The 124,329-nt window shown below is 39.6% G+C and overlaps 1 protein-coding gene across 1 annotated transcript; it reads right to left on the reverse strand.

Annotated features, from left to right (window-relative positions):
- Positions 1 to 6,691: 6,691 nt before the first annotated feature.
- DGKQ (diacylglycerol kinase theta) lies at positions 6,692 to 109,534 on the reverse strand. Its single transcript, XM_070935441.1, has 23 exons — positions 109,222 to 109,534; positions 82,453 to 82,532; positions 67,181 to 67,280; positions 65,856 to 65,941; positions 63,513 to 63,638; positions 60,126 to 60,279; positions 57,798 to 57,866; positions 46,224 to 46,324; positions 45,160 to 45,383; positions 40,134 to 40,224; positions 38,923 to 38,977; positions 38,658 to 38,719; positions 36,364 to 36,514; positions 35,298 to 35,336; positions 34,491 to 34,606; positions 23,669 to 23,820; positions 20,636 to 20,784; positions 19,607 to 19,788; positions 16,236 to 16,336; positions 13,052 to 13,198; positions 9,753 to 9,864; positions 8,867 to 9,019; positions 6,692 to 6,873 (listed from the first exon to the last, which is right to left on the reverse strand). Exons 1-23 carry the CDS (start codon positions 109,532 to 109,534, stop codon positions 6,775 to 6,777), a joined length of 2,862 nt encoding a protein of 953 aa, XP_070791542.1. The 3' UTR covers positions 6,692 to 6,774.
- Between the last annotated feature and the right edge of the window lie 14,795 nt (positions 109,535 to 124,329).

The following is a 124,329-nucleotide window of genomic DNA, read 5'->3' on the forward strand; positions in this document are numbered from 1 at the left end:
AGTCACGTGATTGCCATTCGTGACCTTTGCAGTTGGCTTCCCACAAGCAGAGTCAATGGGGACTGCCAGATTCGTTTAAGGAACACAGGATTCAGTTAAGTGCAACCGCTTCACTTAACAACTGTGGCAAAAGGCATTTTCAAAACCAGGTGCAAATCGTTTAACAACTGTCTTGCTTAAGGTAAAGGTAAAGGTTCCCCTGGCACATATGTGCTAGTCGTTCCCGACTCTAGGGCGCGGTGCTCATCTCCGTTTCAAAGCCAAAGAGCCAGCGCTGTCCGAAGACGTCTCCATGGTCATATGGCCGACATGACTAAACGCCAAAGGCGCACAGAACACTGTTACCTTCCCACCAAAGGTGGTCCTTATTTTTCTACTTGCATTTTTTATGTGCGTGCTTTCGAACTGCTAGGTTGGCAGAAGCTGGGACAAGTAACAGGAGCCCACCCCGTTACGCGGCACTAGGGATTCAAACAGCTGAACTGCCGACCTTTCGATTGACAAGCTCAGCGTCTTAGCCACTGAGCCACCATGTCCCTCTTTCTTGCTTTCTTCTTTCTTACTGTCTTGCTTAGCAGCCAGAAATTCTGATTCCAATTGTGGCCGTAAGTTGAGGACTACATGTGCTTCCATTGCTTTCCTGTATTTCCCTACGGTTGAACATTACATATACAGTATGCCGACAATTACTTTGTAAATCACAGGCTGCTGGAATCAGATAGCAAACTATAGTTAGTGCTCAGTGGAGGAAAAAAGACATGAGAATATGTAGTCAGATCTCTAATTCAACTTTTGCAAAGAGTCAGTGACATTTGTATTAGGCTATAACAGTCTGAGGCCAACTCACATGAACGTGGTTATGATGATAGCTTATATCTTTTTAAGAAAAACTATTCCTCACCACCAATCACATCACCCTACTTGGACATTTCATAGGTTTCAAGAGGAACTGGCAGGAAAGTCCCTCCATCTTTTAAAGAAAATGTCAAAGGCACTGCAGCACAGAGGGAAGCTTTTCATAGTGCAAAGAAACTTCTCTTTTTAATGCCCGAGTACATCAATGCAGCACTTCAAAAACCAAACGAACAAAACATTACATGCTGTTGAAGGACACAGCGATAACAAGATAAAACCAAGACAGCAGCTTTAGACGGTAAGGTCAGCAGGGTGGCATGGTATCTTCACTGGAGGAATAGAGCTAATACGCATGCATTTTTCTCCTTCAGCATATGGAAATGGGGAGTTATAACGAAGCAAAAGGCAGTAGGACCTTTGGAAGTTTAGGAAACCTATTTCATGCCACAATTCCATTAAACTTTCTGAAAAATTGTGCTTCTGAAACTTGACATGCAATCTACGGGAACTCCAGAGCTGTAAAAAAGGGCAATTTAGCATAAGTGTAAACAGGCACATAAGACATTATATTTGGTTTACTTTTTTAGCATCCCGGCTACGATCAGCAATGTAGTGAAAATGTTTAAAAATATTAAGCAATGTATGTCCAAATATTAGCTTTGTCTAATAATCTGAATGTTTGCTGAAAATGCTAAAACACTGCATATGTCTTATGCGTAGAAATTCAAAAGCTAAAAAAAAAAAATGTTGCTGCGTGAATAATATTTAAAGGGCAGCGTATTTCAGAAAACATGCCAAGGACAAAAGAAAATGTGCTCTTTATTATTTTTGTATATTTACTCAGAAAAAGTAGTGCAATCAAAACTCCGTGCATGTTTCATGCAGAGAACTAAAGCTAAGTCCTATTTTAGATCAGTTAAAGCAGGGGTGTCAAACTTGTGACCCGCAGGCCAGATGCATCACGCGCTGGCCACGCCCACCCGTTTTAGCGAAGGGGGGGAGTTGCGATACGTCACGTGACGTGTCGTCGCGAGTTTGACACTCCTGAGTTAAAGTGTGAAGAACACCTTTAAATTACCATGAAAACTAATGTAGCATGAAATGATTTATGTTTAGATGAAATATGTGGAAGGCAGCTATGAGATCCTGGGAAAAAATGCAGAAATATTAAGGAATTGCAGAAGGTGCTACAATCTCACCCCCCACACACACTCTTGAGAATCAAATGCTGCACAAGTTTGGGGACATATTTAGACTGATTCACAGATTGTATTAAGCTGAGATTTATTTAACCATAGTTTATTCCATAAATGTGCTAAATCTCAAACCATGATTTGCAAGCAACATTTTTGGCTTAGTGCAATGGACCCATCTAATTGTAATTGTCTTCAGTTAAGGTAGATTTTTCAAATAGTTGGCTATACAGGTTTTCTATGCACTAAACTAGTTACATTAATATTCTTTGAATTGAATCCAATTGTGTTATTCTACTGATTAGTGGAAAAGTTTGTTCCCTTCTAAGGGTACAGAACCATAGAAGCAGGTGGTTTATATGAGAGAGGCCTCAGAGACAGTCCAACACACAGTGGCAACATGTAAGAAGCACACTGGAAGAGCATATACTGAATGACATAACCAAGTAGCTGGCATTGTGTGTAGGAACATCTGCACAGTGCAAGGACTAGACCATCTCAAGACAAGATGGGAGATTTCACAAAAACTCATGGATAAATAGAGTAAAAGGGTTAAACTCCTGTAGGACTTCCACATCTAGACAAGCAGGAACTGGTCAATCAACTAGACAACATAGTAATAGACAGCGACCAAAAGATAACAGTGGTGATAGATGTAGTAATGCCAAGTGACAGCAACATCAGGAAGAAGGAGCACCTGAAGGAAGAACTAGAACAGATGTGGAAAGTAAAGGCCAAAGTGGTCCAACATATCCCAGGAACAGTATCAGATGTCTAGAAGAGTGCAGTGCTAGAAACAGCTAAGATATTGCACAGAACTTTCAAACTCCCAGGCCTTTGGAAGAGGACCAAGATTGGGGAAGACAAATACTACCCATAAGGGAGAGAAGGATTTTTGTTGTTGTTGTTGTTAAATGCTGCCAAGAAAATTGTGGGGTTTTGTCCAGGCAGCTGCCTGGAATCAAAGCTGACTTGAAGGCACACACCCACAGAGACACAAACACAAAAAGAGGTAAAGATGATGAATAAAGAGATCTAAGATGACTTTGCGCTTAAGTAGTTACCAGTAAATTTCATTTTCATTCTGAGTTTGTCAGGTCATGTTTGCTAAAAGTCCAATTCTGCATGTTGGTTTCCGCCATACAGACTTTTGCTGATTTAAGGTTTAAAGAGCCTAGCATCATCTTCCAGCACCTTTTATTTATCCGTATGAAAAATAACTGAAGGGTTGTTTTCAGTATGTGTTGTTGTTAGTAGCAGAGAAAATTTACTAGCAGATGACATCAGAACTCTTAAACATTCCTTAATAAGACAAAAGCAACCACAGATGAAGTGGAGATGGCCACAGCTAAGAATCATGTACAGCAAGGTATGTTCTAGACAAACCATGATAAGCATGTCATCAGAACATGGTCAGTGTCTCTCCCTGCTCTAATGCACACACATCCCCTAACAATTTTTGGCATTCTTTGGATTACGGACAAGTTCTACGATTTGATAAAAGAAAAGCACATATATGATTTTGATGTTATGAAAACTTCTGAACTCCCAAAATAAAGCACATTTAGTTGCAAAGGATTACTCTACAAATACTTTAAACAAATATTCTCATTTCTATGCAACATTTTATGATAAAACTTCTAAGAAACCAGAAAGTCCAGAATCAAGTCACATGTTAAGAAAAAACAGAGGAAATTGATAGTCTCGTAAGAACACCTTTTACAAAATATCTACCATTCTCCAATGTTACGCTGGATGGCATGGCATGGATATAAGAAATACTGTAAACTGCAACATGCTCTCACTGTTTGGAAGACTGGTGCATGAAAATGTCTAGTTAAAGAACATTAGTGAGCACCTCACAATTATTATTTTTTTGCAATTATTTGCAAATACAGATATACGAGAGATGCAAGACACACAGAGTGCTGAAACAGAGCCACGGCTGACAAAGTTGGGGATGGACCAGTATTATCTACAAGAACACACTATGTGAATCCAGGTAGATGTTTTCCAAACGCCCCTGTTCTCCTGGGAAAATACAGCAGCAATATTTGCAGCAGCAAAACGATAATGCTTTTGAAAATGCATCTTTTCTAAACGAAAGCCAATCCTGCAGACCTTCTGAGCTCCGATGTTTACTGGACATTTTCTAATTTCCTCCTGTTGCTATGCGTAAAATGAAAGTCATCCATCTTTAAAGAGGCTTGTCACCTCTTTGCAAGGCTGTATCCATTCTTACACATGTGGAAAGGATACTGTAACAGGCATAACTTGCACAATTGCATGATTTCTTGAATATGGATGTGAAGATCTCTATCAAGTTATTTTCAAATACAGAAAGACAACTTCTGCCTATGACCTAGTTGCATATCGTGATTCTGATTAGGTTCCTGGCTACTGCTACTGTTTTGGCATTCAGGTTTAATTACTACAGTGTGGTACAATTCCAACAGGTTAGACACCTAAAAATAGGATACCCCTCTCCCTTTTATTTTCCTTTTGCTACTCCATATGAAACAGTACCCAATTTATTCCAACTGCCCATTTTCTAGATGCTGCTAAACTATTCTACGCAATGCGCCCAGGATGAAGAACACTAGGAGTCTTCAGTTCAGCAATAGCTAGAGAGCCACATATTCTCTATCATTTAATCATCTGAGTCTTGGACTTAACTTAGAATATTTTTCACTTTGGTGTGGTCACAAAGAAGTCAGAGGTTTATGCCAATATTGTTTTTTGCTGTTTTTTTTTTTTAAATTAATGGAAACTTAGAAGTAACAGCAATTTGGAACTGAATTCAAGCCTTCATTGTGGTCAACCACAGCTTATCTCAATTTTGAAGAAATGGCAAGTCGCAGTTCGTTAAAAATGAACCTCATTTCTGATATATCCAGACCAAAAAGGGGCAAAGGAACCAAAGCTCCAAATATCTTCTGTTAGCCTATGAACCCAGTCTACTCATTTGGGGGGGAGAAGGGTATACAGATAGTTCTCGACTTACAACAGTTCATTTAGTGATTGTTTGAAGTTACAATGGAATTGAAAGAAGTGACTTATGGCCATTTTGACGTGAACATCCCCATGTTCACGTGATCAAAATTCAGACACTGAATTTTGGCAACTGACTCCTATTTATGACAGTTACAGTGTGTCCCAGGTCATGTGATCAACTTTTCCGACCTTCTATCAAGCAAGTCAATGGGAGAGTCAGATTCATTTAACAACTGTGTCACTAATTTAACAACTGCAATGATTCACTTAACAACTAATAACTAACAATGGAGAATTTCTGTAGCTCAGGATTGACATTTGTAGCTCAGGGTAGCACTGATGATGTTACCTAGCTGGGTAATGAAATGCCTGCAAGAAAACAAGCAAGCTCAGAGAGCATCAAGGACCCCTCACTTAACAAATGTGGCAAGGAAAGTCGTAAAATGGGGCAAAACTCACTTAACAACTGTCTCACTTTGCAACAGAAATTTTGGGCTCAATTGTAGTTGTAAGTCGAGGACTACCTGTAGTGAGCTGATAGCCAAAATTATGAATGATTGTTATAGAGGAAAAATAACACCACGAAATGATAATCATGAAAACAAGCAAAAAATGTCTACGTACTGGCAGATAATCAGATTCTTAATCATAAGGAAGTCTTTATATAGGATATTTGGCACCATCAGCACAATTACCACATTCAGAGAACAAAATCTATTATTTGTTTTTTAAAAAAGTTAAAAGTATTTTAACTGAAAATAAACCAATGTGTATTTCGTTTTCTGCATGATCATTTAATTATTTATCAAACAAAGGTTGAAATAGATTAATTTACTACATTGTGCTTCGTACCCATTCTGAGTTTGATATTTCAGCAACAGTTTGAATGCTGACAGAAAGAGAAGGCTAGAGAATGAAATCAGGAACACTGACTTACAGAGCAGAATTAGAGAAAAGAAACCCATGCGATACATTAGAAAACCAAAGCTTGAAGGTGTTATATATATATATATATAAAAATATCTGTAAACCATAAAAAAAAGAGTCAAAATTATAGGAGCTTTCTTTTATCTCAAAAAGTTTCCTGTGGTAGTGTAGTGAAAGTGTTTGTGGTGCATAGATGAAAACTCGAAACAGAGCACAGCTAGCCATTATGGGGAGAGTTTTCCCTCTCCTGCATCCTATTAAACTTCTTCTTTTTGCCAGTTCTTCAATGAGAGCTCTGTTGCGTGTTTAACAAATTATTGATTAAAAAAGTATGAGTAAGCTGTGGATTGCACAGGTGAAGAGGAGAGGGCAATGGGATCCCTTGTTGTGTAGACCAGGAAAAAAAAATTGTAACAAAGCTGGCCCAGTGGAACAAAGTCTGGACTGCATTCCTGGATTAAATCATCTTAAATCTACCCTACTTCAGGAACTAGTTCACAAATTATATTATTGGTTCTTTTTGATTCTCATCCAAGTTATTTATTTTTCTCTGGACTAGCTTAAATCCTTCAACAGAGTGGCTGAAAAGGAGAAAGAATGCACTTTTTTCAAAGGCTCCCTAATACAAACTCCTCCCATCAACTCCTGTGTACAATCATATTTTCATGTCAGTTACATGGTTACTGAACAATGAACATGGAACAAGAAGACAGGCTCATAAACGACCTGAACTATGCAACAGTATTTTGCCAGACAGGTGTCATCTACAGTAGATGTGCAGCATTTGAACTATGAGTATCTCTCATCAGTGCCCTGCTTCATCAGCCAATGTGCTCTCGGTTCTTGAATCCTTTATGTTTCCAGTTTTCTTCTGTTTCTGTTTTGATTTCTTTAACATATGGACCTGCAAAGATCACACACATAAAAGAAATCAGACAATTATACAATAAAATAAAAAAAAATTAAAAAGGGAAGAAGTAGCTTTTGTTTCTAAGGCGTGACTTAACATACACCAGCCTCCCCTAACTGGCATTCCCAATAAACCAAGAATTGTAGTAGATACACTAGACGTGGCCAAAGGAAGTAATCATCCTAACATGTTCTCAATATAATATAAAGATTAGATGCAATACAGAGAGAGGTAGGTAGCGGGAAAACATTTGACAAGCTATCCATACAGAAATAATATGGTGTAGATCAGGGGTGGGTTCTAAACATTTTTACTACCGGTTCTGTGGGTGTGGCTTGGGGGGGGTAATGTGACTGGATGAGGGTGGCCAATTTTTTTTTTTTTTACTTTTAAAAGCATTTTTTCTACAACCTTAAGAGGTTGCGGAAAAAAATGCTTTTAAAAGCCTCTGACAATCAGGCAACTCAGCTGGGATCACCAGAGGCTTTTAAAGGCATTTTTTTTTCTACAACCTCTTCAACTGAAGAGGTTGTAGAAAAAATGCCTTTAAAAGCCTCTGATGATCCCAGTTGAGCTGCGAGATCATCAGAGGCTTTTTTTTTTACTTTTAAAAGCATTTTTTCAGCTGAAGAGGTTGTAGAAAAAATGCTTTTAAAAGTTAAAAAAAAAAGCCTCTGATGAGGTGGGCAGGGTAAGCGAGCGGTGACCGGGCCAGGGACCAGTTTGGGGGCGTGGCCAGCCAATGTTATTACCAGTTCTCCGAACTACTACAAATTTTTACTACCGGTTCCGGGAACAACCCACCACTGGTGTAGATTCAGGTATTCATTTGATTCTGTATACTTTATCTTAGAAAAAAGCTAGCTCTGACTCTGATAACAAATATTTTTTGGAACTATTATAGTTAACTTCAAGTAGTTAGAAGGACCTTACAAAACGTTGAAAAATGTTCCACTCAAAGAAAACTCTATATTTGGGAAGGAAGAGAAAAGTTAGGCTGGATCCTCACATTTTAGTTTTCCATGTACACATATATTATATGAGGGAGATTTAGTTATGTGTACTCCAGCCTGCAAACTTAAATGGCGAGAACAGTGAGAACATGACCTTTGAGCAATAATTCAATTATCATATATAGCAGGTCTCCACTATGCCTGCTTCAACATGCCATGATTTTCTGGGTTGATTAATCCATTTTCCATTCTTTCCCCACAAAAACCCTGAGTACATGATAGGACATTCCATCTGACATGCAGTTTATTCTACTCTCAGTAATATACATTCCTGAGATGTAATTCTGGTTCACTAACCCAAAAAGCCTCCAATCATAGCAGATCAAGAAGGCTGAAGGGAAAAGATTGCAGATGTTGGCATTTTTAACAACTAAAATACATTATATTTCAACCAGATCCATCTGGCTATAGTCTGTTAAGTACAGGACCTGAATATACCGTATTTTTCGGCGTATAAGACGCACCGGAGTATAAGACACACCTTAGTTTTTGGGAGGAAAATAAGAAAAAAGCTGATTGGCAGGTGGATCGGCCTCCAGAATACCCCCAATCAGCTGTTCCCAGAGGTGAATTTTAGCAATAGGTTCCTTGGTTGTGAGCTCTGTGCCTTGCTTTTTTTTTTTTTTTTTTTTGCTTTTTTTTTCTGCCTCTGAAACTTCTGAAACTCTGTTTCAGAAAAAACTTTTTTTCCTGCCTCTGATATCCTCTGAAACAGAGCTTCAGAAAAAAAGCCTCTGAAGCTCTGTTTGGGGCATCTTTTCTGAAGCGTCATTTCTGATGCTTTTTTCAGCCTCTAAAACCTCCGTTTGAGAAGCTGGGCGGGGCTACATTCGGAGTATAAGACACACCCAGATTTTCACCCTCTTTTTGGGGGGGAAAAGGTACGTCTTATACTCCAAAAAATATGGTAGTTACAGTATTTCCTGCTTTTCTACAGTAATGATAAAATGTCTGACACCAAACATATAAATTACCTTTGGTCCTGCTGCAGAAATAATTATCTGACCTGGTGGCTGAATCCAGGGCTCACCATCTACTTGGACAGGAATTGGCTTCCGAAGTGTTACCCGGAAGTAGGAGCCTTGGGCTATCCGGATGCCAGAACGGAGACCTCCTTGAACTTGACCCTATTTGGGGAAAAAACTAATCAGAACTTTTTAAAAAAATCAAGTCTCCTTTGAGATCAATCACTGGGTAAAACTTAACTGATTCTTTTATAATTTTTATAAATGCATCACACATGGAATTTCTCCCAATAATAACCTAGAAGTAAGGAGAAATTTTCTGACAGTGAGAACAATTAAGCTTGCTTCCTGGAGGTGTTGGTGCTCCATTGCAGGAGGTTTTCAAACATAGATTGGACAATCATTTGACTGGAATGATATAAAGCCTCCTTCCTTGAGGAAAGGGTTGAGTTAAAAGACCTCCAAGGTCCCTTCCAGCCTTATGATGTTCTATAATCTCCAAATCAGCGGCAGCTGCGGGAGGCTCCGCCCACCCACCCGGACATAATCACATCCCGTTTTTGATGCTCTACGCCTGCGCTCACACTTGCGAACTGATTGCGAAGGTAAGTGAATACCACTCCTGCTCCAAATATGTTTCCATTTAAACTATCACACTGAATACCCTGGCTGTCAGCACCATACTATATTCCTATAGCCTTCTGTTTCTATGTACATACATCTCAATTAATTTACAAGTGCAATTGTTTCAGGTCAAGTCAGATTAACAGAGTTGGAAGGGGCTTTGTAGGTCATCAGTCCATGTCAAAAAGCATAAATCCATTATACCCCCTGAAATGGTTCAAATGAAGAAAAAAAAAAGCTATTAAGAGAAATCAAGTGTGCTTCCACTTACCATGTGAACAACTCCAGTGACACCAACTACTTCTAATAAGCCATCATCAATTTTTGGTTTCTCAAACCGATTGTCATTATCAGACCCCCAAAGATCAGCACCTGATCCCCAACTATGTAGAAAGAAAGCAATAAATAACCTTACTGTGTTTACTTATTTAGAAAATTCATACGACTGTCCATTTTACATACGTATCTCTGGGTGATTAACAATAATGCCCTAATAACAAGAAAACAACTGGAACATGGCATTGGCAATTGGCAAAATCACAATCAGTCAACTGCAAAAGGCAGCTTTACTTGAAACAACTTACATCCTGTGAAGGTACCATTAACATCGCCAAACAACATTTGCCTATCCCAGGTCCTTGGGAAGGACTTGATAAGTAAATAAAAATGCCAAATCCAGTCTGGGTTGACTCTGTGACAAATCATACCTTAAACCTCTAATACTTAAATTTTATTTCTGTAAAACGTTTATTCTGGAGCATTTATTTTGCAGGAAATTAAAACAGAAAAACAAGTGTACAAACAATACATACAGTACATACAGTCGCCCCCCCCCTCCTCTGTAATTAGTGGCATCATACAGGGCCATTGTAGCAACTTGAAAGAGAACAATAAGTATTTAATAATCAGAAGACCAGGTAACATTTAGATACGGTCTCTGCTCTTATCTTAATGACCTGCAGAGGGCGCTTAAGAGCAGCAGACATACTGCAAAACCTTTAGGTAAAATGAAGATCAGTCATAAATCCTATGTTAATCCACAGAATTTAATAAAGACTAGGCCACGAAAAGAAAAGCTCTGTGCTGATGTACCAAGCCAACCTATGAAGATGTGCTAGTGTTTATAAAGAAACAAACAAGAGTTTATTCAGAAGTGAGTATAATTAATAAGCTAAATCTGTTATTCGGATCATGTCAGATTAAAAGATTGGTGATACATTTTTCATATAGATTTTTTTTTAATTACTTTAAAAATGAAAAAAATGTAGAAACTGTCTAAAATGCATTTGCCTAGTTATTTTAAAAATTAGTTTCATCTCATTTGTTTTTCTGTCCTTTAATATACTCAGGGCTCATTTTAAAAGCCTTTGCAAATAATCCATATGTTGATTGGATTCACAATTTGTGCTACATCATAATAGGATATGTCTGATTTTGGCTTTGTATGATGCATGAATCCAGCTAAGCTGAACAAATGCTGGTTTAGTGAACCTTATATCCATATCTCCAATATTTCCTTGTATTATCTATAATATTAGCGTGTCTATAATATAAATAATAGACACACTAATGGTAACAGAAGGAATCATTCTTATAACACCTTCTCTATATTTTTCTGTTCTGCAACCCAAAAAGAGAGACACAGACTTCAGAGGATAATTAGAACTGCAGAAAAAACAATTGCTACCAACCTGCCTTCTATTGAGGACCTCTTTTTGACTGCACAAGTCAAAAAGAGGGCTGTGAAAATAATTACAGACCCCTCGCATCCTGGACATAAACTGTTTCAACTCCTACCCTCAAAACGACGCTATAGAGCACTGCACATCAGAACAACTAGACACAAGAACAGTTTTTTTCTGAACGTCATCACTCTGCTAAACAAATAATTCCCTCAACACTGTCAAACTATTTACTAAATCTGCACTACTACTAATCTGCTCATCGTTCCTATCACCCATCTCCTCCCACTAATGACTGTATGACTGTAACTTTGTTGCTTGTATCCTTACGATTTATATTGACTGTTTCCTAATATGATTTGATTGCTTATTTGTACCCTATGACTATCATTAAGTGTTGTATTTTAGGATTCTTGACATATCTTTTCTTTCATGTACACTGAGAGTGTATGCAGCAAGACAAATTCCTTGTGTGTCCAATCTCACTTGGCCAGTAAAATTCTATTCTGTTCTGTTCTGTTCTATTCTATTCTACTTATATACAGAAGATAGATTTGACAGGTAACTGATTTTTATTTTTATTTTTTATTTTATTATTTATTAGAATTCTCAGAAGAGTCTCATGTTTGTAACCTGAGAAGCTTGTTGCTGATATCGTCGGATGAAAAGATTTTGGGTAAAAGGCAAAGGCGGGGAGGGGGGGGGCGGAATGTCCATACAAGACAATGAAAAGCTCTGGGCAGCTGGCACAAACATTAGTGACCTCAAGAATGGCGTGATTCTGTACAAGGCAGCTTCATCTGTTCAGAAGTGAAGCTGAATGGACAAAAGCAGGAGGAACAATAAGTAGAACAGCTAGGACAGAGTCCATTTGTTCATGTCACTATGCTTCATACATTTTTAAACTGTTTTGTATCTCTGCGAAATAGTTGCCCCTCTCTCTTTAAATCTGTGTAGGCTATAGCGAATGATACACACAGGCATGGCATATATATGCATCTCACTTGAACAGTGCAATATATCATAGCTTTTTGCCATTACATGAATGCTACGTAGCCAATCGCTAAAGCCTGCAAGCCTTTTTGCCATTCCTTGGCAATGCCAAGTGTGGACCAAAATGTTTTCTCCTATTCTAAATTAGCCATTAAGCATCGTGTCTAAAATCAGATAAACCAGAAAGTTGACTTGTTAATTTTTTTATCCTGCCTTTATTATTTTTATATATAAGGAGGTAAACATATCTAATGCTCCTTCCTCCACCTATTTTCCCCAGCCTGGGAGGTGGGATGGGCTGAGAGAAAGTGACTGGCTGAAAGTCACCCAGCCAGCTTTCATGCCTAAGGGAAGACCAGAACTCAGAGTGTCCTGGTTTGTAGCCTGGTTACTTAACCAATAGACCAAATTCCATAGCCCCAGTGTAGTATATTTAAACCTGGAAACAAGATAGTATACAGTTGCAGTGTTAGCATCTGTATAATATGTTTGCAGTCCCAACAGAAGAAGAACAAAGGTGAATATTTGTAGCTCAGGATTGAAATGAGGGGTGCTTGGTGCTCTCTGAACTTGGTGCTTTTCTTGAAGACGTTTCATTAGCCAAAATTAGGTAACATCATCAGTGCTAGTCTAAACAAACTCAAAGAGGATCTTCTTCAAAAGAAGAAGCAGCAGCACATGAACTTGAAGCTCCTATGCATTAACAACTCACAGTTGTTTATTAAATCCACAGTAGAATAATGTAACTCAGAATGCAAAGCAAACTCTTAATACAAAAGCAACTAAATTTTTTTATTAATAAAAAAATTTTAACTATCAAAACAAAGCAGCTGTAAACACTAACAAGGATTGTTTGGTAAAAAATCAAATCCAAAGCCAGGTGTCTAGTACTTACCTGGGAATATTGATGAAAATAAGACCCTCTATACTTGGAAGCTCAACTTCATGCTGGTCCACCTGAAGTTTGATTTCTTTATGAAGACTCCTGGTGTGGCTCATTTTCTGCAGCCCAACTTTTACATAGACTCCTTTGTTGTGTAGCCTAGAAATAAAAGTTGTGTTTCTTTTATAAAAATGGTACATCACGGGCTGTGGTTTGCTTATTGACACAATAGTTTCTTACTCTGATTTTATGGGAGACTTGCTTTCCTCATTCAGATAAGTAAATGTTTAGCAAATCAAGCCTGAAATGGAACAGGGCTGTACATTATTTAAAAAGTGACCATATCTCAGCCTCAATTAGGTTGCATAACAGAATTGTCAAACATCTTTGCTCCTATATGAAGACCAGTTTCTACACTGGAACGTAGAATCAAATTGGGCCTTACTAGATGAATGCTTCAAAGTTCAGAGTGAGATCATACATTTCTAAACTGAAATATCAGAACAGTGATCCGAGAGCAATTCACTGGAAATGGGATTCAGTGTGAACAGAAGAACAGCTTACTCTTGACATGTTTACTTAGGAACTATGATGAATGTAGATATGCAGGGAATTGTTGAAAAAACAAGGCTCAAGTGGTTTTTTTGAGCTTAAACTAAGAGAATCAAGAATAACTCAGTCTTCTGCTTTGTATCTTTTGGAGTATTATCCCTCTTCAACCCAACCAGTATGATTATTGGAGATAATGGGAACTGTACTCTAATGCCTCTGGCAGGTACCAAGTGTGCTGTGTCAAGGTTCTCTCTTCCCCACAGGGAGGGCAGGCTTCATGTGAATAAACACAATGGACGAGTTTTTATATGATGGTTGAATTTATTTCCACAAAAAACACTGACAATATCTTGCATTATTTTTCTATCATTCCTATGAACAAGAAGCCAGTTAGCAATAGCAATAGCGCTTAGACTTATATACCGCTTCACAGTACTTTACAGCCCTCTCTAAGCTGTTTACAGAGTCAGCATATTGCCCCCAACAATCTGGGTCCTCATTTTCCCAATCTCAGAAGGATGGAAGGCTGAGTCAACCTTGAGCCGGTCAGAATCGAACTGCTGGCATTTGGCAGAACTAGATTACTGCAATACTGCATTCTAACCACGTCTCCTAGCTCCATGTATCTAAATTGGTATGAAATACTATTAAAAAGAAAATTGTCAAAGACAATGGGGGTGGGGAGAACTGGAGGAAGAGCCACTGATATTCTGAAGAGGCAAGCCTTGTCTCACTTTTCTGAGACTACAGATAGAGATGACCCGATAGTTAGTATATATTTGGATTTTCAAAAGACTTAGACAAAGCCTTCATGAAAGGCTTTATCTGAGCAAAATTAGCAGCCATGGGATAAAACACACATCCACTCATGAGTCTGAAACTGGGAAAAGTGGGAGAAATGGTAGTCTCTTTCAAGCTCAGATAAGCTCAGATAAGTATGAGGTCATACAACCTCATAGATTTCTTGGAAAATATGGAAGCAATCTGCCATTACAATTTTCTGAGATTTTTTTTTTTTAATATAAATGTTCCAGTCTAACTCCTGAATTTCCAGATGTTCTCCCATCCAAATAATAACTGGCCTTACTTAGCTGTCTAAGATCAGCCAAGACAGACTAGATGGACATGTAGCTGGGCAACTGAGGCACCAAATAGGAAGAAGCATGATCTTCTAATTGGACAAGTATGAGATATGGTGTTTACCCACTGATTAGTGTTAGAGTTGCCATGATATCCTGATATCAATTTTTAATAATGTTCTTAATATTATTATGTATCATGTACATTTCTATATTACCCTGAGCAAAGATTATCTTGTAACAGATATTCTGTTACACTGTACATGGAGTTGCCTTTAAAAATGATCTGGACACTTGATCTGAACAAATGATTCCAGTTCTTTGTCATCTATGCTGGTTCCCGGTCCAGGTCCAATTCAAAGTGTTGCTTTAGACCAGGAGTCAGCAACCTGTGGCTCCGGAGCCGCATACAGCTCTTTGGGCCCTCTGCTGTGGCTCCCTGTCAGGTGATCCCACCACTGGCTGGCTCCACCCCTCGCCCTCCCCTCCCAGTCACTCCTCACCTGGCCTGAGAAGGCAAGGGCGATGGCAGGGGATGGAGAAGCAGCTAGGGCAGAGACAGAGAGATACAGACAGAGGGGGAGACAGAGAGACATAGAGACACAGAGAGAGGGAGAAGGGGGGAGAGGGAGAGGGAGGGAGGGAGGGAGGGAGGGGAGAGAGAGAGAGATGTCAAAAGAATTTTGTGATTCCCAGTGTTTTTAACAACTGGTTCTCTGCCCTAATGACCAGCTGGGTAGGCGTGGCTAGGGGTGGTGTCATGTGACTGGTGGAAGTGAGTGACATCAAGTTGGCTATGCCCACCCAGGTTTTGTGGCTCCCAGTGTTTTCTTTTCTGTGGGAAACGGGTCCAAATGGCTTTTTGAGTATTTAAGGTTGCAGACCCCTGGTTTAGACCTTTAAAAACCACAATGGTTTAGGACCAGGTCACCTGAAGAAGTTGTCTTCTCCCATATGTACCTACTCAGTACTTGCAGCTAATAAGGTCCTCTTCGAGGTCTCATCACCAAAAGAAATTCTGTGAGCTTTTATAAGAAGGTCTTATCCTGTGGTGACACCCCATTGCCTCCTCCTCCACCCGAAAGAAGCTCAAGTGGTGCCCACCTTAGCTCCCCAGCTATTTATAACCCAGATTTGATGTCCCAATGGGCATGATGACATTTTGGGCACTTGGTAGCCAGGCTGCATTTACAGCCATTTGCAGTGTCCCACACTCACGATTGCAATTTATGATGTGTATTGCCAGAAACTGGTGTTTACTTCTGGTTTCTGGCAAAAATGCCCATTGTGGACAACTTTAAACCCCTTAATAACCACAGCATCTGCTTTATGAGTGTCACATTTGCTTAATGACCATTGCAAAAAAAATAATAATTATAAAATCAGGTGGCCATGTGGTGATCCATTTAACTACCACACAACTTACAACCCTATTTCCAAACCCAATTATAGTCGTAAGTCAAATACCACCTGTATTAATGAGCTGAAACATATGAACGTTTCTTCTCAATGATTATCAGTTAGTGGAACAGGTTGTTTCTTTTCTCAAAAAAAATTCCAAATACCTGCTATTGAATTTGTCTGGCTCTTCTTCCCTAGCATGATGGAAACCTAGACTCAGCTCTGCATCAATTCCAAGGCCACAATAATTATTCATCTGTACAATCTGGAGGAAAAAAAAGTAGAAATGAAGTTTTACATTTTGAACTAAACTATTTCTAATTTCTAACAAATACACAGGAACATCGCCAATATAAACTCTCCAATTCAAAAAGAACTACAGTATAAAGCAGATCCTAACTAGTTAGGTTCAACTTCTGGTTGAACAGACAAATGTTATCTTGATATTTGTCTTCAACAGGACAAATGTCTATCTGTCTTTCATGAGAACTCATAGCATTTCCAAAGGCAATCCAGTAGCATTCTCAATTCTCAGCATCCAGTTTATCTGTCGTCTTTTCCTTTTTCTACACTGTCAAATGTATGTTTTGTTTTTAGTCTGTCGTATCGCTGCACAGAATATGTGAATTTTGCAGCAAAATAAAAAGATAGTCAAAGCATAGGATTTGGCCAAGAAAGAATTGGACCCCTGCTTATGTAGTCATGATTCTTCTGAGTGATTTTGGACAAACCAGATTAACATAAACTTCCTGGAATCCAGGAAGAGAGCCTTTTCTAAGTGATTTCTGGGGAAACCAGATTAACACAATCTTCCTGGAGTCCAGGAAGAAAGCTTTCTCTGCCATAGCCACTGGCCTTTGGAACATTATCCCCCAGAGGTGAGGTGAGTCACCCAATCTCCTGGCCTCTCAGAAGTATCTGAAGACATAAAGACCCTACCGCCATCTTTTTAACTTTTGTTAATGTTATTCTTGTTTTAATTGCCTCCTACCGGAATACATTGTTTATATATTTTATATCTCTCCTTAACAGATTAACAGAGTTGGAAGGAACCTTGTAGGTCATCTAGTCCAACCCCCTGCAGGAGCAGGAGACTGTACACCATTTCTGACAGATGGCAGTCCAGTCTCTTCTTGAAAGCTTCCAATGATGAAGCTCCCACAACTTCTGAAGGCAACTTATGTTCCATTGGTTGATTGTTCTCCCTGTCAGAAAATTTCTCCTTATTTCCAGGTTGAATCTCTCCTTGATCAGTTTCCATCCATTATTCCTTGTCTGGCCTTCAGGTGCTTTGGAAAATAGCTTGACCCACTCCTCTCTGTGGCAGCCCCTCAAATATTGAAATGCTGATATCATATTTTTATGGTTTAATTGTACACTGCTCAGAGTCCGCCTTGTGAGTGAGATGGATGGTCTCCAGATTTGATACAGAAACAAATAATTTTCCTTAGAAAATTATCTGAAGAGATATGACATATCTCACATTAAATCCCACACATTCTTCACATAATGCATTTCAAGAGGCTACATAAGAAAGCTGGTGATTTCATTTTATGTGGCAGACAATGTAAAGTTTACTGTGCTTATCCTAGAATAGAACAGCACATTCAGCTGTTGCTTTATTGGTTTATAAAAAGGAACGAGAAGTAAACTGTGATCCATTTTACAAGGATTTTATAAAAATCCTAGCCATGTGGTAATTACTTTATCAAACATATATATTCTAATTACCATATTTCATAACTTTGCAATCTTCTAATTAGGGAAAATGTGTAACAAAGCAGCATAGCAATTTATAGACCTTTCAAAATAAAATCACATCCTTCACAAGTAATCAGAATATTGATTTCTTTTAACATAGACTTAGACCCCTGTGCATAATGTCTGTCAACATTGCATCATCATTAAGATAAGAATTTTCACTATGACTTGTATATTCATCAGAAAAGAGGAACAGAGAGTGAGAAAGAGACTAATTATGGTGAAAAAAAAATACCCATAAGTAGAAGCAAAAGTGAAGGGAAAATCAGGGAGCTGTTGGACAGCATTACTTGGTCTGTTGTGCAGATGTTTGGGTGGTTTAGAGGTGGGGAATTTGTGGTGGGTGGGGGTATGTTTGGGGATTGTTATGTATGTTGGATCTGGATGTCAAATGAATTTTGTTGTATGGGTATACTGTGTATACACATACAATGAAATTAAAGTTGTTGTTGTTGTTGTTGTTGTTGTTGTTGTTGTTGTTGTTATTATTATTATTATTATTATTATTATTATTATTATTATTATTATTTAATCTTTAGTGAGATTCACAGCCTTTGAGCCTGGTTAATAGCTCAGCAGCTCGAGTCCTAACCAAGGACCTAGGAACTGTTAAGGTATTGTTGGAGGATGTAAACTGTTCCGAGTAAGGTGGTTTTTTGTAGAGTCAAAATGTTCAAGTCCGGCAAATTTAGAATTTCTAAATAGCGGGGTAGCCCTTTGGGTATTGCTCCAAGGGCTCCAATTACAATCGGGACAACACACGATTTCTTTTTCCACAGTCGCTCAATTTCAATTTGCAAGTCCCGGTACTTTGTGATTTTTTCTTGCTGCTTATCTTCAATCCGTGCATCACCAGGTACTGCAATGTCAATGAACCATATTTTTTTCTTTTCAACTATTGTTATGTCAGGTGTGTTGTGGACCAAGTGCCTGTCAGTCTGAATCCTAAAGTCCCACAAGATCTTGAGTTTCTCATTCTCTAAAACTTTCTCAACCTGATGTTCCCAATGGTTTTTGCTGTACTCAAATCCAAACTTCTGGCACAATTTCCAGTGGATGATCTTAGCAACGCGGTCATGGCGTTGTAGGTAGTTAGTTTGTGAAATTTTGCTGCACCCGCTGATCGTCTCATCTTTCTCATTACAGAGGCGGCATTTGCTGTTGGTGGTAACATGTTGAATTTTTGCCTTCATGCAGTTTATGGCTAGGGCTTGTTCTTGAGCTGCCAAAATAAAGCTTTCTGTTTCTTTTTTCAGTACTCCTGATCTTAACCAGTTCCAAGTTAGTTTCTGGTCAGTTTTGCCTTCAATACTTTTCAAGTACTGGCCATGCAGAGTTTTGCTTTTCCAATTTTCAGCTCGCTGTTCAATTACTTCTTTCTTATATTCTGCTTTTGTTTTAGTTGTCTTTAAAAGGCCTCCTTTATTTACTTCCTTAATCATTGGTTCTTCATTTTTCTGGATGTAATCATTCAAGCTGCGTTTTTCTTCTTCCACAGTCTGCTTTACTTGTAGGAGTCCTCGACCACCCTCTGCTCTTGGTAAATATAATTGGTCATAATTATTATTTTTATTTTTATTTTTATTATTATTATTATTATTATTATTATTATTATTATTATTATTATTATTATTATTATTATTAAAATGAAGAGAAGACTATAAATTATGTCCAAAAATCATTTATGAGTTTTATATTTTCAGTGTCTTCCTTTTTTTTTTTTTTTTTTTTGTTGCTATTGTTATAGTTTCAGGAAGGAAAAATTGAGAAATACCTTAGGAGGTTCTGGCTCTAACACACCATTTTCTGAGCTTTCCAGTGCCTCTTGAGCATCTAAAAGGATGTTCCAACGATCCATAAGCACATCGTCAGCTTCATCTACGGATATCAGAATGGAGTACGGATCTTCGCCACTGTAGCCGGCACCCCAGCGCAGGACCCTCCCCAAATCGTTACCTGATCAAAAAGGGCATGTTTTCATTAAAAAAAAAATCTACTAAAGAAAAAGAAAAATATTTTACTCTCACTTAACCTGAATTTCAATAGGCCTACTACTTCTGACCAATGGTGTAGACCGGTGGTTCTCAATCTGTGGTCCACAAACCCCTGAGGGGTCACGATGTCACAGTGGGGTCCACAAAGTCTTGAAGAAATGTTGTGATTTAAATCTTGAGTTAAGTCTTGGTGGTCCGGGACCACATAAGGTATTTAAAAGTGGTCCGTGGTGAAGAAAAGGTTGAGAACCACTGGTGTAGACCAGTGGTCCCCAACCCCCGGTCCGCGGACCGGTGCCGGGCCGTGGAGTACCTGGCACTGGGCCGCGCAGCGGCCGGGGGACATGAACGCTGCAGCGCAAAGGCTCCTGGGCCGTGCGCAAAAGCTCCTGGGCCCTGCGCAAAAGCTCCTGGGCCGTGCGCAAAGGCTCCAGGGAAGAGAGCCCCGCGCAGGTACGCACGTGTGGCCCAAAGCCCCCACCCCTGCGCGCGCTCAGCGGGCCACGGTAAAATTATCAAAGGCTGATTGGTCCGCGGCGATAAAAAGGTTGGGGACCACTGGTGTAGACTACTGGGAGTTGTAGCTCTACCACATCTACAAGGCCATTGATTCAAATCCATTTTTAATTATCACTTACAAAGTTAAAATGAGACATTTGCTGAATTTGCCATTGGAAGTAACTTAATAACCAGTTTGCTGTAACGGTAGCCAGTGCTAATTTAATTTGAGGAATGATAGAATCTATGAGCTTATGGGAATTCTCATCCATTGCCCTTCTTCTTCCTAAAATCCGCAGTTCAAGCCTCACCTGTTCCTAAAGGCAAAATAGCCACAGATGGTTCAGGGCAGGCGAGTTTGTGCCTGATCTCTTCCAGGGCACCAAGGACCCATCCAACTGTGCCATCACCACCGCATACCAATATTCGGAAATATGGAACTTGAGAGAAGGTATGAAATCTTCAGTGTATAAAAAACAATAAGCACAATATTATTATAAGTAAAATTGCGAATTCAAGCATGTGTACAGTTTTCTTTCAATCTATCCAGCAACTAAAATCAGACATGGGCTCATGTATCTTCTTTTTTTAATAGACTGAAGTCAGTATCCCAAGAACCAGATGAATTCTACATAGGCAAGGAGAGATTGGACTTCATTTAATCCAGCAGCAACCCTTCCAGCTCCAAAAGCAATTTGAAGGTCAACAGAAAGAATTAAGAAATCTCATTGGGCTCAGATTCCTGGGAGATGCACAAAAGTAACTTTATGGATCTGGTCTGAATGCTTTTGAGATACTGACAATAGTATGAAGATCACTCACAGAATGATCTAGTATTACCTCTTCATTCTAGAAGATCTGGTTGCATTAAACATGGTATGTTTTTTCATATTCTAACATAATAGAACCAAAATCAGAAAAAATAAACAAAAAATGAGCCAACCTAACATTCTTTTTCAAATAAGACTTCACCTTCACCTCATATGCATCCTGCTCCCTTCCTACCATCTTTGTTAATTTTAAATAAATTTTAACATTAATATTTATTATTTTATTATTTAATGTTTTATTTTGCAAGCCGCTTAGTGTCATGTCTTGGAAAGATGGGCCGTATTTTATAGATGGGCCGGATGAGATATACCGTATTTTTCGGAGTATAAGATGGACCTTTTTCCCTTAAAAAAGAGGGTTAAATTCTGGGTGCGTCTTATACTCTGAATGTAGCCCTGCCCAGCTGCTCAAACGGTTATTTCAGAGGCTGAAAAAAGCCTCAGAAATGAAGCTTCGGAAAAAAGCCTCCAAACAGCTTCAGAAGAAAAGCCTCAGAAACAAAGCTTCAGAAAAAAAGCCTCCGAAACAGAGCTAGTTAGTTTAGAAGTTTCAGAAGCTTTTTTTCTGAAGCTCTGTTTCGGAGGCTTTCGGAGGTAGAAAAAAAGTTTTTTCTGAAACAGAGTTTCAGAGGCTGAAAAAAAAGCAAGGCACAGAGCTCACAACCAACGAACCTGTTGCTAAAATTCACCTCTGGGAACAGCTGATTGGGGGTATTCCGGGAAGCCAATCCACCCGCCAATCAGCTTTTTTCTTATTTCCCTCCCCAAAAACTAAAGTGCGTCTTATACTCCGGTGCATCTTATACTCCAAAAAATACGGTATATGGAATGATGGAATGGGCCTTGGTATCCTTATAGACTCAATACAGGGCATGAGCTATAAGGCCAAAAAGTCCTTCTCAATCTCAGATTTTCAGATTACATTTGCCCTCAAAAACAGCTGTCAGGAGAGCATTAAAACATGCTAAAGTGCTCTTCAGAGTTCGAGAATGGTTATTTGATTTAAATATCTTGTATAAATACATTCATGTGTAACATAGATAAGCCCACTTGGTCTTTGAAATTCAAGTGCATTGCTTGAACAATGAAAGCATTTGACCACGGTAAAGACAGAAAATTAATGTTATTACTTCTCTTGCTGAAGATATATGGAATATAACTGCTTTAATTTTCATGCAATGCTCTGTCATCTGAAATTCTATTAAGCTTTCTTCTACAAATCTGTTAAAGGCCGAACAAAACGGAACTGTGCCCACTAACTTTTTATAGTATCACTTTCCAGCTATGTAATACGCACTCAAAATGAAAAGACGACAGATTTGCATGTGGCAAGAAGAAAAAAAGCAAAATAGTTTGTTGGCTATTTGAAAAAGAAAAAAAAAAACACCTCATCACCAATAAATAAAATTGAGGGGAAAAAGTACTCAAACCAACCTAAAATTAATTTCTGTTTTCTATTTATTAAAAAAAATAACCTTGTAGAACATGTGAGTGTATTTCATGCAGCTTAAGTAGGAAAAAAAAACCCTGTAATGTTTCATTTTCAAGAGTTAATACTTTATCAAAATTTACATATGTAAGTAGGGGGGGAAAGTCATGTAATAAACGTTCAGTCTATTTTCCAATAAAGGGCAAATGTCTAGAGTTTTCAGCTTTCTCTCTTTCTCATTCTTTGCATCATTGTGTCTTTGACAAATTAGCTTCTTTTCTTTGGAATAACCGCTGCCAAATCCCAATGCAAAAAATAGAAATGGCCTTTATTCAACTCACTCCGACAGTTTTAATAAGTGACTTTAAAGCCTATTGAAAAGAGTGCAAAGATTTATTATTTGACAGTAGGGCTAAACATCTCTTTTTTCTTTTTTTTTTTTTACTGAACCTTTTGGCGTGAGTATTGTCCAAGCTCAGCCACATTGCTATTCACACTGTGATGCTTCCTAATTACTGCACTAAAAGCTTTTGAAAGAGGTGGCTGGCTTCCAAAGTCTTTGTGGAGCATTAGCCCAAGGCTTCGGATCTGCATTTTGCAAACAGCAGCTTTGCAATCCAATTCGAATAACCTTCCAAAATAAACAGATGATAAGGCGTCAGAATCTTCTGGTCAAAGAGAGAATTAGGAAATCCCTACCCAGCAGCTGCAAAATCTTAAAGACGTTCCTTGGCAACGCCATCTTCTCACCCATATTGAAGCGATACAAGATCGCCTAATTAACCAAGGTTACAGATTTTCAAACTCCCGAGTCATTTACGCGGTGCCAAATTTTAACACAAAGGGTTCAGGAACAAAAAAGAGTTAAGAGGAGGAAATGTTATCCTCTTCATTTCTTCTCCAAGGAGTACGGGCAGAGTAAAAATGTCAGTCGAGCTATTTCCATTTGGCCATTGCTTAGGGCTTCGGCAGCTTTGCAAGGCCAAGAGCAAGGAGAAAAAAGAGCAAGGAAAATAAAAAAAGATCACCCAAAACAAGTAACATGTGAAATAGTCAAGATGTATTGAATAGAAACAATAGGTTACCCAGGCAGCGGACCTCCATTTGTTAGTTCAAAGATCTGATGAGGATTCAACAGTTTTCGGAAACTGTACAGCAAATTCCGACCTTTAAGACCTCCGCTTTTGGGATTCACAAATACAAGCAAAGGACAGCAGTTCTGAGGAAGCTTATTTTGCTAAACAAAAAAAAATGAAAGGAGAAGTGGTTAAAAAATGTGGCATTTGGAGCCAACAAGATAAAAGTTCCAAATTACAGGATGATGCTTAAGACAATAAAGGGAAACCCAATAACCCTAACAATCCAAGACTACTTATGAAGAACTTTTTTGCATAGTTTTGGGGAAGTGTTGGTCATGAATTTAAATGGCACAAAGATGTCTGTTAGTGATTTCCAAAGAAAGTCTTATTTTTATTGTTTGCACCTAACTTCCAGTAAGAAAGTCTGTAGAGACTCAGAGTCATTCAGGTCATGGTTGTCGCAAAGATGCTTTTTCAGGAGGCAACTGGACTTTCTGGTTTGTTGGTTTTTTCCTTTGAAGACATTTCACTTCACATACAAGAAGCTTCCTCAGCTCTGACTGGATGGTGGGGAATGGAGGGATTTATATTCCTTGCAGATAGCTGGTCATTTGCATCCTTTTTGAGGGTCGTTGAGGCCACTTGAAGGTTTATCTGTGTCCTCAGGGTCACCTGAGTAGTGCTAATGGTTCCTGTAGTCTGTAATTTTTTTTTTGGGGGGGGGAAATCTGTTCCTACTCCCACACCATTCAAAGGGTGTGCTTCAATGACCCTCAAAAAGGATGCAAATGACCAGCTGTCTGCCAGGAATATAAATCCTTCCATATCCCACCATCCAGTCTGAAAAAGCTTCTTTGTCAAGCTTCCAAGTAACATGTCCCATGAAATACAGTCCAAGGCATCCATTTTCCATCAAAGTCTGTTTTATTAGGAACATATCAAATTGGCAAGGACTTGGTGTAATTCTGACTCTGGCCAGGATCTGGAATTATACCCAATAAAAAGCAAAAGTTTGAAACTTTCCCCCTGAGTCACAATCTCCAATCAATTCTCAGTCCAATCAGTCCAGTGACTCTAAACTCCACCTTCCTCCAGCTGCAGGCATCTTCTCTATTCCCACGGGAAGCAATGCCACCTAGACATAACATTCCCCCATTATCTAAGTAACCCCCCTTTCAACAGTTAGAGAGTGGCAAGCCTGAAATACCATTAAGTTCCTTTACTTGCAATCATTTACTTGCAATCACAATCATTTATGCTCTGGTCACCTCTGGTTTGCACTACTGCAATGTACTGTACGTGGGGCTATCTGTGAGAGCTACCCAAAAGCTGTCATTGGCCTAGAATGCAGCAACACAAGTAGTTGTTGGACACAAGTCAGTGCACTCATATAACACCACTACTTTGAGAGCTTTGGTTTTCCCACTAATAGTATATGGTTTTAAGAAAGACTGAAGACTGAAGAACTGATGCTTTCATATTGTGGTGTTGAAGAAGACTCCTGAGAGGATATCAAATCAGTCAATTCTTGTCAGAGTTAGGCAGCGTAACTAGTATTATGAGATAAACCCAGGAGCAAAACACAGCACACAGAGCCTTTAGATAATTAATAGTGGTTTTATCTACAGCTAAATATATACAAACTTATATGTGGTAAATACCTTATCATACAGCTACTGACACAAGGAGAGCAATGAGATACACAACGAGAGGGAACATGAGGAGAAGGGAGACACCCTCTAATGGTTTTCCTTATATAGGCAGCTTCTTACCCAGCTTCTTAAAGTGGCAGTAATCCTGCTGCCTCATTCCCATTGCATCAGCTTCTGGTTGCCTCCGCTTACAACCTCTCATCAGTTTACAGCAATTAAATCTACATACCCTGACAATCCTAAAGGAAATCAACCCTGGCTGTTCTTTGGAAGGACAGAAAGTGAATTTGAAGCTCAAATACTTTGGCCACCTAATGAGAGGAGAGGATTTATTGGAATAGATCCTAAATTGGGAAAGATTGAAGGCAAAAGGAAAAGGAGACAGTAGAGGATGAGATGGTTAAATAGTGTCATCAATGCAGTGAACATGAATTTGGGCAAACTCTGGGAGACAGTGGAGGCCTGGTTAGTGCTATAATTCACAGGATCACAAAGAGTCGACACCACTTAGTGATGGAACAACAAGAAATTTTGTGAGCTGTGTTGGCTCATGGATGCAGTTCAAGTTGCCGGTTATCATCTATACAATAAAAGCCCTACATGGCCTAAGGCTAGGTTATTTGTAGGACAGCTCGCCTCCAATTGTCTCTGCTTACTCTATGAGATTTGGCAGAAAGAATGACATCCGATGGGACCTGGTGATGCTTTCTCTGTCATGGCACCTGCTTTATAGAATATTATTTTCCAAGGTTCAAATGGTCTGACCCTACTAGCCCTCTATAAAGTCCTGAAAATATGGCCCTTCTGGACACTGGGCCAGAGTGTGAGATGAACCCATCCAGAATGAAAACTATGGCTGGTCTCAATTATTCTGTTAGCTTTTATTTTGTTATTCTCTTTTCAGATCCAGGCATTGGTTGTGCTTCGTTTTTAGTTTTTTGTGTGTGTGTTTTTGTCCAATTGTAAGCCGCGCAAGGTTGCTTTTTGCAAACTGGACATATAAATCAAACTAACCAACAACAAACAAATGTATCTTGATCCGTCTCTGCCACATTTACTCCAAAATGAGCAAAGCTTATTTTGCAACCTGAATCAAAGGTAAGGCATTGATTGTTCTAGGCAGCTGCTTAAATACAGGAACAGTTTGCCTTTATCCCTAAAGACTATCTTTCGTTGGCTTAGGCAAAAATGGAAAATAGCAGTGAAAAGCAGTTTATTTTAGAGAGAATGAATGGATTAATATTGTCAACCCAAATCATTCTTTTCCTCCTGGGCTCTAATTACATCTGGCTCTAGTAGAGGATTCTTTCTGACACCATGATTTATACTAATCACTGGTCTGAGCTTCCAAATGAAAAGATAAACTATGATTTAGAGTCGCTTCTACTTCTTAACTTCCTATCAATTCAATATTCCAACCTTTCAGTAGAGGTACTTTCAGAAACAGCATCAGTGCTCATTATGGTTTATTCTACTTTAACAGCCAATCACATGAACCAATTACTTACTGAAACTGAGCAGTCTTCTGTGAATTCACCAAAGGGCTTCCCACTTCTGCAAAGCCCATTCAGAATCTGCTAAGGTGTATAATGTCAGGGTTCCAAGTAACACCCCCAACGAAAGTTCCATTTTATTAGAGATGTCATATTGGCACATCTAGAAAACCCGATTCTGAAAGTTTCCAGGTTTTCCCCACCCAAAGGAAAGTCCAGATCCCTGCCCAACACCCACAAGTCCATCACATGGTCCAATCAAAGCACCATCCCAACTGGAGATGCCTCCCAGTCACACCCAGGCCTGAAGGCCCAATGCAAAAGATGGCTTTCAGGCCTGACATATGGCATGCTTTGCTTGGAGTCTTGTCCTCCATGCATACAATGAATGACTAGCTGCATTTCATGCTAAATCCTCTTAATTCCTGATACCAACATAGCTGATCCTGCATGAAATCCTAAAGTCATTAGCACCAAGCAGGGAAGAACGTATGAAGACAGATTACCGGAATCGACTCCTTCAAGATGTAAATCAGTCAGAATAAAGATCTAGGTTATGCACTTTTCCCGATGGATAGACAGAAGTTCAGGCCATTTGGGGAATAGGATGTAATCCCAGTACACAAGTCACAAAATGAAGCAAACCATGGCTGCTGAAGCCTCCATGGGATGAAAAGGATGTAGTTGGATTCTTGTGCATCTTTGCTATGATCTTAGTCAGCATTAAGAACTGCTGGAAGACATTTTATATGGACCTGTTCCATGAGAACCTGAGTATACCTGCTAGAGATAGAAGGCCTATTTTGTCCCTACTGAAAAAACACAGGCACATTGTCTCAAGATTCAGTGAACATTCTTGTATTTGCTCCAGTGGATTCAAAGAGGTGCAGTGAAGGAAGTTGACTCCATGACTGGAAACAGAACATTACAAATAGGTGAATGTTGTGGAACTCTGGATCATGACTGCTGGGAGATTTGGGGAAGAGCAAGAGAAGATGCGAGGATATCACTCTCATCTTTAAAAATAGAAAGGGAGATCTTTGAGTGATAGGTAGCACAGGTCTCAGGACCATGGAAGAAGAGTGTAGTGAAGGGATATGATATGAATATATGGAACTGAGCAGGGGTGAAATGCTACTGGTTCGCACTGGTTCAGGCGAACCAGTAGTAAAAAAAAGCTACTAGTTTGTCGGAACCGGTATTTCCGATGATCAGCTCTGCCGCGCGATTTATATTCACTAGAAAGCAGGAAATCCTATTTTCTAGTGAATCTAAATCACGCGGCACAGCTGTTCCCCCCCCTCGCTATTCTATTTACCTTCAAACGGTTCCTTTTTCCACATAAAGTGTGCATTTGGTGCACAATGTACATGTGCGTGCAACATGCATTTGGTGTATACTGTGCATGCATGCACAGTGTGCATTTGGTGCGCATTGTGCATGCATGCACACACATGCATTTTGCGCATGCGCAGGCAGCAAACCGCAGAGGATTTCACCACTGGAACTGAGGGATATTAGGGAAATATATTTCCCAAAGACAAAGCAATCAATAAATAACCAACTATGTTCTCAATGATCCCAAAATGGATGAGGAGGCTTTTTTACCAACCTTTCAGGAACAAGACAAAATTCCTATAAGGGAAAGTGTAGTCTCTGCAAATTCTGACAGCAAGGCAGCAGGAATTGGCAACGTAAAAGGCAAAAATCAGGGAAACAAATAATCACAGATAAGCATCTAACTGGACAAAGGTGAATTCCAGGTCAAGCAATCCAAAGCCAAGCTGAAGATTTATGTTGCTAAATCAGCAGCAGTTAAACAAGCAGGGGTTGTAAATAACTGGATTCACAAAGTCACCATACATTTAGCCAGATGCTTAAATTGCTTCTAGCAAATGAAAACTGCTTCTCTGAGTCTTAAATCCCTTCCTTGCCAAGAGTGCCAGCTGTTGCCTTCCTTCTGCTCTGCTGGTTAGTTCCGTGTCGTGCTCCCCCACCACTGGGGAGGCACTGGGTTGAGATTGTGGTTACACTATACCAAATCAATGGTCTTCACAAAATACTGAAGAGGTTTCTACAGAGGAAAATCAAGAACCATTTGCTGTATAACAGAGTTGGGGAGATTTGGAGGATGGGTCCAACCACTTTCTCCATCACACAGCAGAGCTCCTCACCTGCACACCCTTATACAGGACTGGATACCCGTGCTCTGCTACGAAAGTATGTGATCCAGCTTGATAAATCGACACTTACAGCTTGAAAATTAATGAGTAGTTATGATCAGCCTCTCCTCTCCTCTTCTCTCCCTCAGCATTGCCCCAAAGAAACATCTCCTATCCCCGTGATGGCAAACCTATGGCACGCGTAGCCATATCTATGGGCACGTGAGCATTGCCCTAGCTAAGCTCCAGTGTGCATGCACGTGCTGACCAGCTGATTTTTGAGTCTTCTAGGCCCACTGGAAGTCGGGAAAGGGCTGTTTCCGGCCTCCGGAGGCTGGAAACAGCCCGTTTCCCGATTTCCGGTGGGCCTGGAAGGCCCATTTTTCACCCTCCCAAGGCTCCAGAGGCTTTCTAGGAGTCTGGGGAGAGTGAAAAAGGGGCCTTCTGGGCCCACTGGAAGTCAGGAAATGGGTTGTTTCCAGCCTCTGGAGGGCCTCAGGGGGGGGAGCCTGTTTTCTCCTTTCCCAGGCTCCTAGAAAGCCTCTGGAGCCTGGGGAGGGAAAAAAAAACAGGCCTACCAGGCTCACCATGCCATCATATGCCAAAAGGGGGGAGCACGGGGGGGGGGGGTTGCATGCGCAGGACGCATTCAATTATGGGTGTGGGCACGTGCGTGCTCCCCCCCTTTTGGCACATGATGGCAAAAAGATTAGCCATCACTGTCCTATCCTATCCCCTTCTCTCTCTCAGCCTTGCCCCACAGAAGCCTCTCCTGTCCTATCCCGTTTTCTCCAGTTATTTTCAGGTTGGGAGGGGGAGTAGAATGTCTAACTAATTAGCATCAGAGCGTGTTAATAATAATATAAGAAATACTAATGATCTGATGGTCATTCTGAAAAATTCTTTCTTAGCGAGCACCTAGAAGCCAAGAGGAACATATGTGCTAAATTTCAAGTTTGTAGGCTTTACGGTTCTGGAGATTTTGTGATCACGGCATAAGTGGTTTTCACTTTTATATATATAGATTATGAACCTCCATGTCAGCCATGTTGGAATTTCATTTTCAAAATCCCTACAAGTTTTTGTAAGTGACCCGTGGCAGCAACCCCTGATTTTGTCCTTATTTTATTTTTGTAGTACATATGAATGCCTGAAGGACTGGAAGACCCAATGGGCTTACAACAAACTATATTAATCAGAAATATTCATGTTTCACTTTCACTTTTCATAAATGAAAATGGACTAAATTAACTCTCTTATTTTTATTGTGGGACACTTGATGAGGCTACCCTTTCATCTACTTTATTCCATGCTTTATACTAGAAAATTGTGGTTGATTTCAAACAATTACATGTAAATCTGTGTAAATCTGGCTTCACAAGGACAATAAGTTGCTTACTTCCCTTCTCTCCTCTTCTGGCAAACTTGGACAAAAATTGAAAGTTTCTGCTTCTAGTTTAGATTAACCACAAGTTTACACACAGTTTGTGATTAAATATAATTATGGCTACTTTATAGAAAACAGTTTCACAATCCACAGACCTGACTTGTTTTTACTACCATCAAACCAGGGATTTCCCTCCCCCATCCCTCATTTCCAAGGTCTTATTAATTTAAAGTGGAACCAAAAAATTCTGAACTTTTTGCAACTGATCTGACAACAAAGGGGATTGTTTATGTAACTTTTAAATTATTAATCAGGTTGGATCTGAACCAGTTCAAATGAACGTTTACCTTGCTTTTTCTCCACCTACACACACACCAAATGCAGTGAAAGGAATTCCCCTCTCTATTCAATTCTGCATCTCTCTCTTCCTTTGACTCAAATTCCTAAGGAAAATTAATCACTAAGAGGAGCAACATGTAGAAATAAGCAACACATAGACTTAAGGGACTCCTTTGCAATGTATGACTGCATTTTTTTCCCCAATTTTTTTCTGTCTGAAAAAAATCAGAGTGTTGTTTTAGGAAAAGCATTATGTACCAAGTGTTAACTTGAGCAGAAATAAACCTCTGCCTGCCTCTTTTAATTTGGAAGTAAAAGCAAACTCTTTGAAATCTGATTAATATGTACAGGAAACCTTGTAAAACAAGACTTAACTAATTGTTTGCCTGATCCTACTGAACAATTTCAAGTAATGTGGGGATTTTTCAAAGGGTTTACTATAAGTCATTGATCTTTGCAATTGCACCTATTGTTTAATATGCAATTCTTAAAGTTCTTATCTAGAATTAAAATATCTTGCAAATCATAAGAAACAAAAGATTTAGACTTAGTAAACAAGCAATAGCTGTAATTATAGCAGGTTAGGAGTTACAGTATTGTCCCCAGATGTAATCTCACAAATGCTCCCAGTGTCAGTATGTACCCACAGCACAAATCAAGAAATGGTTGAGGAGAAATTCAGCCAGATCATGGGATTGGTCTAACTCATAAAAGAAACATCAAAGAATTCCTAAATGTCATAGGATGCACATCCAGGACATAAGGTTTCATGCTGCTACTGTATAAGAAAATGTGACCATTCATTTTTACATTTTCAAGAGATTTCAGCCTGCCAGATCTGTTGCTAATTCAATACTGACTATATTCAACAATATACAGAGTTATTTACAAAGGTAACTTAACTCACTGTTATACTCTCAAGAAATAGCTAGTGTTCTTACTTAATAAGGGTTCTTATTTTGGAACTGTCCTTCAAGCTTGTAAATTGGCAAAGCTGTTTTTCTTTTAGATAGAACCAAAATAGCTTATTATTTTAAATGCCCAAATCAAACATAACTGTTCTTTGTTTATAACAACACATTTCCTAATTGACAGTAAATTCTTCCGTGCTACTGTTTGTTGCTTCTTCACATTCTCTGTGTGATCAGAGTAGAATATCAAAATAGTGCTGAATTTAATTTAACAAGTTAAATTGCTATAAAAATGAAATCACTTTCATTTCACTAAGAACACTTTGCTCTGATTATAGAATAGATTTGTATCACCTCTATGCCAAAGAGCACATATTTAATTAATACAATTTATACTGGGCAAATGTTTGAACATTCATTATTTAAACAATATCAATCCAGTTGGACTTTAAGGAACAACTCAATTATGTAAAATATTCAGTCAGCAACGTGCAATGGATTATTTCCTTTATACCAACAAATTAATATATTCTTATTCTAACTATTTAGCTAACTTCTTCTAAGTATTTAATTTAATTTAGCTAACATGTGAAGCGTTAGTGCCACTTTATAATGTCCTGGTAAGACCACACTTGGAATATTGCATTCAGTATTGATTGCCACAATATAAAAAAGATCTTGAGACTCTGGAAAGAGTGCAGAGAAGAGCAACAAAGATTAGGGGGCTGGAGGCTGAAACATATGAAGAACAGTTGCAGAAATTGGGTATGTCTAGTCCTGTAAAAAGAAGGATGGAATGACATGATAGCAGTGTTCCAATATTTAAGGGGCTGCCACAAAGAAGACGTGGTCAACCTATTCTCCAAAGCACCTGGAGGCAGGACAAGAAGCAATGGATGGAAACTAATCAAGGAGAGAATCAATCTGGAATTAAGCAGAAATCGCCTAACATTGAGAACAATTAACCAGTGGAATGCTTGCCTTCACAAGTTGTGGATGCTCCATCACTAGAGGTTCTTAAGGAGAGATTGGACAACCATTTGTCTGAGATAGCATAGGGTCTCCTGCTTGAGCAGGGGGTTGGACTAGAGGATCTCCAAGGTTCCTCCCTATTCTGTTATTCTATTATTCTCTTATTTATTTTGCAATTATTGCAGTCTCCAACCCTGTTAAAAATCTACAGAAAGCTAGTAGATGAGGTCATCCACCTGTTTGGGATAAAATATCATCAATATCTATCTCATTGTCATTCAAATGGGGGACATGGAAGAACTTTTAAGCCAGTACCTGGGGCTACTAGGATCTGGATAGGAAACAAAATAGACAAATGGAGTAATAGTTCATTAAGTAGTTTAATGATTCTAGATTTGTAACAACTTTCCCTCTAAACAGGTAATGTTTCCCTTATCTTGGGATTCCTCCTGGACTCATGGCTCTTGATGGAAGAACAAATGGAAGTAATGATCAGGAGGGTCTTTGCCAGTGGTGGGTTGCTACCGGTTCTCCCTGGTTCTTGCGAACCGGTAGTGGAAATTTTGAGTAGTTCGGAGAACCGGTAAATACCACCTCTGCCTGGCCCTGCTCCCAATCTATTTGCTGCCTCCCGAATCCCAGCTGATTGGCTAGAAGGGAAAAAATCAGGGCTCACTTGACAAAGAAGAGGGGGAAAAAAACAAGACACCTTAGTTTTAAATTGAGAAGCCAAGAAGCCTCCCAACTGATTGGCTAGAACCGATCCGCTCCTTGTAAACCGCTTGGTGGTGGTAGATTGACAATTGAGGCCAAGCTGCCTGAAAGTGATTTCCGATGCTCTCGGTGATGGCAGAGAGGCAAAAAACTGTTTAAACTCTTGCCGCGCCGCTTCAAAGGGCCGCCCTACAGCTGATCAGCTGATTTACCGCCCTACAGCGGTAAAAGGCAGTGTGGTGGTAGACCAATGCGCTCCAAAAACAAATGGGTAGACCGGAACGCTCCAAAAACAAATGAGTAGATCAATATGCTCCAAAAATAAATGGGTAGACCGGTACGGCTCTGCAAGCAGTTAAAAGCCTGGTAAACCAGCACCTCTACTAAATCCTAAAGAATTGTTGTCACATGACCACCAAACCATGCCCACAAAATAAGCCACGCCCACATAACTGGTAGTAAAAAAATTTAGAACCCACCCCTGGTCTTTGCCCAGCTGTACTCTTGTCTAGAGCTGAAGAGTATCTCTCATTCTGTAAGTATCTCACTTCTGGATTAATGCAATTCCTTTTATATGTGGCTATCATTGAAAATGACAGAGAAATTTCAATTAGTGCAAGCTGTGTCACCCCATGTTATGGACAATCTAATTGCTGCTACATAACTATAGGAGTTAACAGTTATGGCTCTCCATATGTTTCCAAGTGCATTCAAGGTGTAGATCATTAATTAAAAAGCCCTACGTGGCTCAGGACTTGGGTATATCTGAAATCTGAATCTGCCTAACCATTATGTTCAAACAGAGAATGCCTGTTGAAGGTCCTTGTGTACTATGCAGTGTAATTAGTAGGGTCATGGAAATGGATATAGTCTATGGCAGCTCCCCATTTTTGAAACAGTTTCACCCCTGAAATGCTGGTAGCCCACTTGGTAAGGCTTTCCAAAGGCTTGCAGAGACATGACTGAAGGCCTTCAGAGATTCACTCCTATTGGTGCCACAGTATATTATACAGAAATTCTATAACTTTCATATAAAATGTAATGAACTGAGAGCCACTAGATTGAAGTAATATATGTGTCTTACAAATAAAACAAAATAAAAATAAACATTGGAGAAAATATGCTAAATAAACATGAACTGTGTAATTAGAACACATATTAATGCCTTATCTTACTACAGACAGCCAATGGATCTTACCAGAATTTCAGGGAGAATAACTGCAGTTAATGCCTTGTCATTGATGAAAGTATCTTTAACTAACATATACAGTCTTTCAGCTTCGGAAAAACAAGTAATTTCTAGCACAACAGCACCTAAATAAATGAAGAATATATTTAACATGACATGCCCATATTTCATATGTATAATACTGTGAGTTTCCATATTTGTTCCAATGTAAGTATTAGTATGCCATTCACTTCACTCACTCAAATGTAAAACTTTATTGATTATTAAGGGGACTGGGTTTATTTCTGGAAAACAAAACATTTCTTTCTATTGGTATGGTCTTGATTTTTTTTTTAAAAAAGTAAAATGTTTTCTATTCCAGGAGATGAAATTTCAATACACATAATAGTATAATTAGGGAAGAGCTCATGCTTCTACATGCAAAGAGCATTAGGAGGAGAGGAAAGAGCTACCGTGTTTCCCCAAAAATAAGACAGTGTCTTATATTTTTTTTGAACCCTGAAATAAGCGCTTGGCCTTATTTTTGGGGAGATCTTATTATTTTGGGGCGTGTGGAGCAAGATGGGACTCCTCTTGCCATCTTACCTGACTTCCAGCTCTGCATTTAAATATTTTCAGGGAGGGCTTATTTTCGGGGGGAGGCTTATTTTAATGCATGCGCTCAAAAGCCCGATTGGGCTTATTATCAGGGGATGTCTTATTTTCGGGGGAAAGGGGTAGTGAAGTAATTCTTACATGTACCATACATGAACCAGAGCAAAACAGAACATCCAATAATTCAGCTGCCAAGTTTGAATTAAAACATGATATTCTTACCTTGAGATGAATATATGTGATTCATAGAAACTAAATTGGCTGAAACGATAATTAAAAAAAAAAAAATCAGTGTCCAAGCATCCCCTTTAAAAACTTTTTTTTCTAACTGAAAGAAAAGTGTACAGCTAATAAGTTAATGCTATCTCATTTTAGATGTATTTTGAAAGACCAGTTTTGTTTATTTGAAGAAGAGTGAAATTTAAATACGAATTGTCCATGGATTTTAAGCTAAGGCTTCAGGATAGTAAATAGGATCAACTGGTCTGTGATAAAACAAAGCTAATTCCAAATAGTACTGATGGGAATATGTTAGTTAAACAAACACAAATCACACATAAGCTAACTATTAATTTAAGTTGCTGTCAGCAAGGATTGGATGGGTAACATTCCATAAACCATGGGCACAATTTTCATCTATGCAACTGAGCGTTTGAGGACCCAACAGATAGATATATACACAACCCACATTCATTCTCACAAATTTGATGGAAAAAATGGGACAGAATGATTGCATAATGCCAGACTGATGTTTAACAAAGAATCCAATATGTTTTCACCCAGCAATATACGTAACTCACAAATTTCCACTTCTCCTTCATTATCCAAAACAGCCAATTCTAACTTAGTTAATTTTAAAAAGAAACCAGTCTTCATATCTACTCTTCTTAAGGGGATATTACTTTAACATCAGTATTCCTTATTATTTTCTACCTTTTTCCCCCCAAAACTAAAAATGACTTATAAATGCAGTGCATATACATCTAATAATTTTTTCATGTAAAATCATGTGCACAAAAATGGAAAGTGGCTGTTATTCAATCCAAGGAAAAAATGAAAGGGTAGGACAATTTATTAATAGTAAAAATAAGGGTCAGAGGCATATAGATGATTGCCTCTGATTAAATAAGAGACTTTTTTTTCATTTTCTACAAGTTACAGCATGTATAAAAAATATGAAAAGTAATTCCAAAAATAGATGGCATATGAGAACATTCCAAAATATAAAAGCACTTTTCAATTTACGTAGATTTAAAAAAGACACAGGGGAAGGGGGTATCTGACGTACTTTTGATGGCTAATTCATCTTTGAGGATTTTCGTATATTCTTCTGAAGTAAGATGGAGTGGCAGACCACCGACAAACAGATGGACACGCACAGTCGATATATTATTTTCTACAATGTAAAATCTTGTTTGGTTCATCTGCCGCAAAGATGTCTGCGTAAGAAAAAAAATAAAATATTATCATCTTAAAGCACATTTCATACGGAGAGATGGTCAAGACTTCTATAACCATTCTGCCATCAGTACCAAAACACAATTCCCAGACCATGAAGCCTGTCTTATAAAGATCATTCTTCAGTAGACAGGTTTCCTGTTATGTGGATTTGCTTGTTCATTTTAAGTCTCTCTCAGGGGTGAAATCCAGCAGGTTCTGATAGGTTCTGGCGAACTAGTAGCGGAAATTTTGAGTAGTTCAGAGAACTGGCAAATGCCACGTCTGGCTGGCCCCAGCCTGGGGAGGGAATGGGGATTTTGCAGTATCCTTCCCCTGGAGTGGAGTGAGAATGGATATTTTGCAGTATCCTTCCCTTGCCATGCCCACTAAGCCACACCCACCAAGCCACACCAAGCCCACCAAGCCACGCCCACAGAACTGGTAGTAAAAAAAATTGGATTTCACCCCTGAGTCTGTCCTACATGTTAGCAAAAGTTTGAAAACTGAAACTAGTTTAGAGTGACATTAGTATGAACAGGCATAATTTTAGGCTAATATCATTGAATTTAAAATTCTATGCCAAGAATACACAATGAAGAACATAGTAAACTATTTTGCACAATTACTTATGATCACAATAGCCGTTGCCACAATAAGCCAGAAATGCAGTTTATAAGCGACATGTAATCAGCACAATCAAAGACAAAGACCACCAGAAACAAGAACTTTGTATTACTTATGAACTTTGACTTTTCTCTCCTTCCTCAAATAAACCAGGATTTGGAGCTACTATATATTTTCTTCTTCCAACCAGTGCTTTTTTAAAGGAGGCATAAGCCCAGACTTCCAGCATTGGTGAAATACAGGTAATCCTTGACTTACAACAGTTCATTTAGTGACAGTTTGAAGTTACAACAGCACCGAAAAAAGTGACTTATGACCATTTTTCACACTTATGACTTTTGCAGCATCCCCATGGTCACATAGTCAAAATTCAGATGCTTGGCAACTGACTCATTATGATGGCCGCAGTGTCCCTGGGTCATGAACTGCTGTAAGTCAAGGACTCCCTGTATTTCACCAATGACAAACAAAGATCAATAGGGAAGCCAGGTTCAGTAACAACCAGGTTACAAACTTATCAAATGCAATGATTCACTTAGCAACTGCAGTGAGGAAAGTCATAAAATGGGGCAAACTCACTTAAATGTTTCACTTAGCAACTTAAATTTTGGACTCAGTTGAGGTCATAACTCAAGCATTACTGTTGTGGCCCGCCAGCAGCCAGCAGAGCTGGCAGCATATTCAGACAGTGAGGAGGTTGGGGAGGAACGTGGGCCAGTCCTGGAGTCTGGGGAAGGCTTAGATGATGGCTCTGAGTTGGAGGCAGAGAGGGGGCCAAGGGCAGCTGGTAGTTCTTTGCTGCCTCCAGAGTCTCCTGAGTCTGACATCAGTGAGGCAGAAGAACAGCGTGAGCCTGTTCCCAGTGTGTGCATGCGCAGAGCTGGCAGGAGACAGAAACAATTAAGGAAACAGGATTGACTTGGAAGTAAGGTTTGGAGATGATTGGCCCCTCCCATAAGACATAAAAGAGAAGCGAATGGGACATGAGCTTTTGCAGGAAGCAATTAGTTCATCTGGCCGATTCAAGATTTGAAAATTCTGTTTGTGACTCTGTGCCAAGTCTGGCCTTGTCCTGCGTCTGGAAATTAGCTCTTTGGCAGTGTTCCACGTGAGATAGGTGGGGAGATAGGCAGTCTTTCTCTGAAAGACTGTTTATCAAGCCTTGTGGACTGCAAATGAAAGTAATTTACAGCCTTATTAGTCCCAGGAAAGAGGTTTGCTGGGACTAAGTTTGTGCTGTTTACTTTCTAAGGAAGCCTAGGTCAGAACAACTACCTGTACTGAATTTTATTTCTTCTGGAGTTTCTGCTTGGTTAAGCAACATCACCTCATTAGGAAAGCCAAGTTCATAAATTATAAAAGTAGAAATATCAGCAACTGTGGAATCTTCTTACTTGTGAATCCAGCCATTTTGTCTAAATATCTTTGTACCATGATTTTTTTTTAGAAATAGAGTTTGAACATTTAGTAAAGCACCGAAGGATATAGAAAAGTACTTTGTACAATTTCCTTGTTTACCTTTCTGATGTCTTGTAACCTGCCGATAATTGATTCATGATCATCCAGCACCATTCGCTGAACTAAAGAGAATTTTTTTAAAAAAACTTCATTGATTCTTTTTTAATCGAAAGCTATCATGCAATTAATTAAAACAGTCAAAATGGCAAGTATGGAAATTTCTTAGGAGTAAGGGAACTTGCAATTAAAAAAAAGAGAGAGAATTACACATCCAGGTTTTTAAACTGAAGTTACATTTACATAATTCAGTGGAACAGTATCTCACCTTGTCTGGAGCCCATCAGGACCTCCACCAATTTGAAGTTTTGGAAGCAATCTGACTGCCAAAAGACAGATATGTTAAAAATGAATGTCCAGCAAAATATAGGATCTAAAACTGAACAATTTTCATGATTTAAAAAGAAAAGAAAATGTCTTATTAACAGAAGTAAGCTGTCGTCCCTTCAGTATCACAATCTTACTACCTGAAAAGATGGGAAATTTTGCATTGCATTTTGAAAAACAAGTTGTAGATCTTTATTAGACATTGAAAGACAAATTTCCTTGAACACCGCATAACTGCCAAAGTATTACATGTTAATTTACTCTAAAGAATGAGTGGCGCTCAGCTACCAGTGATCTAAAGTGAAGCATGTTTTGCACAAAATGTCCCCCTGGCTTTAACAAGACACATGTAGAACGTCAATAGCGTTATCACCAGTCGTAACTATTAATAGATTATTAATTTCGGCAAGAACTCCAAAAGCCACAAAAAAAGAGAAGAGGATAAGGATTATTCTCATCCAGGCTTAGTCTTAAATGTTAATTTAAACTATTTTGGGGGCTCAGAGCAGAACATGATTCTATTAAAGAAAAATATGGGATTTGCCTGTTTTTAGTAGGCAAAATCTCATAGATGCACCATACACTGAAGAAATGAATATGAATTACGGTATATTTAGTATTTATAATACCCAAACCTGATCTTCATGGATCTTATCCTGATTTCTCATGCCACATATCAAGAAGGGGAAAAAATCCAAACTCATGCAGAAGAAGACCCAATCTCTGTAACCTTCACTCCCTCTAACAAGATCATAAAAACTATAAATTTCAATCCTGTCAGATTGAATATATAGACCTAAGCCCTTCCATCTGCTTTTTGGGGAGTCCTAGAGGATATATAAAATTTAACAGGAGACTGATCATCCTGACCTTCTGCTTTCCCTTCCCATAATTCTTCTATCAAGTAAGGTTAACATTGCAGTTAGTCAAAAAAAAAAATGCTATTTAAATACCTAGTTCCTAGGACATTGCAGGATGTGGAGAAACAGAAAACATATATGAAAACTCTAATGGACCAGCAATGAAATTCCCTAGCTATTTTCATATGCCTCTTGTTTGGAATCGCAGTAGGACTACAAATAGAATAAGACCATTAAATTTAACTCATAAGACCCTAGAAGAACCAACTGGTAGCTTTATATTACTGCCTACCTGGTATCCAAGTAGTGGAAGAACTTCTTTAATCACCATTTCGGTGGTGCTCCCCTTATTTATCCGTATTGAGACACAGGCCACTCCAACCCTGAGGACACGGATAAAAGTTTATATGCAAGATGAGAGAATCAAAGAAACAGAAACAATCTTTTCTCATTCTCTAAAAGGTAAAGGTTCCCCCTCCCACATATGTGCTAGTCATTCCCGACTCTACGGGGGCAGTGCTCATCTCCGTTTCAAAACCAAAGAGCCAGTGCTGTCCAAAGACATCTCTGTGATCATGTGGCCGGCATGACTAAACGCCAAAGGTGAACAGAACGCTGTTACCTTCCCACCAAAGGTGGTCCCTATTTTTCTACTTGCATTTTTTGCGTGCTTTCGAACTGCTAGGTTGGCAGAAGCTGGGACAAGTAACAGGAGCTCCCCCCGTTATGCAGCATTAGGAATTCGAACCACTGAACTGCCGACCTTTCGATCAATAAGCTCAGTGTCTTAATCACTGAGCCACCACGTCCCTGAATGTATCATAGGAGAACATATATATATATATATGAACTTCTTGTTATTTGATTATTTATTTATGTTATTGTGGCATAATATTTTATTGAAGCTTCTGTTTTATTAAATGAACTAATCATGAAGGACCTTCAAGATTCCTCTTGTTTTGCTCTTAAACTATAGTGTTCTTCTCCCTTTCATTTTCTTTGCAGCTTTTTAAAATCTGGTTTTTAACTCACAGACTTGTTACCATCATCTATAATTAGTGTCTGAGATTATATGATTATATAATTGCCCATCAAGCAAACACGATTCAGGGAGGCAAACATAGAGGGAGATGGGTAGTCTAGAAATGCAAAATATAACCATTTCAGTTACCATTTCAGTGGTTAAAGCTAGCGAATAAACATGGCAAGTTATTACACCATGTATTTCATTTAGAACAAAGGAAGCTGTTATGTATCTCTACAGATGTTGCTGGAACAATAATGCACACAGAATACTAGCATTTATCTTGCTTACTCTGAAAAACTGGCTAAGGAATTAAGAAGTTTAAAGATTAGAAAATAATGTAAAGGTATAATATATTGTTTTGATTTTAATAATTGCTGTTGCTTTCACTGTCATCCATTTTAGGCATGAATACACATAGCTTTGCTTCCTTTTCTTGTTCACCAATTATCTACTGACAGTCTCTTTTGCAACATGCAAAATTAAGTGGTTTTTTTTTTTCCCCACACAAGCATAAACCAAGCATTGGCTAAATTTAAAAATGTTGGGAATGGCAATTGCTCCTTAAAAACAATGTGCTTTTATAGAAAGCCAAGGGCTTGCAGAAGAATTATATAAGTGGTAAAAGCGTGCAAAGGTTGTTGTTATTTTATCTGACAAATTTTCTAAGTAAATCATTAAAGAAGAAACATCAGGTTGTAAAGACCATGTCATATTTATTATCAGACTGAATAATCAAAGTTTAAGAGTCCTGAATTTATAACACTCCAACTACATATTGTCCAAAACAAATACTTGTTTTCGATACCTGCTTCCTAAATCAACCATACAACAGTTGGAAGCAATCTGGATCTCTGTTTGTTTTTCGCACTTATGACCACTGCAGTATCCCCATGGTCATGTGATCAAAATTTGGACACTTGGCAACTGGCATGTATTTATGACAGTTGCAGTGTCCCACGGTCTTGTGATCACTTTCTGCGAGCTTCTCACAAACAAAGTCAATGGGGGAAGCTGGATTTGCTTAACCACCACGTTACTAACTTAACAACTCCAGTGATTTGCTTAACACTTGTGACAAGAAAGGTTGTAAAATGGGGTAAAGCTCACTTAACAGTCGTCATGTTTAGCAAAGGAAATTTTGGGCTCAATTGTAGTCGCAAGTCGAGGACCACCTCTAATCAACTTTTAAAATTTTTATTCTAAAGTACACAGATCCAATCCTGTATCAACAGAAAGTAAGACAAATTGTCTTACAGAAAATAAGATCACATTTACGAATTATCATCCCATTCATCATATTACTTGGACATCCTATTTAGGTAACTCTGTACAAGATTCCTTCAAGTAATGTGATTATATAATTATGTAACATAATTAACTTCCAACTAGCTTAAAATGAGGACAGTATAATAATACATGCTTTATAGAGACTGGACAGCTCAGAGACAATCTAATCAGTAATAACCATCTTGCTGTTGGAGACACAACTGAGGAGCTGGAATACTCATTCATATGTCTTAGACTCTGCCCAAAATATGTACTTTGCCATATTTTGAGAATGAAATCAACAGGATATAATTGATATGATTCTGCATCAATGGCTAGGTGTTAAAGTGTCAGCCCTTCGAAGCAACCTAGGTCAGGGAACAGACTCGACAGTTATGACTAGAACTACTTTATTTGATAGACTATTGTAATTAATTCTTGTCAGCCTGATGGCATCTTGCCTCCAGTGGTGGGATTCAAAAATTTTTACTACTGGTTCTGTGGGTGTGGCTTGGTGGGCGTGGCAGGGGAAGGATACTGTAAAATCTCAATTTCCTCCCCACTCCAGGAGAAGGTTACTGCAAAATCCCCATTTCCTCCTGATCACCTGGGACTTGGGAGGCAGAGAATAGATGGTGGCGGGGCCAGTCAGAGGTGGTATTTACCGATTCTCCGAACTAGTCAAAAGAACCTGCTGAATACCACCTCTGCTTCCCTCCTTCTCATACCTCAGGGAGATATATCAGAGCCAATCTAAGCTGTTTTTTTTTTCATGATTTCCTCATTTCCCAGGACTTAAAACTTGTTTTTGTTTTTGCAACTCTCACTGCATATTTCCTCCAAGGTCTTCTCAGTGGTTGTCCACATAAAAATGCATTTGTTCTTTTTGGATACATCCCTAATATTTTGACATCAAGTGCTATGGACTTTGAGATTGGCTCAAAAGAATCAGCATAGAACAATGGAAGGAGAAATCTATACAGAGAGTATTTCCTTAACAACCTTCATTGGGACCAGTAACTCAGGGGTGAAATGAATCGACAGTTTAAAAAGCTACCAGTTCGGGCGAACTGGTAGTTAGTTAAAAACTGGTAGTTAGTTAAAAAAAGCTACTGGTTCCTCCGAACCGGTATTTCTGATCATGTTAATGATCAGAAATCATGTTAATGTGACTGTGCTATCTGGCTAGAAAGAGATAAGAGAACTTAGTTTAATGCTTTCAGTTTTTGTTTGCCTCCTAACCACTTCCTTGCACTTTGGAATGTTCAAGTGCCTGGTTACTGTGCTGTAACCAGGCACTTGAACAAAAGCAATGTGATCATAACAGAGCCAGGGCTAGGAGGTGCAAAGTGCGCTATGCAAACAAACAGCTTGCAGTACTCTCTTGAAATCCTTTCCTCTTCAATCTCTCCACTCAGCAAGGTGGGAGGGGAGAGAAATAAAGCATAAATATGTTCTTTTCCCCTTTGTTAAAAAAAAATCCTAAACGAATTAAAATGTTGACAAATCATACATAGCACCAATCCATTCTTTAGATAAAGTACAGGTAGCCTTTTTTTTTTTTTACCAACCACTCATTCAGTAACTGTTTGAAATTACAACAGTGCTTAAAAAAATAACTTTGTGCCTAATTTATGCCCATTTATGACCTTTGGAGCATACCTCTGTCACATGATGCCCACTATAGTCAGTATGTGTGGACCTGTGCCTGAATCATGGGTCCCTCCCTGCAGAGCAGAGAGATTGGAAAGGATGAGATTGCAAGAGAGTAAGCTGTCTGCGTTTCTACACATGGAAATTGTGCCAACACAATCAGGAGACTGTGAGTTCGAGTCCCACCTTAGCTATTAATACGAATAAATAAATAATTTATAAAAACCAAATAAATATTATTTTTCTGAAAATTCAGGGCCATTCAGTTTTTATTACCAAATTCTGATGATTCAACATGGAGAGATTGATTCCAAGGATTGGGCAAAGTCTTTTTATTTGACATTCCAAAAATTGAGTCAACAATATAATGGTTGTAGCTTCATTGAATGTGACTTGGGGGTGGGGGTGGGAAAGCCACTCTTTTTTCAATCCCACCAAAGTGGATCTACAAATTAATCTCAATTTTGCTATTATTTGTAGCATATAGTTAAACCATACAAAAGAAAAAGAAAAAAAGACTAGCGCTTTCCATATCCTAAATGGTGTTAAAATAATACAATGTAGTGACTACCTGGGTGTACTTAACCAACTCTTAAATTGTTTGTTTATGTATAAGGTTGACATTGTAGAATAAATAACCTCAGTACTTTGATATCATGCCATAGTAATAGCTAACAACTTCTGTCTGACTTTATTAATACTTGGACAGGAAGCCAACAAGAAATGTTATCAAACAAGACTCATGGATATGTTCAGACAGTCCCTAGGTACAGCACTCCAAGCAAGGAAGACTTCAACTTGAACCTTCTTGTATCATACAAGAGGGATCTATGAATTGAGAGAAGTTGCATTCCCTGGTAAATATAGAAGCAGCTGCTAAAAGAAGAGGTCTATACAGGAGCTAGATACACTACAGTAATTTGTTGCTGCAAGGCATGAATGCCTTTGAAGATTAGCCTGAAGATTAGCAGCTGCTTTGTAAGAGCTGTTTGCTTGAAGAATGTTATGTCTGGACAGGGTTTTCTCTCTCTCTCTCTCTCTCTCTCTCTCTCTCTCTCTCTCTCTCTCTCTCTCTCTCTCCCTCCCTCCCTCCCTCCCTCCCTCCCTCCCTCCCTCTCTCTCTCTCTTTCCTTGTCCAATTCTTTCTTCCCTGTGCCTCATTAATTGTATTCTTCTCTTTCTTCTTTTCCCAGCACAGATATTCCTTCAAAAACCGGTTTCAGATGGATTTAGTAACCTAAAGTTGACCTGGCCATGCTACCTAGTCTGTTGATTTTTTTTTTCTGTTATATTTTGGTTGGATCATCTCTTTAGAGTATATAAATATACAACAAGAGTAGAATTGGAATTTGCTGAGAAAAAGATGACTCACTTCAGCCAGCCGGGATAAATCTTTATGACTTCATTCTCTTTAGGTTTAGCTCTGATAACCCACGCCTCAGGAACGGCTTCTTGGAACACAGACCCCGGCTGCGCCTCTTCAGTTGTATCGTTCCTGTTAATGATGTCGTCACAAAACAAGGCCTGCTGAGTGAATGTCTGAAGTTCGTAATCTTGTTGATCATCACTGATGTAGTATGCCCTCAGTGCAGCCTCCTACAACAGTAAATCCTTGTTTTTTAAAAAAATCAAAAGAATATGCCTGAATGGAATGGTGATACAGCCCTCACTTATGTCAAATATACAATTCCAATCAGCAGTTACATTTCCCCTCAGAAGTTTCATGATAAGTATGACAAAAGTATGAAATTCTAATATTTACTCAATATTGGCAAGTTCTATCATAATACATCATCATGTATCCCAATTACCAATGTACCCCATCCTAGATTGTTCTTGTTAAGTGGGATAAGACCTGGTTAGCCCCGGGATGGGAGATTATTCAGTCATTCCAAGGTCTCAGAATAAATTGAGAAATTGCAATGACATTCCAGAAAAAACAATAGCGATCTATTTTCCTAAATTTACTAAGAAATCAACATGGACCTGTTCAGTCATCAAACTCAACTTCATTCAACTTCTATTTTCCTAAATTTACTAAGAAATCAACATGGACCTGTTTAGTCATTACACTCAACTTCGCAGAAACTTTACTTAATCTCCTTCGTTGGTATAGTGAACATTGGTAGCCAGATGTCCCCTCCCATTAAGTAGGCATAACTTAATAACCTCCAAAAGTTGATTCTCTATTTAAAGTCAATCAAAACTCAAAATACAAATAGCAGCATTATGCACATGGCCAAGCTGGAAATATACTGAAAATTAAAATAAAACTTAAAAACACATATCTATGTCAGTACTATACTAGTTACTTTCTCACTGGTTACTGTTTTGCGATAAAAGAATAACTCTTGAACCAAATTATTAGTCTCTCTTACAAACAGAATTAAATTCTTCAGCATTTTCAATAAACAGTTTGTCTGTTGGCATTCTTACCACAACTTCTTCATTTTTTGCAATCCTCGGAACTGTGATAAGACGATACTGATTACGTTTTACTGCATCATTCCCATCATATATTTTTAATATTTGTTTACCTAAAACAAAAACAAGTATTTTAATGTGTAACACAAGAAATACAGTTAAGTAGCATACACCTCCAAATTGCAGAGGCGTTCGAAAGGTTAATTCTTAATTGCTATATTAATGGATTGTGATTGCAGTTCTATTATTTACACTGATCAAAGAGGCTACATCGAGTAATGTTTGATTTGTGATAATTAGTATAAGTAAGTGTATTATTTATATGACAAAATTTGATGAAAATGTTTAAACCGGAGATGTCACGCTATGACTTTAATTTGTATTATAAATAAAAAACTTTTTTTAAAAAAAGAGTAACGTCTGATCTGTAAGAAATAAGCAAGAATTTCTCAGATGCATTTTAAAAACATTTTCTCTTCCACTCATGAGCTATCAGACTGTATTAGCTGTCATCCAGTAGCATAGATTACCACATGAAGAGTTCTCTTTTGCTGCAGCTCCTTATTCAAAAGCTAGATAAGTCATCAGTCAAAGGTTCTCTAGTGCAGTGTTTCTCAACCTTGGCAACGTTAAGACATGTCAATTAACTTCAATTTCCGGAATTTTGACAGTTGTAATCCATATGTCTTGAGGTTCCTATTGAGAAACGTTGCTCTAGTGCAGGGTTGTCAAAGTCAAGGCCTGTGGGCCAGATCCGGCATGTGGGGTGCTTAGATCTGGGCCACAAAGCTGTCCTGGAAACAGCAAAGGATCGGCCTCTGGCCTCTTCCAGTGAAAACGGAGCTCAGGAGGGCTGCATGATCCTCCCGAGCTCTGTTTTCGCTGGCAGAGGGTTGCAGGAAGCCATCGCAGCTGAAAGCGGAGCTTGGGATCCCGTTTTGACAGCAGAGCGCTCGGGCCACCATCAGCGCCCCCGCCATGAGTGATGTCAAGCTGGCCACACCCACTCTGGTCACGCCCACCCCATCCCACCCCAAGGTTAAACACAACCCTGATGAGGCCCTCAATGAAATCGAGTTTGACACTCCTGCTCTTGTGAATCACGCACTGATCAGGGAGTTAGACAAAATTATGTTTAAGACCTACCAATTTTTAATCAGAAGCCATCAATCAGAAGTGCTCTAATAAAGTGAGTGTTTCTGAACCTTGGCAACTTTAAGACATGTGGACTTAAAGACACGTGGATTTCATTACTCTAAAAGCTTAAAAATTGCATTGGCACCTTTTCATTTACAATCCTGGATGCTCTAGCAAAATCTGGATCCAAACTGATCTTGAGAACCAATGCTAATTACTCAAAACCATGATTTACGGCTGTACAAAACTGCCAGCCTTCATAGCAACAGCAACAGCACTTAAGACTTATATACTGCCCCATAGTACTTTACAGTACTCTCTGGACAGTTTACAGAATCAACATATTGCCCCCCAACAATCTGGATCCTTAGTTTACCAACCTCAGAAGGTTGACTCAGGAAGGCTGAGTCAACCTTGAGCCTCATCAGGATCAAACTCTTGGCAGTGGGCAGAGTTAGCCTGCAATACTGCATTCTAATCACTGCACCAGGCTTCATAAGTATAAACCATCAATGCCATAATGCTAAATGCCATTTCTACATAAGACTCCATTCAAATGGTCCACAAAATCACATCCACAGTCATACCACTTTCCATTTATAGACAATGTTTGCTCCATTTTCATCATCCTAAAGGCAGTAATAATTTTCTTATTATCCAGCAAAAAATGAGTCACAACACGATTTTAAAAAAGCGTATAAAACTGACAAAACCAATATGATCTTCAGCACTCCGTGCTATGAATTTCATTTTATAGCTCAGGGAACAAAGTTTATGAGGTCCCAAGAGCGAAACAAATATTGATACAAGTAAAATAAGCCTCCAAAACTGTAATTCGAAATTTTTTAATTGTTTGGAATTCTCTGATAACAGAAACACATAGAATTTAAAAACGAAAACCAATTAGCAAGTGCACAAAACATTCATATAAAAATAAAACAAAATTAATAAAACATAGTATGAATCAGCAATAAAAATGTTGAGTCTTTCTTAATAGAGGCTTCACAATGTTTTAGGGCTCAGTCCATGAGATTCTGTTACTTTGTGTCCTACTTCTGAAAATTTTAATAATGTTAAAAAATCTGTATACTAACTCCTGCTAAATATTCAGTATAACCTGAAGGTATTGGAAAGCTCTTAAAAACATGTTGGTTAAGTAGTTGCTTTTTAAATATAAGTTGTTGGAGAACACAGTCAGACTTTGTTCTCCGACAACTTACGATTTCATAAAATCAAACTTCTCCCATAGTTAAGATAGCTTTAGATTTATACTTCAGCCAAAAAATCTACAATTGATTTCAGAACAAAGAACTGTCCAAAATCCAGAGGATTACGAAATTAGAAAGAAAATCATTAGCTCCTACAATTATCTCGGATTTCATACACCCTTATTCAGGAACACCTATTGAATGGTAGAGAACACATGGTAGAAAATAGGATCATGCATCCTACATGGAATATTTTGGATTTAACTTCAAGCAATGCTTCAGAATTCATGGAAGCACATGGCATTTCCCGTGCCCTAGCAGAAAATATTTTATGCGGAGGAGGGATATTTGTTTAGAATGGAAAACACCAAATATTCTAATGTGGGAAGACAAGATGAATCTTCAGCATGAAAAGCTCAGAGGACTATCTCTGTATCTAGTGCATGAAAAGATTCTGAAATCAACAGGAAGGCTATTGGAGAAAGGAAAAAGTGACCCCCTGTTGCAATATTTTCAGGATCAGACTCAATAAGATTAGTAAGAGTTAAAGGTTTAAATATATTTCCTTTTATTTACAATAGGCATTCTATATTCACTGAATATTCACAGATAGAAGCGAGGAAAAGGGTGCAGGTAGCTCCTTATATATACAATGGGTGGAGCTATATGTGGGAGTGGTGAATTATGAATACATTAAGAAGTGAAGAATAAGTTAACCCCTGATACCCCGTTCATATACTATTTACACATTAGAGAATAAGGCATTTACATCTGACAAATCCCCCTCTAAATGCCGATTCGTTATGCAACACCAATTACACTCAGATTCAGGACAATATAAAACATACAACTTAGAAGTTAAATATTTGTGCTGCTTAGAAGGTAAAGGCTTTGTCAATATGTCAGCTAATTGTTCTGAAGTATCACAATGCACTGCCTTAATAAATCCATCCTGAGATAATTGTCTCACATGTTTAAATTTTATATCTATGTGTCTGGACCTTTGTCCAATGGCATCAGATCTAGATATTTCAATGGCTGCTTTATTGTCTTCATGCATAACAAAAGGCAAAGCAGGTTTTTTCCAAACATCTGAAATTAAATCATTAAACCATACAAGGTTATTTGCAGCTTTGGATAAACAAACATATTCCGCTTCTGTCGTTGAAGTGGCCACTAGTTCTTGTTTACCAGTGTACCAGTAAACTGGACAGTCATTTAAGAGAAATATATAACCAGATGTGCTTTTTCTACATGAGGTGTCTCCAGCCCAGTCCGCATCTGCGTAACATGTAAGCTTTGGTTCTTTATTATCATTAGGTTCTAACATTAAGCAAAAGTCTAGTGTACTTTTCAGATATCTTAAAATTCTTTTAACAGCTTCCCAGTGATACATTGTTGGTTTACTGACATGTCTGGATAATAAATTGAGTGGTAAGGCGATATCTGGTCTAGTCCAATTAGATATATAAAGAAGTGAACCTATGATTGATCTATAAAATGTGTTATCCTTGAATTCGGGGGAAGATTCATCAGTATTTCTTAGAAAATCAGTTTGCATAGGAGTATCACAAGGTTTGGCATTGTTTAAATTGCATTTATTTAAAAGTTCTATGATCTTATCTCTCTGATTAAGTTTGAATCCCCTTCTAGTCTTATTAATTTGGACACCAAGATATTTGTTTACTTTGCCTAGAGATTTCAACGAGAAATGTTCATTTAGCTTAGTTACAAAAGTTTCTCTTCTCTCTTTATGTTTTCCTATGTATAAAATGTCATCCACATAAATCAATACAAATTCAATGTAATCATCACCCTTTTTGACAAAGAAACAGTTATCAGCAGTGGTAGCGTTGAAGTCCATGGTTTTAAGTACTTTTACTAAACAATCATACCATTGTTTACCAGATTGTTTTAACCCGTATAAACTCTTGTTTAACAACCAAATCTCATTTTTGTTTGTGTATTGACTGTGAGGTGCTCTTACGTATATTTCCTTATCTAGTTTTGCGTGTAGATACGCAGTCTGTATGTCATATTGAAATACATCAAGATTGAGTGCTGATGCTACCACTAGAGCTGTTTTGACACTCTCTGTTCTTACTGTGGGGGAATACGTGTCAGTATAGTCCTCCGGATATTTCTGTGCATAACCTTGTGCAACTAGTCTAGCTTTGTATAGAGTATTGCCTCCCTCTAAGTTCTTAATTTTATATATCCACCTGGTACCAATAATTGTTTTATCTTTAGGTGCAATTGCAGGTGTAAATACATTTAATCCTTGTAAACTTTCCATCTCTTTCTTCATCGCTAATTCCCATTTTTCTTTTTCTTCACAAGGGAGTTTTAACACTTCCTCATATGTATTAGGTGTTGTTGGCTCACCATCCATATGCATTATATAATCCTTGTATTTATTTGGCATTTGATTTCTGGTGCTTCTAATGGTTTATCAGGTTTACTATCGTTATCATGCAAATATCTTGCTTCCTTTTTTGTTAGTGTGTCTTTCTTTATTTTGTGTTGGCTATTTGTCCAAGTTTTGGTTTTGTTTTTATATTTGTTGATATTTTGCTTTTCTATGGTCCCTTTCTCATGAGATTTTGTATCTTTGTATTTATTTGGAAATATTTCATTAAGATGTAATTTAGACCAGTTGGCTTGTTCATGGAACACAGCTGTTCTGGAGACTATAAATTTGTTATTATTATCAATGAATCTGTACCCTTTAGGGCCAGTCTCATATCCCATAAATCTGAGTCTTCTGGATACGTTTTCTCCCTTTCTTCTTAATTGCTTAGGTATGTGTACGTCTGCAGTGACTCCAAATATGTGCATGTGTGCTAATTTTGGTTTCCTATTATACATCACTTCATATGGTGTCTTATTTACAATGCTGGACCAGGTTCTATTTTGTGTGTAATTTGAATAATGTAAGGCTTCTGACCAGAATTGTTTGCTTAAGCCAGCATCTTCCAATGTGCATCTAATCATGGTTTGTAATGTTGAATTCTTCCTCTCTGCAATCCCGTTCTGGAACGCAGAAAATGGACTAGATGTGTAATGTAACATTCCTTTGTCTCTTAACCATTGGGAGAATTCTTTAGACATGAATTCACATCCCCTATCTGTCATGATTTGTTTTATTTTGATATTGTGTTGTGTTTCTATGCGTTTGTAAAATTCTTTAAATTTTTGAAAGGTTTCATCTTTGTGTTTTAATGTATAAACAAACCCATAGCGGCTATAATCGTCTACTATTGTCAGGAAGTAACGTTTTCTATAAGTGACTGATGGAGTTAATGGACCAACTAAGTCCATGTGTACTAAATCAAAAATTTTGTTAGTTGATCTAGTAGATTTTCTTGGCCTGGGACTAGTTTTTAGTTTTGTAGATTTACATACTGAGCATTCCAAATAGTTTTCACAATTTTTTATTTTAACACCTTCTGCGTGTTCAGTCATTTTTTGTACTACAGGAAAACTGGCATGTCCTAACTTCCTATGTAAGATATGAGCACACTCATCATGAATTGGCTTACCTATTTTTGGTTTTTTTTTATTGTGTGCATCTATGTGATCATGAGATATTTTACATTCATCATTGTCACTGTTGCTAATATTTTCATCATCTACTTCAATACAATCTTCCATATTTGAATCAATGTTATGCAACCATTTTTCCTTTGTTATCAGATAAGGTAGGCCTCCTTTAATCATCACAGTGCCTATATTTATTTTATTCTTTTCCAAAGTCGCTTTTCCTTTTGAAAAAACAATGTTAATGTCAGAATCTCTACTTAGTTTTATGGCACTTAGTATGTTATGAGGTATTTCAGGTATTAGCAATACCCCCTCTATTTTTCCTAGACCAGGCAAGGTTACATTCCCTCTACCTAATACTTGAACCTTTTCTTGGTTAGCTACCTTTATTACAAATTTATCTTCTGCAAATGAAGACAACATATTTTTGTTATTAGTGGTGTGATTAGTTGCTCCAGAATCAATAAGCCAATTATTGTTCTCATTTTGCTGTATGTTAGTGTTGTCTTGTTTATTTAATCCATTCAGTGAACCAGATTTTCTGTCCTTTGAATTATCTCTGCCCCCTCTATTCTCTTTGTAATTTGGTGGGCTTCTATATCTATGTCTATCTATGGAAGACTGTCTATAATTGTATGTTTCTATATTCTGACCTATGTCTTTCCTTTGAAATTTTGGGGCAATCTCTTCTATTGTGTTCCCTGGATCCACAATTGTGACATTTAAATGTTTCATTATATTTTTCTTGGAAAGCTACTTTCCTATATGGTTTGTGTTCTGTGTGATTATTAGAACGATTCCTTCTTGAATTGTCTTCTGCTATCAATTTATTGGATAGACTTTCTATGGATAAGTATCCTAGATTGATTGTGTCTAAATGTGACATAAAATTGTCCCATGATGGATCAAGTGAGTTGATAATAACACTTTTCATTGTTTGGTCTGAAATCACCTCCCCCCTCAAATGCAGCTCAGCTCTTATTTTGTTTAAAGATATTAAATGCTCACTTATGGAAACCCCTGGTTTTACCCTAGATGAAAAGAACTCTTTAGACATCCTTGTGGTGGTAGCTACACTGTCACTGTGAAACAAATTAAACATGCATTGAATAATTTCTGAAACAGTCAGATTTGGCTTAATGCTGTGATACATTGCAGGAGACACACTAGATATTATTAAGAAAAATGCTCTATGGTGTAAACAATCTATTTTTAGAGTCCAAGGTCTTTTTGGGGGACTAGTGATAAAAAACAGTAAGTTTTCCTTCATAAAGACAACCTGGAGCTGTTGATACCATTCTTGCAAATTAATGCCATCAACCCTTAGCTTTGGGAAGTCACTGGGTAAATTTCCGACATTATTGGGTCCATTACTTACAACCTGAGGTAGTCCGTGGTCTCGTAAATGTAGAAAATTGCAAAACGGCGTGGGGATGCTCGCGACGAGCCTGTATGGTCTTCTCGCCAGTTCATGTCTTCCCGGACCGTCTGCGTAGTTTTGCGCATGCGCGTTGTCCATTTCTTCTTTGGAGTCGTCGTGGAAGGTTCTCCCCATTGCGGCTCGCTCGTTCTGCTCCTCTTCAGACGAATCGGTCTCTGGTTCGATTTTGGGAGTCCTGACGACGGCGGCTGCTCTTCCTCTTCTTTTGAGGGCGTTGGTGCTTGCTTCGGTCTGTGGCGTAGGGCGGTATCGGCAGGGCTCTCTGGGTTCGGGCGTCGGCGCTCTCGTAGTCAGGATGGGAGCGGGCAGGTCTTGAGACATTGGCTTGCTCGCTCGCTTCTTCAGTATCTTTTTAGTAATTTTTAGTTTTGGCCCAAATGCAGCAAAAAGCGTTTTCATTGCTGATTTTATTTGGTATTTTTTTGAATCATCTTCACTTTCTGATTCTGATTCTTCTGAGGTGTTTGAATCTTCTTTTTCATTTTCGTTGTCTGATAATGTTTTTCGCGCCAGAAATTTTGAATTGAGCTTTTTGATTGGCTCTGCTTCGTTCACCTTGGAGGCCTGTTGAAACCAAGATGGCTGCCATTCAAAATTTCGCGCGGGATCACCGTTTTTCTTCTTCGCAATGACTTTCTCTGCAGTCATATCACTCACTATTTTTGGGTCTTTAGATTTTTCATTAGTGATGTTTTTCTCTCTCGCTGCTCCGCTGTTCTTCAGCATATCTTGGAGGTTCGCGATGAGTCTTTCATCATTCTTCTGGCTCTTTAATAGTTTTAAAATCTCTGACCTGAGTTCGTTATTCTCTGTTTCGATTTCCTCCTGGTCATCATCTTCATCTATTATTTCTTCGCTTTCAGTGGTGTATTCTTCGGATTCTCTCGAAATTGCGTTTGTGGATTCGTTGATTATTTCTTGTTCTGTTTCCATTTCTTTGCTGTAGGCCCTGGTGTTGGGCCTATCTTTCTTAGACATTTTTAAGTTTTTTATTGAGTCAATTAACCATCCTCTGCTACCAGCTTGTTGCAATATTTTCAGGATCAGACTCAATAAGATTAGTAAGAGTTAAAGGTTTAAATATATTTCCTTTTATTTACAATAGGCATTCTATATTCACTGAATATTCACAGATAGAAGCGAGGAAAAGGGTGCAGGTAGCTCCTTATATATACAATGGGTGGAGCTATATGTGGGAGTGGTGAATTATGAATACATTAAGAAGTGAAGAATAAGTTAACCCCTGATACCCCGTTCATATACTATTTACACATTAGAGAATAAGGCATTTACATCTGACACCCCCGTCCTTAAATCAAAACTTCTCTAATGCAAGCATTTTAAACCATTTCATGACTGAAAAGTACAACAAATAAAAGCACAGTTAAGAGAACGATTTAAGGTAGATAACAGGACATCTAGAACTGAGCAATAGAAGACAAAATTTGAATTATGTACAAATGATGATACGTGTAATTGCCGAAATGTATGCACTCTTGCTGAAATTTGAAATGGAATATGAACACGTGAAAGGGTATAGGATAAAATTGGCCGAGGATTTGGTACATACATTGTTAGAACAATGGGAAAATGTAGCTGAAAGGACTGAAATTCACATTATAATCTAAAGGAGAATTTTTATAAAATGATGCACCATTGGTATATGACTCCTGAAAAATTATCTATCATGAGAAAAAGTACTTCAAATGTACAATATGTTGGAAATGCGGACAACATGAAGGGTCATGTTATCCCGCTTGATGGACTTGTAAAAAAGCCAGAACGTTTTGAATTCAAATACATTTGGTAATATACAGAATTATGGAGACAAAGATTCAACTGAACCAAGAACTTCTTAGTAGGGATTAATGCACAGACAACTAGGAAAAAGGCCATTGCAGATTGTTTTTATATATGATCATTGCTGTGTGAAGATTCTGAAATACCCACAACAGAGGATTGGTACAGAAGTCTGACAGAGGTAGAAAAATTGTTTGCTTAGAGAAAGATCAGCTACTACATTTATTAAAAACTGGACAGCCCTTAGGGACTTTTAGCCGAAAAAAGAAAATGAACTGATGATTTTATCGATCAGTAGACTAGAAAGGTTACATTATGGAAAGAAGGAAACTTTGATGTAACCTTAAGAGAGAGAGGGGGTGGAAATATATAAAAGTTCTTATAACTGCTTTTAAGAAGAGCAGAAGTCACTTGTTTGTTATTCTTTTTTTCTTTCTTTTCTACTTTTTTTTATATTTCTTTTTCACTTTTCTATTACTTTTCTCTATTTCCCTTTAACTCAAAATTTACATTGTTTTTACTCTGTGGAAAAACATTGTTAATAACAATTATATTAAAAAGTACAATAAATAAGCTGACAAAATAGTAAGGAGCTCTTAAATTTGACAATGCAAAAGGCAATGAGATCTATATCTTGAGGATTATTTATGTAAAAAAAAATTAAATTCTGCTTTTTAAATCACATTGAAACTAGTGTATAGACCAGTGATGGCGAACTTTTTAAACATCGAGTGCCCAAACTGCGCACGCATGCCCAAACTGAAAGGTGCACACACGCACGCATGAACATGCACATGCGCAAACATATGCACATGCACAGACATATGTACACAAACATGTGCATGCACAAACATGTGTGTGCATGCACAGACATGCACGCATGCGCAGCAGAGACCCAAAGACCGGCGGGAGGCAGGGCATCCCAACACCAGCAGCGTAGCAAGAGGTAAGATCTTTTTCTTTCCTGAGCTTCTGTTTCGTCGTTTGCAGGGAAACAGAAGCTCACGAAAGAAACGACACAGAGATCTGACCTGAGGTGACGGTGCGCATGCCAGCAGAGAGGGCTCTGTGTGCCACCTCTGGCACACAGGTTTGCCATCACGGGTATAGACAATTAATCAACCACAATGAATACATATATTTAATTCAATAGAGAGAGCAGCGGATTTCTTTTCATATGTCATTTTATAGTTATGATATTAGGTTAATTTAACAGTTTTAACCTTATGTTACATATTTTTAAATATTCAATAATAAAAAGGTACCGTTATATTTCAAAGCAGCTGCATTGCAGGCACTTTAAAGGGCTGAATCATGCAAACAGCTTGAATTAATCATTTGTTTAATAACAATATTGTCAATTACAAGAGCTGGCTAGATGTCAGCTGCGCTAGTAGGCCATATGAGGAAATCATCTCCAAAAAAGGCTAAAATGTTCATTAAGACTGGCTATAATAACAAAGTCTAACAAGTCAGACTGTGTTGTTCCTTCTCCTTCTTATACTTCAGTGAATCAAGGAGGCATCTACCTGAACAACTTCCAAATGTTATATCTTTGTTTGGATTTTAAAGGTTATTTCATCCCTTTTTGCTCAGGTAAGGAGGGTTTCTGCATATTTCTGCAAGATCATCCTCCTGACCAGTGGTGGGTTGTTCCCGGTTCGCAAGAACCGGTAGTAAAAATTTGTAGTAGTTCGGAGAACTGATAATAACATTGGCTGGCCATGTCACCGAACCGGTCCCCAGCCCGGTCGCCGCTTGCTTACCCCGCCCACCTCAACAGAAGCTTTTTTTTTTTACTTTTAAAAGCATTTTTTCTACAACCTCTTTGGCCGAAAAAAATGCTTTTAAAAGTAAAATAAAAAGCCTCTGATGATCGCGCAGCTCAGCTGGGATCGTCAGAGGCTTTTAAAAGCATTTTTTCTACAACCTCTTCAACCAAAGAGGTTGTAGGAAAAAAACGCCTTTAAGAGCCTCTGGTGATCCCAGCTGAGTTGCCTGATCGTCAGAGGCTTTTAAAAGCATTTTTTTCTGCAACCTCTTAAGGTTGTAGAAAAAATGCTTTTAAAAGTTAAAAAAAAAAAAAGTTGGCCATGCCCACCCAGTCACATTACCTCCCACCAAGCCATGCCCACAAAATAAGCCACGCCCACAGAACCGGTAGTAAAAAAATTTAGAACCCACCCCTGCTCCTGACTCTCTACACCAGGGGTGTCAAACCCACGGTGTCACATTGTCATCCCGTGACGTATCACAACTTTTTTCTTTCGCTAAAGGGGGATGGGCGTGGCCAGCATGTGATGCATCTGGCCCGCGAGTTTGATACCCCTGCTCTACACCAACGTCTTGACAATCTTTTGGACTGAACATTTTGCACAATAAAAAAACTGCAGATTATCTGTGTATAAATCTTTGTGCTCTGGAGAGAATATGTACTTAATATCAGATGCCACTTACTCGAATCTGCTGAAACCTGGGATTCTTTTACTGATGATTGTGTTGAACTATCAACATCATCGTCATCATCTGTCGAAAGAAAAATTGGGAAAGGCATTTTATATGGAGGATAATGTATTATTTTAAGGATACTACAGTATTCAGAAAAAAGCAGGCTCCCAATATTATTCTTCTTACATTGACATAATCTATTACATAATGAAGAGTGCATAATCAGGATACTAATGACATTTATTCCCTTGGGGGTTTAAAAATCACTATAGCCACAATGAAACTGTTTCATAGCAGAGATGTGCAAACTTCATTAACCCTGGAACATTCTGCTCCTGAATCAAAGAACCTGGCACAAATTTATTATGTTTTATTTATTATTTTTATGAAGAACAAAATGATACTGCAACAACCTATATTCGGCTTGCTATTGGGGTTCCTGAATCCATGGAGAAACTTAAAATACGTGTTTTTGATTAGGCAGCTGATGTCAGGTGCAAAAGACCCGGATCAGAGGTGAAGTTCCAATTAAACTGATTTTTTTACTACTCATGCTTAACTACAAGAATCTAGTTTAGCCCTACTTTCGTCCTAAATAAGGGTCAACGGGATTCAAGAGAGGTCGGACTTGTTCCTCTTTTGATTCCATCCCCAGGTTCTGTCATTCCTTCTCTTAGCTGATGGACAAAGCTGAGACAATCAATTGGTTTAGCTCCTCATAGAATAGTGTTTCTCGTACAGGAGAAAGAGCTATAACACACTTAGAGGAGGCATGTTAAATTCTGGGGATTTTAGGAAGAATTGGGAGAAAACAGGAATTAAGATGCAATGGTTGGCAACGTAGATGGATTAAACTGTGATGTTTGTTGACAACTGGTTAGTGGCAAAAGAGAACAGGTGGTTGGTAAATCTGTAATATGTTGGGAATAAAGCTTACTTCGTAGCTTAAAGAATACAAATAAGTGGACAACAACTCAGGAAAAGAGTCACCAAAAATCTAAAAAGAAAGTATCTTGGCTTTTTATTTATGTTTGCTTTAATTAAACAATTAAATTTAATTGGCATGCCAGTTTGGTGTAGTGATTAAGGCACCAGGCTAGGAACTGGGAGATTTTGAGTTTTTGGCCTTGGTTACAAAGCCAGTGGGTGGCCTTGCCAGTAACTCTCTCACAACCCCAAGAAGGAGGCAATGGCAAACCACTTTTGATAAACCTTGTCAAGAAAACTGCAGGGACCTTTCCAGGAAGTCTCTGAGAATCAGACACCACTGAATTGGGGGGAGGGGGGGATGTTTTTAAATATGCCATCCAAAGAAAGGTTTCTGAGATTGGCAGCTAAATAAAATAAATAAATTTTCCTGAAAATGAAAATATTGGTCTAAGATGTACTGTAGAGGGCAGCAAAATATTGCTTTAGACTCTGAATGGTGTTGTTGTTTTTTTCAGGATAACCCAAGGAAAATAAAACACAGGATTAAAAAAAAAACTTTGCATATTTGTCTGATCACCAAATCTATCCCATGTTGTGCTATAGTGGCCTCTTTTTTTCCACTACAAATTTGTAATTGGTGTGTTGGCTTGGAATTGTGGAAACTATAGTTTCAATCTATGTGTAACACATCAGAAAAAGAAGGCTGTACTATACAATTTTTGATAAACTGAGAATTTAAATTTTAAAATTTAAAATTTAAAATTTTGGCTTACTACTTTGCCAAAATATTACAAAATATTAGTTTAGTTTGCTGTCACCATCATCCTTTTCCAGTAAAGGGTTAAAGTGTTTTCTTATATTTAGTGAGTTCAAAACAAACCCCCAAAACCACAGTTTCCTGATATTTTGAACTGGGCAAGCCATTTCATCTCATATTTTTTTGAAACCTACAAACTGTCAATGTTTCTAACCCTTGGAAGAAAAATAATCTCAAGACTCTTGCCAGAATAGCTATTTACATTGATGATAATGTATTATAGCTAGTTCTCGTTTTGCGACTACCATGGTCAGCAACTGTTTGCAGTTACAAAGGTAAGGAAAATTAACCAGCGCCCACATCTACTACTTTAGCAAGCCTATAAAACAAAGGAAATCTGAAGTAAGATCATTAAAAACAGGACCAGTTCCATTTAGTGATTGCTTTGCTTAATGATCAAGTTGCCAGTTCAGTTTATGGTCACTAAACAAAGACTACCTGTAGCAGACCAAATCAAGTCATAATGTTATTTAACAATAACTCATAATAATATGAATACAAGAGAAAGACAGAGAAAGAGAGAGAGAGAAAACAATAATGCAACAGTTTAACATGATTCTGAATCGCTTAACATAATTTCTGAACTTTACCTGGCTCTGCTTGTATGCTTTCTGATATTCGGAAACAGTGCATTTTACTGAAGTTCCGACAAAATAATCGCACACAACTGGGAGGGAGAATCATATTCCTTAATCTTCCAAAAGTACACTCAGGAGGCACAATCACACAGCAAGCGGCATGAGCCTACAGAAAACACAACATCAAGTTCTCAAGAAGCTGTGTCAGTATAGCCAAGAGGTTGCAACATTACATTTTGTCTTCTGTAGTTTGTGATATTCTACAGTGGCAGCGATAAAACATAGAAATGGTGGGAGTTTTGACAAACTTAATGTTTTTTTCCCCAAAAAGCTGCTATGCGGATCAGAGATGGAAACACTTATATTTTCAGTGCTATATGATTCAACATTCTTTTAGCCGTAACTACTATTAATTTCTCAAAAATCCAAATCCATATGTGAGCTTCAATAATAATTTGAGTGTCTATATACTCAGAAGTACAAACTGTTTCAATGGAGGAAGAAAGTTCATACTTAGGAAAATCAGATTTCCCTTACAAGGAATGAGGAAATCGTTTGAACACAAGAATGCTTCCGTTCTTTTATAAAATAAGTACTGATAGCATCAGAAATAACAGCTAACATTTATCTGGTTTTTTAAGTTTACTTTTACTCTATGGTTCTACTTCATGATATCAAACTTCTTTTATTAGCGTCTGTGTGTTTCCAAGTCAGTCTTGATTCCTGGCAACAACTGTACAAGTCCCTACAGGTCTTTTGGCAGCATTTTTAAAGTTCTTTCTTCCTATGGCTGAGAGGGAGTGACTGGCCCTAAGTCACCCAGCCAGCTTTGTGCCTAAGGCAGGTTTAGAACTCACAGTTTCCTAGTTTCTAGCCTGTTGCTTTATCCATTACACCAAACTAATTCTCTTAGTCTGTCTTACTTTTTCTTATTCTTAAAACTTTTTAAAAATTAATATTCCTCCTTTATTGTTTTTATAAGCAACCCAAGGTGGCGAACATATCTAATTTAGTTTAGTTTACTTTGTCATTGCACATGGTACAACAAAATTAAATGCCGTCTTCAGTGTACATTATAACTATAAAAATACAAACATACATCCTTTACATTCTATATAACTGAAATTGAAAACCCGATATTGCACTATACCGTAGAATTCAATATGGTTATTGCCCTGGGATAGGAGCTGTTTTTCAATCTATTTGTCCTTGTTTTTATTATCCTGTACCGTCTGCCAGATGGTAATAGTTCAAAAAATGGGTGCTCAGGATGAGATGGATTTTTAAGAATGTTTTGAACTTTCTTAAGGCAGCGGGAGCTATAAAGCTCTTCCAAAGAGGGCAGAGGGCAACCAATGATCCTCTGGGCAATGATGTTGACCCTCTGGAGTGCTGTCCTATCTGCCACTGTACAATTGGCAAACCATAGACAGATGCAGTAAGTTAAAATACTCTCTATGGTGCAGCAGTAGAAGGCCACCAGCAGTTTTTCATTCAGTTGTTGTTTCCTGAGAAGTCTCAGGTAGTATAATCTCTGCTTTTGATCCTCTTTTTTCCTCCTATTTTCCCCACAACAATCCTGTGAGGTGAGCTAGACTGAGAGAGAACGATTGGCCCAAGGTCACCCAGTTAGCTTTCGTGGCTAAGACCGGACTTGAATGCAGAGTCTTCTGGTTTCTAGCCTGGTGCCTTAACCACAGACCCGTGATGGCGAACCTATGGCATGCGTGCCAGAGGTGACACGCAGCGCCCTCTCTTTGGGCACGTGAGCCATTGCCCCAGCTCAGCTCTGCTGCGCATGCATGCGCGCTGGCCAGCTGGTCTTCGGGTCTCTGTCGTGCATGCGTGGGGGGTGGGGCGCATGCGGGGTGTGCATTCATGTGCGGGGGCAGGGCGCATGCAGTGGTTTGTTCAGCATGCGTGGGGGCGGGCCACATGCGGGGGCTTTGCATGCATGGGGGGGGCAGGGCACATGCGGGGAGCCTTGCACGCATGCAGTAGGCAGGGCACACACGCATACACGGGTGCCAAACACACATTGCATTGGGGGGGCCCGAAAAGGTTAACCATCACTACATTAGATCAAACTGGCTCCCTCCTTAACTAGCAGAAATGTTACCATCTGTAGAGATTTATTAACTACACAGACAGACACACGCACAGAGACACACGTCATGCTAATAATTCTGAAGCTTATTTGATTTAATAAGTAGCCAACAGAACATCCAGGAATTTTGGATTGCTGATTGTTAGAATGTTTTCTATCTTGTTTTCTAATTAAGGTAAAAGATTAACCACATGTCTTCTCTTCCTTGATCTCCACAGCGCAAAAGATATTTTGTGTGCCTGGATGGTTTCAAGTTCTGACAGCAGAATAGAAAAAAAATACTTTCAAGTTTAATTCAGGTGAAACTTTAATAGCCTGCTTTTAATAGTAAAAGCGAAAAGGGATAAGGCACACACATACCGTATGTCCTCGCTTAATGATGATAACGGGCTGGAATTTCTGTTGCTAAGCAATGCAAAATCATAGGTCTGGAATGCTAAGCAACAGCAATTCTGGCAAGCCCTGGTTACTATTGATCGGTGAATTACTGCAGGTCATTAAGTGAGAACTTCTAACTCCCTGCTGATTTTGTTTGTGGAAAGCCACCCAGGAAGGCTGCAAATCATGATTATCTGATTGTGGAAATCTGGGCTGGTTGTTGAGTGACCGGATCACAGACCCATGACCATGGGGCACTGAAAGAGCCAGAACTTTAAGGACTGGTCATAAGAAGTACTCCTTCAGTGCTTTTCTAAGTTTGAACAGTTGTTGAATGAATGGTTATTAAACGAGGACCACCTGTATGCTGAAACTTTGCCAAAACTTCCTCATATACTTTTCTCTCAGCTACAGAGATATCCACCGAATGTGGTCCAAAGGGCCAAGATGGCGGCCATGAAAAACAGACAAACTGAATCAGGCTCAGTCACATCTTTGTGGTCAGCATCTTGATTTCTTTTGACCATCCCCACACCTCTGCTCGCTAGGTTTTAATGGTGGAAATAATCATGGGTTATTTTCCTCCCTCAAACCAAACTCCAGTTTTCTATTTAATGCTGCTATTCAGAAGGAACAAATGTTCTGCTTTGAAGGCTAAACATTTAATCTCTAACTTTGCGTTGTACCAATACATTCTATTAATTTAAATAACCATTTTTATTATTAATCTAGGCATCACTACGGAGAACATGATGGTTTCCCAGAGTAGATGCTGTGAGGTTTCATGTACATATCGATACTGTGTTTTGTTTCGCACGGTTATGGAAAAGATCTTTTGGAGAACAACTTTCTTTCCTTTGAATATATTTATTCTTTGTTTCCTTGGAGACTTGCCTAAGCCTTAATCTACTTACCAGGATGCCACACCATTCACATCTCATACCCGAGAGCACGTCAGAAGAGCCACAGGTTTTCTTACAAACTTTGCAACGTGAGCCTGATGAAAGGTTTCCCTCCCTCCAGTGATGATGGTACATATCCTATAAAGAGAAGCAGAATCACAAGAATTACATTAAGAGGGCATCATAATGTTTTGCCCTAACAGGGTCGAACTTGAGTATTTGGATGGGAAAGTATCCAAAAGCTACCCAACAGACTATACTGGGAAATATTATAAAAAGTAACCCAGAAGAAAGCAAAGGCTTTGCCCCATTTTGCGACCTTTCTTGCCACAGTTGTTAAGTGAATCACTGCAGTTGTTAAGTTAGTAACACGGTCGCTAAGCAAATCCAGCTTTCCCCATTGACTTCGCTTGTCAGAAGGTTTCAAGTGATCACATGATGCAGAGATACTACAACCGTCATAAATATATGTCAACTGCCAACCGTTTGAATTTTGCTCACGTGACCTTGGGGATGCTGCAATGGTCGCAGGTGTGAAAAACAGTCATAAGTCACTTTTTTTAGTGCCGTTGTAACTTCAAATGGTCACTAAATGAATGGTTGTAAGTTGAGGAGTACCTTATAGTTATATATTTCTGGTTTTTCTTTGAAGACGTTTTACTTCTCGTCCAAGAAGCTTCTTCAGCTCTGGCTGGATGGTGGGGTGAGAGCTGAAGAAGCTTCTTGGATGAGAAGTAAAACGTCTTCAAAGAAAAACCAGAAAGTCCAGTTGCCTCTTGAAAAAAAAGCATCTTTGGGACAACCATGACCTGGATGACTGAGAATCTCCATAGACATAACAAACTATTGTTATAATTTATTAAATAAATTATTGTTGCTATTATCATCAGAAATTAACTCTGATAAAGTTAGTTACCGTACATTATCACACTGGAAGAATCTAAGATCAAACAGAAAGCCAAGAAAAATACATTTTCAGAAATTTTAATGACCATATTGAGCAGCCAGTTATTCATTTATATATTAAAGACTTTTTATTATGTATCTCTGAGCAAATTTACTTCCCATGTTATTCAAAGCAAACCCAAATGATTATGGAAAAGGATTGCTCATAGCCCCAATTTCTTTCAAATGAATTGAGTTCAGCAAGCTGACAGGATCCCATCAACTACGGCCATAAATAACATCTGAAAATCAATGCATCTCTCCTTCATTTAAAATCTGGTGCATTTTTTCAATATTATATAGAACTCTTATATTAAGTATATTTATTTTTAAAAAACTTAGTAAATCCTGAGAAGTGAAGTTGGGAATTAAACTTGATGAATTTCCCTGGAGCTCTCTGTGGTATTGAATTGAGTGTGAACGCAATCCCCAAGAGGCACTAAACTCTAAACTTTCACTACATTATGCAGTGAAAGTTTATTTAATGCATCATACATGGGCTGGCATGTTTGCTTTTCCTAAATACCTATTAAATGCAAATTATGTAATTTGTATTGATTTATACTATTTCCATAATAGCATAAATGGAGGAGAATGGTGTAATTTACCTTATCTGATTAATTATATTATTATGCAAAGGACTTTCAGTAATGCAAAGAAGGAAAAATTAATATGTCCTTTTTGCATTTTGTTTTAATTATTATATCCAGATTGTTTCAGCAGGACATTCCTGCTATATCAAAAGGATGTTTGAATGGAAATTCTGTCTGTTGCATCTGAAATCTACCCAAAGTGGATCTGATAAACCAAACTATCATTGAATAAATTTTAATTTAGATTTTATGAACAAATATCCAAGCAAATTGGTTACCAATTAGTAGCAATGCTCTACTAGTTATTTTCTTTGGTCACAACTTTGCAAAAAAATTTGGCAGCATTGGTCAATTGCTTATTTATTTATTTATCCATCAAATTTCTATACAGCCCATCACATTTGCGTGACTCTGGATACAAATTAATTTTTGTTGTTATCTACCAAACTATTACTGAAAAACACTGAAAAGCTAGGATACATTTTTTTCATTGGATGAGCAATATTTAAAGGTGTGGGAAATTTATTTAACTGAAAAGATAATCCAACAACAAGAAGTTGGGAAATTTATTGAAATTCATCACCATTAATTAACTATATTAATTATATTTTACAACAGTGTTTAATATTTATGTATATGTATGTAAAAACCACTCATATACACACAGACACGTAGAGGCATACACAGTCAAAAGCAATTTTTCTTTTCTTTTTTTGTTTTTTGTTTTGTTCTTGTTTTAGTTTTCCTTCTAGCACTGCATACTGTGGATAACATTTAAAGTTTTGATAAAAGTGTAACTAGCTAAAAGTATACTCACATGATTTTGATGACCATCTTGATGGCACTCACGGCAATCACTGCAAGCAAAGGGGGCACAGTCTGTGTGTACATGTATCTCACACACTGAAATAAACAGGGGAAAGCAAAATTAACTTTCCTCTGCATCTGTTTACCCACGTGCATCTCTATATTTACTTCTTTCCAGGATAAACTTTTAAAAACTATTACAATTGGTTTATCGTTGTAGAATTTGTAAGTAAAATATTCTGAATACAAATTTAAAAGTTATTTAAATTAAGTGATCTGCTAAACACCTAAATTTCACAGTGCTGTCTAACGTCTATGTACAGAAGAGGTCCCCAACCCCCGGTCCATGGACCGGCACCAGTCCGTGGCATGCCACAAACCAGGTCGCGCAAACAAGCAAAACCGCCATCAGGGGAATGCAAGCAGCATGTGAAATCACACCCCTTCCAGTCCGCGGAAGAACCTCTCTCCACAAAACCAGTCCCTAGTGCCCAAAAGGTTGGGAGCCACTGATGTACAGTATATTTACCAATGTAGTATGGCTGTATTATTATCATTTATCCTTCTTATTATCTTCTTTACTCCTCCCCATCTGTTGCTTTGCATGTACAATAAAAACGTCTGTATCAGAGACAAATTTCCCATTCAGATATTCCCCATATCTTCAAGACCGCCTTCTACCGCATAACTCCCAACGACCGGTAAGATCCCACAGAGTTGGTCTCCTCCAGGTCCCTTCAGCTAAACAATGCTGGCTGGCGGGCCCACGGGGGAGGGCCTTCTCTGTGGCTGCCCCAGCTCTCTGGAACCAGTTACCTGCTGAGGTTCAGACCATCCCCACCCTATTGGCCTTCCGAAAAGCGGTGAAGACCTGGCTTTTCCGGCAGGCCTGGGGCCGTTGATCTCACTCTTGCGATCCGGCGAGATCCAGCCATGAATGGTGTGAATGAGTTTTAATGTTTTTAATGTTTTTAATTTTTAAATGTTTTTTATAATGATTTTAAATGTATTGTGAGCCGCCCTGAGTTTTCGGAGAGGGGCGGCAGACAAATTGAATTAATAAATAATAATAAATAAATAAATTCAGTGGTGAATGCCATGAAACACAAAGAAATATGTTTCATTGACAGACATAATTCCAATGCAAGGAGAATACAGGTTTCCTTTTGAATTTTTTTTTCCAGCAAGTCTTCGGACTTTCTTTAAAGATCAAAAAAAACACTCATACATTTTTTTTTAAATAGAAAAACATAGATCGGAATCAGGAGAAAAGGAGTCAACAGTGAAATTAAGCTATGCTGACTAGTAGTATAAGCCAATCTCTTTGGAGTTTACCTTCACAGCGAAATGCTGGACTTTCCAACTGCTTTCTGCACACAGAACAGAATTTTCTCTTGTAATGTCCTATGGGTCCTAAACAATGTGCAACTGGAACCTGCAGGGCGGAAAGGTATGGATTAACTACATATTGTACAGTGGTTTATGTTGCATGTACATTTTAATTGTTATACATTTGGTTAATGCCCAATCAGAAGCCAAAGCTCCATTTTTCCATGAGTATGTAAAGACAACATTCAGAAGGAGCCATACATCTATTTGGCTGCTAACAGTCAATATCAACTTGATGGCATATAACCAACCAATTACTATATTAATTTCTTCTCATTAAGAAACATTATTAATTATATTTATTGTTGGAAACATTAAAAATATGAACTATGCATCATTAACAAATCCTATTTATCACACAAGCTTATTTACCAGAAACCAGGGAAGAAGCTTGGAACTATAAATCAACAGTGATAAATTCCTTGACAAAAATCAAGGAAATTCATTAGAAAAAGTCCAGAATTAAGGCTACCTCAAATTCAGTCAAATTCCACAGCCAGGGATTTTAGAAACTGAGGTTGCTGCCTTGGGAAATAAATAACCCACAGTCAGTAATGTCACTGTAGAGTCAAAGCTATGTTTATCTATAATTAGTTTTCCACCTACCCTTACTTTCCCTTGTTCAGTCAGCCCAAATCTGGGGGAAGCAAAAATTATTCACCGGGTGCAGTGAAAAATTATACAACCTTCTCCACAAAGTCTTTATGCAAGTGGGATTCTTTCTGGACTGATTTGACTTCTCATGTGTTTTCTGACTTCCCCGTGTCCACAATGGCAATTATGCTGAAAATTGGGAGATATCCCTGCCATTTTGTATATGTACTCATCACTTACTCTCAAAATGTAAATTTATCCTTGGCTAAAAAATGTTACCAAATTGACTTAAGTCAACATTTTGTATAACATCATTAACGTCATGAGATATATCTATAATTGAGGCATCCGTTTTAATTTCCAATCTTTTGACTTGGGTGAACATAATCCTGTGTTCACCTTAATTCTGCTTTTAAACCAGCTAAATTGGCAGCCACTTGAGGTGAGATGGGTAATGTAATTTAATACATAAATATTTAGAAATTTAATACATAAATATTTTTATTGCTGGATTTTAAAGTAGAACATTCTGGAATAAGATTGTATATTGAAGACAGCATTTGCTATACAGCCTTTATAAATATTTAATAATGACATTACTAGCATTGGCACTTGATATATTTTGAGATAACGGGTTATGTACTGATTTCTTTACTTATTAGAATTGCATTCTGCTTTCTCCCAAGCTGTGCAAAATAGCCCACACAGTTTTTGTACCCACTGTTATTTGCATAATGATTTGTGAGGTTGGTGAGGCCTAAGGTCAATCAGTGAGTCATAGAAATTGTCTAATGTATGAAGCAACTAAATATACCATAAGGAGAGAGGAAGAAATGCAAGCTGCTGTTATGAAATGCCAACCTTATCTTTAAGGGAAGCTTCCTACCTACTAAACATTTATTTTTTATGTAGTTTATCAAACTATCAAAAATTAGCTAAAACATCACAAAACAAAGTTATAGCAGACCAATGACAAGCAAAGGGTACTATTCTTTCTGATGGTCAATGTACTGTACATTAATGCAGGAACTACATGGCCTAGAGAAAATACTGGGGATATGCAATTCAAATTATTCACTGAATGCCAGAGAGCAAAAAGACCAATGACAACAGCTTGCTTTGATTCAGTAAATGAGAAGTATTTTCTGTCTACCATATTTCAGCTCCTGGAGCCCAAGAGCTGAAATACGGGACAAGGGTGAAGGCAACTGAAAGAAAGTAGGTAGTAAAACAATTTACTGAGCCTCCTTCCGTGCATTAAGAATTGGAAAAAAAACTATGTTACTGGTTCATTTATTTCTTTATCACTTCAATTTATACACCTCTCCATTTCCCAGGGCTCTAAACTGCTTACAAGGCATTACATACAATAGAGGTAAAACTGGAAGAAGAGTAACAAATCGCCATCAATCCTCCCCACTAAGGGAAAATATATTTTTCAATTATTTTATTATTATTATTTATTATTATTATTAGTCCAATTTATATGCCGCCCTTCTCTGTAGACTCAGGGTGGCTTACAATGCATTATAGCAATAGCCTGCATATTTTTTTGTATATACCTGCTTATTAGGGCTTTCGACACCCCCCCCCCAAGCGGTGTTGTTCTATACAAAGTTGGCTTATTGCCCCCACAATCCGGGTCCTCAATTTACCTACCTCGAAAGGATAGAAGGCTGAGTCAACCTTGAGCCTGGTGAGATTTGAACTTGCACTAATTGCAGGCAGCTGGCAGCTAAGTGCTAGCACTTAACAGCACTTTAGTCCGCTGCACCACCGAGGCTCTTAATAATTTCTAAATGCCTTCTGGAAGTACTGTGTCGAGAATTAATAATTTTGAAAATGTAACATGGACTGGGTAGCTCAGATATCCAGAGATAAGCTGTTCCAAAGGAGGGGGGCCATCACCAATAAAGTTTGATCATGAGGTCTATTTCTTTGTTGATGGCATCTCTAGCCCAGCCTTCTCTTCCAGATATTAAACAAATAGAACTCCAGAAAAAGGTTTCAGATTTAGGCAGCCCATCCCCAAACTCTGGACCCAGTCCAGAAGGATATCATGATTAGTACAGGTAGTCCTCGACTTACAATAGTTTGTTTAATGACCATTCGAAGATATGATGACACTGGAAAAAAGACTTATGACCATTTTTCCACACTTGACCATTGCAGCATCCCCATGGTCACGTGATTTACCTTCAGATGCTTGGTAACTGGTTCATATTTATGACGGTTGCAGTGCCTGGCATCATGTGGCCATGATTTCTGACAAGCAAAGTCAATGGAGAATCCGGATTCGCTTAAAAACCGTGTTACTAATTTAACAACTGCGGTGATTCACTTAACAAATGTAACAAGAAAAGTTGTAAAATGGGGCAAAATTCACTTTACAAATGAACATAACACTTACTAACATAAATTCTGGGATCAATTATGGTCGTAAATTGAGGATTACCTGTAGTATCAAAAGCAGCTGGGAGGTCCAAAATAAGAACACACACATCACCCCATTCCCGCTCCCCCCAGAGATTATCCTAGAGTGTAAGTAATGTGTTCTCAGTCCCATACCTCAGCCTGAATCTTGACTGGAAGACATCCAGGTAATCTGCTTCTGCAGAGTTCTCTGAAGCTGCTGTACAATTAACTTCTCTATCTCCTTCCCCCAAAAGGGACAGTTGGAAATTGGCTGACAATTGTCCAAGATCATCAGATGTTCCTGGACAATTGTCGTTTGAGGGCGAATATGGTTGTTTGAGGAAGAGGCGGCCCATAGCTTCCTTTAGAGATGGCAGGACCATCCCTTTATTTTTTTTTATTTTTTTTTTAATTTGATTTATATGCCGCCCTTCTCCGAAGACTCAGGGTGGCTTACAATGTGCTCAGCAATAGCCTTCATCCTTTTGTATATTTATACAAAGTCAGCTTATTGCCCCCACAACTGGGTCCTCAATTTACCTACCTTAGAAAGGATGGAAGGCTGAGTCAACCTTGAGCCTTGGCGAGATTCGAACCCTGCAGTAATTGCAGGCAGCTGGTTTTAATAACCAGCTTAATAACAGGGTGCCTTAAACCCCTGTACTACCAAGGCTCTATTGGTACCAAGGCTCTCTTTATCACTGCCAAGACCCAATGTTACCTCCTGGAAGCCTTAGCCAACCTCGAGGAATATGGATTTTAAACAAAGATGGCAAAGCTAACAATTGCAGAAATCTTGACTACTTTTATCAGGTTCAACAGGAACAAAACTCCTCCCTAATAACCAAGTTAGATCCTTTTACAGTCACCTCTGCAGGACTGCTTGAAGACTATAGTTCAACTTGGTACAAATCTAATTGGCTTTCAGATATCTTGTCAATTCCTCAGAGTGACCTTGTAGGTAGATGTAACAGCTACCTCCTACCAGGAAGAGTCAGGTCCCTTGAAAGAAGACCACCAGGACACAATAAGGGCAAAGAAATACTGACATTTTGCTGCTCTTACCACCACAAAGAAGGTATCTAATAGTAATTCTAATCTATACTGGATCTAATTCACTTCTCATTGGTCTTCAGTAGCACTCCAGGTATCTTTCAAACACTTATCTCTCTCAACTCCTCTGTAAATAAAGCAGAGTTCCAAGATCCCCGGGTAAGGAGGGGGCTGCTTGGATGTATCCAATCCAGAGGCCCCAATTTTTTATTTTTTTAATTTGATTTATATGCCGCCCTTCTCTGGAGACTCAGGGAGGCTTACAATGCGTTAAGCAATAGCCTTCATACTTTTATATATTTATACAAAGTCATCTTATTGCCCCTACAAACTGGGTCCTCATTTTACCTACCTTAGAAAGGATGGAAGGCTGAGTCAACCTTGAGCCTGGTGAGATTTGAACTTACAGTAATTGCAGTAATTGCAGACAGCTGGTGTTAAGCACAATGCTTTTAGTCTGCTGAGCCACCAATGCCCTCTCATTCCAGGTAGCCACTAGGACTTCAGTTTGGACCATTCAACAGATCTTCAAGAACAACCAAGGTTCCTTCTGGAACCCAATTAGGTTCATCAGACGCTTGGGATAGACCAATTTAATATTTCCCACTTCCCTGCATTAGAAAGAACTGCAGGGCCATCAGAAAGTGTTCTGACTTGATCTATTTTTTTTCCTTTTAATGACCCTGTAATCTCTTGCATGGGGTGGAGTCGTAGCAACTGAATGGAGGTGAGTGTTGTATTACTGATATAAAGAGAGTGGTGTCAACAAATGTGCAGTAGCGTCATAGTTTTACTGCTGAAATCTGGAACTTCTTTTTCTTTGATAAATGAACAAAAAATATCCAAATAATTAACTGGTAACCTTTACCAAGGGGGAGGAATCGTATCAGATCTATCCACCTGCAATTATTCTATAAGAGCTATCCCATTTCCAGGAATTGAAAGCCTAAGATCCATCATCCTCATTCACTAGACTGTGGCCAAGGCTTATGAATTTTGCAGCCGCACATTATTTGATGGGCCATGTCTAATTCCCTTCAGGTGAAACCAGAAAAGAAGGCTGAGCTTGCTAGTAATACAAAAAGTTTTTAAAAAGTCGTACTTGTATTGAGGTGCAACAGCGATGTTCTATTAACGCATTTTAAAAAAAAAAAATCACAAAAAAATTAGAAGCCTCCTTACACCACCCAGTCAAGAAAGAAATCTCCCTTTAAGGAGATACATAAATGAAGTTGCAGTTGAAGGATGTAGTTGTGTACTGCAGAAAGGCAAAAGGGCAGCAAAGAAAAATACAGCTGAGAAAGAAAGGCAGCGTCCCATTCCCAAGCAGCATATTTCCATCACTGAAGATAAGGATGGGATAGTGCCAGCTGTGCCTGACCTAATAACCCACGTATAAAAAGTCTCTGTGTTGCACAAGCATTGCAAAAGGAATATTCTCCCTATTTTACGCAATCAGATGATGCAATTACTACTGAGGAGGTTCTCTTCTCTCCAAGATGACGATCATCAGAGCCTTCCGTTGACTCTCTTTCTTGTGAATGGATGAAAATAGCTCTGCATCAAGATATGCATATCACCACACATTCTCAGAAAATGAGTAGAAAGATCCAGTTTTAACAGCTTGATTTAATCCCTTCTTCACTCTCTCTGCCAAATTCGTCCCTCGGATTAATCTTACTTCCTTCACTCCATAAAGCCTCAATTATTCTTGTGCTTAATCATCGCTATAGACAAGTAGCTGTTTTAATTCTACAAGCGATATCAATTTTGGTTGTCATTTATTATTGAAACCCCTTTCTAGAACAGAGTCTTTATAATCCATTAAGATCATTTTGCAAAGATAATGTAATCTCATCCTTGCCTTTGCTTTAAAGCCATGTAATTGTCTTTAATACACTGAATCACATCCTCACACATGTATTTAATATCGGCATTTTACAGCATTATCCCACAGTTCTTAAATAATCAGAGACATAAGCTAGACGGACTTCAAAGCTTTCACCTCCATTTTTAATTAAGTAGTTTATTTGATCACGCAAACCATCAAAATGCCATTCATCTTTCATTTGGTTAGTGAAAGCAAGCAAATTTCAATCCATATTTTACAAAGATGGCTTGTTTCCAAAAATTACCATTAAAATTACCCACTGTCAAATGATAGAAAGGTTTGCAGTTCATCAACATTTGAAGCAAAAAATTCCAACATTCATGTAACTAAAGCTGTGAAAGGAAAATGAGCTTAGCATCATGCTATATACCAGGTGAACATAATATGCAAGCCAAATCTAATTTAAGTAGGATTTTAACACAAGAAAATGTCATATGTGGATGCGACAAGGATATTCAGCTTCCATGGCCATGCTGTTGCCTAAAGTACGAAATATTCTCAACTTAGATCATGTTCATCAAATACATTTATGATACTAATACTAATCAAGATCATTTGAAGCGTTAATACCACTTTATAATGCCTTGGTAAGACCACATTTGGAATATTGCATCCAGTTTTGGATGCCACAACATAAAAAAGATGTTGAGACTCTACAAAGACTGCAGAGAAGAGCAATAAAAATGATTAAGGGACTGGAGGTTAAAGCATATAAAGAACTGTTGCAGGCTTTGGATATGTCTAGTCTAGTGAAAAGAAGGCTAAGGATGACATAACAGTGTTCCAATATTTAAGGGGTTGCCACAAAGAAGAGCCTATTCCAAAGCACCAGAAGGCAGGACAAGAAGCAATGAATGGAAATTAATCAAGGAGAGAAGCAACCTGGAATTAAGGAGAAACTTCCTAACTATGAGAACAATTAACCAGTGAAACCGCTTGCCTTCAGAAGTTGTAAGTGCTCCATCACTGGAGGTTTTTAAGAAGAGATTGGACAGCCATTTGTCCAGAATAGTATAGGGCAGTGGTTCTCAACCTGTGGGTCGCAACCCCTTTGGGGGTCGAACGACCCTTTCACAGGGGTCGCCTAAGACCATCGGAAAACACATATTTTCAATGGTTTTAGGAATAATTTTATGGTTGGGGGTCACCACAACATGAGGAACTGTATTAAAGGGTCGATGTCAGCGTCTCAGCGCTGACATAGAAAAGGGAGATAAAGCCTGAACTTTTGCCTGCTAAATCCCTTTGAAGCTCGGTCTCCTTGGAAATGAAGAGGGGGGAAACATTCCTGTGAACTGACGAGAAAAGGAGTCAGGAGAGTGACTTGGAAGATAGCCAATGAGAAGCAGAGAATTGGGGATCGGAAAGGGAGGGATTGGGGGGCAAAGGTCAGTCCTGACCGCACGAGCCATGATCCAGTTGCTGTACTCAAATAAAGAGAAAATTTCCTTAAAGATTGGCAGTTTGGAAATTCATTTATTTTGAGATAGCATCGAAGTCTGACAGTCGCGGCATTAGGAAGGTTGAGAACCACTGGTATAGGGTGTCCTGCTTGAGCAGGGGATTGGACTAGAAAATCTCCATAGTCCCTTCCAAATCTGTTATGTTGTTAAAATATAAAACTGAAATGCTGTTTTGTACACTCCCATTTACCATCCTGCAAACAGTGGTTGACAAATACAGGGCCACTATACTTATATATGCTCTACAACTTTCACATCATAGATCTCTCCATTATGCCCTTAAACCAAAAGGTATAGTATGCGAAACAGAATTTTGACCTTATGTTAAATCAGAAATAAAATAGAGAAAAATAAAAATATGTATGCCTGACACACACTGTTCAAAAGAGTTATTAGCTTTCATAGAAAAGGCGTTTTTAAAAAGTCCACAAAGCAAAAACAATAATGTGGTTTAAGTCTAGAAAATGGAAGCATTAACAGCTGTTTGGGGGACAAAGATGCCTGTTCTATTTTCAGCTATCTTCAGCAGTTAAACTTCCTGTTGCTATTTTTGTAGGGGGTTCCCTTGCTTTTCAAATTCTCATTATGCTGACAAGCTTAAACAATGATACGCATGACTGAAATGCACACGCAAACACAAAGGCACATATATATGTATGTATGGGCTCCTAGCTAAAGTCAGCAGGAAGCCAGTTCATATTAAACTGTTACACGGAACAAGGAATGGCTTAATTTGACCTAAGACTTATCTGCACAAAAACGATATATTAAACCAGTGCGCAAAGAACTATCCAAGATCTACAGCATAATTTCAACAACCCTCATACAATTTAGTAACTGCTATACTAACAAGAAAGAATGCACACTAGCATTATCTTAAAAGACTCTCAAAACAGGGAACATATCTAATATCAATAAAAACACATAAATCTATTTGAGGTCAGAATCCTTAGAAACGTAATTCTGGCTTCAGAAAGGATTGTTTCATGCTCTGTATTTACACTGTAAACAATCAACACTGAAGACAAGTAAAAGCAGCTACAAACTAGTGAAATAAAATATTAATCCATAAATGGAGTTAACATAAATATTGTTTTTGGATGAAGAAAAAGACCTAATGTAAACATGTACCTCTTAACCAATTATTTCTTAGAAAGACCATTATAGCACGTTGTATCTCTCTGGCAATTAAAAACCAGGTACCTTTCATTTGATTAGAAGACATTATATATAGGGATAATATAGATTTGAAATAATTAAGCAAATCCATGTGCTATCCTATTCAAAATAGAAATATAAACATGACTGAAAGCTTCCTATAATGTTTGAAAAGAAAAGGGTATACTTTGTTTTTTTGGAACCAAAAACCCACAACGTTTCAACAGGAGGATGTAGCCAAGCAACAGATAAAAGCAGAGATAGGAGAATTCTTGACATTGTGTCATTCATATTAGTGGTGGGTTTCAAAATTTTTTACTACTGGTTCTGTGGGTGTGGCATGGCTTGGTGGGCGTGGCAGGGGAAGGATACTGTAAAATCTCCATTCCCTCCCGATCAGCTGGGACTCAGGAGGCAGAGAATAGATGGGGGTGGGGCCAGACAGAGGTGGTATTTACCAGTTCTCCAAACTACTCATAATTTCCACTATCAGTTCTCCAGAACTGGTCAGAACCTGCTGAAACCCACCTCTGATTCATATCTGTCTGTCTGTCTGTCTGTCTGTCTGTCTGTCTACAGTACTTAATGTTACAACTTGGAATTCTCTTTCCGAAAAAAGTACCCTCCCTCCCCCAGATGCATGGAGAATGTAACTCCTAGTCAGGATGTACTTTTATTTGTTTGTTTGTTTGTTTGTTTGTTTGTTTGTTTGTTTATTCAATTTCTATACCGCCCTTCTCCCGAAGGACTCCGGGCGGTGAACAGTTAAAATAACATATATATAAAATGTGAATATAAGATGATTAAGCCAATTTGGTTCATTGGTTAAGAATTTTCAGCATAAAGATTTAGAACAATTAGAAGAGATTTATGTCAGCCCAGCTTGGTGAAATAGAAAGGTCTTAAAGGAAGACTTTAAACAAGACATCTTTAGAGGAAGATGCTAGATATGGGTTTCTTAGATGGCTTGTTGAGTTTGCCTGCAGACTCAGAAAAATCTGCTGGACAAAAAAAAAGACAGGAAACCTTGTGCAAGTTTAGATGGAGGTTACATTCCACTAACATTTTCTTTGGAATATTAATTTGTAACTACAAGCATGAATTCTATGATTATTAATAGTTCTTTTCTTTACACTGGATATATGAGATCTCTTAAGAAACCAAGTGACCTTCAGCATCATAAACCAATGTAGGAATCTTGGCTCTTAAGAGAGAAAAAAAACCATTTTAGTCATCCTTCTGCAGAAATCATACACAAACACATACTGTGTGAGAATAATACCAATGTTTAGCACACTTGCCACTGACAGGATTTCCTAATACATTATAACCTTGGTGATACAAGGAGATCAGTCATCCCACTGAAATGGTTTAGCCTAGTGCACCTAAATTCATTTCTTGGATAGAGTAAATCAATGCATCTCGTAAGAAATCTGAAGAATTAAATTGGCCACTCTGAGGACTAAGTGTACATAAAAATCTGATCTCCAGCAAAGGAAGAAATAAATTTAAAAAATAACAAAACAAACTCGCTACAGAAAGCATACGGCCAAGGAAAAACAAGAATTGGAAAGGGGCCTCACAACTGGAGGGAGCAGTTTCTTATGGGCAGATAAAAACTACAACCAGACCTACGACAGCAGTAGAGAGACGTACCCAAAGCCCCTCAGCTGATGGCTGTCTCATTTGTTTTTCAAGAGTAAGTGAAGGGTGACTAAACCAAACATTGTGTGAATACCGGGAATAGTATCAGTAATTTAGTATTTTACTAAACATGCTAATTCAATGGCAAAACTCAGAACTTTGAATAACCACTCAATAACCCTTTTTTGTTTTGTTTTGTCTTGCCAGGTAGAGCAAGTAGGGAAGGTTCCTGTCAAAATCTCTTTTCCAGAAATGTTGGAAAATAAAAATAGAAACCTAACACAAAAGCTCAAGTACAGCTATGTACAGGTAGTCCTTGACTTACAGCCACAACTGAGCCCAAAATTTATGTTGTTAAATGAAACATTTGTTAAGTGAGTTTGCCCCATTTTCTAACTTTTCTTGCCACAGTTGTTAAGTGAAATGGTGCAGTTGTCGAGTTAGTAGCAAGGTTGTTAAGTGAATCTGGCTTCCCCATTGACTTTGCTTGTCAGAAGGTCGCAAAAGGTGATCACATGACCCCAGGTCACTGCAACCATCATAAATATGAATCAGTTGCCAAGCGTCTGAATTTTGATCATGTGACCATGGGGATGCTTCAAAGGTCGTAAGTGTGAAAAGTCACTTTTTCTGTGCCGTTGTAATTTAGAATGGTCACTAAATGAACTGTTGTAAGTTGAGGACTACTTGTTCTGAATATTTATTTATTTATTGATTGATTGATTGGTTCGATTTATATGCCGCCCTTCTCCGGAGACTCAGGGCGGCTTACAATGCGTTAAGCAATACCAACAAAGGTGATGCAAAGAAGGGAATTGTCCACTCAAACATTAAAACATCTCTTCTTACTCTAAATAAGACTAACAAATGATTATACTTCCCTCTCATATTTGGAAAAAAAAACCTCCCAAACAAACTATGAACATTATTGTCATCCAAGGCCTTAGGCTTTAGCAAAAACGCTTTGATATAATTTTTTCAAACAGACCATCTGTTCAACAAATATACTTCAGTTATATGAGCATTTTATGAATAATAGATCATGGAAACAGTATACAAATCAGCATAAACATACATTGTGGACCTTTAGATCACATAGTACAGAAAACTAGAGCAGATTCCTCAAGGGTGTTTTCCTACCTTAGCAAGTTTAAGATGTATAGAATTCAATTCCCAGAATTCCCCAGGGAGCAATGCTAGATACAGGTCAAAGTTGTAGATACAGGCTGAGAAACACGGCCCCCAAGTAGTAGCATAGAATAGATATTGTATTTGCATAAATAACTGAACACAAAAATATTCCAGTAATGTAACACATTAAACAGTTGAATAGTTGTTGGGATATGTAATGCAAAGACATACACTGCACACACATATATACATATATACATGGTTTTAAAATTTTAAACCAGACCTTATATTATAAAAGGAGTTATATACGTAACTCTGTGGATGGCATACACATTAACAATCAAGTCCTCATTCCCTGTCCATCTAAGAGGGCAAAGAGGAGAAAATGAATGCAGGATTTGAAACCAAATTAGCTCTCCCACAGGATCCAATTAATGGACTGTCTTGAACAGTCTATCAAAAACAAAGATAATCTAGTTTCTGAAAAACAGACGAAACAGCCATAGTCAAAGTTTTTCAACATTAGGGTAACTAAAAAAGAGTTGAATATGTGCCAACTTTCTCAAAGCCTGTTTCCTTAGTCTTGAACAAAGTGCAGAAGAATAGCTGTGTCATTTCTGATCTTATTTGGAAGGAGTTTTGTTTAGAAAGAACTAAGAATGATCTTGAAAACACAAAGATACAATGGCAGAATTCAACCACAGGCGTTAAAATAGTGAATGGGACAAGTCCTGTCTTAAGCTCTGTTTTTTGACATTATTCTGAATACTCAAAATCAGGGCTTGCAAGACATTGGCTACAATGTGAGAAATCAGGAATTAGCCAGTTACATTCGAGCTCAGGGCTAAGGCTGATCTTAGAAATATGAAACAAATATATGTCTGCATAAGAAGTGATAGGAGCCATCTGATCATTTAATATGTGCTGCTTCACGTTCTAATAGCAATAGTAACTTCTAAATGAAGTTGTAGAGATTTCTTTCCCAAATTCATTCTAGTCTGAAAAACTAATTGGGAATTGAAAAGGGAAACCTTAACCCCTTCCCTTGAAACAATAAAAATGGACTGAAAATGTAGGTCTCACCCACTCCAGGGATCAAAGCTACAAGGAGCAATTGGGGATATACCGGTATGAACAGTCAATAGTCTGCCTAAACAACTGATCCACACAAAAATGAGCTTTCTCACTTCAAGATATTCTGCTTATCAAAATACCCAGACTGATGTCTGGTGATGTTCCAATCAGAGCTTATTCAATTGCTATGTTCACTTCAATCAACATATACCTTTTCAGGTGCAAAGGTTCTGTTTTAAATGCTGTAGTTTATTAGAGTGTTTTGCAGCACTCTGAAAGCAATCCATTTACATCCATTTAAGAATAATTATAAACAAATAAAAATAGTATTGTTCCATTAATTTACCTCCTTCACAATAAATATTAAACACGTGGAGAAGCAGCACTCATCCAATTATGTTAGAGCAATTAAATAATTATCAAGGAGGAGGGAAAGTGTTCAGCAGCACTGAAAATACTGAAGGAGGGCAGTATACCTACAATAAAAGTTGTTTTAAAGCAGCTGTGGTATAACAGTTTCAGACAAACCAATATCACAAAGTCATGAACTGACTTTTGAAGTCAACATTATTTGAGAAGGAATCCCCAAGAAGAATCATATGCATACTTATACACAAAAATAGCCATTGAAACTTACCAATAAAATCTGTTCACAAAAAAGCTTCTTAAACATCATGAGTTAGAGCCAGCTTGTAACTAAGTCCAAGCAACAAAGATTAGTCATAGTATGCTAACTCCATAATTCTCTGAAAGTTGTTGACACAAAACTTATCTTATTCATGCCAACCATCTGAGTTCACAAGACTTCATTTGACCTTGAATTCCATATCCTGCTTCAGAGCGCCATGTTCAGTAAGATAGAGAGATGGTTCAGTTTCAATTAACATGGAGCTAAAAATTTAGTTGAAATTGATCCATTGCCAGATTTTCATCAACCTTGAAATTATAATTTAAACATGCAATTTATGATTTGCAATATTAAAATGGTCTAAGAATCCATCAGGAAAAATGTCTTTAACACCCTTCATATGCCACAGCTTCCAAAAATAGCCACTTTATATCATCTGGAATGGGATTAGAGTATATAAATAAACATTTTTCACCCACAAAATAAATTGCCATTAAGCTTTCTGTTATTTTTTAAGTATTAAGAACCAAGTTGAATATTTGCTTCATGCAGCTAATCCACAGCTGTTCTCTACCAAAGAAGATACTTCGTTATGAAAATGTAATTAATAGGGACCACATCTTGGCTTGGAAAACAAACAGCATTTAGTCTGAATGGGTACTAAAATAGAGCAGTTGAGAAACATCTCCGAAGAAGGTAATAACAAGCCACTTCCTCACTGTAGCCAAGATATCCATGAAGTCATTAGGAATTAAAGTTGGATTGGAGGAGATTCATTTTAATAAACAGAAGTAGCTGAGACATTTCATGATATCTTCTAGTGCTGAAGACTCTAAAACCTTCAAAAATGTCAGAGATGAAACCTGCAGCCTTCTATATCCACATCACATCTACTACCATCTCAATGTTTACCAGTCTATTTTTCTCTTATATAAGTTACTGGGAGATGGTGGGTGGGGGTAGGATACCGCATCCTCAAATAAAAATATAGCTTATAAGTAGCACAATAATCAAAGTAAAAGGACCACCTGTATTCATTCTAGTGATACCATTTTATCATCTAAAGATTTTCTTCAACCTTTACCACCAGACAGGAAAGTAAGTTGCGATCCCCAACCCATTCTTGATTTGGTTATAACAACAATGGAATGGCTACCACCAATAACTATTCAACAAAAATCCCCATAAATAGTAGTCTAATAAATAGCAAGTATATTAAACTGAATGATTGGCTTGTATTCTTGTATATATGGGTATGTCAATTTGATATTAACTTACCTCATATCAGCGATGAATTCCCCACAACAATAAATCAGTATTTTTTAAAGGCACTATTTTTAACAGTTTGCCCTGGTAATCTAGTTCCCACACAGCACTAATATATAAAACATGATTTCATATATTATGTAACACAAAAAAAAAATGCCAATTTTGTCTTATGTTTAAGTACTAGACTAGTACTTGGCTAAACTCTATACATGTACACCAAAACGTTTCTCTCCATTTTCATTTTGATCACCATGGCTTACAATGACTCACAAGTACTGTACTTCTAAAATTCCAGAATTACCAAAATTATGAATATAATTCTGGATAAATGTGGCTACTTTTATTACATTTATATATCAGAAAGTAAACTTCCTATTATCTTTACATTAAAAATAGAAGGAATATTTTCAGGCATAGAAAATATTGAAAATAATAACTTTAAATGGATATACTTTTGCAGGATACTGTTTATTTGTTTATTTATATAACTGTTTATTCACCCTTATATAACACTGATTGTATACATTAACATAGCATGTTGTCCATTTTTGTGTGTAATGCTAAACCACGATAGTCAACCATGATTTGTTGGGTCTCACAGAACATAAACCATCCAACTGATCCAATTGGGGAGGGGCAAATATAATGTAGTGATTGTTTTCTCCGATATGTTTATTAGCTGTGCAGGGCAGATTTGTGTGAGCCCAGGAAACATAGCACCTCCACCTGCTATTTCCACAACAGCAACTCTATGAAATAGTTGCGATGGAGAAAATGACTGACTCAAAGTCACCCAATCAGCTTCTGTGGCTGATCATAGACTAGAACTTGAATCTCCCATGCACCAGCTGTCCAGTTACACCCCACTTTAGCTTTTCCCAAAGCATGAGCAACTTACCCTTACAAGACTTGGAGCAATAGATGAGCAAGGTATCTTCACATATTTCAGGCACTTCTCATGAGACATAAAATTGCAAACTGTGGAAAACAAATATACATGTCAATTAGTATTAAGAATCAGACAAAGGTCCCACTTAGCCCATTCATTACAATTCAATAATGTGCTGTATGAATTAATACATTCTTTTACCTGTCTTGATTCTCCTGACAATTAGCTTTATTGGATGATGCTTAGTATAGGTAATATGAAATATGAAGAAAAGCTTATTATTATCTTTACTCAATGAATAAAAATCTGTGAAATATCCTTGAAGAGTTAAAAACTGCTTCATCTCCCTGATTTTTTAAGTTAATTTTTTGTATAATTTTTTTTTCTGATATCCATGAACCAGAGGTATATATAATTTTCCAGTACACCATTGTTTTAAGATTAGCATTATAATCTTGAATGTTTTATTTTCAGTTTCTTTTTCTAAACCGACCTTGAATCTATCTCTTTCACAGCATTCTACGCTCTTCAAACTACAAGTAAAAGATATAATATATGTGGCAATATAAACTCAGATGAAAATCCAATTTCTCTCATACTGTGATCTCTTCAGCATAACATACTGTATAAGATCTTGAAATTATCAGCTACTAGATAGAGAAGCATTTATTTTTTTCTGATTTGTAGATGTTAAGATGAAGTACTGGAACAGTTAATTTTTCCTTTCCAGTTTGTTTTACGTCATGCTGATTAAATTCTCTGCCAGCTAAAGTAACAAGCAAAAAGAGGATAACAAAATTTTGTAAAAGTGTTTGGTTCGAGTAATCACTTGAGAACCCTGAAATGTAATTCAAGAAAGCCAAAAGCAGAATAGAGGAAAAGGTATTAAAGTCTTAAAATGCATAGATTTTATTCTTTGCTTTAACACTTTAAACCAAGGGGTTTTAAATTCTTACAGGATGTAGAACCTGTTGATTAAAAAAAAAAAAATCTGGAATGCCTGGTTCAAGAGGGGTGAGGCTTCTGACTTTCTCCATTAGAAGTTAAGGTTTGAAAAATCGTCCTTTACTCCAAAGTTGATTTCATATAAGAAGGGTTGCTATGGAACAAGAATAATTTGGCACTCAAAAAGGGCAATTTTCAAAACTTGCTATATCCAAAAGAATAGTTTTATAAATGTCAAAACAAAGACTAACATTTTTGTCTGGCTTAGGAAATCATGCTGATATAAACACAACTTCTGTTGAAATGTTTGGGAAAGCAAGTTTACAATACGATATAAATGTGCCATCTTAAGTATATATTTACTCATTATTAGCATGATTTTGACTGAAATTCAGAATCAGGATTCTTTTCTGAGACCTTCCTCTCACAGCTATTAATGAGCAAACAGGCTGTTTTTCTATAATGTAGTGGATGACCTCAGAAAAACGACACATTACTATCATTTTTAAAAACAATTAAGTGAAACAGAAGAGAATATTGCCATAACTACCCACATATTTTTTTTAAAAATGTGTTAAACAAAAGCTACAAAATACACATATTTTACATATATATCCAGATATAGGTTTCACCAGTGGTGAAATCCTCCGCGGATTGCCACCAGTCCGCTGCCTGTGCATGTGTAGCACATGTCAAAAGCATGCTGTGAGCACATGCGCAGTGTGCACCAAACAAGCGCTTTGTGTGAAAATAGGAGGCTTAGCAAGGTCAGTAGAACTGTGGGGGAGGACAGCTGTGCCGCGCAATTTAGATTCGCTAGAAAGCAGGATTTCCTGTTTCCTGTGTGGCACAGCTGCTCCTAGCTTTTTTTTACTACCGGTTTGCCCGACCCAGTGCGAACCGGTAGCATTTCACCCCTGGGTTTCACCCATAATGGCTGGATGAAAGGGCAGAGAAAGAAAAATGTCTCCCCACGGATGCATGGGTGGTTCGGGAATCCTGGGAGTTGAAATCTACACATTTTAAAGTTGCCAAGGTTGAGAAACACTATGTTAAAACATCTGTGCATGCATTCCTCAACTCCTTCTCTTAGAGTTGAACTACTTATTGCAATGCTCTTCTGAGAATTGCTGATATAAAAATAAAACACCCACAAACAATCAGCTATAAGGTTACACTATGTCACAAGATCTTGCTCTGGATTCCAAATCATCCAATATGAATTAAAGAAATCTCTATTTTCTCTGTAGTATTTTTCAAACCAATGAACCACCCTATGATTTTCGTCCCTTTTTCTCTTTATTTACGTGTACATGCCTCACTCCAGCAATCAAATGTAATCCCGAGCGAAGTGGCAGGGCTTTGTTCTTAAAACCCCATATTCATCTGTTTCCTAATTAAATGATAGGATATTTTACTGATGAGTTCACCAAGATATTCATTTGTTATATAAACCAGGGCAATGTCACAGTCAGCTACATTTTCTGTGCTGTTAATCTAGGATAAAGTAGTAGGCAATTATATCCAGTTATGCAGAACTTAATTTCGGCACGAGACATGCAAAAAATAGTTGTGTAAGTATTAACTTGGGCTAGAATTCAATTTTAAAAATTACTCCCATAATTTTAATTACTTTAGAATTACTTTAAAACTGCCCAGTCGGTTGTTTAAAAAAATTTAAAATTACTCCCATAATTTTAATTACTTTAAAGTTTAATTACTTTAAAATTACTTTAAATCTGCTTGGAGGTGCTAGGTGTTGGGGGGGGGGGTCAGATATATTCAATAAATTATTGTTATTTTAAACTATAGATGCTGACAAACGTTCCAAAGAAAAACAACAACACTGATTCTTGCTAAATTCCGCAAAACCTCTTGTTTGTTTAATAAATTTTGCACTATTTCCTGTTTCACAAATGGTTGTCTTAAAGCAGTGAATGCCATGAAGCTTTTTCCATTGAAGTACATAAAAGGCAGGACAAGAAACAATGGATGGAAACTAATCAAGGAGAGAAGCAATTTGGAATTAAGGAGAAACCTCCTAAGTGAGAACATTTAACTTGTAGAGCTTGCCGTCAGAAGCTGTGGGTGCTTCATCACTGGAGGTTTTTAAGAAAAAACTGGATAGTCACTTGTCTGAAATGGTATAGGGTCTCCTGCTTGAGCAGGCAGTTAGACTAGAAGACCTCCAAGGTCCCTTCCAGCTCTATTCTGACTGAAATTGGCAAGGTCTTCCAACTGCTTCCCTTCCCTTGCAACTTAGCACATAGCTTAAGAGTTTTCCCAACTCTTAAGGAACAGTTTTTCTATGAAAAACAGAGGGAGCTCAAAAAATTCCCAACTGAAAGTTGGAAAGAAATTACATAAAGGGGCTCAATAAAACTGTCTTTCTGTCCATCTGTGTGTCTATCAGCAGAATAACTGACCAAATCCTGAAAAGCTGATACAGATACTCCTCAATTTACGACTGTAGAAGCCAGAATTAGAGTTGTAAGTCATGCCAGTTGTTAAGCAGGTCACCACACCCTATTTTACAACCTTTTTGGCAGTGTGAATCATTGCACTTGTTAAGCGAATGCTATAGTGTCTGCAACAGATGTTTTTTTTTACCAGAAATCAGAAGTAAACACTGGTTTCCAGCAAAAAACTTAGTAAATCACCGTCATTTGAATAAATATGACCTGGCTCCCAAGTGCCCAAATGCGATCATGTGACCAATGGAGGGGGCAACCATCAGAACTTCCAATTTGTGTCATAAGTAGCCTTGGAGAGGTCTGTTGTAATTTTTGGTTGTAAGTCGAGGACTACATGCAATGGCGGAAGAAGCTGGCAAAAGAAAAAGCAAGGGAAGATCTGGTTTGATGCTATGCAGAAAAATATTCCAGAAAAATCCCCCCAATTCATCCCATAAGAGAAACCTCTGGGGGAAAATTTGGAATGCTACTGACCAACCCTCCATTCTAAGCCCTCGCCCTTCCTCCTTCCTGTCATGTGACTCAGAGCATGTGCAACCCAGCCTGTGCTTCCCAGTGCTCACACATAAATATACGAAGATACATGACAAAGGAAAGACACACAAAAAGAGTCAACACGTAAATCCATTACACCAGTGTTTCTCAATCTGAGCAACTTTTAAGATGTGTGGACTTCAATTCCCAGAAATTCCCCAGCCCTCTAGGAAATACATTAAGAGTTGAAGTTCACACATCTTAAAAGTTGCCCAGGTTAAGAGCAGAATTTAAAAGATGAATTTTCCCTACAAATTTGCATAAAATTTGACACTGGTTTTTTTACCCTAACGCTTCAACTACTTTTACAACCCATCAAGAAGATGCAGAGAAGAGGTTCTGTCCTCTCTGTGACATCCCTTATTTAAGATAAATTGCAGAATTTTTCACTTCACATTATTTTCTCTTGGTCGATGCTGTACCTGCTTAATTTCCAGCAACTAGATATATTTACTGTTACTTCTTTTACTGGCATATATTTCTGAAAGAAAATTGGAGAGGATGACTCATATTCATTCAGCCCTCTCCAGAAACTTGAACACCTTGGGTATGCATAAAGGAATAGGAACAAAAGAATAATAGGGCCTATTTTATCGTAAGTGTTTAAATACCTAACTCCCATTTTACATGGTAGGAACACCGAATTGTACAGCTCTTGGAGGGTGAAATCTTTGTTTCCAGATTATCTTCAATTTGGCTTTTTGCAATTAAATTCAAATATCACAGTAACTGTAATATGTAATATTATACAAGCCATTGAAAAGTCAAGTGAAATATTACAAAAACTATAACCTATAGTTAACTGTTTAAAGATTGCAGTTAAATATTCCCTATTAAAATAAAGGACAATATGTAAAATAAACTCAATTGCACTGTTTACACGATCTCTATTAAAACACCTCAACACCTTTTGGACTTCTGCATGATTGTAAAAAAAATAAAATAAATTCAGCTGCTTTAAGAGCCACATGCCAGGTAATGAGTAGATTTCTTAAAGCATGGCTTCATTCTTCAACCGTGTTTGCACATGTGTAAATAGAAAATAATAAGGCAAAGGAAATATGCCGTAAGACACAAAAAAGGAAATGCAGTTAAATCTGGTTCACCATTCATTATTCCTCTCCATATCTTTCATCCTTGCTTCTGCCCTGCCTGTGCACCACTTCATACACTGCCTTTATTCTTTAAACTTCTCACCACCCTTTTTCTGAGAATCTCATTATCTCCATCCAACCATGACTTCCTTGGTTTTCCCCTTTTCTCGCTCATTCTTTTTTCCTGCAGGTATTTGATTTGTGATTCAGGCTTCATTCATTCATTCTTTCTGCATGACTAAGTCACCTAAACACTCTGATATTAAGTCCACCACCTATGCACTCCTGATCCTATCCACTCCCACTTCTTAGGTGCCCTCTTTCTGCCGCATTCGATTGTATCACTTTTTTTTAAAAAAAGAAATTCATCTCCATTAAAATCACAGTGCATTTTCTCTCCTTCTTTTAACCTTAACTCATTGCTCTCTTTAACTACCGTACATCCTTTACAACGATTAGTTTTTCTATACAAATCACACAAGATCTCCACTCATTCGTTGCAACAATAATTCTCTTACATGTCTTTTTTTTTCATTCTCAGCCTGTTTCACTTCATCATTCCATCAAGCATCCTTTTTCACCTTTCATTAGGCACACTTCTGAGGCATTCTCTAACATAATTCTTTTTTACTGTCTCTGAAGCAGCTGCCCGTTTTTCCCCCGTACATTCACTTTCCATTTATTCTTCTGGGAAATTATTCTATATTCCTCTGTTCCATATAGGACTCTTCTGCTTTCTTCCTGCAGTCATTCTACTCTAGTTTCTTTTCACTTCTTTTTCCTCCAGTGTCATTTTTCCCTAGATCCAATCTTGATATTATGAGATAATGCCCTGTCCAGGATTCAGAACCTCTTATATCCTTTATTAATTATCTCAGTTTTTCACTGTAAACAATGAAATTAGCATGATTTTTGTTCATTCCTTTCCCACTTGTAAACACCATATACTTGAAACATATTTTCTTCTAAGCAGATATTCAAAAAACAGTTACTATTGCATTTATTCTTGGGATTCTGGATATCTCGTTATTTTCTGTACATTTCATCTCATTCCTGCCACTCACTTCATCATCTAACAGGTTTTTTTCTTCTTCTCTGAATCTCATTCATTCCAAATGTTACACAATTTGTTCCCAACGAATCTCCATATCACTCACCAATCAATGTCTTCCTATTTCCGTATGCATTCATAGCTACGGGAGTTGTTTGAACTGGGTTCTGTGTAACCCAGAGTTGTTTGAGGACTTAAATGAGTTTCACTAGCTAAGTTTCACTAAGGGGAAAGATATTTCTGAAAGGGACTATGGAGAGAAAAAAAGAAGGAGCCACCGCCTGCCTCAGTGCTGCAGGCATCCATAGCCACTTCTCTAAATATACAACAGAAGGGATGGAACATGTTAGCTGACACTTAGTACCCCACTTCTCTTAATCAGGGGTTCCAAGAAAATAATAATAAACAGGCTTTGCAGCCTGAAATAGTTTGAAAACCCTTGACCTAGTTGACACCAATTCATACTCTCTATCATGAATTGTAGACTTCTTTTTCATAATCAATGCCACACCTTCACTTTCCTGCATCTACCAATTCTACTCCACAAAATCAGGCCACCTTTATTCAAACCTATTACCCTGTTTTCCCAAAAATAAGACCCTGTCTTATATTTTTCTGAACCCTGCTTGGCGTTATTGCCATGCTCTCAAAAGGCCAATTGGGCTTATTATCAGGGGATGCCTTATTTTGGGGGAAACAGGGTACATCCTTCCCTTCACAGTCATAGAAAATATGCAGGTATAACAGGGTTGGTATTCACTTACCTTCGCTACCGGTTCGCAAATGGCAGCGTGTACGCACCACCTCCGCACATGCACAGGACCTTCTGCGCATTCTCAAAAAAATGGGACGTGATGACATCCAGGAGGGTAGGTTTCCTGCAGCTGCCACTACCAGTTCACCCGAACCGGATAGAACCGGCTGAGTAGCACCACTGAGGTATAAATATTTCAATATACAGGTAGTCCTCAACTTACGACCACAACTGAACCTAAAATATATGTTGCTAAGTGAGAAATTGGTTAAGTGAGTTTTGCTCCATTTTATAGCTTTTCTTGCCACATTTATTAAGTGAATCACTGCAGTTATTAACACGGTTGTTAAAAGAATCTGGCTTCCCCGTTCACTTTGCTTGTCAGAAGGTTGCAAAAGGAGATCACCTGATCCCGGGACACCGCAGCCTTCATAAATATGAACCAGTTGTCCAGCATCCAAATGTAAATCACAGGACCATGGGGATGCTTCAACAGTCACAAGTGTGAAAAACTATCATGTTACTTTTTTCAATGCCTTTGTAACTTCAAATGGTCGCTAAATCAACTGTCCTAAGTCAATGACTACCGGTATTTATCTTTTCCATCTGATGTAAAATAATGAATGCATTCTCCTCCCTGTTAACTATCTTTTCTGTCTTTTGAAACAAGGTTGTAATTTTTCTAACACCCAAATATCCAGAATTAAATATTTTGTTCTAGTTTTCTCACTGAGTGGGTGTGAGAAAAGTGTGCCTGGTGTAATTCAAACTTTCTCTCAGGCAGTTCAAAACAGCTATTATTCCATTTTTATTTTCATCCACTACTTGCACTGAGTTCCATCACATTTACAAGTTCAACAGGAAAAACAATATCCTAATCTTTTATTAATGCTGAATCAATTTTTCTTGTATATGCTTTCAACCTTCTTGATACAAAATACATAATCCTGGCTGGGGAGAAATTTCAGAAATTTGAGAAATTTTTCCTCAAAAGGACAAAAAGGGGTTAAAGAAATGTACAGTATTCTTGTAATTTTCCAGCGATCTAGTCTCCTATTTTAAGAAGCAACCACCTCCAGGCAACCATGCAAGCAGTGGCTTGCACTTTCCCAGGTGGAACACACAGGAGCTTCTGGCCCCCAAAGGATGGACAGCTGCTAATGAATGGAGAAAACTCTGCTCATCATTCATGTCAACACATGGAAAGAAAGAGGAAGAACAACAAGATTATTGGAAGAGAGAATGAAAAGAAAGAGCATGGGTCCCCAACCCCTGGGCTGTGGCCCATTATGGGGGCTGTGGCCTATTCAGAACCAGGCTGCACGAGAGGCAGGCTCGTGTGCATGCACACACGCAGCTCAACTTGCAGTTGAGCTCTGTATGCATGTGCAGGTGTGCCGGCCTGCCACTTACGTGAGTTGAGCTGCGAGTGCCAGTCCGCTACTCACACAATCTGGTTCCCTCTCTCCCCGCAGCCAGGCCATCAAGCCGCAAATATTGAGCCCCACTTCTATAAAGCATTCAGCAAATCCCCAATAAATATTTCCAAAACTAGACCACAAGTTGTTATTTAACTCCACGCTGACGGGATTTAATTGGAAAAGGAAACCTAATAGTTTTATACCCTACATGTAATTTGCCAGAATCTCTGAAAAAGTTCCTATCAGTCATTTTTCAAGGGACAGGAGAGAGAAAAAATGTTCTCTATAGGAGAATCGTATTAACTATATTTCATTTAGAAAGCTTATTTTAAACTATAGCAAAATAAAATTAAAATCAAAACTTAAGTTTTTGACATAGCTCTGTATACTTTGTTCTGGCCCAATCCTGGTTATGGAGCACAATTCCCGGAACGCCACACAAAAACCAAATGCAGTCTGAAAAAGTTTGGGTGTGTTTGTTGTAAACGGTAAAGATTAGAGAACCAAATAGACTCAAAAAAACAACCACATTTCCGTGAAAAATGCCTAGCAACTCCAATGTAAAAACATGACAAACAGTTTTACAAGGACTTCCACGCTGCAATTTAACTATATAGCAAAATCCTTTTATAGCTTTATTTCTTAGAAAACTGGAAGTACTATAAACACAGCTATTTCTATAGAACTATTTGTTCAGTCACAATTGGTTGCATGCTCAGCAAGAGCAGAAGGCTTAGTTGAGAGCTGTCCAGAAAATTACAATTATTAGAAAATTTATTTGCAGTGAGAACGGGCTGCTATCCAGGTTTCATCTCTTAAGTACCAGTATTAGACAATATTCCCACTCAGGTGGATTTTGCCTCAGAGCAAAGAATGTCCTCCTTCTGTCGGTTCACTGTGATACATTGCTGTTCTCTAGGACATTGTGAAACAATTATGAAACGGCAACCGGATCTGCTTTAGAATCCTAGTATAAACGGGGCCCTTATACTGTGTTAGAGAAAGCCCGGTTAGTTCTAAAGAGTTCTAAAGAGACCTTGTAAAACTGAAGGCACAATGAATTAGACCAGTGACGGTGACCCTTTTTGGTAGCAAGTGCTGAAAAAGTCGCATGGAAACATCGTGCGCGTGCACTCACACTCATCAGGGCTGCGCTCCAGAAAAGCTGAACTTCCGGGTTCTAGCACACATGTGCATCCGACGATCAGCTGGTCGGCGTGCATGCGCAGGATGGTTTTCGGCACTGCTGTGCACACAAATGGATCACACTCCAGAAAAGCCGAACTTCCAGGTTCTGGCGTGCATGCGCACCCAACCATCAGTTGGCCAGCGAGCATGTGCATTTTTGGCACTGCCGCGCACGCAGACAGCTGACCATTGCACACACATGCATGCCAGAAACCCAGAAGACGAACAGGCAAGGCAGTGCGTGCCGGACGACATGGCTTCGTGTGCCACTTTGGGCACGTGTGCCATAGGTTCGCCATCATGGAATTAGATGCAAGTAAGATTCTGTAGCAGATAAGTTCCTTCCACATTGCAACTAACACTAAAGCCCCAGGCTTATAGACTGACTTACAAAATACTAAACATTTACAAGGACTTTCAATAGATTCAAGCCACTCTGCTGGGTCATACCAGGAAAATCAGAAAAACACTTCTGCCAAATATGTTTTTGTGATGTGTTATCCCATTCATTTTCTGCCTGCACAGGTAGAAAATGGGTCCATATTTGGTTAGTTACTTTGACTAATGGAATTTACAAAGACTACCAAATTTCCCTTTGTACAAACAGATGATAACAATACGTGTGCGGTAAGGAAGGACACTTCTCAATGTAAAATAGATCCAAAAGAATTAACTTCACCTAAAGTTCAGCTCTGCAACTTCAGCTAAACATTAAGAAGAAAGGAAAGATGGGAATACTTGTTGTCAGATCTGTGCCCAAAGGAAATATCCATACTGAAGCATTACAGCAAGCACATCAACTAGCATTAATGCTACAGAAACGATGTCTATATTAGTTCCATATGCTGGCTTGCTCATCCCACAATGATTCTAAATTTAGCTCTCTCATTTTTATAGATGCTGTATGTTCACCTTAAGAAATACTTTTGTCATGCCACTTATAGACAAATGCAAGCTTTTGACGTATAGACAAATATACACAAATTTTGACTTTCATCGTAATTTTTATTATATCAATGGTACAAAACAAAGTACTTGTTTACTAAAAGAGGCCAACTACATTTTGACAAGAATTCAAGAAAATGTCTTGATGAGGCTAAGGACCAGAATGAGATCTCTTTTTGGAAGATATAGCAGAAGAAAAATAATGCATTACTAATAAAGGAGAATATTTGTAGCTCAGGCTTGACATGAGGGATGCTTGGTGCTCTCTGAGCTTGCTTGTTTTCTTGCAGGCGTTACACTGATGATAAAACAAGCAAGCTCAAAAATAATGCAGATTATTTATAAGAGATTATATATAATATTAAGTAATAGAATATACTTAACTAGGGATGTTATTCAATTAAGCACGAACTGCTTCTAACAATAATTCCAAGCTGCACAGATTTCTCACAAAAAGAACCGCAAGAGATGCCATGAGAATTATTTGCAGGGGTAGGACTGAAAGGTAAAGACATGTCTTCTTTCAACCTCAAGGGCAGAAATGTCTCACAGCCCATACCTACTCTTCTTGGCCCCTGCCTGAATGGCCTTTTTTCCATGCCCACAGTTGTGGTACAATTTTGATGACTTGTCCATCTACCAGTAAGTGGCATAATGGAAGATTAAAAAAAGAATACTTTCCAAAGAGCATAGAACCGGGACAAGCAAGCAGTGGCCAAAATGCCCTTTTCATTCCCAAATGCTGGCCAGAGCCCAAGTAGGAAAGGAAGCAACTTGATGTAACGGTCTGTGAGAATGTCCTTGAGAGATAGGAAGAGGAGAAGATGGATCAACAATCTAGGCAAAGCTAAGATAAGGGGCAACTTAACCTACAGAAGCAGTAGAACGTGACAAATATCTCAGAAGTGACCATCCCTAGTTTCTTGAGCTGTAAAAGCAAGGAGGAAGAAATGTATTTTCAGACTTGCAAAATTCTTTAGTGTAGCCTTGCAACAAAGGTACTGTTAGTACTCATGGTTAGTGATTCTTGTCTGGAGTACCTGTCAGGGATAATACTTTTTCCTGTGCGCTGCTCCCACTATCCATCAATGGGTTAACTTCTTCAGCCTTTGGCAATAACTGAGTGAGAGCTCAACTTCCCTTTCCTGTGGCCCTGCCACGCCCCCAATCCCATGATCCCCAGTCTTCACTCAGTTATTGGCAAAGACTGAAGTGTCCATCAGAGCTCCAGGCTTCAGAAGCCTATTTTTTCTTCCCTTTCTTAGGTTTTTACTTTATTTTTGACTAGTAATTTTTTTCTTTGCTACGGTTCCCTGCCTTTAAAGCCGAAACAAGAAGATCGGCTCAACAGCTGAGAGGCGGTGACGCTTTCGGCCGCCCACGCGCGCGCTCACAGCCTCCGTTACCAACAGCGGGGGGGGGGGGGGGAGAGAGAAAGCGAGCAGAGACAGCTACCCCCGCTAGCGGGGATCAAAGCAAGCTACCGCCGGAGCAGCGAAGGAACAGCGGAGAGCGGTAAGACAAGCAGCCGCCCCCTTTTCAGCCCCAGGAATCTCTGAAGCTGTCCCTCTCCGTGCGCGGCAGGCGGTAGGACCCTCGGGCCGCCGCCGTGAGTCCGCAGCCCGCATAGCCCAGCGCAACGCACGCGCTTAACAGGAGAGCAGCGAGGGAGGCATCCAGCCCCCACCCCTCATTCTCCTCGTTGTCGGAGCCCTTGGGGCTGGTTCTTTTGGGCTGAGCGCGGCAGGCGGTAGGACCTTCGGGCCGCCGCTGTGAGACCGCAGCTTCCCCAGCCTCGGATTCAAAGCCACGTGCTCGCGCCATCTTGGAGGACCCCCCCCCCGGGGCCGCCATCTTGGTTCCATCCTTACGAGGCTAGCCCCTCCCAGAGCGGCAGTTGGAGGCCCACACCCACCTGCGGGGCCATCTTAAGGGGAATACCTCGCTGCTGAGAGTTTGGACTCCATTCCCCAGGCGGCACAGGGGATTCAATTAAGGCACAGCCCAAACTATCTCGCTGAGGGGATTGGATGGCAACCATGGCCATGTCAGATGCCCCCTTCTCATCAGACCCAGAGCTAGAGGCAAGCCCACCTCGCAAGGAGGCTAGTACCTCAAGAAAGCACTCAAAGAAGCGATCCTCCAATCACAAAGACTGCGGAGGAAAGGAGCCCCAGTTCCTCGACAAGGACGCTGCAAGGCGCCACAAAACCCTAGAGCGCCTCTGTGCTAAGGCACAGTTGGTTGGAGCGGCAACACCGGCCCTGGGGCCTGAATCGCCCAGGTCCACCCCCCAAGCACGTGCAGAGGCGAGCACCGGCATAACAAGCCTGACAGAGCTGACCCTAACACCAGCAACCCCGAGCGCAGCTGGGCCTTACCAGGAGTTACCACGGGCCAGAGGGGTTTCTCGCTCCTTGCCGGATATGCCCTTATCAGACTCTCCTCACGGGCGCCACCGGGGGGCGGAAGCAACCTTCACGCCAACGGCAGCCAGCCTCCGTACTCCAGAGGGACCCCTACCAGCCACCCAGCTAGACTTCCAGACCATGTTCTCAGCCGCAATGTCATCCTTCTTGGCTGCAGGCTGGCAACAGGCTGCAGGAGGGCCCCCTCGCCATCTACCAACTCAAGTGGCACCGCAACAGCAACGGGCCCAGCACCACCAGGCGCATGCCCGGTCATCCTCGTCAGAGGATTCAGACCAAGCCGAGGATGGTCCAGAGCCCCTCGAATTTTCAGAGGACGAGGGTCTGATGCCAGATTCTCCGGCTTTCACGGGCCTGTTTCGTCCAGCCCTATTCAAGTCGCTCCTGCACAAGGCGCGCCTCACAACCAACTTGGGCGTGCCTGGGGAGATCTCCGCACCCAAACCCGCGGCCGCGGGTCCCCATGATGCGCTCTTCAAGTCCTCCAAGCAGGAGAAGGACTGCATCCCCTGCCCCCAGCTGTTTTCTGACGTGATCCAGAACCCCTGGGCCAGCCTCGCTAACAACCCCGAGCAGCCTGGAAAAGAAGCTCTACTGCTCGGCCCAGGACTTGGAGGACCTCTTAGCCCTACCATCGGTGGACCAGCCAGTAGCCTCCCTGTCTTCCTCATCGATGGTGTCCACAGATGCGGTAGATGGGCTCAAAGCTGAGGATAAGAGGACAGAGTGGGCCCTCCGTAAGTCTCATCAGGCAGCGGCCTGGGCAATCAGGACGGCAACAGCGACCTCCTTCTTCAACAGAGCCACCCTCATCTGGCTACGCCAGTTACAGGAAAGGCTGCCCCCGGAGGACACCAGGCTACATCAGGACTTGAGTAAGATCGTAGCCGCCACCGAATACGCCGCGGATGCTTCACTAAATTCCGCCAAATTCGCCTCTAGATCTCTGGCCTCGAACATCACAGCAAGGAGGCTGTTCTGGCTTCGCCCCTGGAAGGCAGACCTCAAAGCCAAATGGAAGCTGGCCGCGGCCCCGTACAAGGCTCCAGACTTGTTTGGGGCAGCCCTGGATCCAGTCTTGATCGAAGATAAAGACAAGAGGAAGGTGCTCCCATCAGCGTACCGGCGGCAGGATCGCAGATACACACCCTACTCGTACCAGCAGCCCTTTCGGACCAGCCCGGGGCCGAGAGGACCCCCACCACAACGCTCCCAATTCCAGAGTGCAAGCAGACACCAGGACAGATCTCAGTTCCGAGACCGCGGCCGGCCTCAGCAAGCCAAACGGTCCTTCCGTGGGGCCGGTTTCAAAACCGCCAAAAGGGGAAAGTGACGGCCGGACCGCGGGCCCCATCGGCGGGAGACTCCAACTCTTCCACCAGCAATGGGCCCAGTCAACAGAGGACTCGTGGATTCAACGCACGATCTCCTCGGGGCTCTCCATCGAATTTTCCGGGCCTACTCCCAGTCGCTTCGTACGCTGCCCGGTCCCACAGTCCAAAGACCTCAGAAACCTTCTGGCACAGGAGATCTCACACCTGCTGGAGATACGAGCTATAGAGCCGGTGCCTCACGACCAGCAGGGCTCAGGTTTCTATTCAACCCTCTTCCTGGTGCCCAAAAGCTCGGGAGGCTGGAGAGCCATTCTGAATCTCAAACGACTAAACCGGTCGGTAAAGTATCGCAGATTCAAAATGCACTCCCTCAAGACAATATTAGCGGGCGTAAGAAGAGGGGATCTCCTACAGTCAGTCGACCTGCGGGAGGCCTATCTACATGTGCCAATCCATCCCAGTCACCGACGCTTCCTGAGATTCGAGTTCGCAGGCCGGCACTTCCAGTACCGCGCAATGCCCTTCGGACTCTCGTCGGCGCCCCGCACCTTCACCAAGCTTGTAGCGGTGGTGGCGGCCACACTCCACACCATTCCGGTGCGCCTCCTCTGTTACCTCGACGACATTCTGATCCTCTCGTCGTCACAAGGCCAGGCGACCAGGGATATGGAAAGAGTCCTTCGAGCATTCCAAGACCATGGATTTTCCATCAATTTCGAGAAAAGCCAACTTCAGCCGTCATCCCGCCTTCAGCACCTGGGGGCGGAGATCGACTCGGTCAAGGGCCAGGTGTTCCTCTCTCAGGAGAGGATCCTGAGCATTCGGAATCTAGTCCAACAGGTCTCGGAAGGGGGGAGAGTGCCCCTGGTTCAACTAGCATCACTCCTCGGGAAGATGGTATCCTGCTTCGGTATCGTTCCGTGGGCACGCAGACACTCGCGGGCCCTCCAATGGTTCCTGCTGCCCTTCCAGAGAACAGGCAAGACCAACCTGAAACGCAGGGTAACCATACCATCTCAGGTCCGTCTCTCCCTCGGGTGGTGGAGGTCCCCCGCGCTCCTCAAGGGCTGCGAGTTCCTGGACCCGGACAGACTCATACTAACCACAGATGCAAGTCTGCGGGGTTGGGGTGCCCACCTGCACCATCTGGTAGCCCAGGGCCAGTGGTCCAGGAGCGAACGAGGCAGCAGCATCAATCTCCTAGAACTCCGAGCAATCAGGCTGGCGTTGCGTCAATTCCAGGCCGCAGTTCAAGGCCAGCACATCTTGATCCGCACGGACAACATTTCAGCAACAGCACACGTCAACAAGGAGGGGGGCACGAGGTCCCGCGCGCTGATGTTCGAGTCCGAGGCCCTATTCGCCTGGGCGGAGTCTCACCTGCTGTCCATCAAGGCGGAGCATATCTCGGGAGCAACCAACGTCAGGGCGGACTGGCTCAGCCGCGAACTGATAGACCCAGCGGAGTGGCAGCTACACCCACGTCTATTCCGAGAGCTCAGCGCCCGCTTCGGGAGGCCGGAGGTGGACCTCTTTGCGACCCCGAGCAACGCCCAGCTGACCCGCTTCATATCCCGCTACCCATCAGCACAGGCAGAGGACCACGATGCCCTACGATGCAGGTGGCCCAAGGGCCTACTCTACGCCTTTCCACCAATTCCCCTCCTTCCTCGCCTCATCCGGAAACTGCTGGCCGAGGAAGCCGACCTACTGCTAGTGGCGCCCAACTGGCCTCGACGACCATGGTACGCCGATCTCGTGGCATTATCTGTGGGCCAACCCTGGCAGATCCCCCCCCATCAGGTGGAACTCTGCCAAGGGGCGGTCACGCATCCAGAGCCTCAGTGGCTACAATTGACCGTCTGGCATTTGAGAGGGTCATCCTAAAAAGAGATAATCTATCGGATGGGGTAGTAAATACTATCCAAGCTGCCAGACGGTCCTCAACGACCCGCATTTATGAAGCTTCGTGGCGGGCGTTCTGCCGCTGGTGCTCCCAGCACCATGAGGACCCAACTTCGGCAACGGTCCAGAACATCCTGGAATTCCTGCAGTCAGGACTGGAGAAAGGGCTGGCGCCTGCGACCCTAAGACGCCAGACAGCGGCTCTGTCCACAGTCATCGCATGCCCGCCCTACCAGGCGCTGTCCCATCACCCGCGCATTAGGGGATTCCTCCACGGCGCCAAGAACTTGCGCCCCCCCACAGTGCACCGGTACCCGTCTTGGGACCTTCCACTAGTTCTCCGAGCCTTGATGGGCCCCCCCTTTGAGCCTCTAGATTCAGCTGCCCTCAAACACTTATCGCTTAAGGTGACCTTCCTGCTGGCCATCACCTCAGCCAGAAGAGTCTCGGAGCTAGCAGCACTCTCGATCCGGAAGGATCTCTGCATCTTCAGGGACACCTCGGTGGTCTTGCGGCTGGATCCGGCCTTCATCCCCAAGGTAAACTCCTGGTTCCACCGCGCCCAGGAACTCATCCTTCCGGACTTCTGCCCCTGCCCGCGCAACACCAAGGAGGAACAATGGCACTCCCTCGATGTCCGGCGTGCCCTTCGCATCTACATTGACAGGACGGCGGCCTTCCGTCATACGGAGGCGCTGCTAGTGTCATTCAACCCGGCCTCCATGGGTCTGAAGGTCTCAGCATCTACGGTGAGCAGATGGATCAAGGCCTGCATCGTTTTAGCATATGAGCTGAACACTAAACCTCCTCCAGGTCGGATCCTCCCACACTCCACCCGCAGCGCGGCCACATCGGCGGCCTGGGCAACGCAGGCGTCGGTGGCAGATATTTGCAGAGCGGCAACCTGGTCATCGGTGACGCCCTTCATCCGTCACTACAGAATAGACGCCTACAGCTCTGCAGAAGCCTCCTTCGGCCGCAGGGTGCTGCAGTCGGTGGCGACAGAGGAGGACTCTGGAGGCACTCAGCTTCCCGCCCATGGGGTTTAAACTTGGGTATATCCCATTGATGGATAGTGGGAGCAGCGCACAGGAAAATGGACGTTGTCTTACCTGAACGTCCCTTTTCTGGGCGCTGCGTACACTATCCATACCCTCCCTTCGTTAGTTGGCTTCGGCCCAGTTATCGTTATCTATGTTTGTTCCTTTACAATTGATTTATTAAAGCTATGTTACTGACCTGACATGGTGTGGTCTCCTATAACTTCGTTCAGACTGGGGATCATGGGATTGGGGGCGTGGCAGGGCCACAGGAAAGGGAAGTTGAGCTCTCACTCAGTTATTGCCAAAGGCTGAAGAAGTTAACCCATTGATGGATAGTGTACGCAGCGCCCAGAAAAGGGACGTTCAGGTAAGACAACGTCCATTCTCACTGTACATTTAGGAGATTTCAGCATCGAGTGTAAGTCAAGTGTTGTGGTTAATTGAGATCCAGAAATGTTTTCTTTTCCGGGAGTCAGTCATTCTGAGGCCTGTCTTTCCCAGTGTACTTCCTTTGCCATGGGTGTTAAATTTTATTCGGCCTTTTATACCATGGATCTACATGACCTAACCTGAACCAGCTAGATAACTTTCCTCCATTTGATACAGGTAGTCCTTGACTTATGACTATAATTGAGCCAGGAGTAAGTCACTGTGGTTGTTAAGTGAGGCATGACCAGACCAACATTTTTGGCATTTTTTTGCTGTGGTCGTTAAGCAAAAGAGATTAAGCAAATCAATTTTCCCCAAGGAGATATATGCAGCACGCAGCCATTAATGTTTAAACTGATGGCAACAAAAGTGAGTACAACTCTAAGTGATAATGTCCAAATGGGGCCCAAGTAGCCATTTTCCCTCCCTGGTGTCATGTGACTCGTTAGTGGTACAAGGTCTCAGGTGTGAAGGGGGAGCAGGTGTGTTAAATTTGGTGTTATCGCTCTCTCTCTCTCATACTGGTCAAGTTCAACATAGCACCTCATGGCAATGAACTCTCCGAGGATCTCAAAAAATGAATTGTTGCTCTACCTAAAGATGGCTAGGCCAGTGATGGCTAACCTTTTTGCCATCACGTGCCAGGAGCGGGGGGCAGGGGAGGTTCGCGCGCATGCGTGCCCACACCCATAATTCTATGCGCCCCGCCCTGTGCATCCAACCCACCTCCCCCCTGCTCCTGGCACGTGATGGCCCGGTAGGCCTGTTTTTCTTTCTCACCTGGCTCCAGATCCTCTCTATGTATCTGGGAAGGGCAAAAACAGCCTTCCCCACCCCCTTGGAGGCCCTCAGGAGACCTGAAACGGCCCATTTCCCAACTCCCAGTTGGACAGGAAGTGATGTTTTTTGCTGTCCCCAGCCTCCAGAGCCTCTGGAGCAAAAAATGTCACAGGGCAGTATTCCAACATGATAACGACCCCAAACACACCTCCAAAACTACCACTGCCTTGCTAAAGAAGCTGAGGGTAAAGGTGATGGACTGGCCAAGCATGTCTCCAGATCTAAACCCTATTGAGCATCTGTGGGGCATCCTGAAACAGAAGGTGGAGGTGCACAGGGTCTCTAATATCCACCAGCTCCATGATTTCGTCATGGAGAAGTGGAAGAGGACTCCAGTGGCAACCTGTGAAGCTCTGGTGAACTCTATGCCCAAGAGGATTAAGGCAGTGCTGGAAAATAATGGTGGCCACACAAATGGTGGTGACACTTTGGACCCCATTTGGACATTATCACTTAGGGGTGTACCCACTTTTGTTGCCAGCAGTTTAGACATTAATAGCTGTGTGTTGCGTTATTTTGAGGAGATAGCACATTTATACAAGTTATACAAGCTGTATACTCACTGCTTTACATTGTAGCCAAAAGTCATTTTTTCAGTGTTGTCACATGAAAAGATATACTTAAATATTTACAAAATGTGAGGAGGTGTACTCACTTCTGTGATATACTCTGTGTTTGTGTATGTATGTATGTATGTATGTATGTGTATGTGCGCACACACACACACACACACACATATATATATATATATATATATATATATATATATATATATATATATATATATATATATATATACAGGTGAAACTCGAAAAATTAGAATATTGTACAAAAGTTCATTTATTTCAGTAATGCAACTTAAAAGGTGAAACTAATATATGAGATAGACTCATTACATGCAAAGCGAGATAGTTCAAGCCTTGATTTGTCATAATTTTGATGATTATGGCTTACAGCTCATGAAAACCCCAAATTCACAATCTCAGAAAATTAGAATATTGTGAAAAGGTTCAATATTCTAGGCTCAAAGTGTCCCACTCTAATCAGCTAATTAAGCCATAACACCTGCAAAGGGTTCCTGAGCCTTTAAATGGTCTCTCAGTCTGGTTCAGTAGGAATCACAATCATGGGAAAGCTTGCTGACCTGACAGTTGTGCAGAAAACCATCACTGACACCCTCCATAAGGAGGGAAAGCCTCAAAAGGTAATTGCAAAAGAAGTTGGATGTTCCCAAAGTGCTGTATCAAAGCACATTAATAGAAAGTTATGTGGAAGGGAAAAGTGTGGAAGAAAAAGGTGCATAAGCCGCAGGGATGACCGCAGCCTGGAGAGGATTGTCAGGAAAAGGCCATTCAAAAGTGTTGGGGACTTGCACAAGGAGTGGACTGAGGCTGGTGTCAGTGCATCAAGAGCCACCACACAGAGACGGATCCAGGACATGGGCTTCAAATGTCGTATTCCTCTTGTCAAGCCGCTCCTGAACAACAAACCGCATCAGAAGCGTCTTACCTGGGCTAAAGACAAAAAGAACTGGTCTGTTGCTCAGTGGTCCAAAGTCCTCTTTTCTGATGAGAGCAACTTTTGCATCTCATTTGGAAACCAAGGACCCAGAGTCTGGAGGAAGAATGGAGAGGCACACACTGCAAGATGCTTGAAGTCCAGTGTGAAGTTTCCACAGTCTGTGTTGATTTGGGGGAGCCGTGTCATCTGCTGGTGTTGGTCCACTGTGCTTCATTAAGTCCAAGGTCAACGCAGGAGATTTTGGAGCACCTCAGGCTTCCTTCCGCAGATGAGCTTTATGGGGATTTCATTTTCCAGCAGGACTTGGCACCTGCCCACACTGCCAAAAGTCCCAAAACCTGGTTCAATGACCATGGGATTACTGTGCTTGATTGGCCAGCAAACTCGCCTGACCTGAACCCCATAGAGAATCTATGGGGCATTGCCAAGAGAAAGATGAGAGACATGAGACCGAACAATGAAGAAGAGCTGAAGGCCGCTATTGAAGCATCCTGGTCTTCCATAATACCTCAGCAGTGCCACAGGCTAATAGCATCCATGCCACACCGCATTGAGGCAGTAATTGATGCAAAAGGGCCCCAAACCAAGTACTGAGTACATATGCATACTTATACTTTTCAGAGGTCCGATATTGTTCTATGTACAATCCTTGTTTTATTGATTTCATGTAATATTCTAATTTTCTGAGATTGTGAATTTGGGGTTTTCATGAGCTGTAAGCCATAATCACCAAAGTTATGACAAATCAAGGCTTGAACTATCTCACTTTGCATGTAATGAGTCTATCTCATATATTAGTTTCATCTTTTAAGTTGCATTACTGAAATAAATGAACTTTTGCACGATATTCTAATTTTTCGAGTTTCACCTGTATATATATATGTCTTTCTCTTTACCCAGGTTCTACCTATGCAAACCAAGATATTATGCAGCCCTAGTTCAGTGAAATCACAATTCACTAGTTTCTGGGCTTTTTTTTTCTCTTTCTGGCAGCCAGCAGACCCTTTGCTGCCCATTGGGAGGGTCTGCTGGCTGCCAGAAAGAGAAAAAAAAAGCCCAGAAACTAGTGAATTGTGATTTCACTGAACTAGGGCTGCATAATATCTTGGTTTGCGTAGGTAGAACCTGGGTAAAGAGAAAGACACATAAAACCTACGAAAAAGAAAGAAAAACATATAGATAGATAGATAGATAGATAGATAGATAGATAGATAGATAGATAGATAGATATCTGAAAACCAGAATTACTTTCATTTATTGGATTTGTATTTAACATTGTACAGGATGATTAAATGAAGTTTTTAGTTGAATCTTGATGGTTAAAAAAAAGCCTGACTCCTAGTTACCAGATGGCATTTGGTAAATTCATGGCATTTCCCTCAGCAACAATTCAGAAATGGCTTGCCATTGCACGATACCAAAAAGTGAGGCAATGTTAAATGAGTATCAGAGAAGTTCTGCCTTAATAGAATTGCCAGTAACAAAAATAAATCAAGCCCAATGTAACACAATGCTATGTAAGGGTTCAAGTCCTATAGGACAACATATCAAGTATGGCAAAAGGGATGCAAAAGGGAGAAAAGGAATCTGCAAATAAAGATACAAAACTTTCCAAGAATAGAAATCTGATACTAATCAAGAAAATGTCAGAAATGAAGACTCCCCCTCCAAGTCTTTTTCTACTTGACACTCTCCAGATATGCAGAAATTACAACTCTTAGAATTCATAGCCAACACTGCTAAGAAAAACTGCTCCAAACCACTATATGGTGAATCAGAAACAGGCAGTAGCACACTTTAGACTTACACAGTCCCTCTTTCATTGTACATAAGCACAAGAGTTTCTGGTGTAAATTAATGACAAGTGAATTGTGCCACTGGGTCCTAATACAGCATGTTCTCCCCACCCACCCCCGGATCTCAAATTACATTTTTTAAAAAAATCAAAGCTTCTTCTTTCTTCAGTACAACTTTCTTCTTTTAAAATAGTTAGTTTTATATAGTTTTTAATGTGGCACTGTATGTTGTTTTCAGGAGCCACCCAGAGTTACCTATATAAGATGGGTAGCTTACAAAAATTTTAAATAAATAAATAAAATAATCATAGTTCCATTTTTGATCAGAGTTCTGTAATGAGTATTGTATGTATATTGTAACAATGAAAGAAGACGGTAACTATCAACTCAAACATTATTAAATCCTAATTAAAACAGACATTAAGGAAAGGATGAATTTACACATAAAAAGAGATGTCAACATAAGACATGGTTAAGAGATGGAAACATTAGAGATCACATCTAATACAGATGACACAGAGATGGCAATGAATAAAAAGACTATCACCAAGGCGGCTTAATTATTGTCTCCCTATTTGTTTCAGAATATTCATTTAATTATATTTTTAAATGACAGTGGTGATGATGATGGTTCTAACATAGCGAGAAAGTTTTCAGGTAATTAATAATCTGAAAACTTTAAAATTATGTAAATAGGAAAAAAGGTTATGGTAACTTAAATAGAGCATCACTAGTTGTGGGAAAATTATTCAGAATATTCTATTAGAATGTTCTCAAAGAAACAACATGCTCCCATTTTTTTAATGTACTCCAAGTATCAAGCTAAATAAAAAGAATTTAAAAATGTATCCTAGAACCCTCAATATATATAGCACAAAGCACTACATTGCTACAGAACATATTAATACTGATATTTCTTGGCTAATTCATGGCATTTTAGTAGTTACTAGCTAAGGAGCAGAATATAAGAAAGCAAAGTCCTAAATCAATTATTTTCATTATATGACATTAGAGTCCTCTTGGCCTATTGCTGGCATTTAGCTGAACTTCCTCCTCTGCCAATAATATATTGTTCAATTATTTATTAAAAATATATGTTATGCCAACTTCTGCTTCTTATGTATTTGAATAAGTCCTTACTTCTTTCTTGTTATACAACAAAAGTAAAGAAACAATAGTCACTTGGATACTAGCTTTAAGCTTCTTCAAAAGCTGATGCAATAGAATTATTCTTCCATTCATGCATACTCCATGTTATTGCTCAACTATCCAGCAATACAGCAAATTACTCACATTCTCTACTTCCTTACCTGGCTTACACACCCCATTGGGTGTTTACGCAACAGGGCTATGAGGAATGCTTAATCATGGTGCCAGGATTTAAGATACAGTGAATTATCCTTCTTGATGTGACCTTCCTGTTCTAGTCCATCTTAAAATGTATATGTCATAGGTAATTACAAAAGATCAATACAATACATCAAGAAAGTTCAATCGTAATATCTACGCACAAAGAACAAACAGCTGCTTCCTTCCAGAGCCATAAAAATAGGGGAAGGAAGGAAGCAGCACAGCAGAGAAATATACAGCCTCAAAACTTCAGATAGGTTCCATGTGCCTGCAAGATAACTTCCCTTCAGAATTACATGAAAACAAGGGACGCAAAGTCAAAATCAACATGTTATCCCATGGTGTCCTCATGCTTCCCTTACTTTAGGGAGAATGAATCAAATGAATTTAAAGGAACCCCTTCCACTAACCTCAACTACCATACTGAAGCATCATCTGAGAAGACACCCCCCCCTTAAACTATTCTCTTAACTACTGAAGAGTGCATCAATAGTTAAGAGAAACAAGCAAAGTAACCTGAAATAAAGATACCAAAACTGCAGAGAACACTTCAAACAGGACTAAAAATACAGGCAGTTCTCGACTTCGTTTAGTGACCATTCAAAGTTACAACAGCACTGAAAAATGTGACATGATTTTTTTTCACTTTTGCAGCCTCCCCATGATCATGTGATCAAAATTAAGATGCTTCGCAACTGACTCATATTTATGACTATTGCTGTGTCCCAAGATCATCTGATCACCTTTTGTGACCTTCTGACAAGCAAAGTCAATGGTAAAGCCAGTTTCACTTAACAACCAGGTTACTAACTTAACAACTGTAGTGATTCACTTAACAACTCTGGCCAGAAAAGTCGTAAAATGGGGCAGAACTCACTTAACACTTAACAAATATCTCACTTAACAACAGAAATTTTGAGGTCATTTGTGATCGTAATTCGAGGAGTACCTGTATGCTTCTGTAAAAAAAAAAACCATCACAATAAAAAAAATTAAATATGTCTTCAGAATACAAAACTTAAATACATTTTCAGAATACATCTTTACAATTTGTCCTCAAAATAAATATAGGGAGATTAAGGTAAATAAATAATATATTACAACCATTCAAGTTCATTATTGTGAACCTAACAACACACTCTTATCAATAGTGGAAAACAAAAGCACATATTCCCACATTGTTTATCCTACAATTCCTGAAATTTTTAGGCAACACATGATTGGATTCAGTTAATATTTGGGAGGGACATGGACATAGTCTTACTCTAAATTTGCTAACCCATTTACAGTCACCCCATAACCGGTGTAATTTTCTCTATCATTTGACTAAGCCTTCCAAGTGTTTATGTATAGGAAATATTCTTCAACTCTGGCATTGGTTGAATTAAGTTGAAGTTGTAAAGGGAGCCCAGAGTCCCCCCCCACCAAGAGGAATCCCAAAAATGTATCTTAGATGGACATTAAGACCTCAATCCACATGGACTGAAAACTAATGTTGACAGTATATGTACCAATAAAGCAAGGAATATGGTTGAGCATGTCATAAATGGTTTTGACATGAGGATTTTTTCCCCCTTCCCCTTAAACAAATAATCTTCTCTGAATTAATGACCTACCAGATTCCAAGAATTAAAAGTACCAAGCAGAGGAAGTGTAACTGCAACCCCAAGTAAAACTGAGGTTACTAAATAGGATTACCAGGTTTTCTCCGGAAAAAGGCAATGATAATTAGAGATGCCAAAGATTAAATCTTACTTACGTACAGAGCTATTGATCTATGTGCAAGAGATCAAGAAGAAAATTGACAACTGGAATTCTTTTATTCTTTATTGGCCAAGTATGATTGGACACACAAGGAATTTGTCTCCAGTGCATAAACTCTCAGTTCTTAAATAATACATTTATATACTGTGCACAAGTTTTTCAAATGCATTCATGCACTCTCACAATCCCTATAAGAGTATATATTCACTTTAACTGCTTCTCTAATATCCAATTTTTTTTTTTTAAAAAAAGGAACCTGCTTTCATTAATAACATTCCAGAGGTAATTAGAAAGAGATTCATCCAAATGTTCGCCATAACAATTGCCCACTTATAAGCCTGATCATATCAACTATAGATGACAGCAGATTTTAAGATATCAAGTTTCTATAAATAGCTGCTACTTCCTCTGAAATGATCAAATACAAATCTGGCTTTAAAACTGCCCTTTGTTCCATATTTGATCGATCCTCAAATTTATGTAAAGGAAAGGAGATAAACTTTTGTTTGTATCTCAAGTTGTGTTCTGCAGTGGGTGCAACATCCCAATAGGCTTTTCAAATTCAGAGGCACCTCTTCATCGTAAAACCTTGGTTTCCTTTCAAGAAACCCTTGGTGTTGGACAATGGATAAAAATCAACAACAGTAAAGCTGTTTATGCCTACCCACAGAGAAAAAAAAACGAAGAAAAATTCAGCTCTTGTGTTGCTATGTACATGACGGTTCTAATGTCTAATGCCCAACCATTAGCAATACTGTGAGAGAAAGTCCATTTTATCTGTGATGTAAAGAAGGGCAAGGGGAGCATTTTCCCAAGATAAAAATGAAGGGATAAGAAAATTTCAGCCTTTCAGACAAGCCACTGTTAAGTCCCAGAAACTTTATCAGTAGAACACTGACAGTATTCCCCTGTATCTGCATCATTTACAATTCATGAAGCTTTTTTTTTCCTAAGATATTTTTATCTGCTAATAACCTGTCCACTCCACAGAGCCATTTAAGAAAGGGGGAAAAAACCTAGTTTGGCAAATAAACAAGAGGAAGTCTTTTGCATTTGCTGTTCCAGCGGGGAAAGCTTTTGCATACAAAGATGAAGTGATAGAAAAACTTTTTCCAACGAATGTGCGCCAGGCATCCATTAAAGTCAAGGGATCCTTCCCCCCACAACTTGAAAAAAAAATTATCTCCAAACACCCAAAAAATGGGCAAATTTAAAAGAGAAACACTTTGCACTCCTTAAGACAGACAGCTTTACTTGGTAGAAAGAAGATCAAGAAAACATCAGCTGCTGGATATTTCTCAGCACAAGACAACCTCAAAAATGGGGTGCAGAGGGAGGAGGGGGGAAAGCTACAACATCCACAAGCAGAAAAGCAAGTGGACAACGCCATGGGCAAGACAAACCCAAACCCCACAAAATACACCGCTACGATTTTCAAGTCCTGCAGAACTCTCCACCGTGTAAAATGGCTTGCGTTCCATGTTGCCCCATGAGAATGGGGCCGATTGATTAATTGATCGATCGATTGATTTTTGCAGCCATTTGCATCCAGTGTATTTTTCAAGAGTCCCAATTTGGAGAACGAATTCATCCTGGGTTTTTACTAACTAACCCCAATTGATAAGGTCCTTTAAAGATATTGCGCAGCTTAGAGGGGGGAAAGCTTCCCGAGGCAACTCTTTTTAAGAGGCAGGCGGGCTGGGCAAATAAAGAGATGGAGTGGCGGGCATCCCTGACGGGGAGAGCAAGCTTCCTTTGGCCCGAAGTCAGTAGTGGGGGGGGGGTGTTGGAAGGGGGGGAGAGACAAAATGACACGCATTCTCCCCCTTGGGCGCTTCTCCCCCACAACCCGCGGAAGTGGCGAGACCGGCCGTCCTACACTCTCTCCCCCCACACACATACACACATCCCGCGTCACGAACCCGCCACGCACCCTTTCTTCTGCAGGGCAGCGCTTTTACCTTCGCAGAGGTAGCCCGCCAACCCCCAGATGAAGTCGGTGCAATAGTGACAGAAGGTGGGCTTGGTGAGGGTGACCCTCTTGAAGCCGTGGCCGGGCGGGCTGCCTCGAGCCGTCGGCGGGGGCGGCTGCTGCTTGGGGGAGGCAGGCGGCGTCTGGTGCTGGCGCTGGTGGTGTTGCTGCAGCGAAGTCGAAGAGGACGACGGCGACGGCGTGGGCAGCGAGCGGCTCTTGCCGCCTCTGGCCATCAGCGGGCTGGACGAAGGGCTGGAGCCGCGGCTGCCTCCCAGCAGGGAACGGGCTCCTTCTGCCATGCTCAGGCGGCAATTGTTGCCGGCGTTCCCGGATAGCGCAGCCTCCCGCTCTTCCTTTCCAAGCGGACGCCGGGCGCTTCGCTCTTTTTCTTTTTGCTCCCTGCTCCGGGGACGCCTCCGGGGACGCGCCGCCAGCGGCAACAGCAGCAGCAGCAGCGGCGGCGGCGGCTCTTAAGCGAGACTTCCGCCGCGCTTGCCAGGCAAACCAGAGAGCACGGCGGGCCGTGGGCGAAGAGGAGGAGGAGGAAACAGACGGAGAGAGAGGGAGGGAGGGAGGGACGCAGAGGGCGGTGCTTGGCGGCGCCGACGGCCGCTATCCGGCCTTCGCCTCAAGGCCGCCTCCTGTCGGGCTGGCCGCGAGCGAGCAGGAGTCTGAGGAGAGGTGAGGAGGGCGCCGACGCCTCGAGCCCTCAATGGCAGCGTGGCGCTCGGTGCCAGCCTTTTTTGCTCGTCTCTCGGGGGGATATCAGACCTTCCGCTCTGGATGCGGCACCGACGCCTCGAAGAGTATCGGTCGGAAGCGTTGGTCAGACAAGTGGCGGCACCCACCTGCCTCTCTCGCCCACTTTAGAACTTAGAATAAGTTAATTATTGCCACTTTTAATGTAGGCTAATCGGCATGCATTACAATGAAATTTGGTTGCCTAAAGCTCTCAAAGGGTCACCAACCTCTAATATGCACTACATAAAACATGACACAATCAATATGTGCATATACCCATATATATTACACGACAGAGAAACAACACAGTTGATTTTGGATGTATACAGGTAAGTGGTGAGAAAAAACTAATCTTTCGAGTTCACCCTACTGATTGGGGCATATAAGGAAGGTGGCGAGGGCACTTCGGCTGAAAAAGTCGTCATGGAAGAGTCATGCCGAATTCTTGGCCGACATCTACTCTACTACTGTAGTCATCGGGATTTTTTCCAGGTCAGGTATAATAGCCCTAATACCGGTAGTCCTCATTTTACGACCACAGTTGAGCCCCAAATTTATGTTGCTGAGTGAGTTTTGCCCCATTTTACAAGCTTTCTTGCCACTGTTGTTGAGTGAATCGTTGCAATTGTTATGTTAGTAACATGGTTGTGAAGTGAATCTGGCTTCTCCATTGACTTTGCTTGTCAGAAGATCAAAAAACCTGATCATGTGACCCCAGGACACTGCAAGCGTCATAAATATGAACCAGTTGCCAAGCATCTGAATTTTGATCCTGTGAGGGATGCTGCAATGGTCTTAAGTGTGAAAAACGTTCATAAGTCACTTTTTTCACTTCTGTTGTAACTTTGAACTGTCACTAAATGAACTGTTGTAAGTCGAGGACTGCCTGTAAAGAACGATTTCACTTTTTTCTTTTCTTTTTTGTCCTTCCAGGCTATGTTGATTCCTGGCGACTGCCTGGGCAAGTCCCTGGAGTTTTCTTGGCAAGGTTTTTCGGAAGTGATTTGTCCTTGCTTTCTTCCCAGGGTTGAGAAAGAGGAACTGCCCCAAGATAACCCAGGTGGCTAATACTCATGGTGGCTAGTAATCATGGTCTCCCAGTTTTTAGCCTGGTACCTTAACACCTTCATCAGAAGTGTCTAACCTTGGCAACTTTAAGACTTGTAGACTTCAACTCCCAGATTTCCCCAACCAACACCTCAACTTAATTTATAAAGGTAAAGATTTACCATGTTCAGTTGTTTCTGACTCTAGGTAGTGCTCATCTTTGTTTCTTAACCGAGTGAGCCAGTGTTGTCCAAAGACATTCCTGTGGTCATGTAGCCAGCACAGGGGTGAAATCCAGCAAGTTCTAATAGGTTCTGGAGAACCAGTAGCGGAAATTTTGAGTAGTTCAGAGAACCGGCAAATATCACCTCTGGCTGGCCCCAGAGTGGGGTGGAAATGTAGATTTTGCAATATCCTTCCCCCAGGAGGGGAGGGAATGGAGATTTTGCAGTGTCCTTTTCCTGGACTGGGGTGGCAATGGAGATTTTGCAATATTCTTCCCCCGCCACACCCACCAAGCCACGCCCACAGAACCAGTAGGGAAAAATTTTGGATTTTACCCCTGAGCCAGCATGACTATACACTGAGGAGCACAGAATCAAAGTGGTACCTATTTATCTACTTGCATTTGCATGCATGCTTTCGAGCTGCTAGGTTAGCAGAAGTCCACAAGTCTTAAAGTTGCCAAGGTTGGCATCCCTGCACTACATCAACCTGGTCTTAACTAATAGTTTCTTGTTTTTCCCTTTGAAACCATGGGGCGATGGTCACCTCTGATGAGGCATTCAAAGATATAAGGCCTCCTCCAGGGTGTTTTTAGAAACAAGCAGTCTAAACATGCTCAGAGAATCTTCTGTTGGATACGTGTTTGAAAGTGTCATACTTTTTTTTTTAAAGACCTAACTGTTTTGGAACAATATGTGAATGGGAAACAATGGGGAGGTTAATTCTCTGTTTGAATTCTGTTTGAAGCAATAAAATGTTTAAACTGCACATGCTAAACCGAGTGTGGTTATTGATTTATTTTAAGTTATTCTGGATAAAAATAAGCCTATCCTTCACAGATACAGGAACATTGGCCTAGCAATGTTTTAAAATTAGCATTTTTGTTTAACTAGTCATGTCCTAGTTCAGTTAATATTAAAAGGAGTAAGGGTAGGTTCATACCTCTCTTAGGATCATTCTGCAGAATTGCAAGTATACAACATTTCAGCAGTCACATTTTAGAGCTCCTGAATCAATGAAACTATCCTAAACTCACCTCTATCCCAACAAGGAGGCAGTTGCAATAATACTTTCTGCATCGCTTCAAAAGTGATATTTCCATCCACATAATTTCTCTGCCACAATCTAGAGCAGTGTTTCTCAACCTCAGCAACTTTCAGATATCTGGGCTTCAACTCCCAGAATTCCCCAGCTAGGACTGGCTGGGGAATTCTGGGAGTTGAAGTACATTGATCAGAAAGTCACTGAGGTTGAGAAACAGTGATCTACACAATGTCTATGCTCCTGTTGACAGAGCAAGCAGCTCTGTCATTACACAGAGCTGCTTGCATGCACTCTCCTGGTCACTCTCCTGCTGCTGTCATTCACAACCATTTTCAGGATGTCTGAATCTTGACAAGAAAAATACACTAGAATAAAACATGATCCCCATTTCTTTAAAATCTCCGGTTCCTTCTCCAGTAGGTGGTACTTCTAAACCTCATTCTATCTGCAGATGCAGCCAGTGTACCAGTTCTTAAGACAAGCAATAACTGAAAAGGATCACTACCCCAGATCTAGTTCTTTTTCTGTTTAAGAAACTGGTTCATGAATGGATCACTAACAAGTGGCTCGTCCTTGTTTTTGTTTTAAACTAGATGAAACTGACAAGTATTCTGCCAGTTTCACATTTTGGCACAAGTGATAAGAAGAAAAAGAACTGAGGATGGTGCTGTGCTACACTAGTCCTTGACATATGACCACAATGGTTGCTAAGCAAGGCAGTTACGTGCGTCGTGTCTGATTTCATGATCTTTTTTGCTGCTGTTAAGTGAATTGCTACAGTTCTTAAATGAATCAGGTGGTTGTTAAGCAAGTCCAGCTTCCTCCATTGACTTTGCTTGTTGGAAGCGGGATGGAAAGATTGCAAATGGCAATCAGATGATCCCACAATGCTGCAATTTTTGTAAATAGATTCCAGTTGTCAATTTTGATCTTGAGACTTTGGAGATCCTATGACAGTTGTAACGAGAAAGTCTGATCTTATAAGTGAGGAACAGTGGCAAGTCACTTTTCTCAATCGATTGTAATTTCGAACAGTTGCTTGAACAAACTGTATAGTGTTGTTTTTATACCATTCTGCTGGTAAATGCCTAGGATGGGAAGGTGTAAAGCAGGTGTGTCAAACTCAGTTACCCCTGGTGTAAGGGGTAATGAGTGGAGGTGGGTTCGTTAAAAAAAGTTCTATCAATGAAATCCCTGTTTCCTGAAGATCACCTATGGAAAGGAAAGCAACTGGTTTTTATTAAAGAAATAGAGAAGCAGGGAAATCAACCAATCGGGCTGTGGCAACTGCTATTTAGAGAGAATGCGTGGCCAAAATTATTGCCAAAGCTTAAAATCCAGGCAGAAATTTCCTAAACTCCATTTCCAGTTACTTTCAACAAATGAGACAAGCAGTTTAAGGCTACAATGCAAAAGAATTTTTAAGCCACAAACCAAATTATGTTACGACTTACAGCTTATGTGTGAACCATGTCACTATTTATTTCTGATTACACAGGAATCTTCATTTGCATATTCAAAATCCTTTAAAAAATGTAGCGTATACAGCTTGAGAATGTTAAAATGAAATATGGTTGATTTCATGCAACTTCATGGGATCAAAAGCTGAATTAAAGTGATACCAGATCTTCAAAATTATTCACTGCAAACATTATTATCTATAATGCTACATATAAAATAGATTTGGCAATGAAAAATTGGAACATCAGTGCATTACATAAATATTCCACATCCCTACAGTGGAATAAAACTGTTCTTAATTTGAAAAGTGGAATTATTCCTACAAATAGCTGGAGGTATGCTTTAATTCTGTGGGAGTGCAGAACTTGGCACCAACACAAAATACTTCGACTGCTTGCGCTTTCATCTGGAGAGGGGTAGATAGCTAGACAGAACAGGTTTCTGGTTTTGAGGATTGAGAAAAATGTGCTTGAAAGCAGGATGGCAATGCCTACTAATATTTTCCATGAAAAACTACAGTGCTGCAAATCTTTGCTGTTAAAACATCCAACTTTTTTTTTTTTTTAATTTGATTTATATGCCGCCCTTCTCCGAAGACTCAGGGCGGCTTACAATGTGCTCAGCAATAGCCTTCATCCTTTTGTATATTTATACAAAGTCAGCTTATTGCCCCCACAACTGGGTCCTCAATTTACCTACCTTAGAAAGGATGGAAGGCTGAGTCAACCTTGAGCCTTGGCGAGATTCGAACCCTGCAGTAATTGCAGGCAGCTGGTCTTAATAACCAGCTTAATAACAGGGTGCCTTAAACCCTGTACTACCAAGGCTACACCAAGGCTACACTGCTCAGGAGAAACATGTACATCTATCTTTCATTTTCTTGGCTGTTCATTACTTATCATCTGGTTACTCATACAGTTTCATGTGTGAACTGGCTCCTTTTAAAGTCTCACCTTCAGCATATGTCCCAGAATAGCCATGCAACCTAGAGGCTCACAGGTAATACCAATCCTAGTAAGTGTAACTTAGGGATATTGGGTAACCTCTTGTTTGTTATTTGCTATGTTGTCTAAACCCTATGACATGGTTAGATCATAGATTAAGAAATATAGTGTAGTGCAAAGTATAAATCAGGTTTCTGATTTATGTATCTCCACAAAACAAAACAAAACAAAAATGATCAGAGAAAATAGATTTTATTTTGGCTTTTTACCTCTGTTAACGATTTATTATTTTTTAAAAAAGGAATGATTAATCATAGAAATAGTTTTAAAGCCTATATGAACTTCAAAGTAAATTTTCTGAATTTTGGGGACAGAATTAAATTAATTATCTACCACATTGGATGGGTAACATTTAGATGTAGAATCTATAAATCAGCTTAATTTCAGCAAGTTCTACCTTTCCTTGACACAAGAGACCATTAGATTACTGAAATAAGTTTAATGCTCAGATATCCTTCCTGCTTTTATAATGATATAGTAAATCATACATTGCCATCATTAAACCATGGTTTGAAAGACAGTGCTGAAGTGTGACTTTATAGATTCCTTTTTTGTTTCTATAAATCAAGTTGTTGACAATCATCTATATACCCTGACAATATACTGTAGGTAGTTAAATATAGGTACTTAAAACTGTTGAGTGACCATTCAAAGTTAAACAGCACTGAAAAAAGTGACTTATAACCGTTTTTCATACTTATGACCATGTATGTACTCATCCAAGAAGTTTCTTCAGTTCTGACAAAAAATCTCAGGGTAGTCAGAGTTGAAGAAGCTTCTTGGATGAGAAGCGAAATGTTTTCAAAGAAAAACCAGAAAGTCCAGCTGCCTCTTGAAAAAAGCACCTTTGGGACGTGAATGACAAAAATTAAAACATTGTTTAAAATTATTTTAAATAATTGAATTGTTGAATTCTCAACAATAGCAAGTTGTCCGGTGGGGAGTTGGCCATGGTGAGTTGTCTTGTGGCTGGTTCGGCCATGGCGCAAATGGCTGCAGCAAATTGTCCCATTCTGCTTTAGAGGTGCAGGGTAGGGCAGTTTCCCATTGGGAAGTTCCATCTTGTCTCTCTTCCTGCCTCTGGATATTCTAATGTCTCTCTGGAAACCAAGTCACCTTGAATTCAACACACACACACACCACCCATATTTCTAGTACGATTGAAGAAATAGATTTACTCTCCCCCCAACAGTAGCTGGCTGGCTTTTATTTTATTTTTTAAAAAAGAAAACTTCCTTTCCTCTTTGCTTTTGAAGTGAGACAGAGGAGCTCTGCCACTTACCTCCTATTTTTGATGGACCCAGATTGGCTGGAGGAGCCCCTGGATGTCTCAAAAAAGCAGCCTTTATGGATATTTGTCTGACAGTCCAAAACAGTTGACATCCATTTGGATAGTGAATCCAGAGGCTCTGAATCAAAGCATGGAGGTGCCCTAAAAAATAAGCATCATCTACTACAATATAGAAGAGGAAGGTTAAATGGACAAGCCAGTTGTTAAATTGAATTTATCATAACAGCCACATAGCTTGAATATCATCACTGAAGATTAATACTGTCAAAAGAGAAAGGGAAGAAAGACAGAGGTAAGAACATAGGACAATATGCTGAGCACATTGTAAGCCGCCCTGAGTCTTCGGAGAAGGGCGGCATATAAATCAAATTAAAATAAAAATAAATAAAATAAAATATGCACAATACGGTACTATTACACATATGCTTCAGCATATATTCTGCTTTAGGGCAAAGCTTTGATAGTCATATACCCTGTTTCCCCAAAAATAAGACATCCCCTGATAATAAGCCCAATCGGGCTTTTGAGCGCTTGCGCTAAAATAAGCCTCCCCCCGAAAATAAGTCCTCCCGAAAATATTTAAACACACAGCTGGAAATCAGGTAAGACGGCAAGAGGAGCCCCATCTTGCTCCACATGCCCCAAAATAATAAGACCTCCCCGAAAATAAGACCAAGTGCTTATTTTGGGGTTCAAAAAAAATATAAGACAGGGTCTTATTTTCGGGGAAACACAGTATTAAGTAGGTGCTCTGACCATAAGCACTTCAGAGTATTATTTTGCAAACTATCAGCCCAGGAACATCAATGCAGATCAGAACTCTAGAAAAAAATATTATATGGAAATTTTTCATTTCAAGTAGGCTGAGAGGGAGATAGAGAGGAGGACCAAAATTCTAAAAGGTAGAAAAGGTAGGCTTTTCCAAGAGGACTGGTAACTTTTGACCAACTGAGTTATTCTGCAAAGGACACACACATAGAACATAGAATAGTAGGACTGGAAGGGACCGTGGAGGTCTTCTAGTCCAACCCTCTGTTCAAGTAGGAGACCCTATACCATTCTGGAAAAATGGCTGTCCAAACCCTTCTTGAAAACCTCCAATGATAGAGCACCCACAACTTCTGAAGGTAAGCTATTCCACTGATTAATTGTTCTCACTGTCAGGAAATTTCTCCTTAATTCTAGGTTGGATGTCATTAATGATCTTCCACCTGTTACTCCTTGTCCTGCCCTCAGATGCTTTGGAGAATAGGTTGATGCTTTCTTCTCTGTGACAGCCCGACAAGTATTGGAAACCTGCTTTCATATTACCTCTTGTCCTTCTCTTCATTAGAGTAGATATACCTAGTTCCCACAAACATTCTATTGTTACAGGTTGGTAGGGTTAAAAGAAAATGTATCTCTATTTGGTGCATTCTCTACTGCAGATATCACAAATATTTTTACAACTGCACAGATGCCTTTGTTAAAACATTTCCTGAGATTTACCCTGAGATTTTACATAAGCTAATGTGAGGTTTCCCCCAAACTTTGGCTATCTCCCCCAAGATTCTAGCGCTCTAAAATAAATTCTTACAAGATGACTGAAGTCTTGCAAATTTGTGGTATGTATAAGATTAACAGATTTAACAGAGTTGGAAGGGACCTTATAGGTCATCTAGTCCAACCCCCCACCCAAGAAGGAGACCCTACACCATTTCTGACAGATGGCAGTCCAGTCTCTTCTTGAAAGCTTCCAGTGATGAAGCTCCCACAACTTCTGAAGGCAAGCTGTTCCATTGATTGGTTGCTCTCACTGTCAGAAAATTTCAGAAAATTTATTTCCAGGTTGAATCTCTCCTTGTTCAGTTTCCATCCATTATTTCTTGTCTTGCCTTCAGGTGCTTTGGAAAATCTATCTTGACTTTTTTTTTGACATCTACATAGTGTGGGGATGTCCTTGGATCAAAGTTAACGTAATCTACTTTGCATTCCTGTAAGAGTCATAATTTTAATATAGTATCAGTATCCAAATCATTTGTTAGGCCATACCATATGTCTTTTTTCTTCTATAATGTTCTTAGGCAGTTACTTCATTATTGGGGGAGGGAATATTTTGTTTAAAATCGTTTTCATATATTGTAATACTACAGTACTATTCATAGAAGCCAAAAGACGTAAGTATTGCAGTAAAGGGACCTACAATTACAAGGTCAAAAATGAGGAATGGGAAAAATTCACAAACAGGGCAGCTGTACTAGAAGTAACTAAAATAAATTAGAATTATGCAAGACATGGTATTCCCGCCCATGCAAGTTAAAGTTGGAGTTTGAAGAAGAAAGTTAGGAAGAATGTTGATATTTTTGAACTTTGATGTTGGAGAAGACTTCTGAGAATACCGCGGACAGCCAAAAATGCTAACAAATGGATGATTGAGTAAATGAACTTAAAGTTCTTGCTTGAGGCACAAATGACATAGTTCAAATTAGCCTATTTTGGACACATTATGCAAAGGCCTAACTCTGTGGACAAGGCTGTGTTGCTGGGAAAAGTGGAAGCAAAGAGAAGTTGACCAGCAGCAAGTGGATGTAGTCATTTACAATGGGTGATGGGTGCACCATTGCAAGACTTAAAGGACCAAATTAGGGACAGATCATCATGGAGAAAACTTACTTATTGGTCACTAAAAGTCAACATCAATCTGATGGCACATAATCAATGTCTAGATGTATAGGTTATTCCAGAGAATAACTACATACGTTGATTATCCCAGAATGGCTACAAAAGCAAGCTGATGTTTAGCAGGCAATCTTTGCATCTGATCTTATCTGTAAGGCAGTGGTAAAATCCAATTTTTTTTTACTACCGGTTCTGTGGCCATGGCTTGGTGGGCATGGCGTGGCTTGGTGGGCGTGGCAGGGGAAACATATTGCAAAATCTCCATTCCCACCCCACTCGGGGGCCAGCCAGAGGTGGTATTTGCTGGTTCTGTGAACTACTCAAAATTTCTGCTACCGGTTCTCTGAACTGCTCAAAATTTCCGCTACTGGTTCTCCAGAACCTGTCAGAACTTGTTGGATTTCACCCCTGCTGTAAGGGATAAAAAAAATAACAATAGCACTGAGACTTATATACCGCCCCACATTGTTTTACAGCACTCTCTGAGCAGTTAACAATGTCAGCCTATTGCCCCCAACAATCTGGGTCCTCGTGTTACCAACCTTGGAAGGATGGAAGGTTGAGTCAACCTTGAGCACTGTCAGGATTGAACTCCAGGCTGTGAGCAGAGTTTACCTGCAATACTGCATTCTAATCACTGCGCCACCAGGGGTCCTAAATGCAAGAAAGGGGCTTGGCATTTATCTAAATGAGACCCACTCCCCATCATTCTTATTCCCTCTCTCTCTTACATTCTAGCTGAAATTATTTAATAGGACTATTCCCTGATTTTCTCATTTCATTATCTTATTGTAGTTTGTTTCTTAGTTCACCAAAAAGCCAAACCCATTTTATCATAGTTTATTTCATATGTAAAAAGAAAAAGAAATAAGAAAGAAATCTGAAGGTCTTAAACAAAATGCAGGAAATTCTGCATATCAGAATATCTGAATTTTGAAAAATGTGAAAAAAGTCACTGAAAAAAGTGACCTATGACCATTTTTCACACTTTGCAGCATTCCTGTGGTGATGTTATCAAAATTTCAAACACTTGGCAACTGACTCATATTTATGACGGTTGCAGTGTCCCAGGGTCATGTGATCACCTTCTGAGGTCTTCTGATAAGCAAAGTCAATGGGGAAGCCAGATTCATTTAACAACCATGTTACTCATTTAACTGCAGTTATTTGGTTAACAACTGTGGCAAGAAAGGTCATAAAATACGGCAAAACTCATTTAAAAACTGTCTCACTCAGCAACAGAAATTTTGGACTCATTTGTGGTGAGCCCTGTTATGTATTGTATATAGTGTATAGTTGTCAGTTGAGGTTCTCATTGTGGTCCTCTTTTGGAGCGGGAAAATACTCTCTCCTAATTGGTTGTTTGGCTGATCAGTTTCATATAAAAGGAGCTGTGTCAGCCAGGGAGCATTGTTAACTCACAGGCAGTATTGAATCAGGGGTGAAATCCAGCAGGTTCTGACAGGTTCTGGAGAACCTGTAGCAGAAATTTTGAGTAGTTCGGAGAACCGGTAGCAGAAATTTTGAATAGTTCGGGGAACCAGCAAATACCACCTCTGGCTGTTCTCATTTGGATGGACCTGGAGCATAAGGGTCATTCTGTGAACCAGGATGTAAAGGAGGCTCTTTGCTGAATAACCACGTGTTAAGATGTTTTTTGTGTTTGATGGCACAGCCAATTTCTATACATACTTATTTCTCTCACCTCTTCTCCTCCCAGAAATTTCAAAACCCCTCTTTATTCTAGGATGGTAAAGTATGTCCTTCTTGCCTCCCCACCACTCAAAAGTCTTTGTTTCTGTTTTCTTCTTCTGCCCAGAGGAACATTTAGAGATAAAAACTAAAATAAAATGGGATCTTCCATGAAAACAGCCTTTTCTTGCTAGTCTCTTTTTGAGGGCTGTGGCTCCAAGGACATTCAAACAAATAGATGCTTTTGCTTTCCTTCCCATTGCTGGAGAAAGGGAGAGGGGGGGAAAACCGCACAATTGAATGAGGTTCCTAATCTGTCCAAATGACATCATATAGTTTTTAACCTGATCATCTCCTAATATGACATCATCCCATTTCAGGTTATCTCCAATTGGTTGTGATAAGTAATGTATCTATTTATGGAAAGCTCTCTTCCATTTCCAGGTTGGTTTCTTTGCATAAAAAACATTCACCTGAAGCAAACCTCTCCCTAATGCAAAACCAGTTTTGTCACATAATCAGATTTCATAGATTATTTTCCCTGGCTTCGTGGTTAAAAACCAAAAAGGGGGACTGGAAATGCTAAGGTATAGAATTGGGGGAGGGAATTTCTTTTTAATTTATTTATTTATCTCCCAAATATAGACAGGACCTGAAATGGGAAACTTCAACACAAATTCTTATTTTGGCATTGATCCATGTTTTGTCTGCTTTATCAGTCAAAGCTGTCTCGGCATGCTCACGACATATATTTTTGTACATGTTTCTGAATCTCGTTCTATTTTATAGGCAGTTACCTTCAGCGTCATAATTCCAAAGTTTTAAGATGTTCTCATTGCTAATCTAGGTGTGATAAACTATAGATTTGATTTTATCTTCTGGAATGTATCTACGAAAACTTCTTTACTGTCATAAGCAGAACTTTAAATACCACATAGCAAATCAAATGCTCTCTTCAAGTTTCATATGTCATTTAAGTCCTTAACCTCTTCAACCACAATGCTTCTTTTATTGCGCCAAGCCCCATAACATTTCCTTGTACTATTAGGGAAAAAAAAACTAGTAATAAATGAAAGCAGGTCATGTATCATGAATCTAAAACGTTTTTCTTAGGGGATTTATTTTTGAAGTCTGCTTCTGTTATTAATTCCTTACCTTCATTAATATTTCCCCAGCCTTTTACTGCCGTGGCTGTGTAGACTGTCTCTCCAAATAGGGTTGGAAGGGATCTTGGAGGTCTTCTAGACCAACCTCTTCCTCAAGCAGGAGACCCTGTATCATTCCGGACAAATGGTTATCCCATCTCTTCTTAAAAACTTCCAATGATGGAACACCTACAAGCTCTAGAGGTAAGTTGTTCCACTGAGTAATTGTTTTCAGTGTCAGGAAATTTCTGCTTAGTTCCAAGTTGGATCTCTCTTTAATGATCTTCCACCCATTACTTCTTGTCCTTTGGAGAATAGGTCAATTCCTTTTGTGTAAAAGTAAAGGTAAAGGTTCCCCTTGCACATATGGGCTAGTCGTTCCCGACTCTAGGGGGCAGTGCTCATCTCCATTTCAAAGCCGAAGAGCCAGCGCTGTCCGAAGACGTCTCCGTGGTCATGTGGCCGGCATGACTAAACACCAAAGGTGCACGGAACACTGTTACCTTCCCACCAAAGGTGATCCCTATTTTTCTACTTGCATTTTTTACGTGCTTTTGAACTGCTATGCTGGCAGAAGCTGGGACAAGTAATGGGAGCTCACTCCATTATGCGGCACTAGGGATTCGAACAGCTGAACTGCCAACCTTTTGATCGACAAGGTCAGTGTTTTAGCCTGAGCCACTGCATCCCTTTTACCTTTTCCTTCTGTGACAGCCCCTCAAATATTGGAAGCCTGCTATCAAATTTCCCCTAATTCTTTGTCTTTTTGGATTAGACATACCTAGTTCCCTGAATTGTTCATCATACTGTTTAGACTCCAGACCCCTTATCATCTTATTTGCATTCTCTCTAGTTCCAAAAGAATCTTTTCATTTTCAAAAGAACCAAAAATGCATTTCCAAAAATTCAAGGAATATAAATCATTCCATTCCCCACTATCCTGTCAGAGCTGAAGAAGCTTCTTGGATTAGAAGCAAAGCATCTTCAAAGAAAAAGCAAGAAAGTCCAGTTGTCTCCAGAAAAAGCACCTTTGGCAATTCCAAAAGAATCATTATTTCATTGTTCCTCAATAGATTTTTCTAGAGTAGGAAGAATATGCAAGACATGGAAAAGTTAGGGTTGGGGTGAAATGGAAGGCATTATCTGGACCTATGGGAAAATCTTGTGAATCAGGATGGGTAATCACATGAAAAAAGGTCAGTTCAAAAGACTTTGGTCGGTTTTAATGCACTGCAAAGAAGCAAGTATCTTAGCTGCAGTGGGTTGGAAGTGAGCGCCCCCAAGTGGTTGATTTCCACTCTGCAGATGATCAGTAGGAAACCGTAAATACCGTAAAACATATTATAAGTAATCCACAGTTGGGACCAATAAACAGTCATTAAACCAAATGGCCAGTAAGTGAAATTGTAACTGTGCTTATGACCTTACTTCAGCTCTCTTATACTTTACAGATCTGCAAAGGAGGATTGGCCGTAAAGTTACTTTTTCATCACTGTCGTAGCTACAAACATTGCCGAATGAGGCAGTCAATAAATGGGGACTACCCATAGTCAGAAAAAGTGATACCAGACTCCTGATATTTTACTACCATGCAGTAAGACACTGCCCTCCTACAGTACTCTGCAGATGATAAGTGCTACCATAGCTCTCCACCAGTCTCTACTTTTCAAGAAAAGTAATTAGCAAAGATTCACACTGTGTGCTGTCTTCTTTCTTCTTACCTTCTACTTACCTTTACTACCGGTTTGGAACGGGAGCGTGTGTGCGCGCTCGCTTTGCTCATGCGCACCGCACACTTCTGCGCAGATCACCAAATATGACGTCAGGGAGGGTACGTGAAGCCTCCCACCACTTTTATTACCGGTTCTCAAGAACCAGACAGAACCGGGAGCAACCCACCATTAGTTAAGGATGGTAATCAAGGCATATGAGTTTTTTCTGTCTTCCCAGAAAAACTTCCCACTTCCTTTTTCAGAGTGCCTTATACTTGGGCCATCTCTCCATTGAATAAACGTATGCCTTTTTTCCATAATCTTTCAGTTGTTAACTTCTTCCATTCAAAATATTTCAAGTTACCCAATGCAGCAGGAATTCACTGGCACGACAACAAAACCAGTTTTATGATCTCACTGACGAGTCTGATCAATCAAATAGCCTAACACAGGGCTGTCAAACTCCTTGCCCATAGGCCGGATGCATCATGTGCTGGTCATGCCCCCGCCCAGTTTAGCAAGGGGGGGGGTTCCCAATATGTCACGTGACGCCTCTGTGACACCTCAAGTTTGACACCCCGGCCTAACAGCTCAAACATATATTGGCTGTATCTGTTTGAAGTGATTCTCATTCCAAAGTGCATAAGATGGACATCTAAGTCTCCAGTCCTAAATGATGGAAGACCTCTTAGATACACTTGAATTTAGTTCTAACTTTGCCTGATCTAAGGACTAAGTTGGTTTGATTTTGTTACTACTTGATTGAGAAATTTCCACAGAATATCAGAGCTAGACTGGGAAGTTGAAAAAAAAAATCCTCCAAGGTTGGGGCAAACCATGAACAGTAAATATTGAAATGGGATTGTTTTCTCATTCCCTTGATAGCACATATTCAGGAATCTGCTCCAAATAACAGACTTTGGCTGAAATGCAGTAGAAACTATTGAGAAATGTAGTAAGTTGTGGAATGCAGCAAGTGTATGTATACAGTATGTGGAGGACAGAAATCCATATAAAGAATTCCCTTTGAGCTGAAATTTATCATCCATCCATCTGAAAATTTGGTTCTGGCTG

Source organism: Pituophis catenifer, unplaced genomic scaffold (genome assembly GCF_029215685.1).
Source record: "Pituophis catenifer annectens isolate HBS135680 unplaced genomic scaffold, rPitCat1.0.hap2 SCAF_2, whole genome shotgun sequence".
In the NCBI taxonomy this organism is placed as follows: domain Eukaryota; kingdom Metazoa; phylum Chordata; class Lepidosauria; order Squamata; family Colubridae; genus Pituophis; species Pituophis catenifer.

Bases quoted from the DNA above. Each gene is read 5' to 3' on its own strand.
- DGKQ (XM_070935441.1), bottom strand. From the start codon at position 109,534: ATGGCAGAAGGAGCCCGTTCCCTGCTGGGAGGCAGCCGCGGCTCCAGC. The intron at 65,942-67,180 runs GTAAACTCCAAA...TGTTTATTTCAG, and splicing joins TCCAGCATTTCGCTGTGAAG to TGTGTGAGATACATGTACAC. The intron at 60,280-63,512 runs GTAAGTAGATTA...TGTTTTCTGTAG, and splicing joins GTGAATGGTGTGGCATCCTG to GCTCATGCCGCTTGCTGTGT.